Source organism: Palaemon carinicauda, chromosome 30 (genome assembly GCF_036898095.1).
Source record: "Palaemon carinicauda isolate YSFRI2023 chromosome 30, ASM3689809v2, whole genome shotgun sequence".
In the NCBI taxonomy this organism is placed as follows: Eukaryota; Metazoa; Arthropoda; class Malacostraca; order Decapoda; family Palaemonidae; genus Palaemon; species Palaemon carinicauda.
Window position 1 is genome coordinate 67477129 of NC_090754.1, and position 144179 is coordinate 67621307.

Genomic DNA, 144179 nt, shown 5'->3' on the forward strand with positions numbered 1-144179 from the left:
AAGAAAAACTTTTCGTTGCTAAGACGAAGCCAAAGATGATATGTGACGTCACGATTCTCCCCAACTTGACTCCTGAATATATATATATATATATATATATATATATATATAAATACATCTTTCTTAGATACAAATCTAATCTTCTGTTCGTGAATAACATATACATAGATCTCCAATTAAATCATTTTGAGCATCGCTGTAAAACAAATTTCTATTAATAGATCCTAAATATACGCGGTATTACTTTTTATTAAGCAACACTATAACTCTATGATACCTTAGTATGATAAAACCAAGAAACAATTTTATTCATATGGCAATGGAGACTTCTATTATTATTATCATTACTTGCTAAGCTACAACCCTAGGTGGAAGAGCAGGGAAGCTATAAGCCCAGTGGCTCCAACAGGAAAAATAGCCCAGTGAGGAAAGGAAACAAGGAAAAATAAAATATTTCAAGAAGAGTAATAACACTAAAATAAATATCTCCTATATAATCTATAAAAACTGTAACAAAACTTGAGGAAGAGAAGTTAGATAGAACAGTGTGCCCAAGTGTACCCTCAAGCAAGAGAACTCTAACCAAAGACAGTGGAAGACCGTGGTACAGAGGCTATGGCACTATCCAAGACTAGAGAACAATGGTTTGATTTTGGAGTGTCCTTCTCCTAGAGGAGCTGCTTACCATAACTAGAGAGTTTTTCTATCTGACTTCACATTTCTCACTAGGTAAAGAAAATGAAAGATTCTGATGTTAATTCGCTGTTCAGGTATTACTAAAGAAACTAAGATTCAATTAAAAGTATCAGGCTGAGAATACATTTCACATTTACAATACCACACAAAGACCCAATCTCTCTCTCTCTCTCTCTCTCTCTCTCTCTCCACACACACACATTATATATATATTATATATATATATAACTACTGTATTGCCTCGGAGAGATAATCCTAACTATAATATGAGACGATTACAATATATATATATATATATATAGAGAGAGAGAGAGAGAGAGAGAGAGAGAGAGAGAGAGAGAGAGAGATTCATCTGAAATACAATACAAATGGCATGAGTTCAGTCACCGAAGCGTGCGGTTTATATCGATCGGGTGATCCCACGTTTCCCACAAGTGTTTCGTATCAATTATCAAGGCCAAATGGGGGAGGGGGGGGGGGGGGCTTTTATTCTGTGCCAGTTTAGCTTACTACAAAAAGAATAGGGAGGAGAAAATAGTGGATAATAGTGTGCCACAAGCTTGGTAAAGTAATGTTTTTATGTTGGACCGGTTAATGCAAGTCTCTCTTCAAAGTTTATATATGAAAAATCTATTCTATCGTTGTTAATGATCTTGATTTTTTTTATATTCTTCACTTCTCATGTATAGTTTTATTTAATTTCCCGTATGGGCCATTTTCGCTCTTATAATACTAATGCGAGCTGATGGTTGGCTGAAGTGGTAAGAAACCTGGCTACGCTAGTCTCGGTAAGGTCTAAAACTTTTAAACCTGTTGTCGTTCTTGTATCCTACTCCAAATGTAATAGTACATATATTTCCCCACGCTGTGCAAATTCTAAATGAGCGTACATCTTTTGAAAAATCGTCAAAGTTCAACTCTTTCTAGCCGGTCTAACTCGCTCACCTCATATAAATTCACATTGAAAGGCGCTTACGCAGTTATCGTAATTCTCGCATTTACAGTTGCTGTATAGGTTTGCCTGTCTTTAACGTGGCATCTTTATTTCATATTTACATGATAAATTTCTCCCTTCCTTGGCTAAAATAAATCTCTCACTTGAAGAGAAATTTCATCTTTACCAATCCCAGCAGAACGACACACACAAAAACGAACTAAAAAATAATAAGAAAAGTGTTCTCGTAAGCCCAAAATAGACAAATAGAAAAGGCACATGAACACTCGATTAAGAAAAGTTGTGAAAGATTCCATTAATAAAGTATATACTTGATTGCAATTATGTAGTATGTAGTAGGTTGGCCAGGGTACCAGCCACCCGAGGAGATACTACCGCTGGAGAGTTATGTGGTCTTTTGACTGGCCTGACAATATATATATATATATATATATATTGGATCCTTCCCTCTCTCATACGGTTAATTTTCCCTTTGCCTGCATACACACACTGAATAGTCGGGCATATTCTTTACATATTTCCTATGTCCTCATACACCTAACAACACTGAAATTACCAAACAATTCTTCTTCACTCAGGGGGTTACTGCACAATAATTGTTCAGTGGCCACTTTCCTCTTAGTAAGGGTAGAAGAGACTCTTTAGCTATGGTAGGCAACTCTTCTAGGAGAAGGACACTCCAGAATCAAACTATTGTTCTCATGTCTTGGGTTGTGCCATAGCCTCTGTACCATGCTCTTTCACTGTCTTGGGTTAAAGTTCTCTTGCACACTATTTTATTTCTCTCCCTCTTGTTTTGTTAAAGTTTTTATAGTTTATATAGTAGATATTTATTTTAATGTTCCTCCTTAACATATTTTACTTTCCTTTTCTCCTTTCTTCACTGAGCTATTTTCCTTGTTGAGCCCCTGGGCTTTATAACATCCTGCTTTTCCAACTAGGGTTGTAGCTTAGCAAGTAATAATAATAATAATAATAATAATAATAATAATAATAATAATAATAATAATAATAATAATAATATCAAATTATGATGACGTTCATACTACACAGGAAATTAATACAATGCACTTTAAATTTGTTGGATGGGCAGATATAGATGCAAAAGATTAATCCAGATATAAAGGTAATAGCAAAATGAAATTAAAGAGAGGAGAGGTTCCGTATGACACATTATTGATTTAAAATTGATAAAAAAAAAAAATTATAATCTGTTTTTCTTCCTCGTTGCATAATCCTTTGACCTTAATATACCTCATTAACATTTCTTCTACAGATACTAGGTATTGATTACCTACCATCACAATATAGCATATTGTACAGTAATCTCGATATTCAATCACGATACTTCTTTAAGAGAGAGAGAGAGAGAGAGAGAGAGAGAGAAAGAGAGAGAGAGAGAGAGAGAGAGAGGAGAGAGAGAGAGAGAGAGAGAGAGAGTTACAAGGATTTTGGATGTCTCAAAGACTTCTTAGTCCATCCGCGGAGACTCCATATGCTCTTTGGTAGAGCGTTTTATTTCAAGTATTTAGAGTTCTTATGATCTTGTTTAACTTATTCTTGAACTCATTTACCATGTTACTGTTTACTACATCCGCTGGAAGTCTATTCCAAGTGTTTGCTATTTTGTATGTAAAAAAATTGTCACAATGAGTGGTGTTACATCTTTTCAATTCCTGTTTGTATCCGTTACATCTGGACTGATTTGTGCTAAGCATGAATGGATTGTTGTTATCTATATTTGTTATTCCTTCAAGAATATTGAATGCCTCTATTAACTGTCCCCTTAGTCGTCGAGTTTGTAGATCAAATAAGTTCAAACGTTCCATCCTCCATCTATATCCAAATTGCCTTAGTGTTAGGACTAGTTTGGTGGCCGTAGCTTGTACTGCTTCCAGTCTATCTATATCCTTCTCAATACTTGGAGCCACAAGAATTGGACTCCATATTCTAGATGGGGTCTTACTAGTGATGTGTCCATCTGTAACACATTGTCTTTGTTTCTATATTTGAATTGTCTCTATGTAACCTATCAGTTTCTGTGCTTTCTTTTTAGCTTTAATGCTCTATTTTGTGAACTTCAAATCCTTGCTAATAGTAATACCGAGATCTTCCTCTATAACTACATTCCCCAGAGTTGAAAGGAATTTTCTATTTTCTGGACCATTCTCCTAGCTTCATAGATCTTCTCTTAAGGCTTCTACGTCTTTTGCGTTCGCAGCATTTATGCCCAATTCAGTATCGTCGGCAAATTTGGCTATTTTACTAGTTAATCCTAAATCTATGTTGTTAATGTAGGTCAGAGATAGCAATGGGTCAATGACGGACCCTTGAGGTGCTCCGCTTGTAACAGCTGCCCACTTCGAAGCTTCTCCATTGATTACAACTCACTGTTTCCTATTTGTCAGCCAAATATTGATCCATTCAGCTGGCTCATCAATGATGCGTACTACTCTAATTTTGACCATTATTTCTTCATGAGGAACTTTGTCAAAAGCCTTTTGAAAATCTAGGTATATGATGTCTATTGCCCTGCCTTTGTCATAAATGCTAAATACATTGTGTAAAAATTCCAAAAGATTTGTCACATGATCTCTTTTGTCTAAAACCATGTTTGCTGCCTATCAGAAGATTGTTTTTCTCTATATGTTCTACTATAATTGATTCAAAATATTGTAAGGCACTAAAGTTAGACATACAGGTCTGTAGTTGCCAGGTTCTTATATTGGTCTCTTCTGGTAGAATGGAGGAATATTGCCTAGTTTCCATCCTTGTGGGGCCTTTCTTTCGTTGGCTGTCTTTCGGAACATTTTGTAAAAGTGTGGGGTTATCTCTTCGAGAGGAGAAAAATTAATAGTTTAAGAAACAGAGAAAAAAGAAAAACTATACAGAGAGAGAGAGAGAGAGAGAGAGAGAGAGAGAGAGAGAGAGAGAGAGAGAGAGAGAGAGAGATTAAACCATTAAACAGACTTTAAGAAGAAAGAAAATATCAATAAAGTACTACACTGCTAATCAAAGATAAAATGAATTCTATGAAGCATAATAATGTATCCTTATGAGTAATATTCCAGTAAGCTCAATGAAAAACTAATTTTGGGCTATTCATAGCTGTACTTGATAAGATAATCATCCTACCACACACAAAAAAAACAAAAAATAATACAGTATAATATTCATATATAGACAGTACTGTATATATATATATATATATATATATATATATATATATATATATATATATATATATATATATATATATATATATATATATGTGTGTGTGTGTGTGTGTGTGTGTGTAAAAATTATGATCTTGATGTTTAGACTTACGAAATTCCATCCTTTTACATCACTGGCCCCTATGCAAATAAACAGAATGAACTTACCTTAGTCGAAGTCTAGGAGGGTATGCAACATCTCTAATCCACTCTTGTACAACTATCATTCTAAACAGTGTGGATCCAATAGCAGAAACCAACACCTTGAAGGACACAATATACGGGAACGGTGCATAACACTTTAAAATTGCATGAAAGCTCTTGAACTTCTAAAATCATCAACCCATATTACAAGACACTTGTAGACTTTAGTCTCATCATTTACTGAAGAGAAAAAAAAAAAGGTCCTCAATCAAATATTCATTAGCAAAGATTATAATGGTAAAATCACATGCACTAATTCTGTTATATGAAATAGATTTAAAGTACTGTAGATTCTATTAAGCAATATGTTGACTATCTAACTCTTAAATGCAGATGATTCATATTGAGATTCCTTACACGAATGCATCACTAATAATATGAATTTTTTATAATTGTATGTACGTATTTTCTACTACCTCAGCCCGAAGTAGCAGCAGGGCCTATGAGAACTAAGTTACAATCACTTGCCATTCATTTCTAGGCCTACCACACTCTTTTGCCTCTCTCACATCTATCCTGTCACCTATGGCTTTCTACAATCCATATATTGGCCTTCCTCTTCCACTTCTCCCATCAACTCTTGCATTCCCTTCTTCAGCAGATGACCCTTTTTCCATTATCTCAACATGGCAAAACCAGCTCTAAATATTGATATCCACTGTAGCTGTCAATTAATTTCTTAAACAGTTCTCACCCTTACTACTTTGTTCTGAACCCTATCCCACAGAGATACACCAACCATACTGCTCAGACACGTCATCTCGAACACATTCAATTTCTGTCTCTTCGTCACTTTCATTCCTCACAATTCTGATCCAAACATCACAGATGATACAATCACTTTCTCATAGAGAACCCCTTTACATTCATCTCTAACCCTCTATTGTTATTACTCCATTCACTGACCACTACTTTTTACATCCTTCCTTCACTCTCTGAAGTACAGTACCTATGCTTCCACTCCACCATTTGAAGAAACAACAGACATAAAGTATTTAAATTGATCTTATTAAAGTATATCTCCATTCATAAGAGTCAATCTAACACCACCCTCCATTCTTGAGCATAACCTTACTCTTATGGAGGTGTGGACCAAGTTGGCATTTCTTTTTTTTTTTCTATTTTTATAAAAACTGCTACTAACTTATCTGTTATTTTCTGAAAGTTACCAAGAAGAGGTTCTTTTGCACTTGATAGAGAATTGGTATTGTTACTGCATTATGTAAATGTATTTGTGGTAGCTCAAGTCCAGCTAATTACTGCCCAATCTCCATAATTCCCATATCAAGCTTTTGAACATCTTTTGGCAAAACATCAAAATAGTTTTGCTGAAAGTAATCATCCGTTGTTGGCTTAAAATCTGGCTTTCATTAAGGCCTTAGGGCATGTGACTCACTTCTTAAAATCTCCAACGCTGTACAGATATTTATTGATTGTGGACAAGAAGTTCATATGATTGGCCTTGATTTTAGTGCAGCCTGTGACCATGTTAATCACAAGGAACTCATTTTCAAACTCAAATCATGGGGAGTGGATTGATCTTTTCTTAGCATTATTATTGAATTTTCAAGTAACAGATTGCAGAGTTGTTGATGGGTAATATAGCGAGTCTAAAAAACTGATATCTGGTGTTCCTCAGGGCAGTGTTCTTGGCCCATTACTTTTCATACTATATACACGATGTGGTTTGGCCTAGAAAACAACCTCGTTGCATATGTAGATGATGCTATTCTTTTCCTAAATTCCTTCTTCTGAATATAGATCTGGGGTTGCTGAATCCATTAAGAGAGATCTTGCTAAAATTAGTGCATGGTGCAAGTAATGATTGCAAGTAAGTCGGGGACAGTGGCTCTTCACCATTCAGATCTCAGCCTTGATAGTGTTTCTTCAACTATGTATGATTTAAAATTTTAGGTGTGATTCTTGATAGTAAATTTACTTTTCAAAAACACATTCAGTGTCTCTTCAATTCCACAAAAAACCACCTTACTGAGAAAGTGATTTAAGATTTTCAATGATCAATCTATTCTCAGGTGTTTTAACTTTTATTCAGCCTTGTTCGAGTACTGTTCTCTTGTCTGGTTTTCAGCTACTGAATCTCATCTTAATTTGTTGGACAGGAAATTACAGTCTAATGTATTAAATTTCTTATTCCTAATCTACATAATAATCTCTGGCACCATTGTTTGGTTAGTTCGTTATGCATGTTGCATAAGATTTTTCATAATTCTGACCATCCTTTGCATTCATAACCCCAGATAGTACCATCCTGTTCGTAATACTATTAGTCATGCCTCCATCATAATGGTCAACAATACAGAATTATAGAGCTTTTATTCCAGCTGTGACAAAGTTTTGGATTGATCTTCCTAATAAGGTAGTTGAATTGCTGGAATTTCCTAAAGTCAACCTTGCAGCAAATGTTTTTCGTTGCCGGTCGTTTGAGCAAAGTATTTTTCATCGAAGCCAATTGAGCGAAGTTTATTAAAAGCGAATGTTAGATTCAGCGACTTACTTCTAAGTGACTTTGCCAACAGGTATTATGAAGTTTGAAATACTGTAAATATTAGTATCAAGAGTTTGACAAAGGTGATTAAAAGAAATATAAACATTAACCACTGCCTTTGATGAAATAAATATAAATTCAAATTTATAATAGTTCAAATGCGAAAAATTCTTTATTAAAGTGAGGTGGTATGATTTGGGAATAATAATGGCCACTGCCATCCAAAGAGGAGGGGTGACCTCTTGTTTCTGTCCCAATCGTTGACGCAACTTCATCTGAAACTCGAACTAGTGCGTCCTGAAATATGCATCGTGGTGAATCGTGTGTCTTTCCCGCAGCGATCATAAATTCAACTTAAATTTTTTCCATGTGAAGTTTCACTGAATCACACTCTGTGAATGCTCACCTTTTCCATATACAATAATTACTGTAATTTCTGCAATCTGAAGTTGTCTTTAATCATCCTTTGCTGACATATGCCTCACATTGCCTTACAATAATGCTTAGAGTTGTTTTGTCCTTTTAGTAACTTAGTTTGTCTCATCCATGCTTTAACAAAATTATTTCCATGCTGGGTAAAATAAATTTTTAAGTACTTACTATAAAATAAAAAAAAATAAAAATTCACATGTCCTCACTATATGAAAAACTGTAGTCTATCAACTTTAAAATGCTAAATTCTTATCACTTTTACTGGCACTTATATTACTCATCGGTCAAATAGTTACGCTGAAAACGACCATCACTTGAAGGAGTATTGCTCAAACCGACTTCATCGAACCAGTATAGAACCAATGTTTTTATGTTGAACAGGCTTGACATAAATCTCTTTTTACAGTTTATATTAGAAACATATATTTAAATGTTGTTACTGTTCTTAAAAACTTTCTTTTAATTGTTCATTACTTCTCTTGTAGTTTATTTATTTCCTTTCCTTACTGGGTTATTTGTTAAGCATAGTTGGAAAAGTGTATGGTAGAGTAATGATTAATAGGATCAAGGATAAAACAGAGAATGCAATCTTAGAAGTACAGGGTGGTTTTAGAAGAGGTAGGGGTTGTATGAATCAGATTTTTACAGTAAGGCAGATATGCGAGAAATATTTAGCAAAAGGTAAGGTGTATGTTGCGTTTATGGATCTGGAGAAAGGGTATGATAGGGAAGCAATGTGGAATGTGATGAGGTTATATGGAGTTGGTGGAAGGTTGTTGCAAGCAGTGAAAAGTTTCTACAAAGGTAGTAAAGCATGTGTTAGGATAGGAAATGAAGTGAGTGATTGGTTTCCAGTGAGAGTGGAGATGAGACAGGGATGTGTAATGTCGCCGTGATTGTTTAACTTGTATGTTGATGGAGTGGTGAGAGAGGTGAATGCTCGAGTGCTAGGACGAGGATTAAAACTGGTAGACGAGAATGACCATGAATGGGAGGTAAATCAGTTGTTGTTTGCGGATGATACTGTACTGGTTGCAGACACAGAAGAGTAGCTTGGCCGATTAGTGACAGAATTTGGAAGTGTGTGTGAGAGAAGGAAGTTGAGAGTTAATGTGGGTAAGAGTAAGGTTATGAGATGTATGAGAAGGGAAGGTGGTGCAAGGTTGAATGTCATGTTGAATGGAGAGTTACTTGAGGAGGTGGATCAGTTTACGTACTTGGGGTCTATTGTTGCAGCAAATGGTGGAGTGGAAGCAGATGTACGTCAGAGAGTGAATGAAGGTTGCAAAGTGTTGGGGGCAGTTAAGGGAGTAGTAAAAAATAGAGGGTTGGGCATGAATGTAAAAGAGAGTTCTATATGAGAAAGTGATTGTACCAACTGTGATGTATGGATTGGAGTTGTGGGGAATGAAAGTGATAGAAAGACAGAAATTGAATGTTTGAGATGAAGTGTCTTAGGAGTATGGCTGGTGTATCTCGAGTAGATAGGGTTAGGAACGAAGTAGTGAGGGTGAGAACGGGTGTAAGAAATGAATTAGCAGCTAGAGGGGATATGAATGTGTTGAAGTGGTTTGGCCATGTTGAGAGAATGGAAAATGGCTGTCTACTAAAGAAGGTGATGAATGCAAGAGTTGATGGGAGAAGTACAAGAGGAAGGCCAAGGTTTGGGTGGATGGATGGAGTGAAGGAAGTTCTGGGTGATAGGAGGATAGATGTGAGAGACGCAAGAGAGCGTGCTAGAAATAGGAATGAATGGCGAGCGATTGTGACGCAGTTCCGGTAGGCCCTGCTGCTTCCTCCGATGCCTTAGATGACCGCGGAGGTAGCAGCAGTAGGAGATTCCGCATTATGAAGCTTCATCTGTGGTGGATAACGGGGGAGGGTGGGCTGTGGCACCCTAGCAGTACCAGCTGAACTCGGTTGAGTCCCTTGTTAGGCTGGGAGGAACGTAGAGAGTAGAGGTCCCCTTTTTTGTTTTTGTTTCATTTGTTGATGTCGGCTACCCCCCAAAATTGGGGGAGGTGCCTTGGTATATGTATGTACTGGATTATTTTTCCCTGTTGGAGCCCCTGGGCTTATAGCATCCTGCTTTTCCAGCTAGGGTTAAAGGTTAGCTAGTACCAATAATAATAATAATAAACTTGCAAGTTCCTTCTCTCTCACACCCATCCAAACTATAACTAATCGCCACAGCTTTTCCTCCGAGTCTGTAACCAATACAGTATCATCCGCAAACAACTAGTGACTTACCTCCCACTCACGATCAATGTCATCTATCAGTTTCAATCCTCGACCAAGCATTTGAACACTCACCTCTCTTACAGCTCCAACAACAAACAAATTGAACAACTATGGCAATATCACACATCCCTGTCTCAGCCCTACTCTGACTGGAAACTACTCACTCATTTCATTCCCTATTCTAACACAAGCTTTACTGCAAATGTATAAACTCTTCACCGCTTGTAACAACTTTCCACCAATTCTATATAACGTCACCCCAGTCCACTACATTTCCCTATCACAAGCTTTCTCTAGATCCATAAATGGAAAATGTACCGCCTTACCTTTCGTTAAATATTTCTTGCATACTGTATGTGCCCAACTGTAAAAATGTGATCAATAAATCCCCTACCTCCTCTAAAACCACCCTGCACTGGGGTCTAGGAGCAGGTGATGGGATCTTCCTTTCACCTAATCCCATAGACCTGGCCAAACCTGAGGGTTTAGACGCTGTTCCCTTCGAAGAGCCAGGGACCTTGGCGGAAATGACGTGCTGGATTAAGGAGTTCTATAATTCTCCACCGACACCTGCACATGGCATCCCAGAAGGAGAGGCATTGCTGCCTGTGCCAAAGCGCCAGAACTAGCTTTGGGCTAACTTGTTAGCCCACTGGTTTGCTAGCTGGTGTTAGGAAGGTCACTGACTTCCCACCCCACAGCATGAAACTTTTACTTCTCCAAAGACTCCGAGGTTGATAACCCCATTGACTTAAGAAGTACGTTACTACTCCCAACCACTGGTTGAGCCAGGAAACAGCATGCTCAGATGCATAGAAACCTCTCTGCCTTGAGAGTGGGGTTGAGGGGTCTAAATCCTAAATAATTGGCTAGACTAGAGAGAGTTCTCAGATCTATAGATCTGATCGTAAACTTGATCTAGGGTCAAACCAACTACAAGGATGGACTCGAGACCAAAGTGATGATCGATGACTGAAGTTCCCCTGTCTGTTGTGCTCACCTATGAGAGCAAGGATTTTTACAACTGAACACTACGATTTGAAATTGGCTGCTTCCGTTGGTACCAATGTAAGGTCCAGTGTCCTAGAGACAGTCAAATCCTGGTATTCTCATGCCTGTGCATAGAAGAGTGTGTGGCAGGATGTTCTGGAGATTCTACCCTATTACGACCGCTCTGCCCCAAGGACAGAGCTGACTATGGCCAGGGAAGAACAATGACACCTGGGGAAAAATCCATGACACTGACCAGATCAGCGATGGAAAGAGTAGCACGTACCCTCCATCTACCCCTAGGCACTCTGTCTTCCATTGAGAGCCTCCAGTGATCCTATCATCTTGACCCACTCTAAGGAAGTACAGTATCGGGGGATGAGTGAGGAGCAGTCCACTTTCCAGAGAGGAAGGGAGATGGGTGGTGTCCAAGCTCCTCCATTAACCAAGGAATAGTAAGTGTATAAAGCTGTACACTTGTGTCCTGCCTGGGTACTGGGATAGCCGGGAAGACCCAGAGCCACAACCGGACACCTTGTGCAAGGTAACATGCATTTTCGGCCCTGATACTGACTTATGCCCAATCTAAGGCTTTACACCTACCAATACCGTAAATTCACTCTCTGGCACATATGTCACTCTATGACCCTTACCAATCCTTTTGGGTTTGGGAAGGGGGTACAATAGGGGTCACCCACCACACGTTTCACCTCTGGCATCACCATGGTAGATAAATTACTGGTACTGTGGAATGATCTTCCTAATCGGGTAGTTGAATTGGAAGGACTTCAAAAGTTCAAACTAGCAGCAAATGTTTCTATGTTGAACAGGCTGACATAAGTATTTTTATAATTTATATATGACGTATCTGTTTTGATGCTGTAACTGTTCTTAAAATATTTTATTAATTGATGATTATTTCTCATATCGTTTATTTATTTCCTTACTTCCTTTCCTCACTGGCCTATTTTTCCCTGTTGGAGCCCTTGGGCTTATATCCTCTTGCTTTTCCAACTTGCGTTGTAGCTTAGCTAATAATAATAATAATAATAATAATAATAATAATAATAATAATAATAATAATAATAATTAGGGATACAGAGAAGAGAGGTAGCCTCAGCTACCAACTCCTTCAACAAAGTCTTGGAGGGCCTACCTGATAGACCTAAGGAAACCCAAGATTTTCCTAGGTCAAACAAACTCATTGTCAGCAGTCTGCATAAGATATGAAAAGCTTCCAACCTCCGAAGGGGAATGGCAAACATTGGGGGAGGCCTACACAGTACCACAACTTGAAAAACCTGCCAACGCAGATCCAGGAACCGAACCTGGGTTGTATGCACAACAGTGGCAGCAGACGCACCCACTGAGTGGACAGAAGATGCATAAACTTCTTTAGTGTTGCCAAGACAGACACAGTGAAGGCTTAGTTCTCTTCTTTCCCATCAGACAGTATGCCTGCTACTGCACAGGAAGTCATGACCTGCACTCGACACAAGGGGATAATTGCAAACAATCCTGCATCCTACAAAAGGCATACAGTGGATATACAGCAGGTTTACTAACAAACCAGTTACAACATCCATCCTTCCCCAGACAAGTCTGTATTTCTTGTTTATATCCATCACAATCAAAACTAACACCCAGCATTCTCTTCCTGAAAGAAAAACAAAAGGATAAGTTCATTCAAAGTAAGTATTACGTCCATACTAATTTGCAGCCGAAAGTAAAGCGAGGCTCTTCAAACAGGTGTGTGTGTGTGTGTGTGTTCTCGGCTGCTTCCACCACCTGTCATTTAATTACTCGTCAAAATGATGTAACGGCCATCCAGCTACCGCAGAAAGCATTCCCTTATTTAAAGGACAATGCTTTGTATTTTGTGTAAGAACAAATTGTCAGCATCCAAATTTGCCTATTATGGTAAGGAATTTAGAAAATAGAAATGACATGTCTCTTCATTTCCTAAGTGATAGTAAATTATCTTTAACACTATGTATATCTCTGTTGTTACAAAATTTCAAAGAAAAATGAGACAAATTCTAACTGAACAATGAAGCATGACAAAGTTTACAAAATTGGACAAATAAGTGAGAGAAGACTCAAGACCATAGAGTAGATACTGGAGTCAAATAGACATTGTCAAGGCCTTTTAATACCAATTGTGGCATACAAGATACACTGTGAGCAATATCCCATATGGGGAAACAAATGCACAGGCAATACTTTATTTTAATGATTTGCCAATCTATTGTCCTTTTCACTATACAAGTTTCTAACTTCTGACTTATCTTTATACTTTAGATGTGTCTGTTGCATTTAGTCACCGCCAATAATCATTCAAGCACTTGATTAATTGGCAAAGAGACACATTCTTTACACCTGGACACCCCTATGGAGTAGAAAAATGTAATACAACACAGGGAAACCAAATGTCGGGAGATAAAACCACACACAGTATTCTATAAAAATGTATTGTACCAATATCTTCATGATTCAGTCCTTAAAATTAGAAAGAAAATATATCACCAATATTGAAAACACTTTTCTCTTTTACTGAGGCACAGAATTCAAATAATATATGTGACATTTTTTCCACAAGAGCAATTGAGTGTATTTCTAAATTACATTTATAACACAACTAGACGATTAGAAAAAAAAATGCCCACAAAATGTGACATTCTTCAAGAAATCCAATTCCAGTAATTTTGTAATTTGATACACCAATCTCAGACACATAATGAAGAAAAAATGCTACTAAACTGGTAAGAAGTCATTGAATTTTGTTCCATTTGTCCAGTACAAAAGCTCAAGACAACTGCAACATCTACATATTGTACATAATCTAATACTCGGTTCCACCCACTTCATATCAAATTAAAAAATGTACAGTAATTATATTAAACAATATTGCAGCCAACACTTACTGCCACAAGATGCCCCCCAAAAGACAGGTACAGTCTACAGACTGGAGCATCGTCTATAGATTCGGAAGCATTTTCCGGGTACTGTCCAAGGTAGTCTGCACAGGTCACTGCTTGACTTTAAACTTAATTGTTCACTTATTAATCAAACTCTTTCAGTGCTCCATCCAACGAAAATGAAGGAATCGAAAGTGTCCCTTGTACTTCGTAAATTCTACACCATACAGAAAGGAAAATATTTCCATATTTCTGCAATAAGTTATAGTACATTAAAAACAATTGAGAAATAAATTCACAATAATTACCATTAAGGAAATTTCCTGCAATGTCTTTAAGTTACTGTGTATTTATATACTATAAGCGTGTCTGTATTCTGAAGAGATACCCCTTCTAAAAGCATAGCAAATGCACATGAGAAGCATCGCAAATGCTCTAAAAGGGATTCATATTGAGAAAGATCACTGTTACTTGCGTAAGTCCAATACAAATACACTGCCATCAGATGCAGAGGCTCCAACTTTGTCGCCTCGTGAATTCCAGCAAACTTCAAAAATGCCACCAGTTCCCTTATAGCTGTGTACAAGCTGACCAGACTGCAAAGGAAGAGATTAAAAATAAAATCTATAGTTAATCTCCAACAAAGAGTAACTATGTACAAAAATAAGTTATAAATTCAAATGTTCAAGAACTTACATTACCACTGGGGCATTCTATTTTCAAAATAATGATATTCAAAACACACTGGTAACAACCAAATACTATCAAGCACTTAGTTATGAAATCATATACAGAGAGGACAGATAAACTTCATGGGAAGGAGATAGGAATAAAATATCAGTACTGTATTGGAATCCCTGAGTAAAAGAATGCAAAGATAAATAAGCATCAGTTTTAGCAAGTGATCTTAGCGATTAAGGAGTTTACTGATAACATTGTTAAGTATGTTTACCTGATCTCTCATTAAATCTAACAAGGCTGATCACAAAGTTTCAGGAAATTCCCATTAACCAATCCCATGAATTAAAAATAATTCCAAGAATGGGTGGTTTTCATCTAACCTTGTGGATGAGAAACTCAAGGGAAGTAATCTTTCTTTTACCCCCCTTAGTGAAATGTTGACGTATTCAAGGAATACTTACTGATTGACAGCGCACTAGGAGTACTCTGAGACCTCAGCAGCGGCACTTTGAACCTACGTATCAACTCCTTCCAAACCTTGTATCCGAAGAGGAATCCCAAGAATCATGAGTCCTGTTTACAAGCCATTTAGGCACATTAACAACCTATACAGTAGAAGCAAAGATGATCCTTCAAGATGAAATCTGCAGGAAGGATGGCTGGACCACTCTCTCGTCACAAAATATAAATGGGAGGTGTGACAGATGGCTCTCAAAACTGGAATCCTTAGGAATAGTAGCCATTCCCTACCAATACAGGCCAAAAAGACTCAACAAAAAGGATGAAAAAAAATTTTTGGAAGTAATCCGAGTTTTTCAGAGCATACAAACCTGGAGCTATTTAGAGGGGAATTACTTTCACCGTAGCTGAAAGACGAGCCAAGACAATTTTAGTGAGGGATAACTACCCCATCCGCTAATTAGCTGTTCTTTTTAAGTAACACCTTATACTCCTCACTGGGCGTAGTAACAGTTGGTCTGGATCTTCAGTTACAGAATGTAGACTCCATTGGGATTGGGCCGGCCCTAGAGTCCAGCACACCCGGATTTTGAGTCTTAGCAATAAATTCGGGGACGTAACTAAGGATTACTTCTCCCCATCTCCTGGAGTGGGAGACGTCAGTAGATAGACCATGCAGTTCGCTGACTCTCTTGGCTGAAGCCAAAGCAAGTAGGAACAGTGTCTGCCACATGAGGTGGCGATCTGGAGCCTGGCGTAATGGTTTGTATGGGGGCCCTTCAGAGACTTTAGGACCTGAACCACGGTCCAAGGAGGAAGTCTAAGCTCTGACTAGGGACAAGTAAGCTCGTAACTATGTATGAGTAAAGAAAGTTCCGAGGAGTTTGAAGGCGGGACTCGCGGCTGAGCGGTAGCCTTTGACTGCTGAAACTGAGAGAAGAATTTCCTCCCAAAGGTGTATAAGGAACTCCGCTGTAGTTGGAACAGAGGCATCGAGGGAAGAGACACCCCCTCCCCAACACAAACCACAGAAAACTGACCACTTTGACTGGAAGACAGCATCTGTGGATCGTCTGAGGGGTCCAGCCATTCTTTTCGCAACTCGTTACAAAAAGCCTCTTTGTGTGAGGACGAGCTGGACAGTCTCCAGCCGTGAAGCCGAAGCGAAGCTATGGTTCTGCAGTAAATGTTAGCATGGGGTCGTTTGAGTAGATGGTGGCATGGAAGGAGTTCCTTGGGATCTCCTTGAGGAGCTGCAAGAGGTCCGGAAACCACTCTGCATGATGCCATAGTGGAGCTATTAGTCATTCATAGGTTGCTGCTTGCTCGTACCTGGTTGAGGACTTTTCTCATCTGACAGAAAGGGGGAAACAAGTATGCATCCACGTTTACCAACCGTTGTTGGAAAGCATCTTACCAAAGAGCTTGTGGATCTGGGTCTGGGGTGCAATATAACGGGAGCCTGAAGTTCAGGGCTGTTGCTAACAGATCCACATTCGGGGAACCCCACTAAGTCAGGACTATGTTGGCTACTAGAGGATTCAAAGACCACTTGGTGCCCACTATCTGAGTCGCTATGCGACAAATTTCCTGTCAGCCCATTCCGTTTGCCTGGAATGAAGCCAACTGATAGGGTCACCAAGTTATCTTCTGCCCATCTGAGTATCTATTGCTAGATGGCACAGCTGCTGTGAGAAGGTACTGCCTTGGTTATTTAGATAAGCCTCTACAGTATTGAGGTATTGTTGCTCATCAATATTACAGAGTGTCTCGCTAGGAACTGGTGGAACTGTTTGAGGGCCACGAAGCCTGCTCTCATCTCTAAGAGATTTATGTGCTGATAACTTTCTGATTTGGACCATTGGCCAGAGATGATGTGGTGCAGCAAGTGGGCCCCCAACCCTTCTTTTAATGCATCTGAAAAGAGCATCAATTCTGGGGAAGGAACGAGAAGATCGACCCTTTTGCAGAGGTTTGGATCTGCTAGCCCCCATCTGAGGTCCAACCGTTCCTCTGGTCCTATACGGACTAGGCAATCCCTGAGATCGATGGACTGATTCCATTGGGATTTCAGGCACCACTGGAGGTATCTCATCCTGAGGCGACTGTTGGGAACTGGACAGGCCAGAGAGGAGAGGTGACTGAGCAGGCAAAGCCAGCTCTGCGCTGGGAGCTCTTCTAGCCTAAGGAAGGTCTGTGCTACCTCCCTCAGCCTCTGAATCCTTTCTTTTCACATGCCCAGGTATACCAGTTCTTGAGAGGGAAGCAGATGAAACTTCTCGAGGTTTACCAAGATCCCTAGATCCTGGCAAAACCTCAGAAGTTCATCTTGGTGGCGAAGGACAGCCTCCGAGTCTGCCAGAATCAGCCAGTCGTCCAAGTGTCTTAGGAGACGGATGCCGACTCTGTGGGCCCAAGATGAAACTATGATGAACACTCTTGTGAAGACCTGGGGTGCTGTGGAAAGACCGAAACACAGCACCTCAAACTGGTAATGCTTCTGGTCTAGCATTAATCTTAGATACCTCCTGGAAGACGGATGGATTGGGATCTGGAAGTATACGTCCTTCAGATCTAGAGTGATGAAGTCATGCAGTCTTATAGCTTGTCTGACTGTGTTGGCCGTCTCCAGTCTGAACGGGGTATGTTTGACAAACCTGTTCAGAGCTGAGAGGTTGATGACTGGTCTCCAGCCTCCAGACAGCTTATTTACAAGAAAGAGTCGACTGTAGAAGCCTGGGGACCCGTCAAGGACCTCTTGGAAAGCACCCTTCTTCATCATGATCTGGATTTCTGCCTGGAGGCCACACTCCTGTGCAGCTCTCTTCGCATAGAAGTTCGATGGAACAAGCAATCAAGACAGTAGAGGGAGAGTGTGTGACTGGGACGCGATACCCTAAACGAATACCTTTGATTGTCCAGCGTTCGGCCCCTTAATGAAGCCACCTCTACCAGCGGCTCTGCAGGCATCCCCCCATAGGTGGTCGCGTGGGAGGATTGCCTGTCCAAGGCTGGATCCCCTCTTCCCTTTGCCTCTACGAAAGGACTTCTGTCCTTGAAAGGCCTGTTTAGACACCTTCTGACCCTGCTATTTTGGGTCTCTCGCCCTTTTCGCCTACGGTTTCGAAGCCGTTTTATTCTGTGGTTGTCTGGCTGTCAAGACCTTCTGGATGGGGGAGTCCTGGCTGGACTTCCTCCAATTCTCTGCCACCTGCTAGACGTCCTCGGGATTGAAAAGCGAACTACCTTCGAAAGTAGCGTTCCCGAGTCTCGCCACCTTGCCCAGAGGGAGTTGTCTATAGAATCTTATGATGGCATTCCTCCTCTTCGAGATGGTGTTGGCCCAAAAGTTTACCATTTGATGGGAGAGGAACTCGATGGCCTGAGTACTAAACAACAGGAAAGTCTCCATAGACTTCCTGGTCAATTCCCGAGACCAGTCCTGGGACCGGACTAATTTTCCTAAGGGACCCAACCAGAAGTCGAGCCACGAAGTCGCCTGCATGGCGTACTTAGAGTATCTCAGAGGCTGAGAACGAGACAGACAGTCCCGAGAGCTTCTCGAAGGGTGTGCCCCTCGAGAGTGCCTCTATGAAGTGGCCGAGAGGCAAAGTAGGGAGAGAATCACCAACAATTTCGTAGTACCTCTTCTAAAACACATACGGAGGAGGGAGGAGCTTGGAGAATGAAATGGAACGGAGAGAAGAAGAACCAGTTGCCTGGGACATTGCCTTCTGTTTGGCACTCCTCAACCCCTTCGACCAGGGTAGAGCTGTACTGGAGTTCAGGGGTCTCTGAGTACAGGTAGTCGTCAACTTACAACAGAGATAGGGATTGAGAGACGTATGTCAAACTCAAAAAGTGAAGTTTCCGTAGGTTTATTATCATGTGTCATGATTCCGCAATCATCTCATTCATATGTTATCAACATTTATTTTCTTACTGTTTATTATTTCATTTTCTTGTTTCATAGGATATCATATGCTCTATTGATGCCTTTTTGTATCCTATTCTTCAATTTCGGAAGCAATTTACCAATGAACAATTACTAAATATTTTGTTTACCTTTGGTTATGATCAGTTGATCTGAAGGTCCAGTTACCATTTTGAAAGATGCCGCACATACGAATGGCGTACTTTTTATAAAATTTCTTAACTTATTCGAAATGTCTTCAGTTTTCATACAGTTCATTTTAGCCATTATTATTAATTATCATGGGAAATCGTTCTCAGTCTTTCTCTGTGCGTGTGTGTGTGGTAGCGCGCATACGGGTAATTCACTTTTAAAGCATCATACAGTATTTAATTTTTAGTTCATTGTTATGCCTTCATATTTCATTAGACATTGTTGTGTTTAATTGTGGTTTATTAAAGCATGTTTATACTGTATTCTATTTCTATATTTCTTCAGCATTTCAATAATCAACCATTACTTTGATTTACTCGTAACAACCAATACAGACCAACAAAATACTTTGAATTGTTACTTGATATTTTGATAATGGGAATACTAATACTAATCGTTAGCCTATTGGAAGGAAATCACTGTATTGCCCGGTCGCTTTCCGCTAGTAATAAGACTTCACCAGACATACAATATGAACTCGAAAGATATCAAAACTTCTTAATGTACTATCATGAACAGAAGTTCGTTCCCTTAGACCTCCAGAGAGTGAACCCGAATCGCCTGACAATGGATCACCGAAGCTTTTGAACAAATAATTCATGGAAATCCCAAGAGATGGCGCACCGCAAGGACGTTGGGTGCAGAGAGGAGTAGGAAGTATTTATTTTTCTAAAGAATTGAGTAAAGTCTCCATAAACCGATATCGTTAGATAATTTTGTTGTTTTTGACGTTACTGGGTTTGCGGGTAAAATGTGCAGTTAACGAAATATGCTAGATAAATATGAGAATAAAACTATGCTTACGATGTCTACATTCTTGAATTGGTATTCTCATATATTATCGTATATTATTAAAAGACATGGCCAATCAAGGGTCATTACAAAACAGTTTAGCTTTAATGTTTACGGAAGAGTTTTATAATCTGCTATTCGCCTATCGTAAAAATCAAAATAAACATTTGTAGAAGCAAGTCAGCAATTTCTTTATTTCACTTGCGTTATTAATGTAGTACAGTAACCACAAACTGCAGTTTCATATGCAAATATTCATAGATTTGTCATGTTGCGTACTTGGGCCAACATTCTGAGCGGAGGTGGGCAATATGGGGTATGACACCCAATGCCCGTTTTCAGACACTTGAAAATACTGATTTTTTTTAATTTGAGGTATATTAAGTCATTAGGAAATATGAAGATATTTTCACCATAGTTAATATTCAGTAGCAAAAGAGAAAGGCTGAAAGAGGAAAAAAAATGTTAATGAGGTGACAAACATTCAAAATAATGAGAGAGAGAGAGAGAGAGAGAGAGAGAGAGAGAGAGAGAGAGAGAGAGAGAGAGAGAGAGAGAGAGAGAGAGAGAGAGAGAGAGAGAGAGAGTAGCTTTTAGATTCTGTTCTACATTAACAACATCGTAAAACAAGCCTCATGTTACTACTTTAATATTATAGCAAAGCAGATATACTTATTAGTTTCAAGAATAGCTTGACATTTTTTTACGATGCTTTGTTGTCGGAAATTTGTGGTAAAGTAGTTTTCCAGTGCTCTTGTATGCAGAGCTAATGGGAATGCGTTAACGACCTTTTTTTATTATTTACTATTGTAGGAATTCAATTTCTCTATCATGGAAAGTCAGTGGCAGGGGTTTTGCCATTCTTAGACTCATTCTTGTTATATGGGAAGGATTACTAACCACTAGTGGAAACCTTTGCAAGTTAGGTTAGGTAGTATACAACCCTTCTTAGGGTGCACATTTCAACTCAAACTAATTCTATCAGTGTTTATTTTTACTTCATGGGTCCTATTTCTGATAACAGATATTGTGTCTAAAGTGTTATACTCCAGGTCTGTCAACTTTATTACTATCTTTACTTTATTACTTAATTACTATCATACTTTATTACTTAATTACTATCTTACTTTATCACTTAATATGTTTCCTTCTTTTCTTAGAATTGGTGTATTCTTTGAATTTCCTCTTCCTATTTCACAAAAACAACCTTTAGTAATATTTGAAATGTCTTTTCTTTACAAAACCTAAAAATAACTTTGACTAAAAGTTATTCTTAAAACCTTTTTATTGTTTTCATACAGTGTGTTAGACAATTCCTTAGCAATTCACCAAGTTCATTGTTTTTATGTCATTAATTTGATTTTGACATTATCACTTTCATTGAAGAATGTAAAATTATTTTTGATCAGAGCTTTGTATCGTGCATGTCTAAATTACATTAACAATACTCACAATTGGACTAATAAAAAATATTAAGTCCACCAATGTAATATTTCTATATTATGTAACAATATAGAAAAATGTCAGAGGATTATTTTAAGAGCACAGAAATAAAAACAGGAACAAAATATGAAAGAGTGTATGTTACGGGGAAAGTGGCAACCTAAATTACGTAAAAATCTAACGATCTTTTCAGTGATTGTTGTTTGGCAGTTTAATAGGTGGTGTAAGGTTACGACAATGTAAACGAGCGAAGAAATTAATATTTTTTCTAGTCCAATTGTGAGTATTGTTAATGTAATTTAGAATGCCATGATCATGAACACTTTTAATCTATAAACAATATTGTAGAGTTGACACTTTTCTAAATCAACATGACCATCTGCACCAAAGTTTATGAAGCTACCCAGAGTGGTGATAGGTAAACCTTTCGTAGGAGGTGACTTCAGACACACTGCAGCCAGTCTTGTTACACACACTACCTTCTGCTGCTATTGACCAGAACCACGAGGAACTCCGGAAAGCTGTAAGCTGAAAATCCTTTCATAGACAACGCTTTAATTCCAGTATTTGAGATAAAGAAGTTGACATCTTTAATACATTTGTGTATATAGATTTATCATTCTACCATAACAACAATGCCCGACGGACGCGCAAATTCCACAGAGGTGATTGCTGAACGAGGAAAAATTATTGGATTATTGGAAAGTGTATTGACAGTGGCGAACATTGCTCATCGAATTGGGAGAAGCACCAAAATGGCCAGGAAGTGGATTGCCGGGTGGGAGGAGGGCTCCGTGAAAACATGGCCTCGAAGTGGAAGGCCACGTGCAACCTCGCCCAGGACAGATGCCCAGATTGTAGCAGCCTGTGAAATGCATCCTATGAGGACGTCGGTTCAGCATACTAGAAATCTGAGGTTAAACTGTCATCCCATGACCGTGAGACGAAGACTCAATGAAGCAGGGATTCACTGTCATATCCCATCATACAAGGGAGTGCTCACTCCTGCACACAAGGAATGTCGCCTTGGGTTTGCATTGGAACACCTTCCGCATGACGAAAATTATTGGAGAAATATAATCTTTACTGGTGAGAAGGGGTTTCAGTCAGTGGCAGCCTGAGCTAGGCATTGTTGGCGGCGACCTAACACACGCTATCAGGAGAATCACATCCATCACCGAGCGATGAGTGGCAGAGTGGCAGTATCATTCTGGGGATGGATGTGGGGATATGGTCCTGGCGAACTTGTCAAGATCGATGGCCGCTTCACAGGAGAAAAATCCGTCGAAATCCTGGAGCAAGTGTTACTTCCAACAGTTCGGACAATGGCAGTTCCTGCTCCTGGTTTAATAAAGTTGGTCCACGATCAAAGCCCCATCCATAAGAGCCGTGTGGTGAGTAACTGGCTACAGGATCATCCTGAAATTGAAGTTTTGGAGTGGCCATCAAAAGGATGAGATTTGAACCCAATTGAACACATTTGGGCTATGATGGTTCGGGAATGGGACGTTGGGGAGCAGCGTAGCCGCCAGGCAGTAGAAACTAAAGCCAATGATCTGTGGGAGAGTGTCCGTCGACGTCCGCTACTTTGCATAAATCTTGTAGATTCCATACCCAATCGTCTGCGTGAGGTCATCGATGCAGATGGTGATTGGACATCATACTGAAGGATTGTGTGTAAATACTAATAAAATATTAACAAAAAATATGATTTTTAGTAAGCTCCCTTTTACTTCACTACTAATTATTACAAAATGTTCTGGAAGATCGTGCATGATACAAAGCTCAGGGCAAAAATAATTTTACGTTCTTCAATGAAAGTGATGTCTAAATCAAATTAATGACATAAAAACAATGAACTTGGTGAATTGCTAAGGAATTGTCTAACACACTGTATGAAAAAAATAAACTTCTAATCAAAGTTATCTTTAGGTTTTGTAAAGAAAATACATTTAAATATTACTAGAAGTTGTTTTTATTTTAAATAGAAAGAGGAAAATAGAAAGAGGAAATTAAAAGAATACGCTAATTCCAAAAAAAAGCAGAAACAATTTTAATTAATAAAGTATGATAGTAATAAAGTTGACAGACCTGGAGTATAACACTTTAGATACAATATTTGTTATCAGAAATAGGACCCATGAAGTAAAAATAAACACTGATAGAATTAGTTTGAGTTGAAATGTGCACCCTAAGAAGGGTTGTATACTACCTAACCTAACTTGCAAAGGTTTCCACTAGTGGTTAGTAATCCTTCCCATATAACAAGAATGAGTCTAAGAATGGCAAAACCCCTGCCACTGACTTTCCATGATAGAGAAATTGAATTCCTACAGTAGCAAATAATAAAAAAAGGTCGTTAACGCATTCCCATTAGCTCTGCATACAAGAGCACTGGAAAACTACTTTGCCACAAATTTCCGACAACAAAGCATCGTAAAAAATGTCAAGGTATTCTTGAAACTAATAAGTATATCTGCTTTGCTATAATATTAAAGTAGTAACATGAGGCTTGTTTTACGATGTTGTTAATGTAGAACAGAATCTAAAAGCTACTCTCTCTCTCTCTCTCTCTCTCTCTCTCTCTCTCTCTCTCTCTCTCTCTCTCTCTCTCTCTCTCTCTCTATTATTTTGAATATTTGTCACCTCATTAACATTTTGTTTTCTCTTTCAGGCTTTCTCTCTTGCTACAAAATATTAACTATGGTGAAAGTATCTTCATATTTCATATTGACCTATATATCAAATTACAAAAAAATCAGTATTTTCAAGTGTCCGAAAACGGGCATTGGGTGTCATACCCCATATCGCCCACCTCCGCTCAGAATGTTGGCCCAAGTACGCAACATGACAAATCTATGAATATTTGCATATGAAACTGCAGTTTGTGGTTACTACATTAATAACGCAAGTGAAATAAAAAAAATTGCTGACTTACTTCTACTAATGTTTATTTTGTTTTTACGATAGGCGACTTGCAGATTATAAAACACTTCCGTAAACATTTAAGCTAAAATGTTTTGTTATGACCCTTGGTTGGTCATGTCTGTTGATAAGATACGATAGCATATGAGAATACCAATTCAAGACTGTAGATATCGTAAGCATAATTTCATTCTCATATTTAACTAGCATATTTCGTTAACTGCACATTTTACCCGCAAACCCAGTAACGTCAAAAACAACAAAATTATCTAACGATATCAGTTTATGGAGACTTTACTCAATGTTTTAGAAAAATAAATACTTCCTACTCCTCTCTGCACCCAACGTCCTTGCGGTGCGCCATCTCTTGGGATTTCCATGAATTATTTGTTCAAAAGCTTCGGTGATCCATTGTCAGGCGATTCGGGTTCACTCTCTGGAGGTCTAAGGGAACGAACTTCTGTTCATGATAGTACTTATTACTGAAAATTGATACTGTATATTATCCATAAAAGAAAATGCCAATTTATCAAGATAAATCAGTTTATTCTTTATACAAGAAAATAGATTATTTCCAGGGAAATATTTGTCCTTTAGCGTAGTATCTCCAATATACTTGTGACGTCATTACCCTGAAAAAATTGTTGTAAAATTGAACAGTCATAAGTAGCATGTGTCGTAAGTTAACGACTACCTGTACCATAAAACTGGTCCAAGACCGTGTCCTTATCATCCTGAGGGGCCGCCGATGGATCTGGCAGCCCATCGATGGAGCGAATGCAGGATAGCACCGGCCAGAAGGTATGGACTCCTTCCATTCATCTTCCGTTAGGAGCCCGGAGTGGGTCCAAGTCGTCGTCGGGATAAGCTGGAGACAGGGTAACTACCGTGGACATGCTTGCTTCCCATTGAGGATGTCTGGCCAAGGATTTGGGGACGGTAAATAAATCCTTGGGTTCTCTGTGCTGGGGCAGGAGTTCTTCCATCAGCGAGGGCCTTACAGGCTCAGCTGGTCTGCGGGAAGGATGGGGATCCGCAGTAGGAGGAGCTACGTCACACTGGATTGGAGGGTGTGCCTCCTTAGGCACTATCTCGACCAGTGAGAAACGAAAAAAGTCGCTGTAGCAAATTGCCCTGTCCATGGGGGAAGAAGGATGAATCCTCTTCCTCTTCCCCTTCGGTTTGGTTCTGGCGTGCTCTATTCCCGAGGTCTCTTTGGAGGAGAGATGAGCTTCTCCTTGCAAGGGGGAACTGTCAGGGTGGAGTCATCAGAACTCCTCCTAGAACCAGCTGGAGGAGAGGCAGCAACAAAGGAATCCTAGGAGTACCTCCTGCAGACTGGGAACGGGGAGTAACCCCCATCACGGCTTGCCGCATTACGTCAAATAGTGCTCGCAGCCATACGGGGTCGCAGGCTCCTGATGAGCTGGGAGGGTCCATAGGATAGCACATATCCCTGGGGTTAGAAACCTCCGAAGGATTCTTAGTCTTCTTACCAGTAAGTGGCTTACCTGCAGGCAAGATTGGAACAGGCCTCCACTTGGGGAGAGGGTCTGGGAAATGTTGTGTGAGTGACTGCTGCCTCTGGGTTAGTGGAGGTCCATGAGACTGGAGAGGTTGGTGGAAATCTTTTCTGGCAGGAGGAACACCCTAAGGAAGTAAATTTTCTGCAGCCAGAAACCGCGGGGGAATCTCGTCCGGGGACGAAGGAACCACCAGGGCGAGGCGAGACGGGTTCCACAAGGAAGGAAAATCGCGAGAACCCTGTCTGACAAGTAAAGCCGACATGTCACGCGAGATTGCTCATTCATGGGGCGCTAACGGCACGCAGAACAAGACTGAGCTGGAAGAAGAGGAGGAAACCTAGGGGGAGGAGCTACCGTGGAGTGACTCCAGGTCGCACGACCCATGGGAATCATGGAGGCGAGAACCTTGAGGAATCGAATCCTGGAGGAGATTGGACACCTACAGGATGCACACTGCAAGAGCCCGAAGGCTCAACGTAGCGCCAGTCATGAGAGTCCGAAAACTCTATGTCAAGAAAATAAGAAACTCCACATGACGAAGGTCACAAGACCCGACAGGCTCAGTGTAATCCCGCGTACCTGAAGGATTCACGCGATGAGGAGAGGACTCCCTGCCCAAAGTATTTACGCGACGAGAACCCGAATGTTCAGAGTAGCGCCTGGAACAAGAGTCCACAGGCTCGGCGTAACTGGGGTTTCGAGACCCTGTAGATTCAACGTAGTGCCCGGAATGAGAGCCCACAGGCTCAGAGTACTGTAACGGGTTGCGAGACCCCAGAGGGTCAACGCAACAGGAAACCAAAGTTTCCCTGCCATGAGACCCTAAGGGCTCAATGTGACGTGAGGCACGAGACCCCGAGGCCTCAGCATAACCATGCAACGCAACAGGAAACCGAGGTTTCCCTGTCATGAAAGCCCGAGGGCTCAACATGACGAAAGGCACAAGAGCCCGAGGGCTCAGCGTAACCAGGGCTACGAGACCCTGAAGGGTCAAGGTAACAGGAGACCGAAACCTTTCTGTTAAGAGAACCCTAAGGTTCACCGTGATGGATGGTACGAGAACCCAAGGGCTCAATGTAACTAGAACCCAGAGGTTCCAAGTCAGGAGAACCCGAACGTTCAGCGCAACGGAGGCCCGAAAGTCTCCTAAAGTCATGAGAACCCAAAGGTTCAACATGAAGAGCGCCCGGAGGCTCAAGATCATGCCAGCCCAAAAGGGTGATCATCACGAGACCCCGAAGGGTCAACGTGAGCAGAACCCACAGGTTCAAAAAGACGTCGCCTCACAGCCCGAGGAGAACTCCCAGGATGGAGAGGGGTCACAAATCCCTCCACCCTACGAACCTCCAGAGAGAAACATAAAGCCAACTCCGCCTGAGGCGGAGACTGTTCCAGCTCAAGCTACCTCCACCCCTGGAGGAGAACCGTGACCGTAATGGGACCGCTGATGCCCAGAGGGAGTCTTCTCTCGCGAACGAGAGAAGCGTTCCCCCAAAGGGGAAACCTACCTTGGAGAATGCTGAGGCACCGGCCTGGGTGGATCAGCAAAAACCTTGGCGTCAGAAATAGACCCCAAGTCTAACCGATGGGCTGAAGTGCCTGCGCCCACAGAAGGAGGATCAACTAGCGAGGAGGAAGGAGAAGAATGCCTTCTATCCGTTCCCAACTGAAGGAGTTGAAACAGAACTTCCTTTGAAAGGGGACCATCAACGCACAACAATGGCCAGAAAGATACAATAGCAGTAAATGAGCAGGAGCGGTCTCTCTAGGGGAGTCAACGCCGTCACCTACCCTGCAGGGTTTACCTGGGGTAACCAGGCCTCCGCTGCTACACGGTCAAACCCCGGAAGGAGCAGCTTCAGAAAGAGGTTGGGGGGTAGAAGCAGCACCTCACGGTTTCTTAGATTTCGTGGAAGACCCCAAAGGCAAATATACGAGCTTAGACTTCTTCCTATGCCCGCACCTCTCCAACTGGGAGGCAGACAACTCCCAACACTGATCACAGGTGTCATCCCTCAAACACCAATAGCCCCGGTAAGCCGGGTACAGCAGTTGAAGGTTCGTCTCAACGAACGACATAGAGGTACCGCATGTGCCCCCCTTGCGAACAGGACAAGTCCGCATGCCGGGTCTGTAGTCACATGCACAATATGAAGAGAGACAAAAGAAAAAGATTAGTCAAGGCAAGTCAAAATGCACATGGGGGGGGGGGGGGTGTGGAGGAGGAGGAGGAGACAGTACGTCCGTACTCTACCGAGCCAAAAAGCAAACTGGTTACTCAACTGACAGGTGCGAGTGGGCAGGGAAGCCGGGCTACCCCACCCCCACCACCCGCTATCTAGCGGATGGGGTAGTTTTCCCTCAATAAAGTTGTCTTGGTTCTTCTTTCAGCTACGCCGAAATTAATCCCCCTATAAATAGCGAAACGTTTGTATTAGCGCCAGAACTAATGGAAGTAAATTATTTCTGTGATGCCTCGCAAGCCACATATGCTTCTGTGTCTTACATAGGGATGAAGACCAAAAACATGCAAGTATATAGTAGAATGGTTTTTACATACACAAGATTAGCACCAATGAAGACGTTATCCATACAATGTCTAAAATTGTGCAGAGCAGTCTTGGTTCGTAAGGCACATGTCAAGAATAGGAGGGAGCTAAACCAGTGCAACATTCATGGTTTTGGTCAGATAGTTTAATAGTCCTCCACAACATTAAGAGCACCAAATGCTGATTCTAAACATTCACTGCAGACCTATTAGGCATGATTCATAGATGTTCCGAGCCAAAAAAATGACAAAATGTTCACCCAGAATAAAATCAAGCAGATAATGCCAAGAGGGGACTGACAGCATCAGCATTGCTTGGTGGCAGATGATGGAGATACAGAGCAGACTTCCTGAAGCAATCAGTTATTCTAGAGGCACCCTTTGATGACCCTGCAGTCAAAAAGGAAACCTCTACAACCAACAACATTATCTCTGAACATTCTTCATTTGTCACAGGGAGAACAGTAAACCAGCCCAACAAAGACAGGGAGACCTTCCAATAGAACAAATTACAGGACACAAACCCCCTTTCACATTCACTGGATTAGACTGCTTGGGCCTTTCCTAACTATACATGCAGAAGACAGAGAAGCCGTACTGATATGTAATCACATTCTTCAACAACAGAAAACGTAAAAAAAAATGACAGACAACAGACAATACAGCATTGAGTGGAGCTTTCAACCTCCAAAGTCAGAACAAATGGGAGTGGAAAATCCGCTCGGTATGCAAGGTCCTTTCCTCCATTATCAGGACACAAGATGGATGACAAGTGGACTTCAAACAATTTTCTGAGAGAGACAATGCTGAACAATCTTTAATGACAAATCACATCCTGAGGACACATGAAACACATGAAGGAAGTTGTCCCCAAATGGAGCAGCAGACACCTGCTGAAGCCCTACGTTGTCGTTTGTAAGCCACACGACAACAGGCTTTGTTACAGATAGAGCTCAGAGTACCTGTAAACAGTTTGACTGTACAAAAGGAACATCAGGCCTTCACGGAACTTAAAGTTCAATGACCAAGTACTCATTATGGATCCACTGGTAAACTGTTCTCTCCTTGCTATAGTACTAAGAAGGGTAGGGAATGCTGATGAGATGGAGTGCATGACAGAGAAAGGGTTAAACAAATCAATTAAAGGATTTGCAAGATAACCATCAAGAAGTAAAGGGGAAGGAAACCAGATCCTAGTCATTTTATACTATTCATGCTCGTCATTTTATACTCTTCAAAGTCAAATTCCTTCTCACAATGAGGTGAGGTCTTGTCTTGTAGGGGAACATGCAAAAGTGAGGTCTTGTCTTGTAGGAAAACATGCATACTAGGCCACATGATAATACAAGAATTTAATTTGGTTGCTTCCTTTTTGCATCTCTAATTCTTAAGGAGATGCTGGTACCTATTAACAGTATTTGACAAAAAAAATAACCGGGGGGGGGAGTGAAAGTAAAAATCAGTGATAATGGTGAACTAAGTCTTATTTCCTATATTTACTTCTTGATCTATTTTATGGGCAGAGGCATTCAAACTGTGAACTGTAAAAACCATAGAGATATGCCTAGAGGAGCCCAGATCAATGCCCTTCAGAAGGAAAACTTGGCCCAAGGCTGCACGGACTCCCTTGATGGCTGGTATTGACATGCCCACCACGTCTCTGAGGTGTACGAGGAAATCCGCAATATCCGGAACCAAGGCTTTTAGAGGCTTGATGTTTCTTGAGGAACACCATTTTGTGAAAGTGGTTCATTTCGCCTGCTAGACCGCTGCCTAAGACCGCCTCAGATAGCGCGACATCCTCTCAGCCGTTCCTGCTTAATAATCTTCCTTCCTCAGGAGACGCTCGATAGTCTCCAAGCGTGAAGGCGAAGAGACCGAGGATTGTCGTGGAACCTTTGGAAGTGTGGCTGCTGCAAAAGGTCTGGTCTGTCAGGCAGAGGCCACGGGGGAAGACACGCTAGGTCTCTTAGATCCGCGAACCACTCTCTCTCCGGCCACCAGGGCACTACCAAAGTCATCCTTAGGTTGTGAGCTGTCCTTACCCTGTTGAGCACTTGCCTGATCAATGCGAAGGGAGGAAAAGCGTACACGTCGAGATTGTCCCATTTGTGTTGCAAGGCGTCCTCCAATGCAGCCTTTGGGTCTGGGACAGGAGAACAGAATACGGGGAGTTGTGCGTTCAGTCTGGTTGCAAAGAGATCCATCACTGGTGAACCCCATTTTTGAATGATGAGCCTGGCTACTTCTGGGTGAAGAGACCACTCGGTACCCACTACCTGGCCCATCCTCCTGAGCCCGTCAGCTAGGACATTCCTTTTTCCTGGAATGAACCTTGCTGAAATCACGATTTGTTCTGACTCGGCCCAATCCAGGATCTCCAACGCGAGATCGCACAACTCCTTCGACTTGAGACCTCCGTGTTTCTTTATGTACGCTACTACAGTGGCGTTGTCGCACATCAACGCCAATATGTTTCCCCTTAGAAGATCTACGAACTGTAGGCACGCTTCTCGGACTGCCTTCATCTCTAGGACGTTGATGTGCTGTGCTTTATCTTCTTCCGTCCAAGAGCTTCTTGCTGACTTGCCGAGAAGGTGTGCCCCCCACCCCTCCTTGGAGGCGTCTGTGAAGAGAAGCATATCAGGGCGCTCGGTTGCGAAGGGCATCCCCTTGAGGGTATTCGCTCGATCCTGCCACCAATCCAGGGATTGTTTTGTCTCCGGAAGAACAGGAATTAACTTGTAGGGGGAGTCTAACTGATTCCAGAGCCCCTTCAGGTTCCATTATATGCTCCTGAGTCTGAGCCTCCCTTGGGGGACCAGTTTCTCTAATGATACTAGGTGACCTATCAACCTCTGCCAGTCCTTGACTCTCCTGGGCTGCCCTAAAAGGAAGGGCCGGAGGATCTGGTCCAGGTTATTACACCTTTTCCCCGACGGAAAGGCTCTCACTAGGCGGGAGTCCAGCACTATCCCCAAGTAAGTTATCCTGGTGGAGGGAGACAGATGCGACTTCTCCAGGTTGATAGTGATACCCAGAACTTTGCAGAATTGTATTAGTTTCCCGCCTTGATCCTTCAAAACTACCTCTGAGGAAGAAAGAAGCAACCAGTCGTCCAGGTAGCGAATGAGGCGAATACCCCTTTCGTGAGCTCACACGGAGACTGTCGTGAAGATCCTCATGAATACCTGGGGCGCTGTTGACAATCCGAAGCAGAGGGTCTTGAACTGCAGGATCTGGGTACCCCACTTCATTTGGAGAAACTTCCTGCTTGAGGGGTGGATAGGGATTTGAAAATACGTGTCCTTGAGGTCTATGGACATCATAAAGTCCCCTTCCCTCAGGGACTGCAGGACCGACTTCGGGGTGTCCATCTCGAAGTCGGTCTTGCACACAAACTTGTTGAGGGCTGACAGATCTATCACCGGTCTCCAACCTCCCGTCGCTTTCTCCACCAGAAAGAGTTGGCTGTAGAAGCCTGGGCCCGGATGTAGGACCGTTTCCATCGCACCTTTTTCCAACATCGTGGATACTTCCTCTTGTAAGGCTGCCCTCTTCAAAGGGTCCTTGGGTGCTAGCCACTCCGCCCAACTGGCTGGAATCAGAGGAGGCGGTCCTGCCAGGAATGGTAGTCTGTAACCCTCCTTCAACACCGTTACTGTCCAGGGTTCCGCACCGTGGTCTTTCCATGCTTGCCAAAAATGTCTGAGGCATCCCCCAAACTAAGGCTTGGGCAGGAGTAGGGAGCCTCTCACCCTATCTCCTTCTGGAGGAACGACCTGAACGCCCTCTCTGGAAGTTGAGTAGGACGTTCTAAACAAGGCAGGTGCTGTCGATGGTTGAGCCCAAGAAGTAGATGGGGCGTCTCTCCTCATCTGGCTAGGAGAGGCTCGAGAAGTAGCGGGTCCATCCGACGTTGGCCTTCTGTAAGCGGGTCTCCTCATGGTTTGAGGTCTGGGACCACTCACTTCCTTCCTCTTCATGACCTTCTCCATGATTTCCTCCATTTGTTTCAAGATAAAAAGCAAGTCACCCCACAAGGGCAGGCTCCTCAAAGCCCTCGCTTCCCTGTCAGGGATTCTCCGGGATAGCTTGGTCAGGACCGTATCCCTTCTCCTAAGGATCCAGTTGGCCGATAGGGCAAGAGACTGGAATGTCAAGAACTTCAGTGTCCTTCCCTCGGAGATGATGAGTTCCTTCAGGAGGGCTTGATTCGCTGGGTCTGTCAAGTCGTAGGTGGCCTGGATACCCACCAGTCCAACCTGGAGGCGACGTTGACCAGGTCTTTTGACATCTCCTCTATCATTGTCGCCTCTGACTGGGAGAAACAAATCGGGGCTGACGAGGCTCTGTCCTCCGGGGCACCCTGACCTAACACTTCAAGGGAGGCCTCCGTCCTGCAGGCTCTTGGTCGCTGCCCCTCCGGCACATAATATTTTCTCTGGGACCTTACACCCTGGAGTAATTTTGAGGCACTCTGGGATTTGGGGGCTTCGGCATTGCCCGCCACAACCTTGTCTACGTGAGTGCGTCCCAGAACCATGTCCCTGGCCACAGGTAGTGCTAAGGAGGGTTTCTGCTGTACGGGGCCCTCCATTAAACGATTGAGGCTGGAACGCCAGGCATCTTCGTCGGCGGGAACAGGCTCCTCGATCCTGTGATGCCTCCGTATGAGGCCTATAACCCTCCGATAGGCTGAAACCTCGGTTGGAGAACCCTCCGCGTCGCCGACCGCGCCCTCCGTCTGTAGCTGAGGCGCTGTCCCGACGGGCACCTCCGTCTGGCGCTGAGGTGCTGACTCGACGGGCACCTCCGTGTGGCGGTAAGGAGCTGTGTCGACGGGCACCTCCACACTAGGTCTCAGTCTTGGGACAGGCACCGCTGTGTTGGCGAGGGCTTCCGTCCTTAACATGCGCTTCGACAAAGAGGGTGAGATTTCCGTGGGCTTGCCCGACGGAGGAAGCCATCCTTGTGTATCCAAAGGTTGATCCAATTTTGCTGACTCGACGAGGCTGCCCGTCCGAAAAAGCGACTCCCTCCGCTGGGCGGGTTGAGTCGGTTGTTTCGCGGCCTTACACCTGTCTGAAGAGGTCCTTTCACTCTGGTCCTTCCGAGGGTCAAACCTGTGGTTGGAAGAGGGCCTCCTTAGAGAACCGTCTCTGGACCGCCAACTCGCAGAGCTCGGGATCGCAGAGAAGTCCGCGAGCTTCCTGCGGGGGACGAGGACCCATTCTTCTTTGGGAGATCTACTTCTCCTGTATTTCTTCCTCAGAGACCTGGAACGCCTTCTCCCATATCTCGACCTCGAACGGGAACGTCTGCTCCTGGATCTATCCCTCCTCCGCGCTTCTCCCTCCGAAGAGAACGATGTACCTGCGGCTGAAGACTCCGACGACTCTGCATAACGCGACCGAGGGGCAGGCGCATGGGGAATGGACGTCTTCGTGATTTGCTGGGTTCCGGAGGTCGAAGGTTGTAGAAACATGTCAGGAACTGCCGAAAGAGGAGCTAGGGGAGAGTTCGGTAACCAGGAACCAAGGCCTTCTTCCATCCTCAACGGGGACCTACCTGGAGTCTTCGGGGGTCCCCATCCGAAGGGATCCGCAACCGGAGAGTCTATCTTATCTTGGGTGCCATCAGCTGCAGAGGTACTTGAAACGTAGGCCCATGAAGCGGGCGAAGAGACAGGGACATTTTTACCCCACATGGGGTCATCAGACAAGACATGTCCCCCATGCACAAGGGCAGAGTCTCCAAGACTCCCACTAAAAGCACATTCAGGCCCCCCCCCCCCCCCCCCACTTGCCTGCAAAGAGTCAGCAACCCCAACATCTCGAAGACTAGACTCCTGGGGAAGAGCAATCGGCTTCTTCCCCGCAACGGACTTACCTCGTCCCCTACTCTGGGTAGGGGAAGATGGGAGAGAAACACCGTCAGACTTCCCTCCTGGCGATGTCAAGGGCGAAGAGGTGCATGCCTTCCTGGGAGATCGCTTACCAGATTTCTTCTTTTTCGTACTAAAACGAACCCACTGGATTTCACTCCACGACACACACTCCGGACACGTGTCCGACGGAGAGCACACTCTACCCCTACACGAAGAGCAAAGGGAATGCGGGTCAACCTCCGGCTTGGACAAAAACACTCCACACGACTTTCCGGCTCTAGGCCCAGGACAACGGCGGCCATGCTCCATAATGCACAACACAACACCGTAAGACACAGGAATGCAGGGAAAGGATAAGGAATACACTTGGTAAAGCACAAGGGAATCAAGCGAACACGCAAGAACACAAGGGAAAGTACAGGGATACCACGAGGGAGACACGTGGGACATGCGAGTCGGGGACACAAAGGGCCACACTGAGAACGGAGAGCATCAGGATGGTATCACGACGCGACAAGAGAACTTACTGAGGGTCAAGACCCAAGCTAACACGCGACCTGGCTCGGGACTAGCCTCAGGGCATGTATCCTTCCGCCTGGGGTAGTCCTCACAGAAAACGGAAGTAGGGTAAACTAAACAAAACTCTGGTCAGTTGAGAGGAGATTCCAGGTACCTCCTAAGAAAGTATTTCGAGGTAAGTCTCCGTGTTGGAACAACACATAATTAGCAGTTTCACAATAAGTACTCTCACAGTCAACGATTTCAAACCAACCGCATTTCTTTGTTTTTCACCATTTCCTCAGTCACGCACTGTCTCTCCTCCCGTGTATATCTCCTTCTTCAATCCATTTTATGCAGAATCACGTTGTGATGTAAAAATCCAGAACATATCTAATGAGTTTATAGTGGTTTTTGTATAAAATGTAAAATGAACATTACACTACCAAATATCCAACGGCTCAAGAGTTGCATCATGCTTCAGACTTACTCGGTAGAACTTTGTATGTAGACAGTTAGTGGTGTTGTACTGATACTTTTTCCTTTAATTTTCATCGTATTAATGTATTCATTGTACTGTATATAGGTGTTACTGTTATATCAACTACTGTATAGTACCGTATACGCAACACTGTACTTTACGGTATTACATCTACGTTTCAGTGGCGATGAATCGTGTTATGTGTACCCGTAGTCTTACAGTTGTGTGTGTACATGTACTGTACTGTACATTTACTAAAATGTGTTCAGTCATTAACACAATAATTATACTGTGATAGACACCAAGTAAAAACAACACTAGACAGTACAGTGGGTTACTTAGTGTGTTAGTCGACCACGCATAGGCATAGGTAGCGAGTTGGTAGGTTAGGAGTTAACCCACCCTAGGGAAGCAAGTATTCACAGATTCTCGCTTTTCGCTCTTATCTCTGTTACTTAACCTGAGGGTCGGCTGTATAAAGTATCATCCACAATCTAGCCAAACTGAATTGATGTTGCATCCACCAAGAGACAAAAGCACAGTAAAATATCAAGCAAATACTTTTACTAACTGAAGGATACTCCTCCACTCTATGAAAAAAAATCACTCACCTGCGTAGACCATATATGGACACACTTATCGAAGCTTCCTGATGCCAAAAATTTACCATCTGGTGAAAAGGCCACTGAGTAGACTGGTTCAGAATGTTTGGTGAGAGTATGGATGCATGCTCCACGATCTACGTCCCACAGCCGTACTGTCGAGTCAAAAGATGCACTGAAAGAGAAAAGAGAACAAATAAATAGGGGTCTGGCCCAAAAGTTCATTTTTCCAGATACTGTAATATAATTCAGCTCTAGTCCTATCTTGGCAGAGAGGATTTAGACGTGACGCCTTTGACATTTCAAACTTCTGTTGTATTCAGGTATAATCAACAATTATTTTCATTAGTTAGTTTATGTTACTGAACTACAGTAACTGAAAACAATATTTTATACAGCAATCCCTTGGCTATTGCGGGCGTTCCGTTTCAGCACCCTCATCCCCTGCGATAGCTGAAAAACCCCGATGTAGAGATATCTCTTTGGTATACTTTTTTCATAATTTCTAAAAATTTTCACACTTTTATTTTCTTTATAAATCTAAGATTTTATAAATCCCCATAAAATGTTTTTATAAATCCAATTATACACTGATATGACACTTTAAAACTAATGTTCCACTAACTGTATCCAACAACAGTATACAGTCAGCTCCTGCAATACGTGAGTTTATTCTTCGCGATTTTGCTTGTTTCTGACACAAAGAAGCATATAAACTATCAAATAAAAAAATCAATTAATTGCAAGAAATACTCTCGCAGCAAGACAATTTCAAACAGCCCGCACTCATTTGCACTTTGCTAACTTCACGCCACTTCCCTCTGTGCTCCCATTTCACTCTGATTCGTCACCAGAGTTGCCATTTCAGCACCTTTTATGCAAGATCTGCCACATTTCTGGAGAATCTAGCGAGTTCTTACTATCGGGCACGGTTTTGCTATTTAATATGATACTTTTCCTGCTGATAGTATGTATTATGATAAACTGGTTGCCTTCCAGTCTTTCTCACCAACTTGACTTATTGAAACCATTTCAGCTTTATCATTGTTGTATCTTAAAAAATGATCTAGCACTTTCCAAGCACGTTTTGTTAGTTCATGTAACACGTATTCAACACCAGAAATGGCAACCCTGCTTGTCAGTCTTGCATCATCTCTCCTCCTACGTCTATCTACTGATTCGGTCCTTTATGAGCAATCATGCTTTCATGTAAAAAAGTTATGTATTCGTATATGCAGTAGTAGTACAAACTATACTCCTGGACACTGTTTATATTTATGGGGTAATATACTGTAGAGTTATGATGTCCTACAGTACTCGCAAGAGACGACACAGACACATCAGGAGTTGCGTCATGCTTCGGGACTTCGTAAAACATCGTAGGAAGATGGTCAGGGTTCGATGTATAAAACATGTCACTTAGTAAATCTTAAAATGTATACATATTGTACAGTAAAGAATTACAGTAATGCATATTATTGTTTATTGTATATGTGGGCTATTTGTATGGTGACGTCGTCTGAACGAAAACCATGAACACTTAAAGTTCAGTTAAGTTTTACTGTAGTGATAGTACTGTATATATTACAGTAATATACACTACAGTATTACTAGACATGAATAACAGTGTTTTGGTCTAATACTGGGTAAAATTATAGTTCCAGTCAGAGCAACAACTACTGTACTACTGTATAGCCTTACCATATGCAGTATGTAGTGTACACGTGTGCACATGTACTGTACACTTTACTGACATATATTAATTTAATTACAAACTACTTATGCTGTAATAAAAACCAAGTAAAATCAATACTAGGCAGTACTTAGTGTGTTAATTATCTGAGTGGGCAATGGGCAGTGAGTTGTTAGGTTAGGAGTTAGCCCACCCTACATGTAGGCCACCAAATATACACCTGTTTCCATTACCTAGCCCTCGCAAAGAGTGGGGGTTGACTGCATGAAATATTCACATATTAGTATCATATTACAAAATAAAAATGGTAAATAGGTCTTCCATTGTTAACATGACTGAGACTACCAGATAAATAAGAATTAATTATGAAGATTTTTTTTTCTCTTGCTAAGAGAGAATTATTACTTGAACTATATTTTCATTCCACCATATAAGGAATTATTATTTAAATTTTAGTAGAAATATTTTGCTTATATTTCATTTAATGTTGATTTTCATGGCATATCAGTTTAGGGGCATTTTATCCCTGATACTGATAGTTTTTAGCTATGCGGTGCTTGAGAAATTATAGAATTTTTCTTCCAAATCCTTAGGTAATTTTTGTGCAATTCGGTTTACTTTTTCATAAACTGGAAAAGATATAGAGTAATGAAAGAATATATTACATCATTTGTAATACCTACGGTAATAATTTACTAACGTGTGAAAATTGAAATGCAACCAAAACAGTTATTTTTATTATTACAATCTAAGCTGGTTGGAAGAACAAGATGCTACAAGCCCAAGGGCTCCAACAGGGAAAAATAGCCCAGTGAGGAAAGGAAACAAGGAAATAAACTACACAAGAAGTAATAAACAATCAGAATAAAATATTTTACGAACCGGAACAACATATAAGCTATAAAACTTATAAAAAAACAAGAGAAAGAGTAATAAGATAAAACAGCATGCCCAAGTGTACCCTCAAGCAAGACAACTCTAATCCAAGACAGTGGAAGGCCATGGTACAGAGGCTATGACACTACTCAAGTCTAGAAAACAATGGCTTTATTTTGAAGTGTCCTTCTAGAAGAGCTGCTTACCATAGCTAAAGAGTCTACTACCCTTACCAAGAGGAAAGTACTTTTAATTTCTCAATTACCTTCATCGTCTCTTTATGCTAAATATGACAACTGTGTTTATAGGTAGTAGGTTGGCCAGGGCACCAGCCACCCGTTAAGATAGTACTACTAGAGAGTTATGGGGTCCTTCGACTAGCCAGACATTACTACATTGGATTCTTCTCTCTGGTTACAATTCATTTTCCCTTTGCCGACACATTCGCCAAATAGTCTGGCCTATTCTTTACATATTCTTCTCTGTCCTCATACACTTGACAACACCGAGATAACTAAACAATTCTTCTTCACCCAAGGAGTTAACTACTGCATTGTAGTTATTCAGTGGCCACTTTCCTCTTGGTAAGGGTAGAAAAGACTCTAGCTATGGTAAGCAGCTCTTCTAGGAGAAGGACACTCCAAAATTAAACCATTGTTTTCAAGTCCTGAGTAGTGACATAGCCTCTGTACCATGGTCTCTCACTGTCTTGGGTTTGGATTCTCTTGCTTGAGGGTACACTCGGACACTATATTCTATCTTATTTCTCTTCCTCTTGTTTTTTTAAGTTTTTATAGTTTATATAGGAAATATTTAATGTTACTTTTCTTAAAATATTTGATTTTTCCTTGTTACCTTCCCTCAATGGGCGATTTTCCCAGGGCTTATACCATCTTGCTTTTCAAACTGGCGTTGTAGCTTAGCAAGTAGTAGTAGTAGTAGTAATAATAATAATAATAATAATAATAATAATAATAATAATAATAATAATAATAATAACGAGTAGTTAACCCCTTGAGCGAGGAATTGTTTGGTAATCTCAGTGTTGTCAGGTGTAGGAGAATGTGAATAAGAAAGAGGTTAGCTTATTACAATTTGGTCTAAAAAAGAAACTTGCACGATAGGTAGTAGGTTTGCCAGGGCACCAGCCACCCGTTGATACTACCACTAGAAAGTTATTGGGCCCTTTGACTGGCCACACAGTAATACATTGGATCCTTCTCCCTAGTTAAGGGTCATTTCCCTTTTGCCTACAGATACACCACATAGTCTGGCCTATTCTTTACATATTCTCCTGTCCTCATACACCTGACAACACTGAGATTACCAAACAATTCTTCTTTGCTCAAGGGGTTAAGTGCTGCAATGTAACTGTTCAGTGGTTACTTTCCTCTTGGTAGGGGTAGAAGAGACTCTAGATATGATACGCAGCTCTTCAAGGACACTGCAAAATCAAACCAGTGCTCTCTGGTCTTGGATAATGCCATAGCCTCTGTACCATGGTCTTCCACTGTCTTAGGGTTGAGTTCTCTTGCTTGAGGGTACACTCGAGCACACTGTTCTATCTAATTTCTCTTCCTCTTGTCTTTTAAAGTTTTTATAGTTTATGTATGAAAGATTAGTTTTAATGTTATCAATGTTCTTAAATTCTATTGTTAATTACCGCATTTCCCGTGTCATAAGACGCTACAAGTGGTAAGACACGCACCATTAAATTAGCAAGGCAGTTTTAGGGAAAAAAAATTGAGGATTTTAAAAGTTTCTTAGCACAAATCCCTCGTCAGCGACGCTAGCGTGATTATTGTCTTGCACAGTTACTTTTCTTGTTTTGGGTGTACAGTGAACCCTCGTTTTATCGCGGTAGATAGGTTCCAGACCCGGCCGCGATAGGTGAAAATCCGCTAAGTAGTGACACCATATTTACCTATTTATTTAACATGTATATTCAGACTTTTAAAACTACCCTTTAATGTACAGAACACTTAATGCATGTACTACAGTACCCTAAACTGAAACAGGCACAAATATTACAGGCGATTTTATATCATGCGTTTCCTAAACACGCCAAAAAGCACGATAAAAAATGGCAACCAATGTTTTGTTTACGTTTCTCAGATCATAATGAAGAAAACAAGCGCATTTACTGTACCACATCTGTGTATAGGTTAGTTTTTGCATCGATTATATTGATTATTCAGTACAGTATGTTGATTTTGTTATTACCAATGTTTTACTTAATTTTTCTTAGGACTTCCAAATGAAATGATTTTCTTTATGACGCCGCCTGAAACGACGGCGTCATAAAGTACGCTCAGGAAACAACCACGCTCAAAACAAAGAAGGCATTTAACGCGCATGATGAAAGTGATAAATAATGATATTTACAGTAAAAGCTTTTAGAAAATATGTTATTACAAATATTATTTACCGTATCTATATAAAATCATACAAAAAAGAGAAGAGAAGAGAAGAGAAAGAGAAGAGAAGAGAAGAGAAGAGAGAGAGAGAGAGAGAGAGAGAGAGAGAGAGAGAGAGAGAGAGAGAGAGAGAGAGAGAGAGAGAGAGAGAGAGAGAGAGAGAGAGAGAGAGAGAGATTGTTTTACATATGTAAATGTAAATTTTAAACAAAAAAAAATATGATAGGTTACAACATGTATACTCTTCACTTTTAAAACCTTCCCTTTAACTTAATGCATACAGTACTAAACTAAAACAGGGACAAATTTTAAAATGTTAGAATATTAAAGTAAAAAATAAAGATTGTTACTGTACTCACCACGAAAGAAGTTCAAGAAAAACTTGAATGATGATGGGCGATGAATTTGCTGCACAGTAGAAATGATGATGATGAAGCTGATGATGTCTTCTACTGTGCAGCCAATGATAGTATTTTACGTCTCTTCAGACGGAGGTGTTTTTTCCTGGGACACCTCTTCAACTTCTTTCAGGGAAACTTCTTCAATTTCTTCCGAAGGCGTACTAGTAGCAGGAGGAACTGGCTCTATTTTGCGAGGCTGGAAGAACATTGTGATCGGAAGTTGCTGCCGCTGCTTCTTTTTTTCGCTCTAAGAGCATCTTGTAGGGAGTCATGATGTCATCGACCTTGTTGGAGAATTGCATGGACCGAAACCATATCCTCATCCCACTCTTGCAACATTTCTTTCGCCTCCTTCATATGGTTGCAGAACTTGGCAAGCCGTTCTAATGTTAAGCCCGTTTCTTCGACATTTTCTTGGGTCTACTCCTGCGTTTCACTCTCTTCTTCACTTGCCGATTTCGTCAGGTCTTCTAGGTCTGCGTCAGTTAGCGGCTGGGAATGGCAGTCCAACAACTCATCGACGTCTTCAGTCGTCATGTCGCCAAACCCGTCACCTCCAATTATGGCAGCCAACTGCACAGATTTGCGTATTGCAGTGTGTTGGATTTCAGACGGAGTAAATCCCTCGTCGTCGTAAACAATCTGGGGCCACAACTTCTTCCAGCTCGCATTCACGGTTGCAGGTTTCATCTCTTGCAGTGCCTTCTGAATATTCTTCAGGCACGTGGCTATGGTGTACAGTACTGCCGCCAGTACGCCTTCAAGTTAAAAATCTTCATCCTCATCATCTTTGGGCAGCATCCACACACGCAACGAGGTCCGCCAAGGTATTCTTCGTGTAGAGGGCCTTGAACGCCCTGATAACCCCGTGATCCATCGGTTGAATTAATGACGTGGTGTTGGGTGGCAGGAACTCAACCTGAACGCCCTCACGCGACAGGTCAGTTGCGTGTCCACCAGCGTTATCCATAAGGAGAAGGATCTTGAATGGCAAGCCCTTCTTTAAGAGATATTCACTGACTTGCGGGATGAAACACTGGTGGAACCAGTTGGAGGTCAGCATCTTCGTAATCCATGCTTTTGGATTATGCATCCAGTACACGGGAAGGAGATTCTTGTTTTTATTTTTCAAAGTGCGAGGATTTTTCGACTTATAAATAAGACCCGGCTTTAGCAAAAATCCAGCAGCATTGCCACACATCACGAGGGTAACACGATTCTTGAATGCTTTAAAGCCAGAGGCTTTGGCTTCTTCTTTGAACAGGAAAGTTTGCGACGGCATTCTCTTCCAAAACAAGCCGGTCTCATCCATATTAAAGACTTGTTCCTCGGCTTGTATCCACCTTCAGCGATAATATTCTTGAACGTCTGGTTCACGTAAGTTTCAGCAGCGGCAGTGTCAGCGGAAGCAGCCTCGCCATGCAGGGAAACGCTTTTCAGGGCGAACCGTTTCTGAAACTTCGCGAACCATCCTTTGCTGGCGGAAAAACGTTGTTTCTGACGCTGGGAATCAGTGGATGTCCCTGGTTGAGGTTCATCTACATCATCATCTTCTTCAGCATGGTCACCATCGTCGTCTTGAGGTTCCTTTGCCGCAAAATTCTCATACGAGCTCAAAGCCTTTGTTCGGATGGTGTTCGTATCCAAGGCTATGTTCTTCTTCCGGCAGTCAGCAATCCACACAGCTATAGCACCTTCCATGCGTACGATCGTTTTATTACGCGTGGTAACGACTCGCTTCGCTGATCTGCTAAAGGTGATTGCAGCCGTCTTTCTAATGTTCGCCTCGTCCTTCTTGATATAGCGAACGGTGGATTCATTGATTCCAAAATGGCGGGCTGCGGACGCATAACTTCTACCGTCTTTTAACATATCGAGAAGCGTCACCTTCTTAGCAATCGTCATCATCCTTCGGTGGCGTTTAGGCTCACTACCAGCCTTAGTAGAAGCAGAACGCTTGGGAGGCATTGTACAGTAGGGTTTAACAGAAAGCAACAAAAAGTTCAACTTAAAATCAGTCACGCACAGCACAGATTAAAGTTCACAAACTTAACGTCTACACAGCGATACGGCGAGAGAGAAAGTGGCCGCGAAAACCTAGATGCTGTGAAGTTGGAGATGCGGGCAAAACACCAATCACAGGCTAGATAACAAAACTTGAGTTCTGATTCGTCATCTATCAGCGCTTGAACCAATCACAACCCGTCCTATATGCTACGTAGGTTACCAATTCAAAGTACAAGATACCCTGCGTATACTGTACAGTAATAATAATAATAACAAATAATGATACTGTAATAATAATAATAATAATAATAATAATGATAATAATAATAACAATAATAATTTCAATAACAACAACAACAATAATAATAATAATAATAATGATAATAATACAGCTTTACGTACGCTATTTTACGCTTTCGTTGTAGGATGTGTCTCTCTCTCTCTCTCTCTCTCTCTCTCTCTCTCTCTCAGTACACTTATTCGAAATGTGATTTTTGCAACAAAGAATATTATTGGATGCAGTACTACGTACGTATACATACAAAAGATTCATGGAAAAGAGGCACATCCATTACATTTGTAGTACAGTAGTAGCCATCAGCAGCCTTACACCATTCTAATATGGTATGACTGCATCTGATTTGCGTTTCATGTTCGATTTAATTTTACTACGTACTGTTTACAGTACTGAATTATCGTATGATCACATTCTCTTTTCGTGTTTTATTTCTTTCTGTGCTTCATTATATGTCATATGTAATGCAATGAACAATCAGTAAGAGCAGATATTACTAATTACAGTATTATTGGAATTAAGGTAACGAAATATCGTATTTGGGGTCTTCAGATATCGCGGTATTTTCGAAATTTCCGGAAAATCCGCGATATGTATATATATGGGTTATGAAACAAATCCGCGAAGTGGTGAATCCGCAATGGTCGAACCGCGAAGTAGCGAGGGTTCACTGTATTATGAAATGTCTAAGTTAATATTAATTAGCTCTATGCCGATTATCCCAATTTTATTACATATTCATGTAAGAAACCACTAAACCAGTCGTAGTTTCCACCACAACTACACATTTAGTCAGGTGTTTGGTGTTTCAAGTGTTGTTTACATAAAAGCAGAGTTGCCAAAGGTTCATAAAAAAATTTTTGAAGAGGTAAAATTCTAGTACTATTTCCAAAATTCCTCATATAGCCTATAAATTTTCACACAAAATGTAATTATTGATTAAAGAAATCTAGACATTCTTTTAGGTGGAATAATTTTGCTAATGTTTATGTGGTTCTAGGTCTAGTTACTTTTCTGCAAATTGGTAATACTGCAGTCAACAAACAGAAGTCTTTTTCCAAGGTCGTATTCAGCAACTGTCTATTTGTATTATTTCCTAACTCAAGCAACAAAGTCATTATCAATATATTGCTTTATTACAAAATATCAACAAAAAATGACAAAATAGATATATAATGCATAAACAACTATAATGTCATAGCGTCGTCTGCTATGAGACCATTAGTTGGCATGTTTTCTTGTAGAAGGGGGTTAGCGAGTCATCAGGTGATTACCAAAAAGAACAAAAAATAGCTACTGTACTTCATTAAAGGAAGTGCAATATAAAAACAAATTAATTTACGACATATAAATGATAATTGTAGGTTTATATTCTCTCCTCGTCAGTTTGAGTGCTTGTATGTCAATAGTTGGGTGTTTGATGGGAGTCAAACTCCCTTATACAACTTTTTCTTAAGTGTTAAGATGCAGGGTGATTTTGAGGGTAATTTTTTGTGAAAAAAAGTACGTCTTATGACACAGGAAATACGGTATTTCTCTTGTAGTTTATTTATCTCCTTATTTCCTTTCCTCACTGGTCTATTTTCCCTGTTGGAGCTCTTGGGCTTATAGCATCCTGCTCTTCCAATTAGGTTTGTAGCTTAGCAAGTAATAATAATAATAATAATAATAATAATAATAATAATAATAATAATAATAATAATACATGACAAAAAAAATTTTTATGGGTGAAAATTTGTGGGTTGTACAATCTGAGATCGCAAGTTACACGAGTATATATGGTATAACTGTAATTTACTCTATCAATTTTTAGGCCCAAAAACTATGATTAAAAAAAATCAAAATATGAAAAATAGAAATCTTATCTGCACCCCACAATCAGCGATATAGATTTACATATATCCATAAATTTGCATTATAGAGAAAAAAAACTTTTCAATATCAAAAACTAATCACTAAAATGTAAAATCACATCACAAGGTAATCATTTCTTACATTAACACATGACAGCAGCACCTTATACAGTATTTAAGAATTTGGCATTCACTGATGGCTAACAAAACATAACACCAGTGTAGCAAATGGATTACTCTCTGGCATAACATCCAATGATTTGCAAAAATTTAAATCTTAACAATAAAGCTATCTGATCTTTACCTTGCTAATATGAGGTTCATGCTTGGGTTATTTGTACCAGGACCAGTTGGTGACCATTTTATAGTGTAAATTTCTTTACTATGTGCCTGCAAATCATGCACGCAAGAATCCTGTCGCATGGACCAGATCTGTAAGATATTAATAAAGTAAATTTGCTGAAATACATAAAATACATAATTTGTTCCTAATTACTTGGTAATACAGTAATCCAGCTAAAAATTACAATAACAAAAAGTAGCTTAATATATAAAAAAAAACCTTAAATAACTAACCAAATAAAACATTTACCAAACTCTGCGACTTGGTGCATTTAATTTTGTAAATGTCCACGCCCATTCAGGCATTACCTTTAGTGTCATATCATCTGAGCAAGATGCAAGGAGATTACCCTGTGGATCCCACTTGATGGCATTGACTTCATTGGTATGCCCTTGGAATGACTTGATAGGTTTGTCTTGCCCCAACTGGCAAACATGAATGCACTGGTCAGTGGAACAACTTGCAAATGAAGTGTTACTCTGCCAATCAACATCCAATGCAGGCGCGGAGTGGAAGGCAAACTGCTGCGTACAATGACCTGAAGAAGCGTCCCAAATAATGGTGGTCTGTAAAGAAAATGATAGTCATCATGGACGACAAATGGCCTAAAAGGTCCCCCAGAGGATCCTTCTTCTCTTCGTTCCTCTATGCATGACAAGGGACTCAAGCTGGATTTGGTTAGTACTGCTATGGTGCCACCCCCCCCCCAAACCCCTGGTTTTCCACCACAAATGAAGCTTCATATGCTGACTCCTCTACTGCCATTACCTCAGTGGTTACGAAAGTGATCCCAAGGTAACTGAACTAAAAACACTCATTATATAAAAGGCAAAAACCTAAGCAATATTGATGATACAGTATAATTGACTGCTGAAATCTTATGAGTACTGTATGCAATATTTACTAAATAATTTCTAACAAGAAGGAATATCCCCCAGATTACTTTAGGACATATGTACCAAAGAAATTACTAACTACTGTGCCTTGCATAATCCATTGCTCTCATTCATACCTTTAGTTCACAAAAAAATAATCTAGGTCGATTCTAAAAGTTTTTATATATATATATATATATATATATATATATATATATATATATATATATATATATATATATATATATATATATATATATATATATATATACATATATATACATATATATATATATATATATATATATATATATATATATATATATATATATATATATATATATATATATATATATATATATATATATATATATATATATCACATTTTTAGTAATTTGAATTTTTCCTAACATACTTACCGAGAAACACTTTCTTAGGAGGTTACTGGTAACTCCTCTCGAACGACCAGAGTTTTGTGTAGTTTACCCGACTCCCGTGTTCTATAGTGACCTGATTAGCGGGAGAGAACGTGACCTGGGGGCAATGCCCGATGACGGTCACGTGGCTTTGAGCTTGACCCGGCAGTAAGTTTTATGTAAGGAACAATACTCGAGGTCAGTGAGGCACTGCGGGGATGGTTGGGGGGGGGGGCCATAACTCGAAAGTGTTTCTCGGTAAGTATGTTAGGAAAAATACAAATTACTTAAAATTTGTGATTTGTTCCGACACAGAGACTTACCTCGAAACACTTTCTTAAGAGACTTACACTTTAGGAGGTGGGAGTGCCTCCTAGAGCTAGACCCCGATGGACAGTAGGATAAACTACACAAGGGACTCATTAAGTGTGTTATAACACTTATCCTTCCAAATAAACCTTGTTGTGCTTGATGTATATTGGCGATTCTTGAGGTTTGTATAATGAGCGATAGCTCTGAGGACGACTGATAGTACGAGAGAAAGGGGGAAAAAGGCGAAAGCGAAAAATAAGCCCACTTTTGTCTAGATTATTTGTGGTTCACTATCAAGCCCGGGGCCTAAGTCGTCAAACCGAATTGAAGGCTGAGATGACCGGCCCTATCGAAAGCCCACCCCGGGACTTCCTCGTACCGTCCTTGAGATAATGATCGGTGAATGTCGACTGGTTAGGCCAAGTTCCTGCTCGAAGATCCTGAGCTAACGACATGTTCTTTCAGATGCAAGGGAGGTGCCTAGAACTCTAACATCATGAGCCTTGGGTTCTCTTGGCACTGAAAACCCCTCATTTGAGGGAGTTTGTCTAATTCCTTGTCTGACCCAAAAGGAAACTGTATTCTTGGAGATGTTCTTTATCATTTTACCCCAGGAAACGAAGAGGTTCTTAACAGACGGGTGGAGCTTCGCCGTTCTTTTAAGATACTTCCTAATCACCCTGACGGGGCACAATTTCAAAACTTCCTGGTTTCCTTCATTTGGGATTGCTGGGATAGTAAAGCTCTCCAGCCTCGGAACCTAAACTGACGGATCCTGTGCCTTGGCGACGAAGGAGGGGACTAACTTAAAGGTTGTCTCCTTCCATCCTCTAGAGAGCTCCACCTCATATGATAATCCCTGTAGCTCGCTCACCCTCTTAGCTGAGGCTAACGCTAACAAGAAGACATGCTTTGAATGTGAGAGTCTTGTCAACGATGTCTCTTAGGGGTTCGAATGGTGTTTCTCGGAGCATATCCAGAACCCTTGCCAGGTCCCAATTCGGGATTCTCGGGGCAGAAGGGGCCTGATTGCTCGAAAGCCTTGATGAGCATGGACATCTGTCTTGAAAAACCCAGAACTATGCCTTTCAGGAGAAAAACTTGACCAAGGGCAGCTCGAACTCCCTTAACCGCTGGGACTGTCATGGCCAACTTATCCCTGAGATGGACCAGGAAATCCACTAAAATGGGCACGGATGCTTCTAAGGGTTCTACCTTCTTGTCCTTGCCCGCTTAACGCACATCGTCCATTTGGATTGGTAGACGGCCGTAGAGGATTTCTTCAGGTAAAGGGTCATCCTCCTAGCTGTCTTGCTTGAGTACCTTTGTCTTTTCAGGAGGCGCTGGATAACCTCCAGGCGCGAAGACGAAGGGCTTGTGGGTTTCGTGAAACTGCTGAAAATGTGGTTGTCTCCATAGGTCTGGTATGTTGGGAAGAGTCCAGGGAGGGAGAGTGGCGAGACTCTTTAGGTCTGCGAACCACTCTCTGTCCGGCAAACAAAGGCGCTACCAAAGTCATCTTTAGGTTGGTTGCTGCCCTCACCCTGTTGAGGACTTGACTTATTAGGGAGATGGGGGGAAAGTTGTACACGTCTAGGTCGTCCCATCTGTATTGAGACACGTCCTCCAATGCCGCCTTCGGGTCTGGGACAGGTGAACAGAATACGGGGAGTTGTTCGTCCAACCTTGTGCAAACAGATCCATTACCGGGGCCCCCACATCTGAATGATGTCGCTTGCCACTCGTGGGTGCAGGGACCACTCCGAAGCTACTACTTGTCCCGTTCTGCTAAGGCCTGTCAAAGGATGTCCAGGGTTTCCCGTCTTGCATGCCCCGTTTGGTCTACCTTCCAACGTGTGGAAATTACTTTGGGCCTTAATTCCCTGCAGGAGTTTCGCCGCTCTATAGCCTGTGCTGGGATCGCTATTGTGGGTTACAACTGTGTCTATGTGGGTTCTTCCATTTCACACGTTCCTGGCCTCAGGAAGGGAAAAATGAGGACTTCTTCTGGGCGGTGTAGGCTAGAAACTTGTTCCAGCCCGAGGTCCAAGCCTCCACCTCCTGTGGGACGGATTCCACCAGGCTATTGTAGCTTTTAATCAAGGTGAGTACGCTCCTATACGCGGAGTCCTCCATCGCCGACGTCGTCTCACCAACCACTTCCTCCGTCCTGCGATGGGAAGAGGCCGGGTCACGGGCCCTTCATATCTTCTTAACGTATGCAACCACAGTTGCATTGTCTGACATCAGGGCCACTGAATTCCCTTACAAGTCTTAAGGGAAATGTTTGCAGGTTTCCTGGACCGCTCTCATCTCTAGGACATTGCTGTGTAGGGACTTCTCCCTTTCTGTCCAAGTCCCCTTCGCTGTCCTTTTCCCCGGAGGTGCATTCCCCCTCCTTCTTTCTACCCGTCCGTAAACTGGCGGATATCGGAGGTTGGGAGGACATCGGCATCCCTTTTAGAGTGTGTGACCGATCCTGCCACCACTCCACGGCTTGTCTTGTTTCTTGCCGGACTGGCACCACTTTGTCTGGGGAACGTCTCTGGTTTCAATTCTCCGTCAAGTTCCATTGAACCCTCCTTAGGTTCTGTCACCCGTGTGGAGCTAGCTTCTCTAAGGACACCAGATGTCCTACCAACCTCTCCCCATCCTTCATTCTTCTGGGATGTCCTCGAAGGAAGGGAAGGAGAACTTGGTCCGGGTTGTCCAGACTGTCTATGGATGGGAAAGGCCTTGACCTGTAACGAATCCAGGGTTATTCCCAAGTAAGTTATTCTGTTGGTTTGGGTCAACTGAGATTTAGCCGGTCTTCCGGGGCACCTTGTCCTACCCCTACTAGGACGTCCTCTCGCTAGCCCCAAGTGGACGTCCTTCTAAGGCATAATACAGAGCTCGTGATTGTAGGCAGGACTTTGAGCTTACACTGGACGGGAATTGCCATGGCATCCAGAACCTCCGTCCCATAGGCGTAGCCCTCCGTTATGACGGGCATAGTCGTGGTGGCGAGGGCCTCCGTCCTGTAGGCGGGGTCCCCCGTTATGACAGGCATCGCCGTGGTGGCGAGGGCCTCCGTCCTAAAGGCGGAGTCTTCCGCTAGGATGGGTCTTGCCGTGGCGACGAGGGCCTCCGCCCTGTAAATGGAGTCCTCCGTTGGCATGAGCTGTGGCGACGGGCACATCCGCCCTAGGTTGTGGACTGAGGATGGGTACTGCCGTGGAGGCGAGAACCTCCGTCCTCCTTGTCTCACTTCGAGGGGGAAGCAGCTTCCGTGAGGTTGCCCGACGGAGGAAGCCGCCCGTCGACCGCTCATCTGAGCTGGCTCGACGAGGCTGCCCGTCCAAAACAGCGATTCCCTACACTAGTCAGGTAGAGTCGTCTATTTGGCGGCCTTACGCCTATCCGATGGGGACCTTGACGGGACCCTCGGGTCATTCTACCCTCTGCGCCCGACGTTTCCTTCCTCCTCGAGGTCCTGGACGACGGGACGGGCTCTTCCGTGAAATAGTTCGGCGGAGGTGCCCGTCCCCGTCTATCATCTCGATGGGGAGACCTGTCGAGGCTGCCCATCCTAGGAGACGGCTCCCTCCACTGAGCGGATTGAGTGGCTCTAGGACGGGACTTAGGCCTACAAGACGAGGTCCTCCGCTCCTTGGCTGACTCTCTGTCGAGGCTCTTGGAGGCCCTTCTAGGAGGACTGTCTCCTGCTCGCTTAGGTATCAAGCCTGAGGTCCTAGTTAGGTCCCTCAGCTTGTTGTCTGGGATTGAGACCCATCCTCCTCGAGGTCCTGGATGACGGACGGGCTCTTGCGTGAAACAGTTCGACGGAGTTGCCCGTCCCCGTCTATCATCTCGATGGGAAGACCTGTCGAGGCTGCCCATCCTAGAAGACGACTCCCTCCGCTGAGCGGATGGAGTGGCTCTAGGACGGGACTTAGGCCAACAAGACGAGGCCCTCCGCTCAACGGCTGACTCTCTGGCGAGGCTCTTGGCTTGTATGGAGGGGAACGGGGACTTCTCCTGTCCCGAGATCCTGTGGGAGACCGCAAGGGGAGTTCCTCCACAAAGATTGATCTCTCTTCCTCCTGTGTCGCCCGATGAGTCTGACTTGCCTTCGTACTGCGACCTCATACTGGACTGTGGCTTCTTGGGGCTACACCGTAATCCTGACGTAGATGGCAGAAGAAAACTCTCTGGGACTGATGGCTTTGCCGGTAACCACACCGTCGAACGAGCCATGAAGGGGAAGGACTAGCCTAGGCCCTCCTCCATGACCAGTGGGGACCTCAACGGCGTCCTTGGTACATCCCAAGCCAGCGGATCCTTCCGTAGCTGACGCGCCTGAGGCCTCTACCCGTTAATCTGGTGATAAAAAATGGAACATTATTAGGCCACATAGGGTCCTCCGCCGAGAAGCGGTCCCTACGAGAGAGAGTCGCGTCCCTCGGACCCCCACACACTTACATGCAGGCGCCTGATCTGCCCTGGACAAGGAAGATTCCCCCACAACATCACTCCCTTGGGAAAGAGGCACCAACTTCTTACACTTCAAGGACTTACCTTGTCCCCCACTCTGGGTAGGGGAAGAAGAATGCACTCTACCTGACCCTTCTCCTGCCGACGTCGCAGGGGAAGACAAGCTAGTTTCCCTAGGAGACCTCTTCGAATCCTTCTTCTTCTTCGTGCCGCATTTCACCCATTGGACCTCGCTCCAATCGGCACATTTGGGACACATATCTGACGGCGAACAGGCTTTGACAAGAAAGCCCTGCACGATTTCCCGGCTCCAAGCCCAGGACAACGGCGATCGTGCTCCATAGCACAACACAAAGATCGCTAGACACAAGTATAATGCAAAGGGAAAGCACTAAAACGCCTGTAAAAGCACAAAGGAACGATCATAAAAGAACACAGTTAAGGCACTAATCACTCATGAAGGAATCGAGACCATGTGGTAACCACATGGTAACCCACACAAAGGGGGTCGATAAATGAGGAGCGGCGTGTAAACACGACGCGACCAGAAAACTTACTGCCGGGCCAAGCTCAAAGCCACGTGACCGTCATCGGGCATTGCCCCCAGGTCACGTTCTCTCCCGCTAATCAGGTCACTATAGAACATGGGAGTAGGGTAAACTACACAAAACTCTGGTCGTTCGAGAGGAGTTACCAGTAACCTCCTAATAAAGTGTTTCGAGGTAAGTCTCTGTGTCGGAATAAATTTTATATATATATATATATATATATATATATATATATATATATATATATATATATATATATATATATATATGTATATATATATATATGTATATATATATATATATATATATATATATATGTATATATATATGTATATATATATATATATATATATATATATATATATATATATATATATATATATATATATATATATATATATATATATATATATGTGTGTATGTATATATATATATATATATATATATATATATATATATATATATATATATATATATATATATATATATATATATATATATATATATATATATGTATATCTATCTATCTATATATATACATATATATATATATATATATATATATATATATATATATATATATATATATATATATATATATGTATATATATATATATATATGTATATATATAAATATATGTATATATATATATATATATATATATATATATATATATATATATATATATATATATATATATATATATATATATATATATATATATATATATATATATACTCAATGACCTTGTAACAATAATTTTGAGCATTTATACCTATAGAGATACGAATACAGCAAACCTGTATAAGAGCAGCAAATCTTCTTAATGTAATTTACTGCAGCTCTATAGGTCTCATTTCAACAAGTAAAATTCCAAGTTTAAAATACAGTAATTACTTGATAAAAAATTATTTTTGAATACAATTCTACATTACATACTGAGGATATAAATCTTCAAACTTTGAAAAACAGAACCCCTCTCCATACCTTATCTACTCCGGCGCTTAGGATATAGTTTCCTTTTTTATTCCACTTCAAAGCAAATATGGGTCCTTTGTGTTGGCCTAATGTTGAGGCCAAACGACCATCAGTCATCCATATTCTTGCGTAACCATCGTACGATCCAGTAGCTAGTAATGTTCCGTCACACTGAAAAATAATCTCCAATTAAGAATAATCTATAACATTGTCCAAAACAAAAGATGCCTAAAATAAATAATCAGTCCTGAGTTGGAGAATTTCTTAGAAACTTTGCTTTTCTTTACTAAATCTGGTTGCATAACATCAAAATACTGTTTTTCATTATTCCAGACAATTCATCAATTGAGAGAATGGACACGCAAGAATTTACACACACACTCATGTGACTATCACAACCAGGGAATGCTTGTAACTTTCTCAATCACTTAATTGATTGTCATCATTATACAAAGTCAACTAAAAAGGACATAATTAGACAAAGCTCTAAATAAACTATACGAAAACTATGATATCAATAACATATTGGTGCTCATGTAATATTAATTAGGAAGATATTTTGAATAAGTTAAGAAATTATATAAATGATACCCCTTGTTATTTGTACGCGCACATATTCGCAATACAATAGCGTGACCTTCGAGACCAGCTGATGACTACCAAAAGTAATTTTTGATTTCTGTACTGAAATGCTCCAGAAATTGAAAAATAGAATACAAAAACGCTTTAACAAATTGCAATTAAACACAATAAGGTGTAAAGAAATATGAACACTTAATAATAAACTAAAAAAGAAATATTGTATGAAGCTTTAAAACTGAACTACCCGTACAAACATACAACAAAGAGAGAAAGCACAGAGAACGTATACATGCAATAAATAATAATAAAGGCTATAAATGAACTGTATGAAAAGTATATCTATAACATGTTGGTGCTGATGTAATCTTTACCATGATATTCTAAATAAGTAAGGAAACTTGTTATTCATATGTGCGCATTCTCTAGATACAGTTGCAGGACCTTGACATAACCTGATCACAACCAAAAGTAAAAAATTAAAACTCAATATATTTCAATAGTTAAAATGTTTCTGAAATTGAGAAATAGCATAAAAAAAAGGATACGATATCCTATGAACCAAGAAAATGAAATAATGATATACAGTAAGATAATGTTAAGGAAATAGGACTTGGATAAATACAGTATCATGACACGGCATAATAAATCTACGGAAACTTTACTTTTCAAGTTCGACATACGTCCACATTGTGTTACAACTCTTCTCTCGGTCCCTATCTCAGTCTAAGTCGATGACTACCTATACAGAGGTACCTAGATCTTTTTTCCGTCACTGTACACGAAAAGACCTCTGTGAAAATTCAAAGAGAAACGAATGCCCTGTGGTATATCTCTTTGTGAGGTTGTTTGGAGAGGGTTGGGAGTGAGTGGAAGCTCTCCGGGCCCCCTGTGGGCAGAAGTAGGACTGTATAGTGATCTGCTTGATGTCCCTGCAGTAACCACAAGTTCAACAAAAGGCTATGCAATGCCCTTTACCTTGTTAACGAGTCTCCTCTTCTGGTGACTGGAGGGGCAGGGGGAGAAGGGGCATCACGGAGATGTTGGAAGGCATGATGCCGATTATCAGTCTTTTGACTCATTGTCCATAAATAGAGCTCATTTGCCCGGTAAAAGAAGATCCGGTTGTTTTTCGTCCGTCTTAGTACTTCTAGGGCCTGTTGGAAACGTTGCCATGAAATCGTAGCTCGTCTGATAAACTTGTCCTTACTGTCATGTTCTCGTGCATAAACACTTCATAGTGACAGAAAGGAGCCAAAGGAGGCAGTTGAGTCAGAATTGCTACTCTCAAATCTCAAAAATACTTCTTCCACTGCCGAACGGCGTCGGACCATAGCCATAAGAAGAAGAAGAAGAAGAAAAAAAAATAGTTTGTTTGTCTTCCTAGATATACCAGTTTTCAGGAAGGAAGTATAGAAGACTTCTATCAGTAGTGTCGATCCTACCTAATGTGCTACACGAAAAGACAGTCTCTATAAGGAGAGAGAACTCTCTTCAAATCTGCTAAGCTCAATCTCTAGTTCTGTGATGAGGGGGGCACGTACCCTTGGTATGGAGACAGGTTGATGCCCGAGTGAAAAAACTTGTGAACACCTGCGAACAGGCCAAAGCCCAGCACCTTGGACAAGTAAAGCCTTACATGAAGGACTAAACTAGGAACTTCCTTGATGCTTTCTTTATCACAAAGCCTGACCCCTTCATGAATGGTCAAGGCCTGACTAGAAGGATCAGTACATGGGCAGAGAGAAAGAGCTGAATGTGGTTCACCGCACAGAGGACTGAGCCCGCCTGAGGCTTGGCCTCAAAGGCAACTCCTCATAATCCTTATGCCCCGGGTATTTTCATACCAAGGCAACGCCGTTCTTTCACCTCAGCCCTAGCGGCTATTTCCCAGAAAGATCTGCTTTCTGTGACCTTATCTATGAACAGGTTAAGTTCTCGAGGCAGGTGATGCTGTTGACTATCCCCTTTGGTGTGGAGATCTGGTCCTGTTAAACCTGCCCAGCAATGTGAGGCACAGAGAATTGTTTGCACGAGCAAACATTCCTGGCCAAATGTTAGCTTTCATCTTTTCCGACATCGATCATTGCGACAGCCACCAGTGAGTTATCACGCTTGATCCGATAGAATCAGTTCTGAAAAGCAAGGTTGAAGTGTCATATCAACCAAAGTTGCTTGTACGGAAACTCCTCCCGTGTCACTGATATCGGTGTTAGAACAGGACCAAGCTCTAACGAGTTGTAGCCATGGTGCGTCCTTCATGAACGAAGGGACGGCTGTGAGTTCCCTATGGGGAGAACACAAGTTCCAGCTAGTTCTGAGAACGTATCGAGGTGTCTGCGTGCACCACCGAGGTAGTGCCATAGCTGGACAAATGATCAGACTTTGTCTTTAGTGGGAGCCCGCCCACCCATTTCGTGATCTGGGGTTGCCAGTGTGCACCAAACTCAACTGTCCCATAAGTGCTGATCCTCCATGAGCCAGAGACCACTCACTAGCAAACCTATAGGAGGATCATGAGTTGGCTCACTTGTTCCTGAAGCAGGGCGCGCCCTTCACAAACAAAGGAACAGCCCCAGGAACTTCCAAAAGGCGAGTGTTTGAAAGAGCACCCATCGTGCAAGCACCTCTATAGGCAAGCGCACACCTTCAGGGCAGCGTGCATAGCCTGAAAAATGAATAGACCTTCATCAGCAGGAAGAGCTCGCCCATCCTCCTCGCTAGTGAGTGATTGGCAAATGTGCAACTAAGAACTAAGGATCTTGATTAGCATGACAATGGGTAGTAGCGCACTAGTGGGCAGCTAATCTCGCTGTCTTTCTCTTTGTCCTCAGTGAAGGATTAGGCAACACTGTCTCTCCCAAGGGGACGACTCTCTTACGTACAAATCCTATTGATCGGGGGTCTTAAGGGGCTAATCATCCAAAAAGGGAGAAAAGGCAACTAACGCCCTTCTCTCTTCCTACCAGCAGTGTGTTCTAAGAACAATGAATCCATCGATCTACTATCAGCACTGAGAGATAAATGTGTGACAAAGATGAAGAAATAACTAAATACTCCCTCTATCAACGATGAACAATTACGCATCATTTTATCATTCCAAAGTTACGATGACATCGTTGTCACTACTACAGATTAGTGAGGAAATAAACTGCAATGACAACAAATTTGTATATCAGCAGGATACACAGAAACTGTCAGTCAGCCACAGTTTTCAGGAAAACTGCAAAACATTTCATCTTCCTTAAATTCCCTTGTACACAACAAACTACTAACCATAAACTAGAACAAATAACAAAAATCATAACAGCCAGTTCACAGAGCATGGAATACATCAGTATTCTCTTGCAGCTAAAAACAGAGTGGCTACTCAATGTACTGGCTGGGGAGCAGGGGGTTCCCTGCCATCTGCCAAAAACTACAGACATCTCGTAAATTTTATCTGAAGTTTGAACCAAGCTGAAAGCATAATAATATTAAAAGACGAGGGTTGTGTTCATGTAAGAACAAACAGCTAATTCTAAAATAAGTACTCCTACTGAGTAATACACATGGTAACAGTGTAAAAATGATGATAATAAATATACAGCATAACAAACTCAAGACTCATTTTCATATACCCTGCTGTACCTAAGTACAGTATCATAAATTGAAGTCTCTACCAATAGGGTAATTCTGAATGTCCTTTAGTCATTGAATCGAATAAAAAGTTAGTAGCAATATCATTTCATCTCTGAGTAGTGAGAAATTTTAATTGCGGTCTGAATTGAAGAGAATAATATTAATGTCTTTATTGTTATTAATTCATAAGACTGACTTTCTTTACATGTTAGATTTTTAATCTCAATTAACTGGGACAGGTGCTTACAAAAACAATATAATTTAGGCATAAATCTTACATTCCAGTCCAAGGAGGTAACATCCTTATTACTGGGGACCTCGGTCCCACCTTTCTGGATGCAATGGCGCAGAACTAACTGGTTTGGAGATGTGGTGTTGTCCATATTCCATATGCGTGCTGTACTATCACCTGACCTGTAAATATATTTGGAATTTTATTAAACAGTTCTTTCCAAAAGCACCTGTTCATAGTAGCCTTACAACCTCTGGTTGGAATTTTGGAAAATCAGATTAATGTATTTTTGGTTTGCAGAATGTCTATATTTCATGATTCAAATAGTTTTTTAATGATAATTTCTATTTCATTAAGTCACTTTAGTATACAGGTACTGTAGTCCTTGCTTAATGACAACTCTTTTTACAACAATTAAGAGTTATGGCGACTTTGCAAACCTTGAAATCTAACTTTTTTATACACAAAAAATGCCCAACAAATGCTAGTCGCAAAATTTTTTTTTTGAAAATCACAAAATACAGTTTAATGATAAAAGACACAAGTCAAAATATGAAATTTATAATTAAAAATTGGCCAACAATAATATACAATATCAAAAATTGCCAAAGAACAATACAAAACATGAAATTTAGATTTACAAATCTCCATATGCTTGGTAATGTTAAAATTTACAAGTCAATATTTGAAAAGTAGCTTAGAAATCAATAAATAATACTATACATCACCGCCTTAGAAATTGCCATAGAACACAAGTAATAACGTGAAACTTAAGAGTGAGAGATCAGCAAATTATGCTGTATAAGTTAGGAAGTTATATAAACGATACTCTGTTAATCATATACGAGCATATTCTCAATAACTTCGTCACCTTGTGATCAGCTGACAACAAAACTCTTGCTGGAAGGACGAGCCATTAGATTTTAGCAAGGGTTAACTACCCATCCTGCTAGTTAGCAGGGGGGTTAGGGAAGGGGGGGGGGCAGTTAGCTAACCCTCTCACTCACACCTGTGATTGTACTTCACTTTGCTTGGAGGTAGGACTTCACACCTGTGATTGTACTTCACTTTGCTTGGAGGTAGGACTTCAAGGAGGTCAGGGTTAGCAGGTAAGTTAGTATAAATAGCTAAAGGTTTGTATCGTTAGGAAAAATACAAATTACTTCCAAATTTGTCATTTATTCCATAACTGGAATACAAACCTATGCTATTTATAGAGGTGACTCATCCATTAGAAGGGTGGATGTCCCTGCCAATCTGGCTTTTTGGTTTTACCCGGGGATTCTCCTTTATATGTATTGGCACATAAAAAAGGACAACCTAACACCTCGCTAACCATGCTATGCATGGTCTGCGGCCTACGCAAGCTGTGTGTGTTGAAATACTAGCAAAATGACCGTCAAGGTAAGATCTCTTCTGAGTCATAGGAATCGTTCGAGGTCACCAAGACATACTCAATACCACCTTGCCAGGGTATGGGGACGCAACAGTATTGACATAATACGAGGTTACACATGGGAACAATGGTTTACCTGCAGAGGTTGTCAGCTGTGCAGAGGACCCAGGATGCTGATGAATAAAAGAATGACCCAATCATTCTTTTCCATTCACTCAGACTAAAATAGGGTACCCAATGTCCCCCAACCTCCTGCTTGAGGTATTAACCCAGTTGTTGTGCAGCCACCACAGGACCAATAGAGAACGTATTGAGTCTCCTGTGGGTTACGTCTTGCAGGTAGTGGGCGGTAACGGTTATTTCATGCTTCCATACGCCTTGTTGTAGGACCTGGATCTCAGACTACTATAATTACAATTTGAACGCCAGGGATGTCGCAATGCCCCTGACGTCGAGTGGTCTGGTCGACATGTCAGAGGAGGTTTTGGATTTAGTGCGATGCCTAAGACCTTGCATATCTGAGCAGAGATGGTGCTCCTCGTGATCCTCCTCTTAACCTTTCCCGTGCTGATGAAGAGTGATGACACTCGGAGGTGAGATCTCGTAGTTTCCTTGAGGAAGGGCCCCTAGTTTCTCTTTGACATACTGTAGTAATCATTGATCTGGATCACTGGTCATGCTGCAAAGGATTCCCAGACCAAAGGGTTCGGATTCTAGGATCCGAGCTGCCAGAAACAAGGTCAAGCATTACTTAATTCATCATCGTGAATGAGAGACGTTAAGGGCGTCCCATGGGGTTTGCAAACACTTTTGGCCGAAGCCAACACGAGTGGCAGATCTGTCATCAAGGTCAAGAGACCTCTACTGCTTGGAATCCTGGAATGATGTCTCCTTTTCAACCAAGAGTCCGTAGGCTCAAAGCTCCAGACAAAAGACGATGCCTATGTGGAAGAATGGTTATGTCCTTTCGGGCTGAAGGCGAGTCTCAAGGAATAGCCTTTCAATGCCGAGGAAAGTTCCAGCGGAGAGGAAATGTCTTACCTTTTCAATTTAAAGGCGAGACTCTAATCTGAGCTATAGCCTGTTACTACCGAAACCGTGAGGAGCATTTCCTCCCGCAGATGCACAAAGTTCACTATTGCTGGAATAGTGGCATCGAGTGGAGAGATACTCCATTCACAACACCAACTATAGGAATGTGCTGATACTTTTTGCAGGTGTCCAGTTATCCTTGGCACAACTTGTGCAAAAACCCTCTTTGAGCGAGGATGCTGGATAATCTTTAGGCATGAAGTCGTAACAAAGCTACAGCTTTGAGAAAGATGTTGATGTGTGGTTGTCCAAGTAGATTGTGTCATGGATGAAGTTCTCTTGGAAGCTCCATCAGGAGTTGCAGAAGATCTGGGAACCATTCTGTGTGATGCCATAGCGGAGCTAGGAGGGTCATTGAGAGATTGACCGATGTTCTGTTCTTGTTGAATACTCTTCTCGTCAGGAGGGTCATTGAGAGATTGACCGATGTTCTGTTCTTGTTGAATACTCTTCTCGTCAGACAGAATGGGGGAACGCATAAACATCGATGTTGTCCCAGTTGTTGGAATGCATCTTGCCAGAGAGCCTCAGGGTCTGGAACTGGGGAGTAGTGCAACGGCAGCCTGAAGTTCAGGGACATAGTGAACAGATCTACCGTTGGAGAACCCCACAAAGACAAGAATTTGTTGGCTACTAGATAATCCAAAGATCATTAGGAACCCCCCTATCTGAGTCGTTCTGCTCAGGTTGTCCGTGATCACATTTCTTTCACCGGGAATGAAGTGAGCTGATAGTGTTACCAAAGAGACTTGCACCCATTTCAGTATTACTACTGCAAGATGGGATAGGGGCTGCAAAAAAGTACCATCTTGTTTGTAAAAAAAAAAAAAAAAAAAAAAAAAAAAAAAAAAAAAAAAAAAAAAAAAAAAAAAGAGAGAGAGAGAGAGAGAGAGAGAGAGAGAGAGAGAGAGAGAGAGAGAGAGAGAGAGAGAGAGAGAGAGAGAGTGTGTGTGTGTGTGTGCTGCTTTTTAAAAAGCGCAACAAATTGCAAATTGACCTTAGTTAAGAAGAGATTAGCAATAGGCATAGGGCAATAACTGTGAGAGGCCTACATATTTTTGCGGCAGTGTGTCTGATTGCCGCTATTGTGTGTGAATAGTGAAGTGAGAATGCGTGAGGGCGTAGTTTCTGATAAAAAGTTTAAATTATCCTTTAAGTCAGATGCTCACGTTTTGGTGATCATTTATGATCCTGACGAGGTTGCAAGTCCACTAATTACAATTCTTAATCTGACTAGTGTGTTACAAAATCAGTTAAAAGTTTTCTGAGGACATTGCTGTAATTAAACTTCAGTCACTTTTCGCAAACATTCATAGAGCTCTCTGTAGATCATTGGATACTTTCAAAGACTTTGTAGTTTCAAAGGGGAATAGGGAGAAGCGTGGAGCTAATTGGATAGGTGAGCTGATAGGAAGATGGACCAGGCTAATTACCCGTTCGGAGCTCGATCAATTTAAAAAAAGCACTCACTCAAGAATAAAAAAAACACTCGCATAATCATTAACCAAATTTTTTCTCATACACAAGTTTTAGATAAATAAGCATACTGATTTCAACAGTAAACCAAGGTCAGGATGCATTAAGAGTTTTAGAAAATAGAATCAATAACATGGGGAAAGAAATAGATCAAATTCAAGTGGACATAATGTATGTAGAAAGTGCTACACAATTAGCTTTTGTAGCAAGTGAGCTAACTTGGCATCTAGGAAACGTAGCTAGCCAGATTCAGAATGTGCTAACCAGGGGGGGAAATATCTTCGGACATTTTACCACCAGGGAAGTTTTTAAAGATCTTGAAAAAGATTCATGAAACAGTCCCATTGTTTATTCTGCCTATAGTGAATAATTTGCCAGAGCTTTACAGAATGTCATCTGTAACTGTTGATAAAGTAAGGGGTAAGTTTTATTTTTTTGTAGAAATACCTGTTAAAAATGAAGACTCAGATTTTCGCTTATATGAAGTTAAATCAATGTGGAGTCAAAAGAAAAAGAGGAATTTGCAACTCGTGTCAATTAGTCGACCATAATTAGGTGACAATAATAGAGATACTCTTGCTGTGTCATTGCCTTATTTAGAAAAATATAAGATAGGGAAAGATCATGTGTTTTGTGAACCTATGTATGCACTTCTAGCACCTGCATTGGGCGAATGTTTGTTTGATATTTATTTGGAAAAGCCTAGCTTTGTGAATAGTTGCATGTTCGAAATACGGACAGACTTTGAGAGGGAAATAGTTAATTTAGGATATCATTTGATTTTTTCTGTTAGACAGAAATCTAAATGTAAAGTCATGTGTGAAGAAGGAGACGAGATACTGCCGCTATAGATTTCTGTCCTGACTCATCAGAGTAGGTGCTCTGTGCAGGGGGATGGATTCTGTCTGCCCAGTAAGTGAAAGAATGCTTCTATTGTTATCCCAGGTGTGAATATGTCTTGTGTGTTAGTTCATCTTAATTTAACTTAACTACTGCACTGTAAATGTTCAGTGGCCACTTTCCTCTTCGAAAAACATGTTAATTTGTATACCCAATATAACCTTAGAATAGGGTTTTATGTGTCTGTCCTATGTATCATGTTAGCAGTCTGGGTTGGTTGCCTACCTGTCCCTGTGTGAGGGGGGGAATAGGCGACAAGATCAGATATGCTGGTGAAACCTTTCCCGGTAGTTGCTTTGTTGCACTCAGAGCAAGATGCTTTGAGGAAGATTGCCAGCAAGAATTTGCGTAGTGAATGCAGGGGTGTGGGGAACACTCCAGCAGTAGGAGTGATCCTGTGTGCCCCAGGCATGGTGAATCAAATGAGAGGTTCAGGTGTCGCCCAGAGTATACCTTTGCATGTAGGTATCGTTGTGTACACAAAGTGTTTTTTTTTTTTTTTTTTTGCCCTACTACATTGATTTGATGATACTTTAATTAGTATGATACAGTTGATTAGCTGTTGATGATGATGCGCATCAATTAATTCACTATACAGTTGTTTAAAGATATTAAATGATGTTCCACTATGTTTAAAAATATTATATAAATGTTTCATTATGTATAAAGGTATTAGATATGTCATTGATTAATGTTTGATGATGATTTTTTTTTCTTGTAGTTTTCATTATAGCCATAATTACTATTTCCATGGTTACTGTTCAGTTGATGATTTGTTTTATGTGATTTGCTTATTTTTTCTGTATTTATACCATTTTCATGTTTTGATAGCCAATTTTTTTTTGTAGTGTATGTTTGTATCCGCTGTTACTATACCTTGAGTCTGCTTACAGAATCCAGGGAAGAGTTTGAGGCCAAGATAATTGCCTCCACCTTCCTCACCCTGAGATCTAATTGCTGATTGTCACCTTGACAGGCCTAAGGATTGAAATTTCCAAAGTTGAGTATCCTATGCTTGTATTTGTTTTAGTAATGAAGTTCTTTATTACAGTTTCCTTTACCCATATCTATCCATATGCATCATTGTTGAAAATTTTTTCAAAAGTTCTTATATACTCATATTGTATTCAATATTTCCTATATAAACTATAAAAACTTTAACAAACAGTAGGAAGAGAAATTAGACAGATTAGTGTGCCCGCCGAGTGTACCCTCAAGCAAGAGAACTCTAACCCAAGACAGAGGAAGACCATGGTACAGAGGATATGGCACTACCCAAAACTAGAGAATAATGGTTTATTTTTGGAGTGTCCTTCTCCTAGAAGAGTTGCTTATCATAGCTAGAGTGTTTCTTCTACCCTTACCAAGAGGAAAGTATAACTCCTTGGGTGAAGAAGAATTGTTTAGTAATCTCAGTGTTGTCAGGTGTATGCGGACAGAAGAGAATCTGTAAAGAAAATGCCAGACTATTCAGTGTATGAGTAGGCAAAAGGAAAGTGAACTGTAACCAGAGAGATGGATCCAATATAGTACTGTCTAGCCAATCAAAGGACCACATAGCAATCAAGCGATAGTATCTCAACAGGTAGCTGGTGCCCTGGCCAACCTACCACCTACAAACTTGTTTAGAGCTGTGAGGTCGGTGACTGGTCTCCAGCCCCCAGACGATTTTTCACAAGAAAGAGTCAACTGAAGAAGCCTGGGGAGTCATCAAGACCTCTTAGAGCGCGCCATTCTCCAACATGGTCTTGACTTCTACCCGTAGGGCTACCACCTTTGCTGATCCCATCGCAAAGGAGTCTATCGATACTAGATCCTTGATCAAGGGAGGGAGAAATGACGTGAACGGGATGCGATACCCTGAACGAATCACGGAGACTGTCCAGGGATCTGTCCCGAGTTGCTCCCTCCTGTTCCAGCAACTTTGTAGGCATCCCCAATTGGTGGACAAGCAGGAGGAGTGCCTATCCTACCGTTTGCAGCCACTAGGATATTTTCCTCCCCTGGAGGACTTTGCACCTTTCTTGTCCTTGGTAGGAAAGGGCTTTTTCGACACCGTTTTCTTCGGCGCCGTTGTACTTGTCGAGGCCCTGGGTGGGTAAGGCTGCTGAGGAGCTGGTGGTAAGTAGGACTGGGATGTTCAGGCCATATGGTGGAAAGAATCCTGATGGGACTTCCTTCACCTCTCTGCTGCCTGCTCCACGTCCCTTGGCTCGAACAATGAAGACCCCTCGAGAGAGGAGTTTCTGAGCTTTTTGAGCCTAGCGATCTCGGCGTTAGGGACCTGCTGATGGAACCTCTTGACTACCAAGTCCCGATGCTTAACTTGGAGGGCTAGGAACTCGATGGTACGGGTACCCGAGAGGAGGAAGGTTTCCATAGCTTTCCTGGTACCTTCCTTAGAGAAATCCTTGGTCCGTACCAGGATTCCCAAGGACCCCAACCAAAGATCTTGACACAAAGTAGCCTGCAAGGCATACTTCTCAACTTTCTCTTGGTTGAGAATCTTCGTCGCAGAGAAAGCGACCTGACGGTTGAAGACTCCATTGGTCAGCTCTTCCAGAGGGTGGTGGAGTGAAAGAGCTGGTCGAGGCTTGTCCAAGACCTTGTAGTACCTCCTTTGCTGGATGTGAGGAGGTGGGAGGAGCTTGGCAAAGAAACCCGAACGAAGGGAGGAGGAGAAATCCGAGAGTTGAAGGAGGATCTTAGCCCGGGCACTATTCAGCCCCTCGGACCAGGGCAAATCTGCACTGGACTTCGAGGGCTTCTGAGTGCCAAAACACGATCTAGGTCTGTCTACCTTGGGGGGGGGGGCGCTATCTCTGGGTCAGCTAACCCATTGAGAACCCTCAATAAACTCAGAACTTGCCAAAACGCATGCTCTGACTCTTTCTGTCCCCCCTCCGAGTTTGGACTAGCAGTTTGGACTAACAGTGAAGTCTCCTTCATCCTCTCCTGAGAGCTCATCTCGGGGTGGGTTGTGATCATCCCTAGAATGGCCGACGGTTCGTGAGCATCTGAAAGTCCTCGTGGAGGACTTTGGTAGTCTTAGTATCCTTTGACTCCTTGTGGAGAAGAAGGTACATCTCCAACATGGAAGGCCTGAAAGGTCTACACTTCCTGGTTTCAACTGGTGGTGGAATACTCTTTTTGCGAGGGGAGTCCTCCTCCGAAGGTGAAAGGGAGGAGACGGACACATATTCCTCAAGAGGATCCCTCGACTGGGGAGGCGGTGAGCCAGGAGAGCTTCTAGGAGGTGTACCAGGGAGGTTTGGCCATTTTGTCGAAGGCTGCACAGGGGTCAGTTTCACTCTAGAGGATGCGATGGTATCAGACTCCTCTTTTCTTCTTCAGGGGAGAGGCAGCTGAGGTCCTTAGCTGGAACTCTACTAGAGCCGAAGGGTGTTGTAGGCTAACAGAGGCCTTCGAAGAGCGACCTGAGAAGGGTGGCCCGAAAGTTTGCACTAACACCCCCCCCCTCCCGACAATGGCACCGAACCAGGGCTGCTTGCCGACACTGGTGCTATCTGAAAGATCCTGTGAAGGGATGGAACAGAAAGTTCCCTTTGAGGAGTCTTCTCTAGAGCTGTCTGATACTGTGGGTCCACCTTTGGTGTGGGAATCTTCGAGATCTTGAACTCCCAGGAGCGCCCTTTCCGTCTTACCCGGGCGGTCGCGCTATAATGCGTTTGCGGGGAGGGGAATGCGGCGACGAAGACCTGTGAGAAACGACTCTACCCTTCCTCGGTGAGAGGACCGATGGTCTGGAAGGCGAACACCTAACTTTCCGTTCCTGTTCCATCTTGTGTGGTACCTACATTATCCTCCATTAGATGGCACGACTTTCTTGAAGTCGGAGGAGGATGAAGTGTACCCAATTCTGCCTGTGCCTGCCGGGGTTAAGACGCATTCCCATGCATTGGTGAGCGCCTACGCTACGGCGAGCGTTGTCTACTCTACGCCTGTTGAAGAAGAGACCTTGGGGAAATAATCGCGTTTCGGCATTGGCGAGCGCTGGTGAGCTGGAGAATGTTGCCGATCTGGCAAATGTTGGCATGTTGGAGCAGGCTGACGCTCAGGTGACGCTTGGCGATGAGAATGATCTGCCCGCCGGTTTGTTAACATGCTCGTTGACGATCAGGAGACTGCTGCTATGAGAGAGTTGTGAGCACCGACGGCAGAAACATCAGGGGATCTCGAGGTTTGGCGAGGGGCAGCAGTCGTGCACCCAGGTGAATGATGGTCTGCCGCAATGCGTTGTCTGGCACACGGTGCTTTGCAGGAGCTTAGCGTGCTGGCGAACGACGCGTTGGTCGGAAGGTGAGCGACAAGAAGGATCCGCTTGACTAGTTGGAGAGGAGCGCGCAGGTGAATGACACACAGGAGAAAGACGCACAGGCAAATGTCACGCCGCAGATTGGAGCATAGGTAGACGATGAGATGAAGGAGACAGCAGGTTCTCCTTGGAGGGAGGACCCGGTAACCCCAAGGATGATCAAACCTGTAAAAAAAGAGAAATAGTCATGGATGCCCCCTGGGGGGGTCAGGCAGGACCGCTTCGTTAAGGGAAGCAACACTGTCTCTCGAGGACTGTGGCTGTCCAGGTGTTAATTGGCCCGTGCTACTACTCGACAGTCCCTCGGAGGAGGCCGAACGAGCAGGAGCTTCGAAGGAAGGTCAGAAATCGAAGAAGCGGCCTGGGGTTTCTTCTGCTTTGAAGGAAAATAGTCCCCCTTAGACTACTTCTATCGCCGCTACCCACACCTTTCCCACTGGGAGGCAGACCACTCCCGACACTCAGTACACTTATTATCCACATCACACCAGTGACCTCTGCAGGTAGGGTAAAGGGTGTGAGGATCGGTGTCCTCAGCGGGCATGAAAGTACCGCAGGAGCAGCCCTCAGGACCATGGTAGGTACGCATGGCTGGCAGAAATCAACACACACATACTGAAAAGAGAAAAAGCAAAAATAGCATTAATGGCAGTCCAAATACTTGCAAGGATGAAGAGCAGCAACGACCGTTCACCATCCAAGACAAAAACAAAGTGAGCTCAATCACAGGTGTGAGTGGGAGGGGTAGCGAGCTACCTACCCTACCACCTGCTATCTAGTGGGATGGGTAGTTAATCCTCGCTAAATTTCAATGGCTCGTCCTTTCAGCTTTGGCAAAAGTAATACCCCTAATAAATAGCGTAGGTTCGTATGCCGATTACGGAACAAATATATAGTTACTTTTAAAAAATCTAAATTTCTTTTGTTGTAATTCATAGTAAGATCAGAATTAATTCACAACGATTAAAGTTTTTTTATAACCTCCCACCAACTTGACTTGAAGGATCTGTCCTTAAATAAAGTGCAAACAAGAGCACAGTCAAAAACAGAATACAATAAAAGTAAAAGGCAGACAACAAAGTAGTTATAGCTGAAGGATTGCATCAAAGAATCTTATGTACAATCTAACGTACGCCATATAAAGAAAGTATAGAGTAAGTGGCAACCCTTAAATGAAAAACTATATGGATATGCCATTTTAAGAATTTAAACTATTTCATTCTTACTGCAGTACTACAACAATATATTTACGATAAAAAAAAATCCCAGATAATTACAATAAAACTACTGTTAAATACAAACCCGGAAGCCAACAAGTCAGTGGTAGGATTCCAGGCGCATATAAATACTTCAGACTCATGGCCCCGCAATATTGTTGCTTTATTTAGTGGAATTTCAACGCTGTTATCGACATCCATATTTTCACCGGCAGTACCTTAAATATAAAAGGAAATACTATATCATAACAAAATATTAAAAATTCATCGTTTCTACAATATAAAAGGAAATTATTTCCTACAGTAAAAGTCTTTTAAGTAAGTAAAACTAAACTCCTATCTCTCACTTCCCTGACTTACCTTCATCGCCATTCGTACTTGGAAGCTCCGTTTTCACCACAGTTTTTTGTTGCTGATTTTGTTGTTGTCTGGAAGCAACGACGTCTGGCATAACAGCATCGATGAGTGACAGACTGTCAATAAGCCTTTCCGATCCATCCTGAAACACAAGTACCAAGTATTTATTCCAATAATACCAACGTTGCATAGAAAAACCACACACTTTTAGAGATAACGTCTAAAAGTTTAGTAAAAACACCACCGGTGAAGAAAATACAATTATAAATCCATTATTTCTCTCCAGGTAAATAAAACGTAACTCTATTTGGGGACACAATTCATATCTTTAATAAATGAAGTCTTATGAAAAGAAATCTTAGTAAAAGGATATCAATTGATATGAATACTGTAGATGAAAATGAAAATTTTTGAAAATAATTTGTATTTTTTCGAACTATACAAACCTAAACCCTTTAATGCAGGTAAGACTTCAGTCAAGCTGGAACAAACATTTAAAATTTCAATGAGGTAAACATTGTTGCTCGTCAGGTACAGCAACTATCACTTTAAAAATAACCTAGGACTTCCGAGTAGCTGAGGCAAAATCTCCGTGGATCAGTTTTTCTAAGTTACAATGTCAGATCGTCATGCACCTCCTCTTCCAGAGGAACTGAAAGGTAGGGGGATTCGTGGGTGCTCACTAGTGACACTTCAATCACTATTGTACCAATCGTTGGTGTAGGTATCTGTGAGGCAAGAGGGTCTCCAATGACGAAAGATGTTGCAGAATACATTGCCACTGACTAGCTGGAAGTACAGTATTGAACAATCAGAAGTGGTTGTGCTACCTCCACAAGTCTGTTGATATGATCGTTTGATGGAAAGACTCTCCCTGCTGTGGTATCTATCAACATACCCTGGGTCTCCATCCTTGGTGTGGGGTTAAGGCTTGACAGAACCACGATCCCCAGATTATGTCGGAAAAAAATCAGTCTGTATTGATCCTGGAGCAACTGTTTCCTGGAGGATGACAAGATCAGCTAATTGCTGAGATAACCCAGAAGATAAACACTGTTCGAGTGGGCCCAAGACAAGACAAGTGTGAATATATGAGGCGAGGTAGACAGTCCGAAGCACAGGAATTTCAACTAATACACAATTCCCTTGAGAACAAAGCAAAGGTACTTTCTGTCCAACAAATGGATCGGTATTTGAAAATACCCATCCTTGAGGTCCACAGAAAGCAAAAAGTCTTCTCTCTTGATGGCTGCATGTACTGTACTTGCCATCTCCATCTTGAACTGAGTTTACTAAATAAACCTGTTCAGAGAAGAAAGGTCGATGACTGGTCTCCATCCTCCAGTCGACTTTTCCACCAATAACAGCTGACTATAGAAACCTTGAAAACCGTCTCAGATGACATTTAGCGTGCTTTTCTCCATCACTGCCCCTGATGTAATGCGCCAGCTTTTGGCAATTCCTGAAGGGTAAGAGAGTAACATCACTGAAGAGCAAGAGCTGATGAAATGAAGGCAGTACCCATCCTAGAGGACTTATGAAATGAAGGCAGTACCCATCCTAGAGGACTTGTCACACTCACACTGAATAATAATGGCAGCTAGAGGAGAGGGCTGCCAACTCTAGCACTCCCTTTTTCACTCTACCATCCTTTGTGGCAAAGCAGTGTTGGGGTAAAAGGGGGAGGGGGGAAATTGTTGCCAAATTTCGTCAAGGGGGACAAGGCTGGAGTAGCAGATCGAGATCTGGAGGCTGCTGTAGGTTTCTTCAGTGCTGACTTCAGAGGTTGGGGTAGAAGAAGCTCTTGGTGTGGTTATCTATGAAGGACCTGGGTCCTTATAGGTAACCACTCGATGGATCTGGAAGTTGTAACTCACCTTCCTCCATTTCTCATGAAGCCCTCAAATTCTTTCTGCGGGAAGAGAATCGCAGACTTCAGCAGGGGGAGTTCCTTAGCATAAGTGTTTCTTCTTGCCCCACTTGACCAGCAAAGTGGGAAGCAACTGCAACCCCTCACTTCAGGACCCTACTGGCCCACTGGTTCACTGACTGATGTGCCAACTATGTCATCAGCTTTGGTGCCTGAGAGGACTAAATCAGTGTATTTCTTCTTCGTCCATGGATTTGCCAAGTCCGTGACTGGCCAAGGATAACATTTGGAGGCTGGTCAATAAAGCAGCTTCCATGTAATCAGACTCAGGAATCAGGTGCTATGGCTGGATCAATTGGAAGACAGAACAGATTAGTTTCTGGTATGTAGAATCTGCATTGTCAAGAGATGGCTGGAGGAAGGATCTTGTTTGAGTAACTCAAGCAAAGGGAATTCTTAAGACTGGAGAGCTGAGAATTGACCTTTTTAAGTGCCATGCAAGCAAGAACCGACCACTATCATTCTAGGGAGGGTCTCGAGCCTTAAAGCTGGCCAAGCACTGATCAATGGCGATCATCCTGTCCTTGATAGAATCTAAGGATGTCTTGCCCAAGGTAGCTGAACTTGAAGATGAGGCCGAGGACACTAATAAATATTGACTCTGCTTAGGATTGTCTGTCTCCGCTGGCACAGGAATCGAGTCATGTGCCGTGGGTTGATGACCTACAGAGACTACTTCCCTGGGCCTCACGAGGGTGGGTTCAACTCGAACCTCCGATGTGTATATATTCAGCAGCGAAAGAGGGAACTGACAAATGTTGCATGGGTTCCGTTTAGGAGGCAAAATTGCCCCTCGCTCTTTTCCCCTTAGAGGCCAAATAGGCAGGAGAGTATAGCACTGAGCAGCTAAAGGTCACATCAGAGTGCCTATCCCTGAATGAAAAAGGACTACCATGATCATCACCCAAGTATGACGACTCTCGGTACTCGGAAGATCACCGAGTGTAGCCCTGGGACGTCATCTGTTCTGTATCCCTGTCACGATGACGTGGTGGAAGGTCTTGTTGTGAAACATGATCTCAGCCCATTGGAGGCTATATGGAAACAGACAGGTCACATCCCTAAGATAAATTACTGTGTCTGGAAGATTCTGAGAGCAATAGAAGGTCTCAAAGAAACACCTGTCATTGGTGGGATGGAACAGGTGATCAAGGATTGGAGTCTCGAGAAAAGTTAGAATCCGGGTCTCTGAAAAACGAAAGGCAGGGGGTCCTGGCAATCACCTTCAAAGGAAAAATTAATAAATCACTCGAACGTCCAAGAGAAAGAGAGGAATGAGGACAGCGCCAAACGTCTTGACCTGCAGTGCGTGTGCGTGGGCCTGTATGAGACCGACCACTGGTAGTAGGAGCATGAGCTCCTATACCTCATACAGAATTACCTTCTCTGGCTGGGTTAAGTTTCAGTACTATACTTCTTCCCCCACACACATGTGGGGAGAGATCAGAAGAAGTCTTGAGAAGCTCGGGGCAATCAGTCCTCCTGGGCTTTGGTAAACTCTCTTCCTCCTCCTCTACAGGGTGAAGGCTCGGCGACAACCGAGAAAGAAGACCAAGGTGAGGTGGGAAGGGAAGAGAAGTGCATACCCTTCAGTTCTTACACACCAATCTTCACAGACGTCGACAATTTCCCGGCTAGCAACGACACAACTTATTTTCAAGTGGCAGGTGAGGACTAGTCAAGGGTCACCACCCCTCTGCAGGCGGAACAGATGAAGAGGGTACAGCAAGGGAGGACTTCTGGGGCCTAGCATCTGCTCACACCTCAAGAAGTTTCTCTACTGACAGGGTACCGTCAATCACCAAGGAAGGCCATAACTTCTGTAGTACCAGGCTCTTGAGGAGGTCGGTGACAGGCTGCACCACAATACGTGTACTTGAAAAGAGGCAGGGGAGTACTACCTATATCTCTGCCTCCTTCAAAACATGTCTCAATGGCAAGACAGGGTCTCCTCCCTCCTTGAAAATTCTGGAGGTTTTGCCACTCTCACACTGAATAAGACAGCTAGAGGAGAGGACTGCCAACTTCAGCACCTCCCTCTACCACTTTTCAAAGCACAGAAATATTGGAGCATAATGGGTGGACCTTGTCCCCCCCTTTCTTCGAGGTGGAAGAGGCTGGAGTAGCAGATCAGGATCTGGAGGCTGCTGTAGGTTTCTTCAGCCCTACTTTAGAGGTTTGGGTAGAAGAAGCACTTGGTGTGGTTATCTAGGAAGGGCCTGGGTCCTTATAGGTAACCACTCGATGGATCTGAGAGTTGTAACTTGTCTTCCTCCATTTCTCATGATGGCCTCATATTCTTTCAGTGGGAAGAGGGTCGCAGACTGCAGCAGGGGGCATTCCTTAGCACAAGTGCCTAGCAGTGGAGAAAAAAATAAATTGCCTGAGGATTACTGTACTTCAACTGCTCTATTTATGAGGAACCTTAAGGAAACACAGAAGGCTTTAAACTCAAAGAAAAGAAGGAGCTATAGAACTTCTTCAGCATCAGCTTAGGCATTGGTAAGTATGATGCTGAAGAATTCCTCATAAACTTCCTTACGAACTCCACTTAATGAAGCGAAGGCAATGCCCTACACTCACCACAGGGGGATGACTGTGAACAATGATACCCCTTGCAGAAGAAAATAAATTTGACAGGGATCTACTTCCAGCTTGTTCATAAAAAGGAGGTAATTGTTTACCAGGACACAGCTGCAAGTCTGCCCATGGAGTCTCCATCCAAAACAGCAAAAGGAATTACTCTGCAACGGTTAAATGGCCATGTTAGGGGCAGCAGAGAAGTATGCCTGTACTGAACTGCGGCTAAAATCAAAGTGAGGGCTGTTCTACCTGGCAGGTGGGTGAAGCCTACCCTGCTCCCTCCAGCAACTATGCTTACCTCATTAAAAGCTTGAAAAGACAGTCTAGCAATTTGAATCATATTTTGTATATAGTAAAGTAATCCTAACAAAGATGGGATGGTATAGCACCAGCCTTACATATACCGTATAACAGGGTTATTACACTTTTGATTGTACAGTATTTAAAAAATTAAGAAATCGAACAGCTTTATGACTGGATATATATATATATATATATATATATATATATATATATATATATATATATATATATATATATATATATATATATATATATATATATATATATATATATATATATATGTAACTTAAATATATATATATATATATATATGTAACTTAAAATAGAATTTACAACATATATAAATCAACAAACCTCTCCTATGCTGATTTCAGCTTCTGTGTATTGCAATCCTTTCTGAATGATGCTAAGGAGTGCTGCTGGAGGAACAAGCGCACCATTGATGTTCGACTGGGAGATATGAGATTCTATCCCAAACACATATGCTGCATGAAAAAAACCTGGCAGTGGAGAAAAAATACATTGCTTGATACTTGAACTACTTTATTTAATCTAAAAAGACACTTAAATTTTCAAGAAATTACAACATACAGTACCTGAGATTACAAACCATAATTTTACATATACCTTTTCTCTCTTTGGGATAGAACAGAGTACAAAAGTAGAGTAACTCAAGATCATTATAATGTGTTTCAACTAAACCAGAAGGTCATACTTCTTGACTAAAGTAGTGCTCACCTACAGAGAGGGTTTCTACTACAGCAATATGAAGCACAGTAAAATTAGAGAAGCTAGACAACTACACATGAAGAAACAAAAAGGAATTGGTGAAAAGTAATGGCCAAAAAACTATGTAACTGTGAACCCAGATGGCAGTGCAAAGAACTCTCATTGGGAAGTAAGCAAAAATCACAAATTTACAAGTAATTTATATTTTTCTTAAGTATACAAACCTGCGTTTTTTAATGAGACTGAATCAAGCACAGTAAGAACTCAGCAGCTGAAACTTATGAGGTGTCAGGAAAGGGACTCTTGCCGGTACACTGAACAGTTACTTAGACTTGGATTGCATCTGGGACTTTCGAGGAGGTGATGGCAGGAAGTTGAGTTAAAAGACTCTAGTTTATATAGTTGAGAAAAACAAAAATTACTTTTGAAATTGAATGGGTTGATTAGCTAGTGAACAGGCTGAGCAGAGGGAAGTACAGGAATACAGGTGATCCCAAGGGTGTCGGAAAAACCTCAAATACTGACCACAGGTCTCAGATGGGGGAACAAAACATGAGGAGCTTCCTGCTAGCTGAGTAACGTACATTTCGGTTATTGGTGATTTCCACATAGCAAGAAATCTCTCCTCTATGTAAGGATCACTCCAACCTTACAATTTCCCCCTGGTGACTAAGTTTGTCTACTAGTACATTCCTCTTGTCAGAAATGTACCTGGGTGACAGTTCTACAGCATTGGTATACCACCCAGATGTGCACTTGTTTTGTCAACTTGGAAAGGGGGGGGGGGGGGAGAAAATGGGACCCCACAGTTGTTGACGTAGGCTACCAAGCAGATGGTGTTGGTACAAACCAGTTGAGGGCTTCCTCAATTGTTCTTGGAATGTTTGCAGTTAGAACGCTACTCTACTTGCTTATCCAGGACGTTGAAATGCAGAAGTTCACCGACCACGCACGTGACCGGGTAGCTCAAGTACAGTGCATACCTCCTTTGACGTACTAAGGACAGTTATCTATACATAGATGGAGAGTTGAATGGGGCCTTTGCCTTCCGTTTTTCTGGAACAGGACAAATCAGGGAACCCCTGAAGAATGACCAGTGAATCATTACAGGGATATCTAGTAGACTCGTAGCACTTCGAGTTGTGTTAAAGAAGATTCCATCTGTGAGGGAGGAGGGACAGGGAGCCTGACTGTAGCAAGTGCCCATCCTGATGGACACTTACTACACAAGATTAGTTCACAAGTTCTATGAGCTTACTCCAAGGCATGATAGGTATCCCCCCCCCCCAGCAAAAGTAGAGGAGGAATGCTGATATAAGCATTCTTCTTTAACTCCCTTCTTCCCCCTATCCTGACCTGACTGGGATGAAAACCTCGAAAGGGTTGTGCATGCACTGAATCCAGAATCCCTGAAATAGGAAGTTGTAAGCTGTCCTGATCGGGGAATAAAGAAAGTTGCAGCCTTCTTATCCCCATTCAGGCCATACCCAAAGGCTGGCCACAGAGCTCTTTAAAGAGGCAGAGCCCTAAAAAGACTACAAAATGGATCAGGGAGTCCTGCCAGCAGTCCTCCTCTCCATCACTGCCTGCAATAGACTCCTTGAGAACAGGGTGTCAAAACTACCCCTGGACAATTTTGTTTTGAGTCGGAAACCAAAACGCTCTTCTTCCAAACCACGTTAGCCCACTGGAGTAATGACTAGTATGTCAAGCAAGGCACTGCCTTTCCACAAGAAAGCAAAAGACTCCTGTACTTCTCGGAAGACTCGGGTCAAAACCCGTTATCCTGTGAAGTATGTCCTATGCTTGACCACTTTAAAGACAGGAAACAGTTTGGAGGGTGGCCTCAGCAGAAGATTTATGACCAATGACTCAAATGCTGAGAAGTATGTACCTTCTGAGAGTCTCTCCCCAAGGAGAGTCCACTCAACAGTGCGCACACAAAGGGGTCTCTGACGAGATGATGTGGCAAACTCTGGCATAAATGTGGCAGGATCCTGGTTGGTTGACCACAAGCGAGAGAACCCAAATCCGCAGATTTGACTGTCAACTCAAACTACTGTAGGACCAACTAGCATGATATGATCAGGAATCTCTAGGAAAGGCCTCAATCTTGAGGGGATCCACAATGCTGATCAATGACCAAGGCCAAGCTGACGAGATACACCAAGGTAGCCTCAACCAGTTCATTGTGTAGTAGTAGTAGTAGTAGTAATAATAATAATAATTATAAAAATTATAAAAACAAAAAAAGGCAAGCATAAACAGTAGTAACTCAAACTGACCTCTCTAATAATTCAGGTTAAGAGAGAGTATTGACCTTGTGCCTGATACCCCAAAACTACAGGCCCATGGAAGTTGGCTGCGTACAGGCTCGGAATGAAGACCTTGAGGAGCCATCTTCTCAACACGAGATACCACAGTAACCCGTTCAGAAAAGGAAAGGAGCAGCATTTCACTGCTCAGGAAGGAAAGGTTAAGGAAGTATCCAGTTCTTCAACAAATGGTTGACAGGTGTAAATGGACCCGTCCATGCTGTCCACCTCTGACTCACTTGGCTACTAGCTAGCCATGGGAACCTGGATCATGGTCCCATGGACATGACACAGGCCTCAGTCCCAACCCCTTGCACTGGAGATACAGTGTCGTCAAGAGCCTATCTTACCGCTATAATTGGCCTTCCTAGATTTCTACTTTTTCTTAGAAGTGTCAGAATCAGAAAGAGAGAGGAGGAGTAGGATGAGGAAGAAGAGTTGGAAGAGGGAACCAATTGCTTCTTTGTTTACCAGCTTCTCCTCCAGCTCTGTAATCTGAGAAGTCGAGTTCTAAGCAACTATCGACAACAACGCTCTCACAAGAAGAAAACCACACAGGCTGCTATACCCACAGGGTGCCCTCTTCCCAACAAAAGAGCAGGGGGCAGTCCACTGTCTCGGTGGTAAGGTGAAGGGGAGCACCAAAGCCCCTCCATCACAAGGTTGACACGATCCTAAATGGACTGCACATCTCTTGTCCAAGAAGGCTATAGTTGCCAGAGGAACCAGAGACACAGATCTGTGGCTGTGGTACTGATCCTACAGGGCCAAAGTACTGGTTTCCACACAATTGAGGTACTGGTGCCCACAAAGTTGAGGTACTTGTACTGGCTCCCACGCGATTGAGATACTGGGCTAAGTTATCACCCCCTTTAAGGCTGCAGTACCAATCACTACAGGGCTAAAGTATCGGCCTCATGGAGTCCATGAACCACACTTGTGCTGCCCACTTAACCTAAAAAAAAGGTGGTCTTTTCAAGAGCTCTATCCATGTGACTACGAATGCCCTTTGCGGACTACTACTACTAAGAAACATCAAAACCAGAAGAGGAAGAGGAGGAAGACAAGAGAAGAGCTGGAAGAGGAAAGTGAACAAATTGTTTCTTCTGCTTATCAGCTTTCTCCTAGGCTCTGAAAGCAGAGAAGTCAAGGACCGTGCAACCATTGACAGAAGTCCTTAACTATGTGCTACTATAAAACATCAAGGACCTACCTGCAAGACCTAGCCTTCCTTAGAGCAGATTTATTGTTGTAAGTGGTCTGCAAGGACGAACCTGTTAAAGTGCGGCAATCATCTCAGACCCTAAAACCCTAAAAAAATTCCACAATGTAAATGCGAGTTTTCCCTGCATATCCACAGTAGCTTCAGCTAGGATAAACTTAATGAGGGTGGCAAAGTGCTAGACAGTTTCTCCGGTAATTCATGGGCTTGCCAAGAATAACACCGGCAAAGGCTTAGTCTTCTTTCTCAACGTAAAATCATGCCTATGGGAGACCACAAACTACGCTTGGTATGCAATCCGGCTTTGTTTCATTATCATATACAAAGCCCATATCACCATTCAAAGGTAAAGACTAAAGAGCCATGCATAGAATACAACTTGATGTCAATACCTGGGAAGCGATACTACTCACTCATGCTCACCACCTATTGTTAACAATTTCAACTGCTTTCCCAACTCTGAGGAATACATTCCCTATTTTAAATGACAAAATTTATTGATAAAACAGGCTTTAAAGACAAGAGGTCAGGGCAGGAAGATCTGAACAGATGCCTTTCACAAAAAATAGCTTAAACAACCGTGTCTACCTCATGCCAGAACACGTGAACAAAACATATTCTATGAACTATCATGTCCCAAACAGAACCGTACGTGTTCTCGTGCAGTTAAAAGGAGAGGCTACAGCTAAATGTCAACAGAAACGAAAAAAAATATTAAAAAGTATCGAGTTATTTCTGTTCGAAATTGGGCAAGTATTGGCATTGGGATCATAGTTAATATGAGAGTATAGAGTTAAAGGCAGTGGATGCATATGCAACTGTGCAATTAAAATGCTTTACAAATTTCCCAAAAATGTTATTAAGTACTTTAGCGACAACAACCCTGATGTTACTAGGCTTAGATTAATATTGACACAAGGTTTTCATAAGTTTCACTCATTTTTTCTGGAAATCTTGTAGACTATAATGATTGATTACGGATTTGGATAGACTATTGTGAAAAAGTCTTCAAGAGCTACACTTTACTTGATATAATACAGCACCGTAGTATAATTTCTACCGTGCTAGGCGGTATGTGTTAGCAATCCATGTTTGTCAACGGTTATATAAGTAGATGAGCAACTTGGAGTAATGAGAACTTTAGGCGAGGAGGAAATACCCCCTTAAATCTCTATGAAGTCACTGGCAGCAGAGTGACGGATTGGGTTTAAGGCAATAGACAAAATGTCTCTTCGGCTTCTACTCTCTACGCCTGGCGGATGATCTTACTGAAATCAGAATGAACCGGAAGGGGTCACTTGCCTTAGATAGCCACTGCGCATCACAAGGAACTGGCTATCTTTTGATGAATTTAGCCAATGTGAGGTACTTTGCATCAATAGGCGTAGATGATGATGATGAGTATACTTTCTTATATGTTATTTCTAAAACATACCGGTACATAAATGACAAATAATTCTTACTTTCTTTGGATTCAGTTTTAATATTAACAAAATGTACATTTGAATAAACTCGAAAAGGTTAGGCCACGATTTGGGGGTAATGAAACCTAAGCTATATTAGGTCACTTATTGATTCCCACTATAACTAGAACCACACCCGTTTAGGAACCAGTGGTGCAAATATGCTTGCTATTACTTTACTTCTCTTGAATTCTAATCTTATTCCTGACCAGAGAGGCAAGTGAAATATTTAAAAGTATGGTTTGTAATCATGTATTAAATTGAAAGTAATTTTCATGTCAAAAATAGCTCTCAAGATGATAATAAGAAAATTACAGTAGTATGATCATACCTGACTCTTGCAGATACCTGTATACCAGGAAGTTGACCTCATCACTTGTAAAACTCATAATGAATCCTGTGAAAGATAAAAGAAAAAATGAAACATGAGTAAATGCAAAGAAAGATAAATGAAAATAATGCAACATGGATAAATGCAAAATCTTACGAGTAATTTGTATTTTTCCTACATATAAATATAAAAAATTTAAAGTAATTTTTATTTTTCCTAACATACTTACCGAGAACTATTTTCTTAGGAGTTACCTGTAATCTCCTCTCAACCGACCAGAGTTTTGTGTAGTATACCCTACCTCCGTTTTCTATGGAGGACTAACCCAGGAGTAAGGAGAACGTGCCCTGAGGGTAGACCTGAGCCAGGTCGGCGTTAGCTTGGGTCCCGCTTGTCAGTAAGTTCCTCGGATGGTGCAAAAAGTCCCTGCAAGGGCAGAAAGGCACTCGGGGAAGGTAGGGAGGGCCATTACCCGAAAGTAGTTCTCGGTAAGTATGTTAGGAAAAATAAAAATTACTTAAAATTTTTGATTTGTTCCAACACAGACACTTACCTTGACCTACTTTCTTAGGAGACTTACACTTTAGGAGGTGGGAGTGTCTTCCTGACCTTCAGACCCAGCTAAGCGGACGACAAGTAACCTAGATATGAACTAGGCTCTATAAAATAAAAACTAGAAAAGGAACGGTAGGGCAAACTACACAAAGAGCTCACGTTAGTGTCCAAGTACTCGCCCTTTAAAAAATTTTCTGATGCCGAGTCCAGTGACAAAGTTGCAGAGACGTGTTCTTCATTGGTTACATATATGTGGTTATCTCCAGTAGAGATAGGAAAACGGGGATTAGGGTGAAAAGGAACAAACCTGTGTCTCCTGGTTTTGCTATCCACGATTGCACCTGGGGCTTCACCGTTAAATCACTTGGAGCGCGGAGATGACTGTCCCGATGGAAAACCCGTCCAAAGACCTCCTTGAGTAATCCTTGAGATAATGGGCAGTAAAGGTCGACTGGTTCGACCAGGTGCCCGCCCGAAGGATCTGGCCCACTGCCATGTTCTTCTCAAAGGCTAAAGAAGTGCTTAGGCCTCTAATGTCATGGGGCCTAGGAGTACCTGGCAGGGCCAGTCCCTCCTCATTATAGGCCCTGGCAATAACTTGTCTCAACCAAAAGGAGATGGTATTCTTCGATACCTGCTTCTTCGTAACACCTGTGGAGACGAAAAGATTCTTGATACTCGGCCGGAGATGTGCAGTCCTCTCAAGGTACTTCCTAACGGCACGGACGGGGCACAACCTCAAATCCTCTTGATTCTCAGTCTTAGGAATGGCTGGCAGTGAGAACCCCTTGAACTTAGGATCCCAGACTGCTGGATTCTGGGTTTTTGCCACGAAAGAAGGGACGAACTTGAGGGAGATTTCTCTCCACCCCTTCGAATGAGAGACATCGTAAGACAGCCCATGGATCTCTCCTACTCTTTTCGCAAAGGCCAAGGCCAACAAAAAGACCGTCTTGAGAGTGAGATCCCTGTCTACAACATCTTTCATCGGTTCGAACGGGGGGCTACTTAACATCTTCAGGACCCTAGCCAAGTCCCACTGAGGCACCCTAACAGTTTGAGGAGGGCAGGTTTGTTCAAAGCTCCTGATAAGCATAGAGATGTGTCTAGAGGAGCCCAGGTTGATGCCCTTCAGAAGGAAGACTTGACCCAAGACTGGACGTACTCCTTTTATAGCTGGGATTGACATCCCCGCCTCGTCTCTGAGATATACTAAAAAGTCTGCGATATCTGGGACTGAGGCTTTGAGGGGCTTGATGTTCTTTGAAGCACACCACTTCGTAAAAGAGGCCCATTTCGCTTGGTAGACCGCTGCCGACGACCTTCTCAGATAACGCGACATCTTTTCTGCAGTTCTTGACGAATATCCTTCCTTCCTGAGGAGTCGCTCGATAGTCTCCAGGCGTGAAGGCGTAGAGACTGTGGGTTGTCGTGGAACCTGAGAAAGTGTGGTTGTTGTAGAAGATCTGGCCTGTCGGGGAGTGGCCATGGAGGAAGGCATGCCAGGTCTTTTAGATCCGCGAACCACTCTCTCTCCAGCCACCAGGGCGCTACCAGTCATCCTTAAGTTTCGGGCAGCCCTTACTCTGTTGAGCACTTGCCTGATCAATGTGAAGGGGGGAAAAGCGTACACGTCTAGGTTGTCCCATTTGTGCTGAAAGGCATCCTCCAAGGCTGCCTTTGGGTCTGGGACAGGAGAACAAAACACGGGGAGTTGTGGGTTCAGTCTGGTTGCAAAGAGGTCCATCACTGGGGAACCCCATCTTTGAATGATGAGCCTGGCTACTTCTGGGAGGAGGGACCACTCTGTTCCCACTATCTGACCCATCCTGCTGAGACCGTCGGCTAGGACGTTCTTCTTCCCAGGGATGAACCTTGCCAATAACACTATCTGGTTCGACTCCGCCCAATCCAGGATCTCTAGGGCGAGATCGCACAACTCCCTTGACTTGAGGCCTCCTTGCTTCTTTATGTACGCGACTACTGTGGCGTTGTCGCACATCAACGCCACAGTGTTTCCCCTTAGAAGTTTGATGAACTGCAGACAAGCTTTTTGGACTGCCTTCAACTCTAGGACATTGATGTGTAGGCCTTTCTCCACGTCCGTCCAGGTTCCTCTCGCCGTCTCGTTGAGGAGATGTGCTCCCCATCCCTCGTTGGAAGGGCATCCCCTTGAGCGTATTCGACCGGCACTGCCACCACTCCAGGGAGGGTATTGTGTTTGGCAGAACCGCGATTAATTTTTGGGGCGAGTCCAGTTGGTTCCAGCAACCCTTCAGGTTCCATTGGATGCCCCTGAGCCTGAGCCTCCCCTGGGGAACCAGTTTCTCCAATGACACCAGATGTCCTATTAGCCTTTGCCAGTCCTTGGCTCTCCTAGGTTGCCCCGAAAGGAGAGGCAGAAGGATCTTTATTAGATTGTTTACCCGTTCCTCTGACGGAAAGGCCTTCACTAGTCGGGAATCCAGTGTCATCCCCAAGTAGGTCATCCTGGTGGAGGGAGACAGGTTCGATTTTTCTGGGTTGATCATAATACCCAGATCCTTGCAAAATTGAAGAAGCTTTACACCTTACTCCCTCAAAACGTCTTCTGAGGAGGAAAGGAGCAACCAGTCGTCCAGGTACCGGATGAGGCGAATACCCCGCTCGTGAGCCCACACCGAGACTGTCGTGAAGACTCTCGTGAATACCTGGGGAGCTGTTGACAACCCGAAGCAGAGGGTCTTGAATTGCAGAATCTGGGCACCCCATTTCACTCGGAGAAACTTTCGGCTTGAGGGGTGGACCGGGATTTGAAAGTATGCGTCCTTGAGGCCTATGGTCATCATGTAGTCCCCTTCCCTCAAGGACTGCAAGACCGACTTAGGAGTGTCCATTTTGAAATCCGTCTTGCAAACAAACTTGTTGAGAGCTGACAGGTCTATCACCGGTCTCCATCCCCCCGTCGCCTTTTCTACCAGGAATAGTCGGCTGTAGAAACCCGGTCCCGGATGTAGGACCTCTTCCATGGCACCCTTCTCCAACATAGTGGACACCTCTTCTTGAAGGGGCACCCTCTTCAACAGGTCCTTGGGTGCCAGCCACTCCGTCAGGCTGGCCGGAATCAAAGGTGGAGGTTCCGTTAAGAACGGGAGCCTGTACCCTTCCTTCAGTACGGATACTGTCCAGGGTTCCGCTCTGTGAGCCCTTCATGCTTGCCAATGTCGTCTGAGGCATGCCCCAACCTGAGGCTTGGGCAGGAGTAGGGGGCCTCCCACTCTACCTCCTCCTGGAGGAGCGGCCTGAACGGCCTCTCCTGGAAGCCGAATAAGCTGTTCTAAAAGAGGCAGACGCTACTGGAGCCCCTCTACGGGGGGACTGTGGTGCTGAAGCCCACGAGGAAGAAGGGGCGTCTCTCCTCGTCAGGCTAGGAGGGACCTGAGAAGTAGAGGGCCCGTCTGATGCTGACCTCTTGTAGGGGGGGCCTCCTTACCGGTTGAGGTCTGGGAGCGGCCACTTCCTTCCGTTTAGCTACCTTCTCCATTATCTCCTCCAGCTGTTTTAAGGGGAACAAGGAGTCACCCCACACAGGAAGGCTCCTCATAGCCCTCGCCTCCCTGTCCGGGAAAGCTTCGCCAGGATAGTATCCCTCTTGCGCAGAACCCAGTTCGCTGAAAGGGCAAGGGACTGATATGTAAGGAACTTCAGAGTCTTGCCCCCAGAGATGATAAGCTCCTTCAGTAGGTTCTGTTTTTTCCGGGTCTGTCAAGTCATAGGTGGCCTGTACCCCTACCAGCGTGGAGGCCCACCAGTCCAACCAAGAGGAGACGTGCACCAAGTCTTTCGACATCTCCTACATCATCGCTGCCTCCGACTGTGAAAAGCAAAACGGGGCCGAGGAGGCTCTGTCTTCCGGGGCACCCTGTCCCAGAACTTCGAGGGAAGGCTCCACTTTGCAGGCTCCCGGTCGCTGTCCTTCTGGCACATAAAACCTACTCTGGGACCTGAGTCCCTGTAGCAACTTCGAGGAGCTCTGTGTTTTGGGAGCTTCGGCATTGCCTGCCACAACTTTATCAATGTGAGCCCGTCCCAGGACTAGATCCCTGGCCACAGGCAGGGCCAGGGAGGTTTTCTGCTGGACGGGTGCCTCCATCAACCGACTCAGGCTGGACCTCCAGAAGTCTTCGTCGGTTGGAACAGGTTCCTCAATCCGATGATGCCTTCGTATCAAGCCTATTACTTTCCGATACGCCGAGTCCTCGGTCGCGGAACTTTCTCTGCTGTCAGCAGTTCCTTCCGCCTGATCCCAAGGAGCCGGGTCACCATGCACTCCTACCGGGCGCTTTGGCTCTGGATCAACAGGTACTCCCCTGCGGTGGTAGCGGTCTGCCCCGACGGGAACCTCCGCACCAGGGTTGGGGGCTGGGACGGGCATCGCCGTGCTGGCGAGGACTACCATCCGTGTAATCTCTCTGGAGGACGAGGACGCGGTTCCCGTGGGCTGACCCGACGGAGGAAACCGTTCCTTTAAGTCCAAGGGCCGAGCCAGCTGTGCTGACTCGCCCAGGCTGCCTGTACGGAAGCACGGCTCCCCCCGCTGGGCGGGGTGAGCCGGGAGCTTCGCGGACTTACGCCTGCCTGAAGAGGCCTTTTCACATTGCTCCCTGCGAGGGTCATATTTGCGGCTGGACGATGGCCTTCGCGGCGAATAATCCCTGGACCGTCGGTCAGGGGAACGCTGCAAATCACTTCTACGGGAAACGAAGACCCAATCATCATCGGGGGACCTACTCTTCCTGTACTTCCTCCGTGGTGACCGGGACCGTTTTCTACTGTATCTCGAGTGGGACCTTGAGCGGGAACGCCTGCTCCTGGACCGCTCCCTCCGTCGTCGGCGCCTCCTCCTCGCTTCACCTTCTGAAGAGATCGAAGAACCTCTATCTGAAGAGCCCGACGATACTGTACAACCCGATCGACGGGCGGGAGCGGGGGCCACGGAGGTCTTCGCGACCTGCTGAGTTCCAGAGGTCGAGGGTTGTAGGAAAGAATCCGGAACCACCGTCAGAGGAGCTGGAAAGGAGGTTGGCCGCACTACACTAGGGAACCACGTATCCAGGCCCTCTTCTATCCGCATTGGGGACCTACCTGGCGTTTTAGGGAGCCTCCACCCGAAGGGCTCACTTACCGTAGAGTCCAACTTCTCCTGGGCGTCAACAGCCGCTGAAGTACCTGAAACACAGGCCCACGAAGCGGGCGAAGAAACAGGCACAACGTTACTACTCCACATGGGGTTGTCGGAGGAGACGTGCCCCCCAAGCACAAGGGCAGAGTCGCTCGATAACCTCCACGCGTGTAGGCGGAGGGACCGAGGGTTTTTGTGAAACCTTAGGAAGTGGGGCTGGCGGAAGAGGTTTTCCCTGTCTGGAAGGGGCCACGGTGGGAGGCGCCCCAGTCCCTTAAGGTCCGCGAACCATTCTCTCTCCGGCCACCAGGCCGCTACCAAAGTCATCCACAGGTTCTTTGCTCGTCTCACTGTGTTGAGGACTTGTCTGAGCATCCCGAAGAGTGGGAAGGCATACACGTCAAGGTTGTCCCAAGGGTGTTGAAAGGCGTCCTCGAACGCTGCTTTGGCACAGGAGAACAAAACACGGGGAGCTGTGCGTTGAGTTTTGTGGCGAAGAGGTCCATCACCGGCGAACCCCACTTCGGGATGACTGTCTGAGCCACTTCTGGGTGCAGGGACAACTCCGACCCTACCACTTGGCCCATCCTGCTGAGGCCGTCGGCTAGAACGTTCCGCTTTCCTGGAATGAACCTGGCTGTGACCTCGATCTGTTCCTTTGAGGCCCATTCCAGGAACTCTGTCGTGAGACTGCACAACTCCTTCAACTTTAGTCCTCCTTGCTTTTTCACGTAGGCCACCACCGTGGCGTTGTCGCACATCAGAGCCACGGTGTTTCCCTGGAGTAGGTGGACGAATTCTAGGCATGCCCTTTGAACGGCCATCAGTTCTAGGACATTTATGTGAAGGTTCTTTTCCCCGAGGGACCACTTCCCCTTCGCCGAATTGTCGAGAAGATGGGCTCCACATCCCTCCTTCGATGCGTCCGTGAATAACAGCATCTCCGGGGGATCGATCGTGAAGGGCATTCCCTTGAGAGTGTTCATCCTGTTGTACCACCACTTCAGGACCTCCTCCGTCTCCGAGGACACCGGGACTATCTCGAGCGGGGACTCCCCCGGGGGCCAGAATTCCTTTAGGTTCCACTGAACCGCGCTTAGTTTGAGTCTCCCCAGGGGAACTAACTTTTCCAACGACACCAGGTGGCCCACTAACCTCTGCCAGTCTTTGGCTCTCCTCGGAAGGTTTGCTAGGAAGGGGCGAATTATCCGGTCTAGATTTTCCAACCTCTCTGAGGAGGGGAAGGCCCTCACCAACTGGGTGTCTAGAACCATCCCCAGGTAGGTCATCCTGGTGGAGGGTATCAGCTGCGACTTTTCCAGGTTGATAGTTATACCCAAGTCCTTGCAGAACCGTAGAAGCTTCACGCCTTGCTCCCTCAGTACTCCCTCTGAGGCTGAAAGTAACAACCGGTCATCCAGGTAACGAATCAGGCGGATGCCCTGTTCGTGCGCCCAGACAGAGACTGTTGTGAAGACTCGTGAAGACCTGAGGAGCTGTCGACAGTCCGAAGCAAAGGGTCCTGAACTGCAACGCTTGGGTACCCCATTTCACCCTTGGGAACTTCCTGCTGGAGGGGTGGACAGGGATCTGAAATTAGGCGTCCTTGAGGTCTAGGGACATCATGAAGTCCCCTTCCCTCAAGGCTGCCATTACCGACTTCGGGTGTCCATCTTGAAGTCGGTCTTGCACACAAACTTGTTGAGGGCCGACAGGTCTATGACCAGTCCAACCCCCTGTCACCTTCTCCACCAGGAAGAATCTGCTGTAGAACCCCGGGGTGGGGTTCTTGACTGGTTCTAACGCCCCTTTGGAGATCATGGCCGACACTTCCTCCTGCAATGTCGCTTCCCTTAAGGGGTCCTTAGGCGCCATCCACTCTGCCTATCGGTCCGGAATTAGAGGGGGCGGGTCCGCTAGGAAGGGCAGCCTGTACCCGTCCTTCAGGACTGCTACGGTCCATGGATCCGCTCCGTAGTCCCGCCAAGCTTGCCAAAAGTGTTTGAGGCATCACCCTACCTGAGGCTTCGGCAGGAGTAGGGGGCTTCTCTGCCTACCTTCTCCTAGAGGCGCGGCTGGAACGCCCTCTCCTAGAGTTGGGATAGGAGGACCTAAAAGAGGCCTGCGGAGTTGAACTTCCCCTACGGAAGGGCTGTGAGGCTTGATGCCAGGACATCGAAAGGGAATCTCTTCTAGGCTGGACTGGCGATGAGTGGGGGCCGTCTGGTGCGGATCTCCTATGAGCCGAACGCCTTGCCTGGGCTCTCCCGCGTCCTTGAGCTTCCTGACCCTCTCCAATACCTCTTCGACTGCCTTCAGGGGAAAGACGGAATCGCCCCACATCGGGGAGCTCCTCAGGGACCTCGCCTCCTGCTCTGGTAGCCAACGGAGTAACTTATTCAGGACGGTGTCCCTTTTCCGTAGGACCCAGTTAGCAGTTTGCGTGAGGGATTGGAACGTGAGGAACTTCATCGCCTTTCCCCCTGAGCTGATCAGTTCCCGCAACAAGGTTTGGTTCTCCGGTACGGAGAGGTCATGGGAGGACTGGAAACCCACTAGGGTACAGGCCCAACAGTCCAGCCAAGAAGTGACGTTCACCAAGTCTTGGGCCATCTCCTCCATCATGGAGGCTTCCGCTGGCGAGAAACACACTGGGGCAGAGGATGCCCTGTCTTCTGCACCCCCTTGATTTAGCGTGGCTATCGCCGCCCTGATCGCACGGGGGTCCCCCCGGCGACCGTCCGGGACGTAGAAGCGTTTCTACGTACTAAGGCCTGGAAGCAGCCTGGAGGACCCTTGGCTTGCTATGTATTTGTCGATATGGTCCATCCCTAGCTTCACGTCCGGCGCTAGAGGGAGGGTTAGGGACGCCTTCTGCTGGACCGGGTTCTCCACTAACCTGCCCAGCCCGGAGAGCCAGGCCTGCTCCGTCGAGAGTTTAGGATCGTCCAGCCTGTGGTGCCGCCTGATGAGCGCTAGCACTTTCCAGTAGGAGGAGACGTCATCAGAAGACCACTCTCCTCCTTCTATAAGGCCCTCCGCTACTTGGTCATCCACGTGGGGCGCCTCGTCGGTCACGGATAGAGCCACGTGGGAAGCCAGATCCTTTCTCTCCCGCCGTACCAACGGCGCGGAGACTTGCAGAACGGGCGGATCCGCTGGGACGGGAGTAGCCGTCATGGGTCTACTCCCTCCTGCGGAGCTCCGTGGAGCCGTGGACCTTCCAAGATTTTCCGGCTGGTCCTGGCACTTGGGAAGAGCCGCCATGGAACCGGGAGGTGGGGCCATGCTGCCGGGCCGAAGGAGCAGCTCTTTCCGCTGGGCGGATGGAGCCGGTACCTTCGCGGACTTAGGTTTGGCGAAGGGTACTTGGTGCGCCGACTTCGCGCGATGGGTGGATCTACAGGAGGACCCGTGTCGCGAGGGTGATGAAGCGGCTCTAGGGAGCCACTCGGAAGAGCCTGGAGCGGAGGCTACCTTGAGTAGCTCGCTGCGTGGGATGGTAACTCGGACCCACTCATCCCCCGATGAACGGCCCTTCTTATGCTTCTTCCTGAAGGTCCTGGCACGCTTCCTCGAAGGGGCTGAGCGCGAGCGAGACCTTCTCCTATGGGACTTCTCCCGCTTCTTCCTAGAGTCCCTTGGGCCCGAATCTTCTGCGGAAGACGAGTCCGATGAATCCGATGAAAGTGATGACGGGGAGGAAGACGAGCCCGCTGAGTCTTCTGATACGTCCGATGCTGCTGGGGGATCCTCGTGTCGTTCCACCAGCGAGGGCGGCTGCAGAAAGACGGGCGGGAGCGTCGAAGACGGCGCTGGGGGAGACCGCACAGTCTTCTTGAGACTGAACCAGCTATCGAACTCCTCTTCTAACCGCATTGGTGACCTGATGGGCATCCTAGGGGCCGTCCAAGCGATGGAGTCCGAATTCGACGAGCCTGCCGGCGGACTCTCCTTGTCCGCTTCTCCCCCGGGTCACTGAAGCACCTGAAACGCACAGCCACGATGCAGGGGAAGGGGCCGGAGCAGACTTCCCCAACTTCGGGTCTTCGGAAGAGACGGGTCCTGTAGGCACCAGAACCTCGTCTCCCGAGCACACTCCCGCCCCCCCAACAGGCCCCCCACACGCCTGTACAGACACAACATCCCCCACATCAGGAATATCAGACTCCTGGGGAAGGGCAATGGGTTGCTTCCCCGCAACAGACTTACCTCATCCCCTATTCTGGGTAGGGGAAGGTGGCGGGGAACTCTTCTCCGACGGGGCAGCGGGCGACGCTAAGGGCGAGGAGATGCTCGCCTTCTTGGGGGATCTCTTGGACGCCTTCTTCTTCTTGGTCCCGTAGAGTGCCCACTGGATCTCGGGCCAAGACTCGCACTCCAGACACGTGGCTGAGGGGGCACACACACTGCCCCTACACGAAGAACACAAGGTGTGGGGATCAACCTCCGGCTTAGAGAGGAACGCACCAAAAGATTTACCGGCCATAGGCCCGGGGCAACGACATGGATGCTCCATAACCGCACACTAAAGCACCAAGCAACACAAAAACACAGGGGAAAGAGGTGGATAAAGGAATATAGGGTGAATGCTAAACACGTGGGAACCGCGTGGGGACACAGGGTCGCACAGGATGAGAGAGAGCGGCGAGATGTTAATCACACCACGACCAGAAACTTTCTTGTGACCGAGACCTGGCCACACGCTCTCACTGACCCGGGTTGCCTAAGAGCGCATATTCATCCGCTACAGAGGGACCCACCATAGAAAACGGAGATAGGGGAAACTACACAAAATTCTGGTCGGTTGGGAGGAGAGTCCCAGATACTTCTAAGAAAGTAGTTCGAGGTAAGTACTCCGTGTTGGAACAAATAAAAATTACAATATACTTATCATTTAATCCTACAAAAATACAAACCATCACCTTTTAAGTGGGGGGCTCACTCAGAAGGATTGTTGTACAAATACTATGTAGGTGCACACCTCTCAAAATAGTGGAACTTCATTAGTTCAAACTTGCAGCGAAAGTTTTAATGTTGAACAGGCTGACATAATTTTTTTAAAGTTTATATATGAAAGATCTATTTTAATGTTCCTACTCTTGTTAAAGTGCTTCATTTTAACCGTCCATACTTCTCATGTAATTTATTTCCTTATTTCTTTTCCTCACCAGGCTATTTTTTCTCCATCAGAGCCCTTAGGCTTAAAGCAAAGATGCTTTTCCAACTAGGGTTATAGCTTAGCAAGTAATAATAATAATAATAATACAACCAAGTTCTGTACCACTGCATTGCTGCGTTGTGCAGGAAGGGAAACGGAGCGAAGACCAGGTGCAAAGAAGTGAAAATGTTGGACTGTGCACAACAGTCCTAATCACGATTACTGTACTCGAAACTTCACCTAAATATTATATGGACCTCTAAACCGCAAAGACAGACCCTGCAAATACCGAAGCCCACTATACAAGTAGAACATTGGATATGACTTCTATTTCCTATCACTACAGCAGATAAAATATATCACATGTTTCTAACCTATCCTATCATTAAGAACTTGATAAGTAAAATAAGAGCTTTAATAACAAAATATTTTATAATATTGGAAACAAATAACAAAGTTTAAAATATAAACTTAAGACCAAAGCACAACCTCTACTTATCAGCTTTCTCTGAACTTTATGGAGAGAAGGTTCATGTGGCAGGTGTGAAGATCACGATCAGAACAAAGGAGGAATCTTCTATCAAAATCTGTAACTTCATTAATAGTGGTTTACAACAGTATTATATGGGTTTCAAAGTGGTATATTTGCAAAGATCTGTTCAATTGTGTGTTTCAATGTCCTATCTAATATTGTACTTATCTACTGTATAATAAAATAACTATGATGGTATTTATCTCTGTATGACTAATGGGAACTGGGGCACAATCACTTACAAATAGCTCGACTAAAATTTGAACACAATTTCTTTGTCTAAATACACCGTTTACTTTTGGGAGACTAATGATGGGTTACAGGACATTATTATTATTATCATTACTAGCCAAGCTACAACTCTAGTTGGAAAATAAGATGCTATAAGCCCAAGGGCTCCAATAGGGAAAAATAGCCCAGTGAGGAAAGGAAATACGGAAATAAATAAATGATGAAAACAAGCTAACAATAAATCATTCAAAAACAGTAACGTCAAAACACATGTGTCCTATATAAATTATTAACAACCGACAAAAACAGATATGTCATATATAAACTATAAAAAGACTCATGTCAGCCTGGTCAACATAAAAACATTTGCTCCAACTTTGAACTTTTGAAGTTCTACTGATTCAACTACCTGATTAGGAAGATCATTCCACAACTTGGTAACAGCTGGAATAAAACTTCTAGAATACTGTGTAGTATCGAGCCTCATGATGGAGAAGGCCCGGCTATTAGAATTAACTGCCTGCCTAGTATTACGAACAGGATAGAATTGTGTTGTTTGTATTTGCTTTTGACAGTTGTGTTTTTCTATGGCATAATCATTAACTTCCATTTATTCATACACAAGTTCCAAGATGTTTTACAAAAGCCCTTTTCAACCAATACCTCAACTTCAATTATTATAAATATTATTACTTGCTAAGCTACAAACCTGGTTTGAAAAGCAGGCTGCTATAAACCCAGGGGCTCCAACAGGGAAAATAGCCCAGTAAGGAAAGGTTAAAAGGAAAGTAAAATATTCTAAGAAACGTGACTACCATCACAAGAAGATAACTCCCACTGGGAGTCAGTTCGTCTATTTAACTAATTGATCATGGTCAAAACACCATTCAGTATATAGCTATTGTGTTGTTGCTGATCTGAAAGTAAAAACTTTCACTCAAATAATGACCCACATGTACCACTTGCAAGAGCAATAGACTCATGAGATCATGCTTAATTGCAAGTGAAGAGAGCTATGGTAGAGCAACGACATTAGAGGGAAGCGACATAAATACAGTAACAGGCTATTAAGAAATTTTAATTTCATGCCACTTGCATGAACCATATTTCCAAATGGTTATTTTGTGTTAATTATGCAATTCTGACCATCAATATTGCTTTAAATATTTGGTCTATTGTGTTTCCTGAAAAAAAGAAAACCCTGGCTAGTACAGTGGTAACGTGATTGCCTAGCATTCGCGAGGCAGCAGATCGATCCCCGGCCGGGACCGTGAGTTTAAGCTGTTTACTGGGGAGGCCACTGCTGTGGTAGGGCACCACAGTGGGGGTTGGGTTAGCCCAGCTGACATTCTAGTGATCATTTATGCTGATGGAACTGGAACCGGAACTGAAACCAGACACCTTTAACCTTTACCGCTAGGATACTACTTAATTGGTCATTTATAGGAGTATGAAAACTAATGAACAGGTGGTCTGTCCAATATCCAAGGTCAGAAATATAGCTAAGCAACCGGAAATCTGAGTGTGGATCGCACGCCCTCTGGGAGGTAAGTAGGCAAGGATATCGCTCTTAGGTTAGGTTAGGTTAGGTCAGGACTCTTAAGTTAGGTGGTGTTCTGGTGTTTGTTTCATTTTTAAAATGTGGCCTTCCAGTTTTAAATAGGAATTTCAAAACTGACTATAATTTAAAAAATACGGATTTTCCCCAATCATTTGCATCCTAATAGTTTGAAGCAAGGTTTAAGGTAGCTATAAATACACCACAAACGCTTATTTTCTTGATTAGGAATATTGTGCTATAGTAAATATTTACCTTCGGTTTTATTTGCTGGCCAGGACTGTCTCATATAATTACCCTTTAGCAGTTTTATAAAAATAATGGTATTTTTGTACTGTATTACAGAGTAAGGTAACCTAGGGAAAAAACTTTCTTACACCAAAAGTTCCCTTCTCTTCGAAAATGACACTCGTTCCTGTCGCAAATAAATACTTTCAGAATATATACACACACACACACACACACACATATATATATATATATATATATATATATATATATATATATATATATATATATATATATATATATATATATATATATATATAAATGACACTCGTTCCTGTCGCAAATAAATACTGTCAGAATATATATATATCTATATATATATATATATATATATATATATATATATATATATATATATATATATATATATACACACCGATGTAACTATCGTAAGTTATAGGTAACCTGGCCTTATAGTTAGCTTTGTCTCCTAGTTTATGTAGCATGGTTAAACCTAAACTATCCAATTTCACTATCGTAAAACAACAGTAGTGTAATTTTCCATTTATAGGAATAGTTCTGCTTTACAGTAACTTTATTTCTTTATCATTTATACAAATAGAAAATAACCATACGAAATAAATGCCCTATAATTCTGGGTCTCAAAAAATGTCTAAAAGCGGTTCCCCGGTACATTGACATCAACCACCAGCTTATATTAATAACTAATGTTAAATACATATCACAAGAGCTACATATATCTACACAAGTTTATATGTAGTCGGTACTTACAGTTTCTTAATAACATGTAGCGGAATAAGGTCAAATTAGTACTACCATGGTAACATTGTAGGTCATAAAGGTACTCCTCAAAGTCTTAAACTCCAAAGCCAAAACAATAATGGCGTCTGATCGCATTTCCTAAAAAATTAACTTCTGGTATTTTTTTATGAATAATTCTCTTGAAAATAAGAACCAGAGCATAAAATATTAATAAATAATTAAAAATGCTACGATATAATCCACTTTATGCACTTTTTAAGAAATGCAAGTGGGGTGACAATAATACATGATGCAACAAGATTAAGACCATAGATATCTATGTTTAAGACTAAACGTAATATAAGATAGTAATGATTGACCATAAGATTATGTCTAAGACTTTTAATGGTAACTTATAATAGACAGTCCATACATTGTTTCTCGCAATACCAGATGGGAAATGTTGAATGCTTTTGAACGAACATGATAAAATGACGGTGGACGTCCTGTAGAGAATAGGTTTCCCATGCTGTATAGGACCGGAAAAAGTCATTAAAGCAGAAGTAATTAATGACCCATGATGACTGCTGCATATAAAACCTTATAAGACTTCGACTACCCATAGGTAGGTAGGTAGTAGGTTGGCCAGGGCACCAGCCACCCGTTGAGATACTACCGCTAGAGAGTTATGGGTCTTTAATGGCTGGCCAGACAGTACTACATTGGATCCTCCTCTCTGGTTACGGTTCATTTTCCCTTTGCCTACATACACACTGAATAGTCTGGCATATTCTTTACATATTCTCCTCTATCCTCATACACCTGACAACACAGATTACCAAACAATTCTTCATCACCCAAGGGGTTGTCGCACTGTAATTGTTCAGTGCCACTTTCCTCTTGGTAAGGGTAGAAGAGACTCTTTAGCTATGGTAAGCAGCTCTTCTAGGAGAAGGACACTCCAAAATCAAACCACTGTTCTCTAGTCTTGGGTAGTGCCATAGCCTCTGTACCATGGCCTTTCACTGTCTTGGGTTAGAGTTCTCTTGCTTGAGGGTACACTCGAGCACACTCTCCTATCTTATTTCTCTTCCTCTTGTTTTGTTAAAGTTTTTATAGTTTATATAGGAGATATTTATTGTTGTTACTCTTCTTAGAATATTTTATTTTCCTTTTTTTCCTTTCCGCACTGAGCTATTTTCCCTGTTGGAGCCCCTGGGCTTATAGCATACTGCTTTTCCAACTAGGGTTGTAGCTTAGAAAGTAATAATAATAATAATAATAGTAACTGTGAGGTAGCTTCAAACTTGCTTTGTTCCACAATATCTTATCGGAAATTATCTGATAACAGCTCAAGTAAATTTATTTGAGACTATACCTTGTCTTATTTTACATTTTATCATTCTAACTTATATGTTCATCTTCCAAATGATTAAAATTGGATTGGATTTATGAACTTTGGATGGGACTTCTGAGGCCATTCGACAAATAAAAGCAGGCCTACCCTCGAATTACAATATTGTTAAATGTAATTGGACAGCAGAATAGGGTAGAATTCTTTTGCGGTTACATTGGGTCACACTAATCTGTCTTACTTCTCTTCTTTTGTTTTTGTTTTAGTTTACATATGAAAGATCAAATTTATGTAGTAACTGTTAATAAAACATTTTATTTTATTCTCGCGTTATCTATTTCCTTGTTTACTTTCACCCTTCGGTTGTTTTTCCCTGATGGAGCCCCTGGGCTTATAGCATCCTGCTTTCCCAACTATGATGGTAGCTCGGCGAGTAGTAGGAGGAGGAGTAGTATTAGTAGTAGTAGTAGTTGTAGTAATAATAATAATAATAAAACCAAATAAGAGGTAATGTGAACTATGAGAATGCCTTTGATATTGTGCACCGGCCAATTTTGTGGAGAGTCCTGCGTTATTATGGAGTTCCTCTTAAATATGTAAATGTGATTGAGTTTGTTCCTGAGTATAGCAAGGGCAAAGTTAACATTAGTGGGGTCTATCAAATGAATTTCCAATGACCACTGGAGTAGGCCTGCTCCAAGGGAATGTGTTGTCACCAACGTTGTTTATTCTCCTCATGGATTTTGTAATGCATAGAACAGTTGGGGATGGTGGAGAAGGATTGCTAATGGAAATTAGCTGACCTAGAGCATGCTGATGATACTGTCCTTATTAGTAGAATATCACAGGATTTGCAAAAGTATCACATGAAGTTGAGCTCAAGATAAAAAAAAACTGATGAGAACAGAATATGCAATGGAGGATGAAATATCATTGGAAGGAGAACGGATTAATTAGGTGGAATCATTTAAATATTGAGGAACTATGATCTCTAATAAAGAATCTTTAGATTTTGAGTTTAATGAAAGATGGAAAAAAAAAATAGCAAATCAGCAATGGCTAAGTTCAGTAAATTTGGAAACCAAAACACCTGAAATTACATTTAAAAACCATGCTATAAGTTTAATAAGATTGGTGATACTGTGTGGACACAAGTCATGGTATAACAATGAAACAATACCCAACAGATTTTGTAGATTTGAGAACAAAGCCCTCAGAAGGATAGTTGGAGTTAAATGGCAGGATAAGTTTAGAAATGAAACTCTAAGAGATTTCTCGAGTGCCATATGTGGATGAAATCATGGTAGATGGAGATGGTTTGGGCATTCTCTTCGCACTCCCTAAGAGAGATTAGTTCACCAAACTTTCAACTGGGCTCCACAAGGCACTAGAAGAATTGGAAGACCCAGGCCTACATGGCTGAGGACTATGAAATATGAAGTAGATGATGAATGGAGAAATATTGATTTAAAAGCTCGAGATAGAGACGACTGACAAAATCTAACCAAGTCCCTTTGCGTCTATAAGTGTGGGAGATGATGATGAGGTAATGTAGTATTTATAGTGGGTGACAGAACACTGCAAAAGCCTATTTTCAAAATTCCTAGTGCAGCAGGTGAGGTGAAGTTACAGTAGTGAGCCTCTTTAAAAAAGAAAGAAAAAAAACTTTAGGTATTGTAATAAAACCGCCAGAAATATACCCCCCCCCCCCACAGAATTTCTGATTTTATAGCGAAATAATTCTTCAAGTCCCAATGACTTGTAGGGGTTGGGGGTAAAATTTCATATATATATATATATATATATATATATATATATATATATATATATATATATATATATATATATATATATATATATATATATATATACACACACACACACACACTGGAATGCTCTTCAGTTTATACGTACCGTATTTAGTTTGATAATCAATCCTGCAACTCTATCACTAGTACTACAAAATTCTTCTGTGTTACCTGCAAGACTTTTATTAATAACAAAACCCACTCCGTTTTCTTTGTTCCTTTCATGTCCTCTGAAGCAAACTGCATGACCCACTTTTAATTCTATATAAGATTTTCCAGTTATTCTAATTTCACTCAATCCTATTAAATCCCAATCTGATTCTGTTAAAACATCAGCATAATGAAACCCCTTAAAAAACAAGTAATAAAAGAACTCTACGTTAGAACACTTAGATATCTTTAGGCTTACAGGAAGTACAGCAATCCTAAAAAAACATTTAGTGAAAAAATTCTGATTGAAAAAGGAGTTAAACAGGGAGACCCCCATCCCTCCAAAATTATTCACAGCATGCTTAGTAAGTCAATATTCAATAAAAATGCAGAATAAACAAATAATGGCTATAGAAAAACCTTTAGAGATTGTTAATGAATATACTTTCTTAGAACAGACAGCATGAGTTTCCCCAGGACATGCGACTGATATTAAAAGCATAAGCATGGGATGGAGAACTTTTGGTAAATAAAATGAGATTATGAAAATTAAAATGTCACTCTCCCTAAAAAGAAAAGTATTCAAATTGATGGTCCTACCTGTATTTACATATGTATCAGAAACTTGGAGCCTTACCCAAGCCTTAGAACATCAGCTAGATACGACTCAGTGAGACATGGTAAGAATAATGATGAAAATAACACTAACAGACAAAAAAAAAAAAAAAAAAAAGAGTAACATGAATATGAGAGTAAATTAAAGTAGAGGATATTCTAACATGTAAGAAAAAGAAATGGACATGGGCAGGACATACAATGAGAATGACAGATAAAAGATGACAAAAGAATAACAGAATGGGTCTCTAGAGATTGCAAATGAAGCAGGGGATAGGAAGAGAAGACAATAGATTGACAAGCTAAGAAAATTTGTGGGTATAGACTGGCAGAGAAAGACCATAAATAGATGCGAGTGAAAGGACATATCTGAAGCCTTTGTCCTGCAGTGGACTAGCAATGGCTGATGTTGCTACATATAAATGCACACATACATTACACACAGATATATATATATATATATATATATATATATATATATATATATATATATATATATATATATATATATATATATATATATATATATATATACTGTATATATATATACAGTATATATATATATATATATATATATATATATATATATATATATATATATATATATATATATATGTATGTATATTTATATATATATAAAAAGTTACTCTTGGGCATATTAATATACGTTTATAACGAATAGACAATGTCATGCATGAAAAATAATGCTTAGAATATTAGTAAGAAGGTTAAAATCAAAAGCTGAAGAATATATTGGAAAAGACTAATTTTGATTTTGATCGGGATGTGGAACACGAGGGGCTGTATAAGGATGATACAAGGAAAAGTTGTAGATGTTAATGAGGAAATATTTGTTTGTTTCATTGACTGGGAAAGCATTTGATAGGGTCCTAAATAACATATCTACAGATTGGAGAGATAAAATGTTAATAAAAAATTCACATCTTGCAGGTAAAGATTCGGAACCTAGAAATGTTGGAAGAGTAGTCAGATAGGGATGCCGCCTATCACCAATTTTGTTCAACACTTGCAGAAGCAATGATGAAAGAGTCACTGGAAGACCTAGAAGATGGCATAAGGTGAGAGGAGAAATAGGGAAAACTATAAGGTTTTCTAATGACAAGGGGGTTGTCTGTAGCACAAGAGAGGGTTTACAGATGATAATAAGATAAATATGACAGCACAGAAATATAGAATGAAAATAAATATATCTTAGACCAAGGTAAGGAGAACTGCAAGAAGACAAGGATCTCCAATAAACATGGATTAGAAATGAAGCTGTGGAGGAAGTCAACCATTCCAAGTACTTGAGTAGTATTACAACACAAGAAAGAAACTGCAGTAAATAGATTAAGATTAGAATAGCTCAAGGTAGCTTTCAAGAGAGATACAAACATTAACGAGAAAACTGTAAATGGAACTGAAGTAAAGATTTGTAAAAATTTCCATATGGAGTGTAGCATTGTACAGCTCTGGAACATGGACTATAAAAGCAAGACAAGAAGCATCTGGAAGCATTTGAAATGTGGATATGGAGGATTTAAGGGGCAATGAGCTTCTGAAGACATTATAAAAGGTCAATTTGAAAGACGAAGACCCAGAGGAAGGAAAAGAAAGTCAACACTAGATGACCTGAAGGGAAGAAGGTGCCAAAAGCTAATAGACGTGGTCATGAATAGAGAATTATGGAAGGCTACTAATCCATGAAAGAACCTGCCGCCCATTGAGATACTACCGCTAGAGAGTTATGGGGTTGTTTGACTGAATAGTCTAGCCTATTCTTTACAGATTCTCCTATGTCCTCATACACCTGACAACACTGAGATAACCAAACAATTTTTCTTCTCTCAAGGGGTTAACTACTGCACTGTAATTGTTCAGTGGCCACTTTTCTCTTGGTAAGGGTAGGAGAGACTCTTTAGCCATGGTAAGCAACACTTCTAGGAGAAGGACACTCCAAAATCAAACCATTATTCACTAGTCTTGGGTAGTGCCATAGCCTCTGTACCATGGTCTTCCACTGTCTTGGGTTAGAGTTCTCTTGCTTGAGGGTACACTCGGGCACACTATTCTATCAAATTTCTCTTCCTCTTGTTTTGTTAAAGTATTTATAGTTTATATTGGAAATATTTATTTTTGTTGTTGCTATTCCTAAAATATTTTATTTTTCTTGTTTCCTTTCCTCACTGGGCTATTTTCCCTGTTGGGGCCTCTGAGCTTATAGCATCCTGCTTTTCCAACTAAGGTTGTAGTTTAGCAATTAATAATAATAATAATAATAATAATAATAGAGCACATAGTTTTCAGAAAAACTGGAAAAATGTATTTACGTTCCCCCATTAATCATTTGGTGTCGAAACAATTTGAATCACTTCATGACTCTTCTTAAGGACTACATAGGATGAGTGATGGAATTACACTTTAATATAAAGGCTATGGTGGTAAAAATTTTGATACAAAAATATAAACTCCAAAACTAGTTAATAAAAATTGATAACTGAAAACTTCATGATTCTTTGAAATACTGTATAAAGATAAAAATTTAAGAGCGGCAGGTAGACCTATAAGCTACCCCAAATCACCAATCCTTAGCTCACAAAGATGGCAAGGTTGCAGACACTACAAAAAATTATATGGAGCAGAATGCCCAACAGGGATATTTCCAATAGGTCAAACCAGTTTTTGAAAATGATGACTTCTTTCTGCACCTCAAGGGAGATACAAGGAGGACAAGAAGTCACGTTTGGTCTTCCTTTCCCAAGGAGACTAAATAGGTTAGTGACTATGAGTGAACTCACGAACCAGTGACTGGGTGGTTCCAATTACTGATTAATACACTCTATCTCAAGCACCAATTCTTACGAAAGGTTACAAGAATCATCATCATGCTTCAATATAGCGAAAGTACCAAAAGAACATTTCTTAGCCTTCTTATGATGGGATACTTTCCAGGTCCTCTTGTGTGCTTCTACCACCATAACATTGAGGACCACAAAACACACCTGCTCTTCTTTCTACCTCTTACGACAGGGTGCCTTCTCAACCTCTCTCATGTCCACCAAGGTAGAGACAGGCATTCCCACAATGAAAGAACTTGCAGCAGGAACCCCAGTAAAAACATATTAATCAGGGCAGGCTTCTTCTAATGGAGCAAATAACAGCAAATTTTCAAGGAAACCTTTCGGGATGAAAGGTTTACTTGAAAATCAAGCATCAAAATTAACATGTACACTCCTTGGTGAGTGATCTTTGGATAAAACCCCTTAGCCACCTAAAAATTCAAGCTAGACGCCACTTAATATGTATACAGAAATATTGTATTGTGCATTATAATGGCAATGACTTGTCCTATATGGTGTCAAATCATATTTTTCACTATATAGAATCTAAATTTGGAACACAGGACTTACTCACTGGCATCCTTGTACCATTAAAGTAGCTATCAATGTGCAACTAGGGCACTCTGCATGGCACTGCTGCTGTGCAACATGGCATGGGATTCAGTATCAGCTGAAAAATTATTTGGTGTCCATATTCTGTTGTTGACTACATGAAGTTTAACATTCATGTTTAGTTAGACAGTAATGTCTGAATCCTACCCAAGGGTAAAGGGGCTTTACATGTAGGTACCTGGATGAACTATTGGGCTAGGTGTAGGTTATATATCTTTATTCCCAAACCTTGATGGACTGTAAACTATCCCTTAATGTGTATGATTGTGATCAAGGTGATCAAAGGATTAACCCTAGGCCTTGATTCACTGAATACTGAACAGACAATTATCATACTGTGATACCTTGTACTCTATACTATTGACCAAGATGGCAAATACAGATACAGGACTGTTTAAATTCTTGACTGGCTGGAACAAACGCTGCCTTTTCCAGAAGAGTGAACAAGGGTCACCACATATACAAAACCACAAGAACATGATGGTTACATTATAATTGTGACTACTATTCCCCTCTTTAAATAATGAAATAATGAGAAGCCTGTTGTTCTGAATTCAGATAGAACTGATGAAGGTGGTGGCATTGGAAAAACTTTAGTGAGAAACAAGGCACAGCATCACCAAAGTTGTCGCCTTATGTTCAACAGTTACACAAAATTGGAGCTAGTTAAAAAAGAACAGAGTGTACTCAGCTGAGTAGAGCCATCCTAAAAGGCAAAACGGGTTTCATATGTGACAAAGAAACCCCATTTTCTTTCTGAACTCCGACAAGTTATGATGATGAACCTCAATAGCAGCCTTCATAAATGTCCCCAAACTTTAAATGAAGGAAAACATTTTGCAAGACTCACCATGGGAGATGCTATTGCACAAAAGCCCAAATATCATTTTGCATGTTTGACAGCCCTATACAATAGAGAGGAGGTACATCAAAGCCACCAAAAAATTGAAACAAGAACGTGCACTCTAAGAGGATGCCCGCCCACAGGCATTCTCATTCCTGGTTACATATCTAGTGGAGACCACCAGATCTGGTGAGTGTCCTGCATTTTTCCGACTTGCAGACATAGTTCACTTATATGTCCAGCTCCTGGAACAGCTGGGTGGTGATGCGGGCTTAGGTAGATAATTCCACAAGCTAGTCACAGATGGAATAAAACTTTTGAAATAATATAATGGAGAAGGCACAACTGTTAGAATTAACTGCATACTTAATACAGTACAGTACTACGTAGAGCATGGTACAGTTTGTGGCCATGCTTGAACACGGAGCAGACATAAAATCCCAACTGAGGTTTGGCACATCAAAGACAGATCTAGCAATTGCTCAACTACTCCAGTACAACTAATATTATTATTATTATTATTATTACTATCCAAGCTACAACCCTAATTGGAAAAGCAAGATGCTATAAGCCCAGGGGCTCCAATAGGGAAAAATAGCCCAGTGAGGAAAGGAAATAAGGAAATAAATAACTGAAGAGAACAAATCAACAATAAATCATTCTAAAAAAAGTAATGTCAAAAGAGATATATCATATATAAACTATTAACAACGTCAACAACAAATATGTCATATATAAACTATAAAAAGACTCATGTCCGCCTGGTCAACAAAAAAGCATTTGCTCCAACTTTGAACTTTTGAAGTTCTACTGATTCAACAACCCGATTAGGAAGATCATTCCACAACTTGGTAACAGCTGGAATAAAACTTCTAGAGTACTGCGTAGTATTAAGTCTTATGATGGAGAAGGCCTGGCTATTAGAATTAACTGCCTGCCTAGTATTACGAACAGGATAGAATTGTCCAGGGAGATCTGAATGTAAAGGATGGTCAGAGTTATGAAAAATCATATGCAACATGCATAATGAACTAATTGATCGACGGTGCCAGAGATTAATATCTAGATCAGGAATAAGAAATTTAATAGACCGTAAGTTTCTGTCCAACAAATTAAGATGAGAATCAGCAGCTGAAGACCAGACAGGAGAACAATACTCAAAACAAGGTAGAATAAAAGAATTAAAACACTTCTTCAGAATAGATTGATCACCGAATATCTTAAAAGACTTTCTCAATAAGCCAATTTTTTGTGCAATTGAAGAAGACACAGACCTTATATGTTTCTCAAAAGTAAATTTGCTGTCAAGAATCACGCCTAAAATTTTGAAAGAGTCATACAGATTTAAAGAAACATTATCAATACTGAGATCCGGATGTTGAGGAGCCACCGTTCTTGACCTACTTACAATCATACTTTGAGTTTTGTTAGGATTCAACTTCATACCCCATAATTTGCACCATGCACTAATTTTAGCTAAATCTCTATTAAGGGATTCACCAACCCCAGATCTACATTCAGGGGATGGAATTGATGCAAAGAGAGTAGCATCATCTGCATATGCAACAAGCTTACTTTCTAGGCCAAACCACATGTCATGTGTATATAGTATGAAAAGTAATGGGCCAAGAACACTACCCTGTGGAACACCGGATATCACATTCCTATACTCACTATGGTGCCCATCAACAACAACTCTTTGAGATCTACTACTTAAAAAATTAATAATAATGCTAAGAAACGACCCACCCACTCCCAACTGTTTCAGTTTGAAAACAAGGGCCTCATGATTAACACGGTCAAAGGCAGCACTAAAATCAAGGCCAATCATACGAACTTCCCGACCACAATCAAGGGATTTCTGTACTGCATTGGAGATTGTAAGAAGGGCATCACATGCTCCAAGGCCTTTCCGAAAACCAAATTGCAAACTAGGGAATAGATGATTACCTTCAGCAAACCTATTAAGACGTTTTGCCAGAAGACGTTCAAAAACTTTAGATAATATGGGAGTTATGGAGATTGGGCGGTAATCAGTGGGACTTGAGCTACCATTAACACATTTACATAGAGGAGTAACATTACCAATTCTCCAACAAGTGCTAAAAGCTCCTCTTCTTGCTAACTTGCGTAAAATAACAGATAACTTTGGAGCTAAGAAATCTGCTGTCTTTATAAAAAACAAAGGAAAAATACCATTTGGGTCTACACCTCCATAAGCATCAAGGTCCATCAACAGAGCTTTAATCTCACGAGATCGAAAAGCTAAACTAGTTAGTTTAGCCTCAGGAAAACAGGAATGAGGAAGTTCAAGTTTTTCATTACTCTGTTTACTGCAAGATACAAAGAAGGAGCAGCAACTCACAGGCATTTCTAAGAAAAGACAGCTGTCCGTCTAAACAGATCAGAAAGAGAACATTGGTGGAAATACTTAATGAGCATGGCATCAATTTCATATGGCTGGGTGCTAGAGATAGCTGCACAGCTGGGAGATGGTACAGTTGGCAAGTACTTGTAGGAGTGGTGGTCTGTCCACTAGTTCTGCAGATAAGGCTGTTCACCCCTTCAGCCAAAGACAACATAAGATCACAATCCAACTGCAACAACAGTGAACAATTCTTTCAATGGAACCAGCATCTATTTTCTAGCACCCAGCCAAAAGAGACAAAGGTGAAAAGCGGGGACTGCTGAAGTTCGGAGATCAAAAAGTGAAGACACTTCCAGAACTTTAAGACTCCTTCACCAATGTCTGGTACACTAAATAATTATTCAGTTGATGCTGAAACCCATGCCGAGTTTTACAGCAGCACTGTCATTCAGTGTTCCCTGATTATACGTTGAAATATGTTTTTTGGTACAAGGAAGCCAATGAGGAAGTTCATAGTTCCAAATTAGGATTCTACATTGAAAAAAAATCACAAATCTTAAGAAATTTGTATTTTTCCTAACAGTACTTACCTCGAACTACTTTCTTAGGAGTATCTGGGATCTCCTCCCAACCGACCAGAGTTTTGTGTAGTTTACCCTAGTCCCGTTTTCTATGAGGGGTAACCTCAGGTGGAGTGATACTCGACCTGAGGCTAACGCCGGGTCAGAGAGCATGCTTGCTCAGGTCTCGATCTCCAGTAAGTTCTTGATAGCTTAGGTATCTATGAAGTCCAGCAAGGCACTTGGGGTACGATGGGCGGGCCATTACCCGAAAGTAGTTCGAGGTAAGTACTGTTAGGAAAAATACAAATTACTTAAAATTTGTGATTTGTTCCAACACGGAGTACTTACCTCGAACTACTTTCTTAGGAGACTTATACCTTAGGAGGTGGGAGTGTCCTTCAGGACCTAGAGACCGTGACGAGTATAGAAGAGGAACCTAGGTAGGAGACTAGGTTCTGCTGACCCCAAGGAAAACACGAGAAAATAGGGAAAACTACGCAAAAAACCATCTTAGTGTCTAAGTAACTCATTTCTGCAAGAATCCTAGGATACATGTCCTTCCAATGATAGTGTATCCCATGGCAGTTTCAGGGGGCTACCAGAGTCATTTCCGGTAAGGGAATAGGGGAAGGAAGAACAAGGGGGCTCAGGAAGGAACCTGTGTCTCTTGGACTTACTACGTGCAGTTACCACTGGGGCTACAACTTTAAACCGTTTGGAGCATGGAAATGACGGGACCAAGCGAGAACCTGTCCAGGGACTTTCTCGAGTAGTCCTTCAAGTAGTGAGCCATAAAGGTCGACTGGCTAGACCAAGTACCTGCCCCTAGGATTTGGCCCACTGCCATGTTTTTCTCAAACGCCAATGAAGTATTTAGACCCCTAATGTCGTGGGGTCTGGGCTTTCCTGGAAGGGGGACCCCTGCAATACTATAGGCCCTGACGATCATTTGCCTTAGCCAGAAGGAGGTAGTGTTCTTGGAGACTGGCTTCTTCACAGTCCCGAGGAAAAATTAACAGACTCTTGATCTCGGGACGAAGTCTAGCTGTCCTCTCTAAATACTGCCATACTGCCCTGACAGGGCACAGCAGCAAGTCCCTCGGGTTGTCCGAACGAGGGATAGCTGGCACTGAGAACCCTTCAACTTTGGGGTCCCAAACAGCTGGATTCTGAGTCTTGGCTACGAAGAAGGGTAAGAATCTGAAGGTAGCTTCTCGCCAGCCCCTCGAGTGTGAGATCTCGTACGACAGGCCATGAATCTCACATACTATTTGCTGATGCCAGAGCTAAATGAAAGACTGCCTTGAGGGTGAGCTCCTTGTCTAGAATGTCTCTTAGAGGCTCGAAGGGAGGTTCCGAAAGCATCATCCCCCTGGGGCACTCTAGCGGCTTGGGGGGGAACACGACTGCTCGAAGCTCTTGATGAGCGTCGAGATATATCTGGAGGCACCTAGGTCTATGTCCTTCAGGAGGAAGACTTGGGATGGACGTGCCCACTTTGTCCCTAAGATAGAACAGGAAGTCTGCTATCTTGTGAATGGAGGCCCCTAACGGCCTGATGTTCTTTGAGGAGCACCCCTTAAAAAAGGTAGCCCACTTCGCCTGGTACACCTCGACTAACGAACGCCTGAGGTACCCTGACATCCTTGATGCCGTCCTCGACGGATATCCTTCCTTTCTTAAATGTCAGGATGCCTGAAAACTCTAAATCAATCAATCAATCTCAGGAGACGCTCGATAACCTCCATTCGTGAAGGCGGAGGGACCGAGGGTTTTTGTGGAACCTCTGGAAGTGAGGCTGCCGGAGAAGGTCTGGTCTGTCTGGAAGTGGCCCAGGTGGAAGGCGTGTCAGTTCCTTTAGATCCGCGAACCACTCTCTCTCTGGCCACCAGGGCGCTACCAAAGTCACCCACAGGTTGGCCATCCGTCTCACTCTGTGAGGATCTGTCTGAGCATCACGAAGGGTGGGAAGTCGTTAACGTCGAGGTTGTCCCAAGGGTGTTGGAAGGCGTCCTCGAACACTGCTGCTGGATCTGGCACAGGCAAACAAAACATGGGGAGCTGTGCGTTTAGTCTCGTGGCGAAGAGGTCTATCACCAGCGAGCCCCACTTCAGGAAGAGGGTTTTGACCACTTCTGGGTGTAGGGACCACCCGGGCCCTACCACTTGACCCATCCTGCTGAGGCTGTCGGCCAGGACGTTCCTCCTCCCCGGAGAGAACCTGGCTGAAAAATTGATTTGTTCCACTTCAGCCCATTCTAGGAACTCCATCATGAGACTGCACCGTTCCTTCAACTTCAGTCCTCCTTGCTTTTTCACGTAGGCCACCACTGTGGCGTTGGCGCACACCGGAGCCACGGTGCTTCTCCAGGGTAGATGGACGAACTCTAGGCACTCCCTATGTACGGTCCTCATCTCCAGCACGTTTATGTGCAGATTCGTCTCCTCGACTTCTCATTTACCTTTTGCCGTTTTGTCGAGAAGATGGGCACCCCAGCCCTCCTTGGATTCGTCCGTGAACAGGAGCATCTCCGGAGGGTCGGTTGCGAAGGGCATTCCCTTGAGGGTGTTCGTTCTGACGTGTCACCACTCCAGGACTTCCTTCGTCTCCGGGGACAATAGGACTATCTTGTGCGGGAAGTCCTATCAGTCTTTGCCAGTCCTTGGCTCTCCTGGGCTGGCCCGACAGGAAGGGCCAGAGTATCTGTTTCAGGTTGTCCAGTCTCTCCCCGGAGGGGAAGATCCCCGCCATCCGAGAGTCTAGGACCAACCCTAGGTAGGTCAATCCTGGTGGAGGGTATCAGCTGGGACTTCTCCAGGTTGATGATGATACTCAAGACGTTGCAGAACTGCAGGAACTTCGCGCCTAGCTCCCTCACTACTTCCTCTGAGGCTGAAAGCAACAACCAGACATCTAGGTACCGAATCTGGCGGACACCCTGTTCATGTGCCCAATCTGAAACTGTTGCAAAGACCCCTGTGAAGCCCTGAGGGCTGTCGACAGTCCGAAGCAGAGGGTTTTGAACTGCAACGTTTGGGTACTCCATTTTACCCTTAGGTACTTCCTGCTGGAAGGATGGACAGGGACCTGGAAGTAGACGTCTTTGTGGCCTATGGACCTCATGAAGTCCTCCTCGTTCAAGGTCGCTAGGACTGACTTCGGAGTGTCCATCTTGAAGTCTGTGTTGCACACGAATTTGTTGAAGGCTGAAAGGTCTATGACCGGTCTCCAGACCCCTGTCGCCTTCTCCACCAGGAAGAGCCTGCTGTAGAACCCTGGACCCAGTTTCTTGACTGGTTCTACTGCCCCTTTCACCAGCATTGCCGAGCCTTCTTCCTGCAATGGTGCTACTCTCAAGGGGTCCTTGGGTGCCAACCACTCCGCCTGTTGATCTGGGATCCGAGGTGGGGGTCCGCTAGGAAGGGCAGCCTGTAGCCATCCTTTAGTACTGCTACGGTCCACAGATCCCCTCCGTAGTTCCGCCATGCTTGCCAAGATCGTTTGAGGCATCCCCCCACCTGAGGTGTCGGCAGGAGTAGGGGGCCTCCCCTCCTATCTCCTTCGAGAGCCGCGGCCTGAACGCCCTCTCCTGGAGCCCGAGTAGGAGGGTCTGAAGGCTAACTGTGGAGTTGAAGCTCCACTACGGGAGGCAAGGCAAGGGAAAGATTACGTGTGCCAACTTCTACATCCGACGGGCGGACGGAGCCGAAGAGGCACTTGGAAAAGGTGCGGGGGGGGGGGGGGGGGGTTCCTCCCTCCACCGGCCACTGAGGTAGGCAATGGAGAGGCAATAGCTCTGTTTGACCCGCTAAGGGGAAAACCACTTTGCCTTCGTCACGGATGGAGCCATAAGGAACAGGGGTAGCCGTTATGGGTCTACCCCCTCCCGGGGAAATCCGTGGGGTTTAAGTACTCTGCCATGTCAACGGCCGCCTCCGATGCTTGGATGGTGCTGGCTGGGACGATGGCATGGCTGGCTCCATCACGGATGGAGCTGCCGGGACGGAGGTAGCCGTCATGGGTGTGTCAGCGGCCACCTCCAATGCTTGGATGGCGCTGGCCGGGATGATGGAGCGGCTAGCTCCATCACGGATGGAGCCACCGGGACGGAGGTATCCGTCATGGGTCTACCCCCTCCCGGGGAATCCGTGGGGTGTGAGTACCCTGGTATACCAGCGGTTGACCACGAAGCCTGAATAGAGCTGTCGTGGTACCCGGTATGGATGCCATGCTGCGGGGTCAAGCCAGTGGCTGCCTCCGCTGGACGGATGGAGCTCCTGCAGATATCCCTGGAGCCGCAGGCTTCCCCGTGCTTACTGGTTGGTTCCTTCGTTCAGGGCGGGCCATCGAAGAACCGGAGGCCGGGACAAGGCTGCCAGTCCGAAGGGGCGACTCTCTCCGCTGGGCGGGAAAAGTCGGAACCTTCGCGGGCTTATGCCTGTTGACCGAGACCTGGTGCGATGACTTCCGTCGATGATCGGGTCTGCTGGAGGAGACGTACCGCGAGAATGTCGAAGGAGCTTTAGGGAGCCAGCCAGTGAGGGCCTGTGCTGCACGGGGGTATCTACCAACCTGCTGAGGCCTGAGAGCCAGTCCTCATCCATCGCGGGCTTTGGTTCGTCCAGCCTGCGGTGCCATCTGATGAGGGCTAGTACTTTTCTGTACGCGGGGGCCTCGTCTGCTGAGCCTTCCGTCGGATGCTCTTCTACCTGAGAAGGAGCACCTACGACGGGGGGCCCCGCTTGGGGTGAAGGCATCCTTTGTCGTGGTACGACTTCGGCGGTTCTGGATGGAGGACGGGCATCGCAGCTGGGACGTAGGCCTCCGTCCTGGACTTGTCTCTCCACATGGAGGACCAAGCTGATGCGGTCTTCCTCGTAGCTGCTGGTTGTCTTTCAGGTTCTGACCGGCCTGTTGAAGTCTTGGAGGCTGGGACACGGCTGCCAGACCGAAGGGGCGACTTTCCGCTGGGCGGAAGGAGTCGGAACCTTCACGGACTTATGCCGGTCTGCCAGAGCCTGCTGTAGGGGGAGTACTTCGGAGCATGAGAACGAGCCCTTGGGAGCCAGCCAGAGGTACCCGGAACTGCTGAAGCTCCCAGGAGGTGTCTGCGTGGGATGGCGACACGCACCCATTCCTCCCTAGGGGGACGACTTCTTCTGTGCCTCCTTCTGGGAGATCTAGCGTGCCTCCTGTCGCGGCGAGATCTGGAACGGGAACGGGACCTCTCTCGCCTCCTCTACAGGTACCTCGGGGCTCCATCCTCCGAGGAGAAAGAGTATGACTCGATAGAGGAGCCTGAAGATTTGTAGGGCCGCACCAAAGGGTCCGAGTCGTCCCGCGTGGACGCTCTTCCGTGGAGGACCAGGTCCCGAAGCCCTCTTCCATCCTCAGCGGTGACCTGAAAGGCGTCTTGCAGGGAACCCATGCAATGTTGTCCGACGGCGGGGAAAGCTCTTTCTCGGCGGCGCCCTCGGCTGCAGAAGTGACTGAAAAACACGCCAAAGAGGCTGGAGAAGAATTAGGGAAATTTTTCCCCCACATGGGGTCATCAGGGGAGACGTGGCCTGTTTGCACCAGGACTCCATCTCCCGTACACACTCCCGCCCCTCCCTCGCCTGGAACGACGCCACAACCCAACTATCCTGAAGATCAGACTCTTGGGGAAGGGCCGCGGGACTCTTCCCCGCAACGTACTTACCTCATCCCCTACTCTGGTCAGACGAGACGCCCAGCAAAGCAAGGGAGGAAGGGATGCCTACTTCTTCTTGGTGCTATACTGCACCCACTCAGACTCCTGGGGAAGAGCAATGGGCCTCTTCCCCACAACTGACTTACTTCGTCCCTTACTCTGGGTAGGGGAAGGTGGCTGAGAAGCTCTATCCGACGAGGCATTGGGAGAATTAAGCGGCGAGGAGAGACTCGGCTTCCTATGTGACCTCTTGGACGCCTTCTTCTTCTTGGTGCCGTAGCGCACCCACTGCACCTCGTTCCAGGACTCGCACTCCGGACACGTGGCTGTAGGAGAACATAAGCTGCCCCTACACGACGAACACAGAGGAGAAGGGTAGGAAAGGGTATAGAATGAACACAATGGGTCCACGTGGGGACCGCGTGAGACACAAAGGGTCGCACTGGGTAAGGAGAGAGCGTCGAGATGTTATCGCGACGCGACCAGAGAACTTACTGGAGATCGAGACCTGAGCAAGCATGCTCTCTGACCCGGGGTTAGCCTCAGGGTGAGTATCACTCCACCTGAGGTTACCCCTCATAGAAAACGGGACAAGGGTAAACTACACAAAACTCTGGTCGGTTGGGAGGAGATCCCAGATACTCTTAAGAAAGCAGTTCGAGGTAAGTACTCCATGTTGGAACCATGTATGATTTGACACCCTATAGGACAAATCTTTCTCATTTTACTGTAAAGCTCAATATTTCTGTATATTCAATGGTATCCATCTTGAAAATGGCAGCTATCTTGAATTCCTAGGTGGCTAATGAAGTAAGTTTGCTATAATTGGTGCTTTTTTCCTGAAATTTAAAGATAGTTTTACTTATCAGCCCCTGTATCTGAAACAGAAATATTCAATGAGACTGAAGGTGATGAATTCTTGGCCATAGCAAAGTGTTAAGAAAGCTCCTTCATTAACCTCAGAATCAGTAGCATTATAGAATTAGAAAAGGCAGGAGGAATAGAAATAATAGAAGCTACACATGCACATATTGTACCATAAGAAACCCATCTAAGGAGAGTGACCAGTTGCTGTCCAAGAGAGTACCATTACCACACCAAGCAAGCAAGTAGAGCTGGGCAATTTTTCAGGTGCAGAAGCAGGGATTGAAGCACAGATCCTTGCACAAACACCCAAAGTCATTTAACTAAAAGTCAGAATCATACACTTCAGATGGAACTACTGTGTTGTAATTGGCCAGTAGCAGAGAAGATATCTCGACAAAATTACAGCTGAATTAAATGGGGAATGCCAACAGTTAACCACCTTGTTACCTATGTTCAAGGACTACATCAGTTTTTGTCTAACGTAACATCCGTAAAAAGACTAAAGGTTTGTATTCTTGTAGGAGCAAATAAATTTTAGTATTATCAACCACTTATTTTTTGGAACCTTTCAGCAACCTACAGTACTTCCAGGTTTTATATATACTAGTTAATACTAGTGATAAAAATTGAAGTTACTTAGGCAACGCAGTGTAAAATGCATAAAATAAACTTTGCTAACAATTATGACTACTTGGTACAAAGTTTGGTAAGAAAATGCTTGTAAAACACTGGCTTAAAATCTCAGTTAAAAGAACTTGAACACAATACAAGTCTACAGTGAGTTAAGTGCTTTGACTCTGTGGTCTAGTTATGCTACTTAATCAAAATAAATCTGAGCAAGAACAAACATAAAATAAGAGGATATTTCTATGAATACTTCAGAAATATGATATTTTGATTATAAAATAAATTTTTTAATATACTTACCCGGTGAATATATAATAGCTGACGTCTCCGACGGCTCGACAGAATTCAAAAACTCGCGAGCGATCGCTATGAAGGTAGCGGGTGTGCCCACCAGCGCCGACTATCGGCCAGATATCACTCATGCATGTAAACAGCTATAGTTCTTCTCATCCCGCTGGGTCTCTATCGGGGAGGAAGGGAGGGCCTTTAATTTATATATTCACCGGGTAAGTATATTCAAAAATTTATTTTATAATCAAAATATCATTTTTAAATATCAAACTTAGCCGGTGAATATATAATAGCTGATTCACACCTATGGTGGTGGGTAGAGACCAGTATTAATACAGTTTACGGCGTATATGCTTAGAGTTTTTGACAGTTATATCATAACAAAACCCAAATAAATATAGGTACCTGGTAAGGAAGCTGACTCTAACGATTACTCTGCCTTGTTAGTCCGCTTTCCTCACGAAGACCAGCCATCCTCTTAGGATGCTGAAAGACTCCCAGGAGCTGAAGTATCTAGGGCGACAACCCATACAACAGGACCTCATCAAAACCCTTAATCTGGGCGCTCTCAAGAAATGACATTTGACCACCCGCCAAATCAAAAAGGATGCGAAAGGCTTCTTAGCCTTCCGTACAACCCAATTAAAAACATTTCAAGAGAAGATTAAAAGGATATTGGAATTAAGGGAATGTAGTGGTAGAACCCTTACCCACTACTGCACTCGCTGCAACGAATGGACCCAGTGTGTAGCAGTCCTCATAAAGAGTCTGGACATCTTTTAAGTAAAATGACGCGAATACCGACTTGCTTCTCCAAACGGTCGCGTCCATAATACTTCGCAGAGATCTGTTTTGCTTAAAGGCCACAGAAGTTGCTATAGCTCTTACTTCGTGCGTCTTAACCTTAAGCAAGCAACGATCTTTTTCACTTAAGTGAGAATGAGCCTCTCGGATTAAAAATCTAATAAAATATGACAAAACATTCTTTGACATAGGCAATGAAGGCTTCTTAACTGAGCACCACAAAGCCTCAGATCCACCTCGTAAGGATTTAGTCTGAGCTAAATAAAACTTCAGAGCTCTAACTGGACACAGCACTCTTTCAAGCTCGTTGCCTACGATCTCTGACAGGCAAGGTATATCAAATGACTTAGGCCAAGGACGAGAAGGCAGTTCATTTTTGGCCAAGAAAACCAAGCTGAAGTGAACATGTGGCTTTATCTGTAGAAAAGCCGATGTTCCTACTGAAGGCATGGATCTCACTGACCCTTTTAGCCGAAGCCAAGCACACTAAGAAAAGCGTCTTGAGGGTGAGATCCTTCAGGGAGGCTGAATGTAATGGCTCAAAACTGTCGGACATTAGGAACCTTAGGACCACGTCTAAGTTCCATCCAGGAGTTGCCATACGACGCTCCTTAGAGGTCTCGAAGGACTTAAGGAGATCTTGGAGATCTTGATTATTGGACAGATCTAAGCCTCTATGTCTGAATACAGACGCCAACATGCTCCTGTAGCCCTTAATAGTGGGCGCTGAGAGGGAGCGAACATTTCTCAGATGTAGGAGAAAGTCTGCAATTTGGGCTACAGAGGTACTGGAAGAGGAAATGGATGATGACTTGCACCAGTCTCTAAAGACTTCCCACTTCGACTGATAGACCTTGATGGTATATGCTCTCCTAGCTCTCGCAATCGTTCTGGCTGCCCCCTTCGAAAATCCTCTAGCTCTTGAGAGTCTTTCGATAGTCTGAAGGCAGTCAGACGAAGCGCGGGGAGGCTTTGATGAAGACTCCTTACGTGGCTGCCGTAAGAGATCCATCCTTAAAGGTAGACTCCTTGGAACGTCTACCAGCCATTGAAGTACCTCTGTTACTCACTCTCTCGCGGGCCAGAGTGGAGCAACCAATGTCAACCTGGTCCCTTCGTGAGAGGTGAACTTCTGCAGCACCTTGTCTAGGATCTTGAAAGGTGGAAAGGCATAAACGTCCAGGTGAGACCAGTCCAGCAGGAAAGCGTCTATGTGAGCTGCCTCTGGATCTGGAACTGGAAAGCAGTAAGTTGAGAGCCTCTTTGTCAGAGAGAGTAGCAAAAAGATCTATGGTGGGTAGACCCCATGTCATCCATAGCTTCTCGCACACAGTCTTATGCAACGTCCACTCCATGGAGAAGACTTGTCCTCTTCTGCTGAGGCCGTCCGCCAAGACATTCATTTCTGCACAAATCTTGCCAAAGGAGAGATGTTACTGCCTTAGAAGGAGTTCCTTCTGATCCGTGGATCAAAGAACCGAGCCTTCCAGACTGTCCAGTGGAGCTCCCTAACCCAAACCCGCTGCATCTGAAAACAACACATGGTTTGGGTTCTTGATCGCAAGAGAAAGACCTTCTCGAAGTCTGATGTTGCTGTCCCACCAAGTCAGACATGTCTAGACTGAGTTGGAGATTGGGAAAGAGATACTCACTAAGCCCTTCTCCTTGTCCTAATGTTTAGGTGAAATAGGAAAGGGCATAGGTTGAGTCTCCCCAGAGAGATAAACTACTCCAGCGATGAAAGAGTTCCCACGAGGCTAGTTCAAACTCTTACAGAGCAACTGTTTTCTCTTGCAAGTGAAGGACTTTTAACAGAGCTTGTTCCATTCTTGCGGGAGACGAAAAGGATCGAAAAATCAGACACTGTATCTCCATTCCCAAAAAAAGAATAGTCTGGGATGGGATACTGTAAGTTACGACTTCTCTACGTTCACTATGAGACCTAGCTCCTTGGTTAGGTCTAATGTCCATTAGAGGCTCTCCAGACAGTGATATAATGACGAACGCCCTGATTAGCCAGTCATCAAAATAAAGGGAGGCTCTGAATCCTCAAAAAATGTAGAAAGCTTGCTACATTTTGCAAGGGCCTTGTAAAAACAAGAGGAGCAGGAATGAGGTCGGAGTACAGTGCTCGACAGTGGTACATTACTTTCCCGTCCACAAACCTCAGATGTAGTTGAAAGTTTGGATGAATCGGGATGTGGAAGTATGCATCCTGAAGGTCGAGAGAGACCATCCAGTCGCCTTGCATTAATGCTGTCAAAACAGCATGGTAGACTTCATCGTGAAGTTTGTCTTGACAATGAACACATTGAGCGCACTTGCATCTTACGTACTCCTGCAGTGAACGTGGCTGCCAGATCATTGGAGCCATCACTGATAGTCTTGTTCCTGCAGAGAACGTGGCTGTCAGATCATTGGAGCCATCCCTGATAGCCTTGTTTATGCAGGACATAATTGTACAGCAAAACTTCAAACGCTCAAAAAACTCCTAACAGGAGATGGTCTAGCTTTGAAGCCGACCATAAAATCTTGGAGCGTCTCATGGCCAGGCGCCAGGGAGAGTCTATGAGGCTTGAGAAGTCTATCTGGGCAGAGGCAGGAACTCCCAAGCCGAGAACTTCTCCCGTGTCATACCAGACGCTCGCTCTATAAGCCAGTTTAAAAGGAGGGAAAGCAAAGGCTGTCTCCCCCAAACTCCTCCTGGTGATAAACCAGTTGCCTAGCAAACGTAAAGCTCTCTTAGAAGAGCGAGAGAGCACTAGCTTAGAAAACAACGGCTTCAAAGTAGCTAGGCCTAGTGTAAACTCTGACGTTTAAGCGAACGAGGAGCAGCAGTTACAAAATGGTCCGGACAAAGATCCTTAAAAATCAGCATGATTTATTTAAAGTCCATAGAGGGCTGAGCAGCTTTAGGCTCCTCTCCATTTGACAGAGTCCCCAAGGGAATATCAGTAGGAGGGGGATCAGCAACTTCCTCATCTGAAGGAACCTCGTCCGACAATTGCCGAGTCTCAAGCAAGGGAGAGACCTGCCATGGTGGCAATGCTTGACAAGCAGAGTCCACACGCAAAGGAGCATCAGTAGCAGTCAAGGACGCTACGTCATGTAACTGCTTAAAGGACTGACCAGCAACAACAACAGGTGCGGGAGGACGCTCGACGTCAAGTCGAGACTGCCTTGACTGCCTAGATAGAGCAGTTAAAACAACTCTTGACTGCGGTGCTTGACGTTCAACGTCAAAACAAGGCAACTGAGCTGGTTGGCGAGCGTCCTGAACGTCAACACTAGACTGCGGCAGCGGCTGAACGTCAACACGAGGCTGCGGCAGCGGCTGAAAGTCAACACGGGACTGCAGCGAGTAAGGATCCAAGTCACGTGACTGACGTGACAAACTCCCGACATCACGTTTCATAACGTCAAACGGACGAGTAAATGCTCATTTGGGCGGCTGACGGCCAGAGTCTCGTTTAGTGTAACGGCGACTCGAAAGCGAAGGTTCATCGTGAACCTGCTCAACGTCATACTTCTCCATAAGGGAGGCAAGCTTAGTCTGCATGTCCTGCAGGACAACCCATTTAGGATCAACAGGAGTCGGGACGGGCCGAGACGACGGTAACGTCTGTGTTGGCAAAACATTGCCTTTACCGCGACCCTCGGACCTCGTGTTACGCTTGCGTTTAAAAGGCAAATCGTCTTCCGACGACTGCAAAGGGTCAGAGCTGTCCCCATGGCTACAGCCAGGACGCTGGACCTGTCCTGAAAGGACTGACTTCCGCTTTAAGGGTCTAGAAACTTTGCTCTAAGATTTCTTTTGCGAGAAGCCTTCGGATGACGAGGAGAAAAACAGCCTCGCTCGTCTTATGGTAGGGGCGATCTTGCTAGACACGCCCGATACCATAGAGGGAACGTTTGTTCGTTGGTTAAAGCCTCTCGTCCCCATAAGTCCTACGACATTACTTCTCCCTGGTAGCATGGGAGCCTGAAAGAGGTATCGGACTAGGTGAACGACAAGCACGAACAGACGAACCCTCGGTCGCAACACTAAAAAACACTTTGCGCAATTATCACTTTATCACTACGATTTTCTGTTTTTGCACTTACTTCACTGAAATCGAATTTTTCAATAATTTCACATTAGGCATGAATAAAACTGATTTCTACCTGAAGCACGCAATTCTCCCCTACATCAAAAGGTTATAATTGCGAAATAAGTCGTATAATGTAAGCACATTAATACAAGCAAAAAAACAGTAAACATATATATCGAATAAAACGGAAATATATAAAGTTAAAAGGATCAGTGACTGGGGAGGAGACTAGACACTAGTTCATTAAAAACTACATTTTCAATCTCTCACCGTACAGTGCCTTGGGACGAGAAGAAAAACTAAAAACGTTTTATCCTTTCTCCTCGTACAGAGACTTGGGACGAGAGTAAAAAACTGACTCGAGAACAACGTTACTCGCTTGGGACGAGAATAAAGATCGGAACGTTCTCTCTCTCTCTCTCTCTTGATTTCACACAGAAGAGAAAAGCCCACTCACCTTTCGTCAATAAACAGGTTATTTGACCAAAGGAAAAAACTGAAAGGACTAAGAAATTGAAAATTAACAAGTTCCTTCAAATTAGTATTTAAAACATTTCAGTTTGAAAGAAGAATGAACAAAACGTCAAAATCGATTTACTCTTTCTGCAAAGTGAAACCGTGGTTCTCTCTTTCTCTATCGTAACGATAGAGCGCAAACTGCGTAGCATAAATAAACCAAACGTTAGTTCATCTTTGAAACAGCACGAAGACTATTCAAAGAAAATCTTTCATAAAATATCTACTAAAAAATATTCATTTAATAACTCTTACAGAGCAAATGATTTAAACTTAACGAAAATAAAAGTTGAATGGGCTCAACGTTGTTTAACTTCGGTTTCCAAGTTAGGACCGCCTACTCTCGGACTAGGGGAGGAATAGGTAAGGCCGCATATAAACAAAACATTAAAATTTATCTTGATGTTTAGTATAAATGGAAAGCTAATCGAAGAGGCCTAATAAAGGCGGATGAAATATAAAATATATAGAGGAAAATCTATAATTAACAACAACAATTTATAACATGATAAGATAATTGGTAAAAGCCTAAAACACACTTCCGTACACTAAGGGAAGGGTCGGCCATTTTTACTCTATGGAAAAAACCAGAGATAAAAGAGCAAGGGCAAAACACTTTTACTCTCCTTTCAAAAGCATTTCTTTTGAGGATAGTATTAAATAATCCAACACGGCGAAAGCAATAAAACCAAAACCAAGTACTTCACCAATTCGGTAGAAAACTCGAGGTCATAATAGCGAGTGGAATCGACTTGTCGATGAAACCGACAGAGAAGAACTGGAGCTGTTTACATGTATATGCGGTATCTGGCCGATAGTCGGCGCTGGTGGGCACACCCGCTACCTTCATGGCGATCGCTCGCGAGTTTTTGAATTCTGTCGAGCCGTCGGAGACGTCAGCTAATATATATTCACCGGCTAAGTTTAATATTTAAAACTTGTTTTTCAAAAATCAAACCGTGTTATACTGTACTCACTTGCTCTATTTGGTCCCTGCTTCTGCTAATTGACACAGGATCTTCTTAAATCTTCCTATGTATTTACTGAAAAGAGGTTTCTCACTCTATCTTCGTAAATAAAGTACACATCAACACATAAGTTAATCAAACAAATATTCACTAACTCATCTTCAAGTGTGCAAAAACAAGAGAACAAAAGTAGGACCATAAAATGTAGATGCATATCATCCATATATAAATATGGTTTGATAAATGTCAATTTTAAGCCTTGAAGCATAAAACTTTTACAGTAGCATTAACATAAGTACAGTTTAAAATCCTAAAAATTTAAATATTGCATTTGAATGTGATTATAACTATTCCATTAATGAACCAATTTCAATACCACAAGTAAACAAAGGGAGTCACTGTGTTGGTAGTAAGTTACAATTTAAAATTAACTCAAAAGTCCTCCCCTTTTTCTCTTTATGTAACATGCTTAATAAAAAGACATCAGCTAACCAAGATATTACAAATAACTTTAGGCAGTGAACATTAAGAATCTCCCACCAAATCAATTCTTGAATATAATTTTCCTACAGTTAACTGAAAGTACAGATAAATTTTCTTAAATACACGAGGTGTAGCATTTTCAATTGACTATTAATTCAACAATAAAAACAGGAAGCAATTATATTTAAAAAAAATGACATTTCACATTAAACTTTTATTGACGAATAGGTAAAACTGAACGATCTACCCTTTCATAAGTAAAATCAATCAGCAATGAAGAAAAACCATCATATACTGTATATTTATATTATACATTCACAATTTTAGGGATATATCAGACCTCAAAGTAAGAAATACAAACTGGATAGACAAGCTATACTAAAGGGTCGAGCACAACACCTGACGAATTTAAATTTTCCTCGTCCTCTTTTTCAGCGATGATTACTTCTTCAACTTCAATCACCACATCTTCATTAATAACCATCACATCTTCTCTTTTATCTCTTTCAACACCTTGTTTCCACTTCTTATTGGCTACATACCCTGCCTGATCATGATACGGTCCTCTTTCCTCCAACATGAAAACTTTTCGCTTATTGTTCAATTTATTTGGTGAACAATCGTTCTTAATATACAGCGTAATTTTTTCTTGACTTTCTACTGCCTCACATAACACTTTAGTGCCCTCCTCAGCTTCACTGTAATTATCATGTTTTACTTCATGTTTGGCTAACAAAGTCTTGTTGGAAAAGGCAATACCACACACCTTACAACTGTAGAGTACCGTCTCTGCATGCATCAACATGTGATTCAGAACACTTTTATGAGAGTTCAGTTGTTTCCCACATGAAGAGCAGGTGTACTGCTTTTCAACAATATTGCCTTCTGTACCTTCTACAGAGCTCTTTTCAACAATGCTATCTGGTAAAACCTCTATAGGGTTTATGTACTCCCTTATGCTACTGACACTAATATTGTTTTCATGGCTACTATGTATTATTTCATCACAATGCTTCCTTTTCTTGTGATTCCCAAGGACCTTCTTGCTACGGAAAACTTTACCACAGTCAATGCATTTGTACTGCAATTCATCCTTGTGCTGACGAAAATGCCTTGCCAAGGCAGTCTTACTTTCAAAGTTCTCGCTGCATATTTCGCAAGTAAAGGTTGGTTTCTCACCCGAGTGTATCAGATGTACGTGAATTTTCAGACACTCTTTTTTTCCAAACTTTTTCTTGCAAATATTGCATTTAAAGGCTTTATCAGCTTCATCCACTTGCAAATTATGCAACTGCATATGTTTCTTAAGACTAGATTTTGTGGATAGTTTTTTACCACATAATGTGCAAGATAAGTCCTGAGAATTATGTTCGTCCTCACTTTCTGCTTCCAGATGTTTGCGCATGTGATTTTTAAGCTCAATACTGTTCCTCATGAAAACCTCACCACACCAACCACACTTATAAGGGGCTTCCCTGTTGTGAAGGACTGTGTGAGCCTTGAAAGTCACATTTAAAGAGAAATCCTTCCCACAGATAGTACAATGGAAAGGTTTTTTATTTTGGTCACCCATGATCAATGTTATATTTGAGAGATTTGCCAAAATTCAGAACCTCTATTCTAAATCTGCCTCAGTCCATTACTTTCCTACCTTAATTACCTATTTCAACTAAATGCTTAGTAACATCATCATATAACCTGTTGAATTACCCAAGCATGCACAAACAAATAAGAAAATCAAACTAACAGTTTGTTTTGTGCAACAACCTGAGGACTTGCATATCATATATAATTAACACTGTAGTCATAAATTAAAAGCCTATTACAGTACTGTAATTCAATTTAAATAATGTACAGTACCTGTACTGTATTTTATAAGAATTTCAATAGACAAAGGAAAGTTCAAACTCTATATTATTTGGTAACTGCAGCATCTAGAAGTGGTAACAAACAGCCTGCAGTATCTCTCTTTGAAAAAGCGACAACTGTTTTAATTCACATTTTTCTCCAAACGTTGATGTCTACAATGACTGGCAGTATGTCAGGTAGTAAAATTACCTGTAAAAGAAAAAAAAAAACAATCATATAGCAGTGGTAGGATATGAATGATGAACATTTCTCCAATGTAATTACAACACAAAAAATTCTACAGTTCCTATTTCTAAAATTTTCAGGATTTTTATAGTTTTAAAATTAATAGGTGTAACTTTTTATAAGGATGCATATTATATAGTAGAATAATCTCTCTCATATTCTTACTAACACATCCAAAGGCATGCAGACAAGGGCGAATAACCTTAGCTAGCTTTGGTTACCTAAAAATTATGGCCTAACAAAGACAAGTATATGAAATCATACTCTAGGTTAATAGTAAAATAACGAGGTGTTAGCAATAACAGGTAGTTAGTAACTGGAGGCTGACCCTTCTGCCAGTCGGTACACTGAAAATTCACTTTGACAGCGTTTTGGATTTTTGAGGGGACGGTGAAAGCAGGAAGTTAAATTAAATGACTCTTGTTTGTGGTTAGAAAAATGTTATTTTCATTAGTAAAATAAATTTTTGAATATACTTACCCGATGATCATATAGCTGTCAGCTCTGCTGCCCGACAGAAAAACCTACGGGCGGAATACGCCAGCGATCGCTATACAGGTGGGGGTGTACATCAACAGCGCCATCTGTCGAGTAGGTACTCAAGTACTCTATGTCAACACAGAACCAATTTTCTCCTCGGTCCACTGGGTCTCTATTGGGGAGGAAGGGTGGGTCCTTTAATTTATGATCATCGGGTAAGTATATTCAAAAATTTATTTTACTAATGAAAATAACATTTTTCAATATTAAACTTACCCGATGATCATACAGCTGATTCACACCCAGGGGGGTGGGTAGAGACCAGCATATATGTTAACATTAAGAGCTAAGTATTCCGTATTTCATTTTAGCAGTTATTCAAAATAACAAACATAAAATTAATAAGTACCTGGTAAGGAAGTCAACTTGAACAATTACTCTGCCTTTTTAAGTACGTCTTCCTTACTGAGCCTCGCGATCCTCACAGGATGCTGAGCGACTCCTAGGAGCTGAAGTATGAAGGGCTGCAACCCATACTAAAGGACCTCATCACAACCTCTAATCTAGGCGCATCTCAAGAAAGAATTTGACCACCCGCCAAATCAACCAGGATGCGAAAGGCTTCTTAGCCTTCCGGACAACCCAAAAAAACAACAATAAAAAGCATTTCAAGAGAAAGATTAAAAAAGGTTATGGGATTATGGGAATGTAGTGGCTGAGCCCTCACCCACTACTGCACTCGCTGCTACGAATGGTCCCAGGGTGTAGCAGTTCTCGTAAAGAGACTGGACATCTTTAAGGTAAAATGATGCGAACACTGACTTGCTTCTCCAATAGGTTGCATCCATTACACTCTGCAGAGATCTGTTTTGTTTGAAGGCCACTGAAGTTGTGACAGCTCTAACTTCATGTGTCCTTACCTTCAGCAAAGCATGGTCCTCCTCATTCAGATGGGAATGAGCTTTTCGAATTAAAAGTCTGATATAATAAGAAACTGCATTCTTCGACATTGGTAAAGAAGGTTTCTTAATGGCACACCATAAAGCTTCTGATTGTCCACGTAATGGCTTAGTCCGTTTCAAATAGTACTTAAGAGCTCTTACTGGGCATAGTACTCTTTCTTGTTCATTTCCAACCAAACTAGCAAGGCTTGGAATTTCGAACGATTTGGGCCAAGGACGAGAAGGAAGTTCGTTTTTGGCTAAAAAACCAAGCTGTAAGGAACATGTAGCCGTTTCAGATGTAAATCCAATGTTCCTGCTGAAGGCGTGTATCTCACTGACTCTTTTAGCTGTTGCTAAGCAGACGAGGAAAAGTGTTTTCAAAGTGAGATCTTTAAAAGAGGCTGATTGAAGTGGCTCGAACCTTGCTGACATAAGGAATCTTAGTACCACGTCTAAGTTCCAACCTGGTGTGGCCAACCGACGCTCCTTCGAGGTCTCAAAAGACTTAAGGAGGTCCTGTAGATCTTTGTTGTTGGAAAGATCTAAGCCTCTGTGACGGAAGACTGCTGCCAACATGCTTCTGTAACCCTTGATCGTGGGAGCTGAAAGGGATCTTTCCTTCCATAGGTATAACAGGAAGTCAGCTATCTGAGTTACAGAGGTACTGGTTGAGGATACTGATTTGGACTTGCACCAACTTCGGAAGACTTCCCACTTCGACTGGTAGACCTTGAGAGTGGATGTCCTCCTAGCTCTAGCAATCGCTCTGGCTGCCTCCTTCGAAAAGCCTCTAGCTCTCGAGAGTCTTTCGATAGTCTGAAGGCAGTCAGACAAAGAGCGTGGAGGCTTGGGTGTACCTTCTTTACATGCGGCTGACGCAGAAGGTCCACTCTTAGAGGAAGTGTTCTGGGAACGTCTACTAGCCATTGCAGTACCTCGGTGAACAATTCTCTCGCGGGCCAGAGGGGAGCAACCAACGTCAACCTTGTCCCTTCGTGAGAGGCGAACTTCTGCAGTACTCTGTTGACAATCTTGAACGGGGGGAATGCATAAAGGTCTAGATGGGACCAATCCAGAAGGAAGGCATCTATGTGAACTGCTGCTGGGTCCGGAATCGGTGAACAATAATTTGGGAGCCTCTTGGTCATCGAGGTTGCGAACAGATCTATGGTGGGTTGGCCCCACAATGCCCATAGTTTGTTGCATACATTCTTGTGAAGGGTCCACTCTGTTGGGATGATTTGACCCTTCCGGCTGAGGCGGTCTGCCATGACATTCATGTCACCTTGAATGAACCTCGTTACAAGGGATATGTTTCGATCTCGTACAACTTCATCGAATGAGTCCCTCCTTGCTTGGAGATGTACGCCAGGGCTGTGGTGTTGTCGGAGTTCACCTCCACCACCTTGCCTAGAAGGAGGGACTTGAAGCTTCTCAAGGCCAGATGAACTGCCAGTAGCTCCTTGCAGTTGATGTGTAACTCGCTTTGAACCGCATTCCACGTGCCCGAGCATTCCCGACCGTCCAACGTCGCACCCCAGCCCGTGTCCGATGCGTCCGAGAAGAGAAGGTGGTCGGGGGTCTGAACAGCCAGTGGCAGACCCTCCCTGAGGAGAATGTTGTTCTTCCACCAAGTCAGTGACGACTTCATCTTCTCGGAAATAGGAACCGAGACCGCTTCTAGCGTCTTGTCCTTTCTCCAGTGAGCAGTTAAGTGAAATTGAAGGGGGCGAAGGTGGAGTCTCCCTAACGCGATGAACTGGTCCAGTGATGAAAGCGTCCCTATCAGACTCATCCACTGTCTGACTGAACATCGGTCCTTCTTCAGCATGGACTGGATGCATTCTTGGGCTTGACTGATTCTGGGGGCCGACGGAAAAGCCCGAAAAGCTTGACTCTGAATCTCCATTCCTAGGTAAACTATAGTTTGTGATGGGACGAGTTAGGACTTTTCTATATTGACCAGGAGACCCAATTCCTTGGTCAGATCTAGAGTCCACTGTAGATTCTCCAGACAGCGACGACTTGACGCAGCTTTTAAAAGCCAGTCGTCCAAATAGAGGGAGGCTCTGATGTTTGCTAAATGCAGGAATTTGGCAATATTCCTCATCAGTTTGGTAAAAACTAGAGGTGCCGTGCTTAGGCCAAAGCACAGGGCTTGGAACTGGTATACAACCTTCCCGAAAACGAACCTTAGAAAAGGTTGGGAATCTGGGTGGATGGGGACGTGAAAGTAAGCGTCCTTTAGGTCTAATGAGACCATCCAGTCTTCCTTCCTGACCGATGCTAGAACCGACTTTGTTGTCTCCATGGTGAACGTCTGCTTTGTGACAAACACATTCAGAGAACTGACGTCTAGCACCGGTCTCCACCCTCCTGTCTTCTTCGGCACTAAGAAGAGGCGGTTGTAGAAGCCCGGGGATTGATGGTCCCGAACTATGACTACCGCTCCCTTTTGTAGTAAGAGAGACACCTCTTGCTGTAAAGCTAGCCTCTTGTCCTCCTCTCTGTACCTGGGAGAGAGGTTGATGGGAGTCGTTGCTAGAGAGGGCTTGCGCAAGAATGGAATCTTGTACCCCTCCCTGAGTAACTTCACAGACTGTACATCTGCGCCCCTGTTCTCCCAGGCCTGCCAGTAGTTCTTGAGCCTGGCTCCCACTGCTGTCTGAAGAAGGTGGCAGTCAGACTCTGCCTCTAGAGGACTTGGAACCCTTCTTCTTGCTCCCACGTTGACTTCCGGCATGAGCACCTCCTCTGCTGGAGGCTCTGCCACGAAAGGGCGGAATGAACCTTGACGCTGGAGTGTCCATCCTGGGTCTAGGTACGGAGGGCAAAGGGGTGACTTTGCGTGCGGATGACGCTACCAGGTCATGGGTGTCTTTCTGGATCAAGGAGGCAGCAATCTCCTTGATCAACTCTTCAGGGAAGAGACACTTCGAGAGTGGAGCAAACATAAGCTCCGACTTTTGACATGGGGTGACTCCAGACGACAAGAAGGAGCAAAGGTGATCTCGCTTCTTGAGGACCCCAGACACGAAAGAAGCCGCAAGCTCACTAGAACCATCCCGAATGGCTTTGTCCATGCAGGACATGATGAGCATGGAAGTTTCCTTATCAGAAGGGGAGGTCTTCCTGCTCAATGCTCCCAAACACCAGTCCAAGAAGTTAAAGACTTCGAAAGCGCGGAAAACTCCCTTCATAAGATGGTCCATGTCCGAAGGAGTCCAGCAAATCTTGGAGCGTCTCATAGCCAGCCTGCGGGGAGAGTCTACCAGACTTGAGAAGTCGCCCTGGGCAGAGGCAGGAACTCCCAAGCCGAGAACTTCTCCCGTGGCATACCAGACGCTAGATCTGGAAGCAAGCTTGACCGGGGGAAACATGAAGGATGTCTTCCCAAGTTGCTTCTTGGACTGCAACCACTCTCCCAGTACCCTTAAAGCTCTCTTGGACGAGCGAGCGAGTACGAGCTTCGTAAAGGCAGGAGCTGCTGACTGCATGCCTAAAGCGAACTCAGAGGGAGGCGAGCGTGGTGCTGCAGACACAAACTGGTCTGGATATAAATCCTTAAAGAGCGCAAGCACTTTCCTAAAGTCTAAGGAGGGAGGCGTGGTCTTGGGTTCTTCGATGTCCGAGTGTTGTCCGCCAAGATGTGCAGCTTCGTCATCATCAGAGATACCATCGTCTGAATGTTGAGGAGGAAGAGGCAACGGAGTGGGCTGGACGGCTGAGTCCGGCAGCACGGGTGCATGCGTAGCTGCACTGGATCCAACATCATGCCACTGTTGGTCAGTCTGAGAACTGGCAACAACCAAAGCTGAGTGGGTGCGCAAAGAGTCTACTCCCGACTGTGGAAGGATAGCGGAGACCACCGTGGGTTGCGGAGGCTGACGCACCGCGTCAAAACACGGCAGCCTAACTCCACCCTCCTGTTGTTGTGGTAGCTCACGCACGGCAATGGAGTGCTCCGTGCGTCTGTGAACGTCAGCATGCGTCTGGCAGGGTCGACTGCGCATGGGTGGAGGAGCTCTCACAGCCGGAGTGTGGGAGCAGGCAGCCTCAGCGTCAGCTGGGCGCACAACCGTGGAAGGTTGTAGGCTAACGGGTGCAGCGTCAACCTTCTCCGCAGCCGGAGTGTGGGAGCAGGCAGCCTCAGCGTCTGCTGGGCGCACAACCGTGGCAGGTTGTAGGCTAACGGGTGCAGCGTCAACCTTCTCCGCACGAAACTCCTGCATAACCGCAGCTAACTGAGTCTGCATAGACTGCAGTAAAGACCACTTAGGGTCTACAAAAGCGGCAACAGACGGAGTTACTGTCCGTTGTGACTGAGGGTCTAAAACAGCGGGTGCGGCAACAGACGGAGTTACTGCCTGTTGCGGTACCACTTTGCCTCTCTTGGGAGGTGTGCAGTCGTCGGAGGACTGCAGCGAGTCCGAACTGACCCAGTGGCTACACCTGGGCCGTTGGACTAGCTCGGAAGGGACCTTACGTTTAAGAGGCCGTGAGACCTTGGTCCATCGTTTCTGTCGAGAAACCTCTTTCGCAGACGAGGAATGAATGGGCTCACTCGTCTTCTTGTGGGTGGGACGATCTCGGTAAGATACGTCCGAAACCACGGAGGGTACGTCTGTACGCTGATTAAAGCCTGTCGAACCCTTTGGTCGTACGACATTGCTTCTCCCCTGGGCTTGGGAGCTTGCAAGAGGTCCCGGACTGGGAGGACGACAGGCACGAACAGACGCACCCTCATGCGTAACACTGACACTTTTCACTGCACTGACACTCACTTCACTTCCCACTGCACTTTTACCTTTCAACTCTCTGACGTCAGCCATGAGTTGATTGCGGTCATTCGCCAATGACTCGACTCTCTCACCTAGAGCCTGAATGGCACGTATCATATCCGCCATTGAAGGTTGATGAGAGCTAGCAGGGGGATCGGGTGCAACCACTACAGGGGAAGGAATAGGTTGAGGGGCATGGGGAGAGGAAAAATCAATTGAGCGAGACGAACTCCTCCTGATCCTATCCTTCTCTAGCCTACGTGCATATTTCAGGAATTCTTGAAACCCGAATTCCGAAAGCCCAGCGCATTCCTCACATCGATCTTCCAATTGACAGGCTTTACCCCTACAATTGGAACAGACGGTGTGCGGATCGATAGAGGCCTTCGGAAGACGCCTTGAACAGTCCCTAGCGCTACATTTCCTGTACTTGGGGACTTGAGAAGGGTCAGACATCTTGAATTAGTCAAAGGGGGGAATTCAAAATCTATCCAAGTCGTCAACAAATAATCCAAATCCAAAAAAGAATGCAAGGAAGTATTGAAGATAACTTCTGCACAGCGATAGCTAATAACCAGAAATGAATACTTCACCAAATAACGTGAAAATCAATCCAGAAAACAAGAGCGTATTCAGTAGGTCTTGCCGGTGACACGACAGAGAGAAAATTGGTTCTGTGTTGACATAGAGTACTTGAGTACCTACTCGACAGATGGCGCTGTTGATGTACACCCCCACCTGTATAGCGATCGCTGGCGTATTCCGCCCGTAGGTTTTTCTGTCGGGCAGCAGAGCTGACAGCTATATGATCATCGGGTAAGTTTAATATTGAAAAACACTGTTTATCTGCGTCTACAATATGATACTATGAAACTAGTTTTATGATTTACGAAATATGACAAACTTATAACAGAGTTTGTATTTTTCCTAACATACAAACCCGAATTCTTTACAATAGGAGATATTCTAGCACGAGCTGGAAAATACGGCAGAAAACCTTAACAACGTCGTTAACGACCGGGCCAGTAGTTATCCCCCTGTTGGGGGTGGGGGACTGCCGGCCGGCAGCTACTGAGTATCTTCAATCGGATTCTAGCTAGGACTATATTAGGGGGCGGTGACGGAGGGAAGATTTGAGTAAAGAATTCGGGTTTGTATGTTAGGAAAAATACAAAGTCCGTTATAAGTTTGTCAATTGTTCCTACACTAAATACAAACCCTCACTCTTTACTATAGGAGACTTAGTCTTGAGGTCAGGGTGGACGAAGGGTTCTCTATTCCTAGAGAAGATAGTCCTCAGACTAGACTCTATTAATGAACAATCTCCCATTAACTTTCTTTGTAGATCCCCAAATCCAGCATGACTGAAGGTTTGTAAATACGTAGAAACCAAAGTTTCAGCATGAAGAGGGTCGGGAACAAAACCAGGACCCTTTCATACAAAGGGTTCCCCTGACCTTGAAAAGGGGAACCCTCGTGACTACGAGTATAACTTATACCCTGTGATAGGAGTCAGATGAGTTTCATACCTTATTTCCATTGATGAGTCCAGCCGAAACTGGTCACAGACTAGGATACCCAGATGGGAGGAAGAAGAGAGAGCAAAAGATAGATGGATGTTCTTCTAAAACCTAGTGTAAATCAGAATCCTCGAACAATGGCTACTGTTCCCTGAAAGGGCGTAAAGGTAGTTACAGCACCTGCGGACCTGCCACAATAGGTCCTATAGAAAAGGTGTTTAGAGACCTATGTGTCACATCTGATAAATAGCGAGAGGTGAATGTAGATTGGCACTTCCAGACTCCAGCTCTTGAGACTTGGGAGACTGAAAAATGTTATTTTCATTAGTAAAATAAATTTTTGAATATACTTACCCGATGATCATGTAGCTGTCAACTCTGTTGCCCGACAGAAATCTACGGTCGGGATACGCCAGCGATCGCTATACAGGTGGGGGTGTACACAACAGCGCCATCTGTGAGTAGGTACTCAAGTACTTCTTGTCAACAAGAACTCAATTTTCTCCTCGGTCCACTGGTTCTCTATGGGGAGGAAGGGCGGGTCCTTAAATTCATGATCATCGGGTAAGTATATTCAAAAATTTATTTTACTAATGAAAATAACATTTTTCAATATTAATCTTACCCGATGATCATGTAGCTGATTCACACCCAGGGTGGTGGGTGGAGACCAGCATACATGTTAACAAAGAAGCTAAGTATCCCGAATCTTATTTTAGCCGTTATTCAAAATAACAAACATAAAATAAATAAGTACCTGGTAAGGAAGTCAACTTGAACCATTACTCTGCCTTTTTAAGTACGTCTTCCTTACTGAGCCTAGCGATCCTCTTAGGATGCTGAGCGACTCCTAGGTGCTGAAGTATGAAGGGCTGCAACCCATACTAAAGGACCTCATCACAACCTCTAATCTAGGCGCTTCTCAAGAAAGAATTTGACCACCCGCCAAATCAACCAGGATGCGGAAGGCTTCTTAGCCTTCCGGACAACCCAGAAATATTTCAAGAGAAAGATTAAAAAGGTTCTGGAATTAGGGAATTGTAGTGGTGGAGCCCCCACCACTACTGCACTCGTTGCTACGAATGGTCCCAGAGTTTAGCAGTTCTCGTAAAGAGACTGGACATTCTTAAGATAAAAGACGCGAACACTGATTAGCTTTTCCAAAAGGTTGCGTCGAAAATATTTTGCAGAGATCTATTTTATTAAAAGGTCACGGAAGTTGTGATAGCTCTAACTTCGTGTGTCCTTACCTTCAGCCAAGCTTGGTCTTCCTCATTCAGAAGGGAATGAGCTTCTCGTATTAACAGTCTGAAAATAATAGGATAAAGAATTCTCTGACATAGGCAAAGATGAATTCTTAACTGAACACCATAAAGCTTCAGACGGGCCTCGTAAAGGTTTTTAAAATAGAACTTAAGAGCTCTTACAGGACATAATACTCTTTCTAGTTCATTTCCAACCAAACGATAAGTTTGGAATAACGAACGATATTGGTCAAGGCCGAGAAGGCAGCTCGTATTTGGCTAGAAAACCAAGATGTAGAACATGTAGCCGTTTCGGATGAAAATCCGATGTTCTTGCTGAAGGCATGAATCTCACTGACTCTTTTAGCTGTGGTTAAGCATATCAGGAAAAGAGTCTTAAAGGGGAGATCTTTCAGGGAGGCTGATTGAAGTGGTTCGAACCTGTCTAACATAAGGAATCTTAGAACCACGTCTAAATTCCAACCAGGTGTAACCAAACGACGCTCCTTCGTGGTCTCAAAAGACTTAAGGAGGTCCTGTAGATCTTTATTGTTGGAAAGATCTAAGCCTCTGTGACGGAAGACTGATGCCAACATGCTTCTGTAACCCTTGAAAGTGGGAGCTGAAAGAGATCGCTCTTTCCTCAGATATAAGAGGAAGTCAGCTATATGAGTTATAGAGGTACTGGTCGAGGATACGGATACTGACTTGCACCAGTTTAGGAAGATTTCCCACTTCGATTGGTAGACTCTAAGGGTGGATGTTCTCCTTGCTCTAACAATCGCTCTGGTTGCCTCCTTCGAAAAACCTCTAGTTCTCGAGAGTCTTTCGATACTCTGAAGGCAGTGAGACGAAGAGCGTGGAGGCCTTGGAGTACCTTCTTACGCGTGGCAGACGTAGCAGGTCCACCCTTAGGGGAAGAGTTCTGGGAACGTCTACTAGCCATCGAAGTACCTCGGTAAGTTATTCTCTCGCGGGCCAGAGGGAAACAACTAGTGTCAACTTTGTCCCATCGTGAGAGGCGAACTTCTGCAGTACCTTGTTGACAATCTAGAACGGAGGGAATGCATATAGATCTAGATGAGACTAATCTAGTAGAAAGGCATCTAAAAGAACCACTGCTGGGTCCGGGATAGGTGAGCAAAGTATTGAGAGCCTCTTGGACATCGAGGTTGCGAAGAGATCTATGGTTGGCTGGCCCCAGGTGACCCAAAGTCTCTTGCATACATCTCTGTGGAGGGTCCAATATGTTGGAATTATTGTCCCTTCCTACTGAGACAAACTGCTAAGACATTCAAGTTGCCTTGGAAGAAATTGATACTAGTGAAAAGTCTAGACCTGTTGAACAGGAGAGGAGGTCACTAGCGAACTCGCACCATGTCAGAGAGTAGGTCCCTCCTTGCTAGGAGATGAACATCAAAGCAGGGAGTTGTCCGTGTTGACCTCCATTACTTTGTCTTGAAGGAGAGACCTGAAGCTTTTCCAGGTCAGACGTACTGCCAGAAGCTTCTTGCAGTTAAAATGCATTGTCCTTTGACTCGAGTTCCATAATCCCGAGCATTCCCTACCGCCTAAGGTCGCACCCCAGCCTACATCCGATGCGTCTGAGAAGAGAACGTGGTTGGGAGTCTGAACAGTCAGGGGAAGACCCTATAAAAGGTTGATAAAGTCCTTTCCTCAGGTTAGACCAGACTTATCTTCCGGAAACCGGGATCGAGACCGCTTCTAGTGTCTTGTCCTTTTCCAGTGAAGAGCTAGATGAAACCGAAGAGGACGGAGGTGTAGTCTTCCAAGTGACACCAATTGAACCACGGATGACAGTGTCCTAACCAGACTCATCCACAGCCTGACAGGGCCGTATTCCTTCTTCAGCATCTTCTGGATGGATAGCAGGGCTGGGAATTGATCTTCTTGTTCAGCCATGTTCTCATCAGAGGGTTCCTCATCCGAAACTGATGAGGAAACGGCAACGGAGTGGGCAACGTCTGACTCGCTGAATCCGGTCGCACTGGTGGATGCGTGACGGAGCCGGACACAAGATCATGGTACAGCTGCACAGTCTGTGAACTGTCAACCATGGGGATGCGAGGAAGTACAGCGACAACCCGAAACTGTCTAGACTGTCTGGGTAGTACAGACAACCCCTTATCGGGTTGCTGAGGTTGCCGCACTGCGTCACAACAAGTCACCTCTGCTGGTTGTTGAACGTCTTCCCTGTGACACACTGAACGTCCACAACCACCTCCGAGAGTAGCTTAACGTCAACGTGCGACTGGCAACCCACACTGGGTCGCACCGGTGGAGGAACCATCTCAACTGGCGGACGTGAGTAGGATACCTCAGCGTCAACAGGGCGTACAACCAACCGGTAGGAAGGTCGTTGGCAAGAAGGTTCTTCTCCGTAAAAAATCCTCTATCAAGGACTAAGCTTGGACTGCATGTCTTGCAACAAAGCCCAAGGTCTATGGGAGCAGGTGTGGCAACAGACGGGGTTAGCGACTGAAGCGGAACCATTTACCCTCCCTGGAAGCATGTTATGCTTAAATTAAAGTCCATAGGAGGCTAAGCAGCTTAAGGCTCCTCTCCAAATGACAGAGTCCTCAAGGGAATATCAGAAGGAGGGAGAACAGCACTTTCTCATCTACAGGAACCATATCCGAGAAAAGCTAGGTTCTCTCAGTGAGGGTTTCACTGGTGCAAAAGCAGCAGACCAGAAGGCAACGTTATGAAACTGCTTGACAGTCTGTGAACTGTCAAAAACTGAACTGTCAACCACAACAGGAGCGTGAGGACATACAGCACTGGTGTATAAGTAGCAGACCAGAAGGCAACGTCATGTAACTGTTTGACAGTCTGTGAGTTGGCAACAACCAATGTTGTGTGGGGAAGCCTCAACTCCTGACTGACTAGTTAGCTGCGGGCGAGTGGCGGTAACCACAGTGTGTTGCGGAGGCTGACACTCCGTGTCAAAACACGGCAGCTTGTGGTAGCTCACGCACGGCAACGGAGTGCTCTGTGTGTGGGAGTCATCATACATCTGGCAGGGTTGACTGTGCATGGGTGGAGGAGCTCTCACAACAAGAGTGTGAGAGCAGGAAGCCATGCCGGGCGCACAACCGTGGGAGGTGTAGGCCCACGGGTGCATCGTCAACCTTCTCCGCAGTCGGAGTGTGGGAGCTGGCAACAACAAAAGCAGAGTGCTGGTGCGTGGGAGGGGCTGCGGTGGGTTGCGGAGCATGCTGAATGGTATGCGGAGCATGCTGTATGGTATGCGGAGCATGCCGCATGGGTTGCGGAGAATGCCGCATAGAGCTGGAACCCGGCAGCTCTACAGCACCTTCCCACTGCTGATGCGGTAGCTCACGCATGTCAACGGAAGGTGCAGCAAGAACATGCGTCTGGCAGGGTGGACTGCGCATCGGAGGTGGAGCTCTCACAGGTGGAGTGTGGGAGCAGGCAGCCGCAGTATCTGCTGAGCGCACAACCTCGGCGGGTTGTAGGTTAACAGGTGCATTGTCAACCTTCCAGCACGATACTCCTGCATGAAGGAGCAAGCTGAGACTGTATAGTCTGCAGCATGGACCACTAGGGTCTATGAAAGACAACAACAAACGGAGCTACTGTCCGTTGTGACTGAGGGTCTAAAACAGCTGGTGCGGCAACAGACGGAGTTACTGCCTGTTGCGGTACCACCTTGCCTCTCTTGGGAGGTGTGCAGTTGTTGTACTGCAGCGAGTCCGAACTGACCCAGTGGCTACACCTAGGCCGTTGGACTTGCGCGGAAGGGACCGACTTGCACTTAAAAGCTGCAAGATTTGGTCCATGGTTTCTGCGAGAAACCTCTTCCGCAGACGAGGAATAAATGGGCTCTCTCGTCTTTGTGTGGGTGGGGTGATCACGTCGGCAACGTGTGTAGATACACCCGAAACCACGGAGGGAAACGTCTGTTCGTCAATCAAGACCTGTGGAACCCATAAGTCCTTCGACATTACTTCTCCCCTGGGCTTGGGAGCTTGTAAGAGGTATCGGACTAGGTGAACAACTGGCACGAACAGACGAACCCTCGAACGCAACACTGTAACACTTTGCGCATATCACTTTATCACTTTTGATTTTCTGTTTGCACTTATTTCACTGAACTCGAAACTTTAAGTGATTTGTACCTGAAACATGCAATCCTATCCTTCATTAAAAGGTAGTAATTGCGAAAACAGTTTTACAATGTAACAGAAAAACATAATGAAAGATAAAGAATTCAGTGGCTGGAAAAGAGACTAAACACTAGATCAAATAAACTACGTTTAAAATCTCTCACCGCATAAAGCCTGGGAACAAGAATAAAACTCTAGAAACGTTTTACCTTCTTCCCCTATAGCGACTAGGGAGAAGAGTAAAAAACGAGAACAACGTTTATTCTCCTCTCTCTCCCTCCGTCTCTATCTCTCTCTCTCTCTCTCTTGACTTAGAACCTGAGAGATGAGCCCAATTATATATCGTTAAAACATATTATTTGTTAAAGGAAAAAAACTGAAAGGTTTCCCAAATAAAAAGTTCCTTTATTAGAATTAAAACCATTTAAGCTAAGAAAGAATGAACGAAACGCTAGAATCGGTTTACTCTTACTGCAACGTGAAACCGTGAAATACTCTCTCTCTATCGTAACGATAGAGCGCATGTTGAACGTTCTGAACGTCAACAACTGCGGAGACAAAACTAAACGTTAGTTCATCTTTGAAAACAGTACGAGACTATCAAAGAAATTCTTTCAAAAACATTAAAATTAAAATAGCATAAATTCTTAACAGGAAATACGATATGACGGGCTCAATGTTAATTAACTTCGGTTCCAAGTAAGGACCGCCTACTATTAGGAAAGGTCGCATATAAACAAACATAAAAATTAAGTTTTATAAGTTTATAATAAATGGAAAGTTAATCGAAGAGGCCTATAAATGGCGGAGAGATATAAACTAAATCTATAACTTTGTTAAGCAAAATTACCAAAAACCTAAACACACTTCCGTCTAAGGGAAGGGTCGGTCATAAAAAGTGAAAGAGTCTATACTCTCTTCGACACCAACACTTCCGTCTAAGGGAAGGGTCGGCCATTTAAAAGTGAAAGAGAGTCCATACTCTCTTCGTCACCATAATTAAATCTATCCAAAACGAGTTCAAGCTTTGAAATGAAGATAAAACCCCTGCATAGCGAAAGCTCAAAACTGGAATAGTGTACTTCACCAAAAAGTTGTGAAAACAAATCCAGTTAGGGACGGCGTATTAGTAGGTCTTGCCGGTGGCACGACAGAGGAAAAATTGAGTTCTTGTTGACAAGAAGTACTTGAGTACCTACTCACAGATGGCGCTGTTGTGTACACCCCCACCTGTATAGCGATCGCTGGCGTATCCCGACCGTAGATTTCTGTCGGGCAACAGAGTTGACAGCTACATGATCATCGGGTAAGATTAATATTGAAAAATTCTTCTTAAACGCCAGCGAGGCAGCCACTCCCCTAACTTGATGGCCTTTGGGTTGAGCTGCCTCAGAGTCTCCGTGAATGGCTCTCGCAATAATTTTCTTGAGCCAGAAAGAGATGGTGTTGCAAGAGATTCTCTTCTTAACCTTGTTGGTACTGAGGAAGAGATGACGGAAGCGTGGTCTGAAAGGTCTGGTGCGCTTCAGGTATTTCCTTAGCGCCCTGACTGGGCACAGTAGCAATTGGTCAGTATCCTGAGTCACCCTATTTAGGCTGGAAAATTGAAATTCTCTAAACCTCTCATCGGCAGATGAAGGATTCTGGGTTTTGGCCACAAAGCTTGGCACAAAGTTGAGAGAGACTTTCCCCCATCCTCTAGTATGGGTGACTTCGTAGGATAGACCGTGAAGTTCACTAACCCTTTTTGCCGAGGCCAGAGCTACTAGGAAGACGGTCTTAAGGGTGAGGAAGAAATCAGATGCCTTATTTAAGGGCTCATATGGAGGCCCCTTTAAGGAGCGTAAGACCAGGGACACGTCCCAAGGTGGTGGTCTAATCTCCACTGGGGGGCAAGATCTCTCAAAACCTCGAATCAACAAGGTGATATCTTCTGAGGTGGAAAGGTCAACTCCTCTCAGCCTGCAGATGAGGGTTAAGGCTGAACGATAGCCCTTAATTTCCGAGAATGAAAGGAGTTTCTCCTCCCTGAGGTAAACTAGGAAGTCTGCCACTAAAGGAAGAGAGGGATCGAGTGGAGACACACCTCGCCTTCTACTCCAAGCTGCAAACACTCACCATTTTGCTTGGTAGAGGTTTGTGGAAGATTGGCGCAGGTGCCTCGACATGTGTTCAGCCACCTTTCCTGAAAAGCCTTTGCTTCTGAGGAGAGACTGGACAGCCTCCAGGCGTGAAGTTTCAGGATGTGGATCCTCCCGGGGGGGATACCACTGTGTGGCTGTGTCAACAGATGGGGTTCCGGAGGCAGGAGCCTTGGCACTTGAACCAGCAGGGAAAGGAGATCTGCGTACCACTCTCTGCTTGGCCAAGCCGGAGCTATCAGAGTTAGCTTGCAGTTCTGAGAGATCCTGATTTTGTTGATCACCTTTCTGAGCAGGCAAAAGGGAGGGAAGGCATACACATCCAGGTTGTCTCAGGAGTATTGGAGGGCATCCTGGATCGCTGCCTGATGGTCTGGAACTGGGGACCCTTAGCGGGGAAGCTTCGCATTCAGAGAGATGGCAAACAGATCTATTGTGGGTAAACCCCACAAAGCTATTACTTTCTTCGCTACTCGAGGGTCCAAAGACCATTCTCCACTCAGCACGTGGTGATGCCTGCTCAGCAGATCCGCCACGATGTTTCTCCGGCCCGGAATAAACCTGGCTGAAAGAGAAATGTTGTGGCTTTCTGCCCACTGGCAGATCTGGACTGCTAACAGACAGAGGTCTCTTGCCAGAGTACCCCCTTGTTTGTTGATGTACGAGACGGCTGTGGAGTTGTCGCTCATCAGAACCACCTCTCGTCCGAGTAGATCTTCTACAAAGAATTTTAGGTATTTCCAGGCAGCTAATAATTCTAGGTGGTTTATATGGAGAGACTTCTCTATCAGAGACCAAACTCCTGATGCTAATTTGGGGCCTATGTGGGAACCCCATCCCCGTAGCGACGCGTCCGAAAAGAGTTTTAACTTCGGACTCGGGTTTTGGAGGGGAATGCCCTTTTGGGTGTTCTGTCTGGTCGACCACCAATGAAGATCTTGTAGCACCAGACTTGGGACCTCCACTGCCAAAAATGGGGAATCTGACTTTTGAGACCAATGGGTCTTCAGATGCTATTGGAGACTTCTGAATCTCGATGTCCCGCCTGGAACTAGTTTCTCCAGAGAGGCAAGATGGCCCAGAAGACACTGCCATGACTTGGCTGAAGGTGGTAGTGGAGACAAGAGATGGGTGATGGACTGATCCAGTCTCCGAAGCCTGTCTTCTGACGGAAACACTCTCCCTGCCTGGGTGTTGATGGACATACCCAGATAGTTCAAGACTTGGGTCGGGGTTAAGCAAGACTTTTCTGCGTTTACAAGGATCCCCAGATCCTTGCAAAGACTCAGAAGTCTTCTCAGATGATCCAGAGCTAGCTGATTGGACGAGGCCAGGAGTAGCCAATCGTCCAGTTATCTTAGCAGACGAATTCCATGCTTGTGCGCCCACGAAGATACGAGTTCGAAGATCTTCGCAAAGACCTGTGGGGCGGTCGAGAGGCCGAAGCACAGGACTTTGAACTCAAAGATTCGACCCTGAGCCAGGAAGCGTAGGAATTTCCGAGATGTGCGATGGATTGGCACTTGGAAATAAGCATCTCTCAAGTCTACGGATGCCATGAAGTCTCCTGGGCGTACTACTTGGGTGACGGAAGCCGCTGTCTCCATTTTGAATGGAGTCTGCTTCACGAACTGGTTCGAGTCGAAAGATCTATTACTGGTCTCCAACCTCCCGAGGCTTTCTCTACCAGAAAGAGGCGACTGAAAAACCCCGGGGAAGAGTCGGAGACCTCTTGAATGGCGTCTTTTAGAAGCATGCTCTGTATCTCCCAAGCTAGGGCTTGCTGTTTCCCGGGATCCTGAGGGACCTGGGAGGACGAGATCGGGGGAGGAATTAGAGGAGGAGGAGAGTCTATGAAGGGAAAGCGGTATCCCCAACGAAGCACCCTTATGGTCCATTGCATGGCCCCCATAGCTTTCCACCTCCTCTAACTCCCCTGCAGGCACCCCCCTCTGCCTTTAGCCTTAGGAGGAGCCAACTTTCCTCTGCTCATAGGTTTGGGTGTAAACGAGGGGCGGCCAAGGATCTTGGCTGGCAGTGAAGTTGCGATTGTTGCCTTGGGTTGTGGAGTTGGCTACTGTTGCATTGGACGAAAAGAGGCAGCCTTTTGCATTGCAGTGTCCTGCGTCTCCTTCCTCCAAGTCTCTAAGGTAGAGGAGACTGCTTGTCTAGAGAAGAGGAGAGGTTGTAGAAGATCAGAGTTCCTCAAATCAGATTTCTCAGATTTACCGATGCTCCTATGCAGTCTGGAGTCTACCGATTCCCTCCTTTTGAGAATCCAGTTGCCTCACATCGTTGCAGCCGTAGCAGTTAGAAAGTCCATTGTCTTGGCCCCAGCAGCCAGGACTTCCTGCAGAGACTGCATGGAATTTTGGTTTGAAAGGTCCTCGTGACTTGCAAGGTAGCCCACTGTGCCAGACCATATGTCAAACCAGGAAAGTGCCTCTAGAAGAGACATTGACACTGCTTCCATTGTCGAAGCTTCTGCTGCGGTAAAGGAGACTGGAAGGGAAGAGTCTCTCTCTGAAGAGCAGCCAGGTATAAGCCTTGCTGTGAGGGGATCTAGTGTCAGAGGTGAAGGGTTGGCGTCTCTGACCTTGTAAAAGCGCCTTTGCCTCAAAAAAGGAAACTACAGTACAGCAATTTATTATTATTATTATTATTATTATTACTATCCAAGCTACAACCCTAGTTGGAAAAGCAAGATGCTATAAGCCCAGGGGCTCCAACAGGGAAAAATAGCCCAGTGAGGAAAGGAAATAAGGAAATAAATAAATGAAGAGAACAAATTAACAATAAATCATTCTAAAACAAGAAACAACGTCAAAACAGACATGTCATATAATAAACTATCAACAACATCAAAAACAAATATGTCATAAATAAACTATAAAAAGACTATGTCCGCCTGGTCAACAAAAAAGCATTTGCTCCAACTTTGAACTTTTGAAGTTCTACTGATTCAACCACCCGATTAGGAAGATCATTCCACAACTTGGTCACAGCTGGAATAAAACTTCTAGAGTACTGCGTAGTATTGAGCCTCGTGATGGAGAAGGACTGGCTATTAGAATTAACTGCCTGCCTAGTATTACGAACAGGATAGAATTGTCCAGGGAGATCTGAATGTAAAGGATGGTCAGAGTTGTGAAAAATCTTATGCAACATGCATAATGAACTAATTGAACGACGGTGCCAGAGATTAATATCTAGATCAGGAATAAGAAATTTAATAGACCGTAAGTTTCTGTCCAACAAATTAAGATGAGATTCAGCAGCTGAAGACCAGACAGGAGAACAATACTCAAAACAAGGTAGAATGAAAGAATTAAAACACTTCTTCAGAATAGATTGATCACCGAAAATCTTGAAAGACTTTCTCAATAAGCCTATTTTTTGTGAAATTGAAGAAGACACAGACCTTATATGTTTCTCAAAAGTAAATTTACTGTCAAGAATCACACCTAAAATTTTGAAAGAGTCATACATATTTAAAGAAACATTATCAATACTGAGATCCGGATGTTGAGGAGCCACCGTCCTTGACCTACTTACAATCATACTTTGAGTTTTGTTAGGATTCAACTTCATACCCCATAATTTGCACCATGCACTAATTCTAGCTAAATCTCTATTAAGGGATTCACCAACCCTAGATCTACATTCAGGGGATGGAATTGATGCAAAGAGAGTAGCATCATCTGCATATGCAACAAGCTTGTTTTCTAGGCCAAACCACATGTCATGTGTATATAGTATAAAAAGTAATGGGCCAAGAACACTACCCTGTGGAACACCGGATATCACATTCCTATAATCACTATGGTGCCCATCAACAACAACTCTTTGAGATCTATTACTTAAAAAATCAATAATAATGCTAAGAAACGACCCACCCACTCCCAACTGTTTCAGTTTGAAAACAAGGGCCTCATGATTAACACGGTCAAAGGCAGCACTAAAATCAAGGCCAATCATACGAACTTCCCGACCACAATCAAGGGATTTCTGTACAGCATTGGAGATTTTAAGAAGGGCATCACATGCTCCAAGGCCTTTACGAAAACCAAATTGCAAACTAGGGAGTAGATGATTACCTTCAGCAAACCTATTAAGACGTTTTGCCAGAACACGTTCAAAAACTTTAGATAATATGGGAGTTATGGAAATTGGGCGGTAATCAGTGGAACTCATTTCCCCCGAGACCGCCTGCGAGACCTTCCTCAGACGGTCTGCAGTGTGAATAGACCAGGGAAGTTAGATTCTGGTCTTGGGGTTTGGTGGAGGACGACATAGTCTGTCTAAAGCTGGAGCGTCGGTATGACAAGGCGACAGGTGTAAATCTCAGAGACCTGAGATATTACACATCGTTCTTAGAGCCCTCAGACAGGCAGACTCTAAATCTTTTGGTGGTTGTTCCTCCGAGGAATCCTCAGGTCGCGCTAATTCCTCGTGAGGGAGGGTGGTCGAAGCCCGAATGTCTGAAGGTAACAGCGAAGTAACATACTCCATTGCCGACAATCCAGAGGAAGGCTGAGCGCTGGTTGATGGCACCGCGCACGCAAGTTCCTGCCTAGAAGTTGAAGGTTTAGGCGAAGGCGACCGAATTAACGGTACTGTCTCAATAAGAGAATGCTTTGATTGGCGGTCTGGCCTTTCTCCTCTGTTCTCAGCCAAAGAGGAGAAGGGCTGAACCCCTGCGTCTTCTCCCTAAGTTCTCGCAAAGCCCATATTTCGTAATTCATTAGAAAGTACGGGAATGGGTGTTGTTCTGTCTAAAACGCGAGGGCACGATGAATGACCTCGCGCGGATATGTCTGGAGATTTGCGCGCTCGGAAGTTTGACGTACGGGAGTGCTCTCTCTCTGATGATACTAAGCGATGGCGAGAAGTGTTCTCTCTCGCTTCCCCAGCGCGAACTGAGCTCCTCGCGAAGAAATGTGAAGGAGAGGAATTGCGCTCAGAGTGTTCTCTTTCCTTGGTTGCGCTCTGGGCACGATCAGATTTAACCTCGCCCCAACGGGAGAGCTTATTGCGCTTGAGAGAACTCTCGTGAAGAAGAGCGCAAACGTCTTGTAGAGCTCTTCTTCTTATAGCACCTAGATGATTACCCGCGAGAGGAAGACGATCGCAAATCAGAGCGATAGCGCGAGGAAGTATTCCTCTTATGTTTGTGACGAGAGCGCTTATCGCTTCTTGGCGAGACATTTCGTGAAGAGATAGAAGGCGAGGAAGAACGAGAACGATGACGTCTCTTCCTATGTCGCCTCTCTCTCCGATGAGAACGTCTTGGCAAAGGAGACTCGCTCTCCTTCTCCTCTTCTCTCTCTCTCTCTCTCCTATCCTCTAAGGAGGACGAAGACGAGGAGGAGGAGGAGGAGAAGGAGGAGGTATCACGATGATCCCACTTGCGACATTGTTTTGTAGTAATGCAAGCGAGGAGTGAAGTAGGCTCCGCAGGGGCTGACGTTATTACCTCCGCAGGGGCTGACGTTATTACCTCCGCAGGGGCTGACGTTATTACCTACGCAGGGGCTGACGTTATTACCTCCGCAGGGGCTGACGTTATTACCTCCGCTGACACTTCAGCGGGCGCCGATTGAGCTGACGGGAAATCGGCGAGGTCCGGAACTCCCGAGGGTTCCAAAACAGAAGGGACCTGAGGTAAAATTGTGCCTGCGAGGAACTGGTCAACACTTCCACCGAAGGAGAACCAGGAAGTCCAAGAGCAGGCCATACCGCTTGCACGTTATCTGGAATAGAAGCAGTAATAGAATTATTTCCAATGACTGAAGAAACTATCCCATTGGAGGGGGGGGGGACTTGATTTGCCTGCCCCGGGAAATGGGTGTTAAGTCAATGGTGCCGCTCTTCCTTGATTTCCCTCCGGAGGAAGGAAGCAAGGAAGAGTCTGAAGGAAGATATCGAGAGGTTGAAGAAGAGGCCCGAGACTTCTTACCTTTTGACGGCGAACCTGGAGGTAACGAATCCTTCTTGGATTTCTTCTTCTTCCTTTTCATGAACTTATCCCACTGCGTAGGCGACCATTCCTTACATACTTGGCAGGGGGAGCCTTCAGCACACCTATGACCTCTGCATGAAGGGTATAGGGAATGAGGATCCACCTCCGGTGGTGACATAAATGTGCCACAAGTTTTCGGGGGAATCCCGGGACACTTTCTCATATTAGAGGACATCACATCTATTTAAAGAGTAAAAGAAAAAGTTAATGAAAAAAAAAAACACAATTAAAGAAAGGCTAGTCTGCCAGTCAAACAAAAGCCGGAGCAGCGGTGTTACCACTGCGACGGCTAGAATTCGATTGGAGGTACTCAGTAGCTGCCGGCCGGCAGTCCCCCACCCCCAACAGGGGGATAACTACCGGCCCGGTCGTTAACAACCTTGTTAAGGTTTTCTGCCGTATTTTCCAGCTCGCGCTAGAATATCTCCTATAGTAAAGAATGAGGTTTTGTATTTAGTGTAGGAACAAATTATGATTTACAGTAATGTTACTTTGCTAGGAGTGAAGCTGGTTGGAAAGCAAACACAGGGTTGAGACAATCTTTTGGATACAGCAGCCTAAGGGGAGGTTTGTGGCAGGATGTAGCACCTGCCACTCACTGTAATTAAGTAAGGATACGCCTCCTAAGTTAGATTAGGTGGGGAAACCTTCAGTTAGTGGTGCTCTTGGGTTAGTGGTTTTTTGGGTGTATGTATAATGATGGCCATGCCCCATAACTCCCTTATTTTGGTAAATATATGTTACTTTAATTTCTAGCCAAATACATACGGTAATTCATATATTTTCCCTACTTGCTACCTTGATTATTGGGGCAAACCACCCACCCGTTTATGAATTTTTGGACCTTATTATATAAAGAAAATTATGGGGACAACAGTGGGAAACTGTTTTTTTGAGTGGAGAAATGCCAAAAACCAGTGATTTGCAGCAATAATAATGGAAAAAAATGCAAAATAAACACAAGATAACCTGTTGGAAAAATACTGTATATGGTTCATGTATGTGGATGAAAATAAAAGTATCACAATTCTCTTTGAATCACTTCACATCCTTCTAATGGTTTTTGCTCAGCCATGTCTCGCTTCGCTCCCTAATAAATATAACCTCACAGCTCCTATGTTCTGGCAAGCGGTACATAGATGTGCTGTGCACACCAGCACGCTGGGTCACTATTTCGGGGATATTTTTTACTTTCACATGAGCAATAAAAGCTATACACTGAATAGGGAGAGTTTTCATCATAACCAATTGCCGACAATGATTAAATTATATTAAATTACAAAATAGATTGTACTTCCCTCTTGGAGATGTCTTTAAGTGATGGCAGAGAAGTTGAAACTGAAGGGGAGGGTGAAAAAAAAAAAAAAAGGCTATTGTAGAACATCCAGGAACTTGTGTATAAATACCTAGAAGCTTGTA

General features: G+C 43.6%; 2 protein-coding genes across 2 annotated transcripts in view; both read right to left on the bottom strand.

Moving 5' to 3' along the window:
- Nucleotides 1-13693: 13693 nt before the first annotated feature.
- Nucleotides 13694-94042, bottom strand: ebi (transducin beta like ebi). The gene is made up of 11 exons (XM_068353995.1): nt 93920-94042; nt 79702-79767; nt 73996-74141; nt 68829-68967; nt 68554-68686; nt 58098-58233; nt 53629-53790; nt 46322-46579; nt 45975-46102; nt 36138-36303; nt 13694-14753 (listed from the first exon to the last, which is right to left on the bottom strand). The coding sequence occupies exons 2-11, from the start codon at nt 79757-79759 to the stop codon at nt 14625-14627; spliced, it is 1455 nt and encodes a 484-aa protein (XP_068210096.1). The 5' UTR covers nt 79760-79767; nt 93920-94042; the 3' UTR covers nt 13694-14624.
- A 25540-nt stretch (nt 94043-119582) lies between these two features.
- LOC137623249 (zinc finger protein OZF-like) overlaps nt 119583-144179 on the bottom strand; it is a 25678-nt gene continuing 1081 nt past the window's right edge. Inside the window, exon 2 of the mRNA XM_068353996.1 lies at nt 119583-121441. Coding sequence (XP_068210097.1) covers nt 119757-120956 — 1200 coding nt within the window. The 5' untranslated portion in view covers nt 120957-121441 and the 3' untranslated portion in view covers nt 119583-119756. The remainder of the gene's footprint in view (nt 121442-144179) is intronic.

Coding starts and splice junctions, on each gene's coding strand:
- ebi (XM_068353995.1), bottom strand. CDS start 79,759: ATGAGTTTTACAAGTGATGAGGTCAACTTCCTGGTATACAGGTATCTG. Junction 53,791..58,097: donor TTACCTCCTTGGACTGGAAT/GTAAGATTTATG, acceptor ATTATTTTTCAG/TGTGACGGAACATTACTAGC. Junction 14,754..36,137: donor TCCATATATGGTCTACGCAG/GTGAGTGATTTT, acceptor CTTCCTTTGCAG/TCTGGTCAGCTTGTACACAG.